Source organism: Perissodus microlepis, chromosome 6 (assembly GCF_051167445.1).
Source record: "Perissodus microlepis isolate ML-2025 ecotype Zambia chromosome 6, ASM5116744v1, whole genome shotgun sequence".
Lineage (NCBI taxonomy): Eukaryota > Metazoa > Chordata > Actinopteri > Cichliformes > Cichlidae > Perissodus > Perissodus microlepis.
The window spans coordinates 21,821,716-21,964,791 of record NC_140466.1 but is presented as its reverse complement, the minus strand read 5'-3'; the positions used below and the strand labels follow the sequence as shown (position 1 = coordinate 21,964,791).

The window sequence follows — 143,076 nt, the reverse complement described above, 5'->3', positions numbered from 1 at the left end:
AAGAAAGAAATAAAGAAATAAAGAAAAAGAAACAAACTTGAATCAAACTCTTTGTTATTCATGGGAGAAAAGGAGCAAGCTTGTTAAGTTGCACAATTAAGGCATCATTTGCCAAGAGAAAGTGCAGTTCTTTGTTTTTGGAGGACAAAAGGTTGAGAAAGTGCGTTTTGGATCGGTGCTGAGTGTTTCACAAGGGAGGGTTTAGTTATCTGGTGTGCCACAACAAGGGGCACTTTTGTCATGAGCACAGACAGTGTGACATTGGAAAGTGCTCAAGATAAATCAGGTAATTTTGCATGGTAGTTGGACAATGAGCACCAGTCATTCTGGTTCCTGGCAAATGTAACACTGTGTGAGTAATTTCACAAGGCGTCCAATGGAGTGGCATAATTTAAAATTTAAGGCCTTTTTGTTAAAGATTAAAGGCATTAAGTTAACAACAATAACAACATCCATAAATTATTCATATTGGAAAAATATGTTAAAGAAATCTTAACCTAAATATTTAAGGCCATAAGTATTTATAATATTATAACACACAGTTTTCTCCTGACTCCTTTATTTCTTTACTTAAACTTGATATTTGAGACTGGCATTGAAAAATATTGGAAATAAAGAAAATAAACAGTCGCATATCAGTTGAAATTAAAGTCAGTGCAAATGATATATGATAGACTCTTAAACATGTTATGGTTGTTGGTGCCATAGGGACTGGTTAGAGTCTGCTGATATACTGGGATTTCCCCATAAAAGCATCAGCTCCCACCAGTCTGGACATTATCTTCTGACCTCTGGCATACTCAAGGCATCTTTACCCACAGAACTGTCATCACTGGATCTTGTCTCTATTTTTTGGGCCATTCTCTGTAAACACTAGAGATAGAAAGGCAACAGCAACTGAAATAACCACTTGTTACAATTGTTACAGGGTATGCAGAAGAGCATCTCTGAATGCACAAACCATGAAGTAGCAGCTAGAGCAGCTGAAGACCACCTGGATGTCACTCCTGCAAGTTAAGAACAGAAAACTGAGGCTACAATTCACTCAGGCTCACCAAAACTGCACAAAAGAACATTTGAATAATGTTGCCTCGTCTGATGAGTCTCAATTTCTGCTGTGACATTTGAATGGTCAGGTCAGACTTGGATGCTGATCACGTCCATCCCTTTATGACCAGTGTACCCATCTTTTGGTAGCTGCTTCCAGCAGGATAACACAGCATGTCACAAAGCTCAAATCATCAACTGGTTTCTTGAATATGACAGCGACCTCCACAGTCACCACATCTCAAACCAATAATCCAACCCAAGCACTTTTGGGATGTGATGAAACAGGAGATTAACATCATGGCTATCATGTCAATATGGACCAAAATCTCTGAGGAATCTTTCCAGCACCTTGTTGAATCAATGCCATATGAATAAAACACAATAACAACAAACAAATAAACATGTTTATAAACTACATGTGAATATGCTGGAAACAATAATAATAACACAAAGATTCAAATAACAATCTGAACATAGCCACTTAAATATTTTTAAGTTTTGTGTGTTTAAATAGAGCAAAACTAGCTGTGATTTTTTTTGTACTTAAAATCAGAGATTGTCTGTAATTTAAGTAATAAACTTGTACTTTTTATTTCCTTGCTAAGCTATCGTGTTGCTGTCTCTATTCTGAAAGTAGAGCTCAAGATCTCCAGCACCACTGGAATCCCCTTCTTGTGTTTGAAAGGGGAGATCCGTCCTTTCAGCTTCAATCACACCACGGTCGTGAGACCGTATTCACGCCTAGGGTTTTCTTCGGGAAAGCCTGCAAGTCGTAACCGGTTCATTTGCCCCAGAAATCTTTCTCAAACATAACGCTTCAGTAGCATGAAGCATGAAACCTGACAGTGTGAATCAGGAGAGTGCAGCATGAGGCTCTTTGGGAATCTGAAGGGCTGTGTGAGAGTGTGATGTGGTCAGACGGTCACAGCTGAGGCACCTGACAAACTTGATGCCCCAGTCGACTCTTTGCAGGAGCAAAAAAAAGGGTAAATTAAACCCAGAGGTCCTAATGTGCTCCCTGTGCGCTTGGCTGGACTCATGAGGGGTGAGCATGGTATGTTTGCCCTTTTGTCCGGTAAGATGACGGCTGCTCCTCTGTATTTAGCTGCTCCTGGGGGCAAGCGCAGGGCCAGCAAGAGGGGACCCCAGGGCTCGGGTCAGGCTCTGAGGTCACGATCTGAGTAACCAATCGAGAAAGGGGAAAAAAACAGCAGAAATGAGATTGGCAGCCAGAGAGGGTGGAAAACTTGATCTCGAGTGAGTGCATGTGTTCAAAGTGAATGAGCAAATGAATGTTCTCGTGTGAAAGTTATAGTAGGGACAGAGTGAAAGGGTTGTTTTTTTTTGGGGGGGGGGGGGGGGGGGGGCTTGCTTCTGAATACACATCGCAGGGACAGACTTTAACATACTAACAAGATAACTGTTTGTAAAGTTTTTAAAATAATAAACAATATTGTGAATGAAAATAATCAGAATTTAACATCTCAACATCTCACTGGTTAAAAATCAGTGGTCATTGTGGCGGCTGGGTGAAACAGTCACAGCCCCAGTGACCTCACCCTGACCTTCACAGCAGGACACCCGTGTCCAACACTGGGAACATGATGCAGCACAACATGAACACCCTGCAGAACGAGAAAGACACAATAACAATAATTATTATAATATAGATATATAGCGTATGAGTGGTTGACATGCAATAAAGAACCCCATTAAGACCGAGAACGGGGGCTTTGAGGACACTGTGACGACTGTGACGACTGTGACGACGACACTATTTCCACTGGAAAAAAGAAAAGAAATCTTTTCCTTCCATAAGTGAATTTTTCACAGGATTATCTCAAAATATAATATAAAATGTCAAAATATTTTCTCAGTTAGTACGCTGAAATTCTGCAATACCTTTTTTCAGTGACATAAACAACACATGACACAGATGTCTTTTTAATTTTAATCTCACACAATATTTTTTGACTTTAAAAATAAGACAGTGACATTTTGCTTGTACCCATTAAACTGGCTTTGAATGAATCGAAGTTAGCCAACCTATAATTTCAATCACATGTACTTTATCTCTGTTGGGATGTGTATCAGCAGCTATGCATAAACCTTTCACTGCTTCAGGGAGGCAGTAGAAGACTGTTCTGGTGTCCGTATAATATATGCTGTTATTCCCACATTTTTAACAGTAGAGCTTTTTGTTTTGCATAAAGATTGAATTTCCAGTTTATTACAGGCCACTGATGTTAAAGCTTGATGTCCACATGCGACTTCTGTGAGTTCAACTTAATGTCAGCGCTCTGAACACCCACTGTCACTGCAGGACTGTGTTACAAAAAAGATTATTTTTATTGCGCAGAATTAATACCCATTAGGAAAACAACAAGGGCTTGAGGGGTATCTACTGCACTTAGACTTGGCAGCTCTTCCTGCCAACACTGGTGAACACTCTGCTTTCTCAAGACGAGCTGGGATTTATTCAGAGTGACAACCAAGCCGCTTGGTTTAATAGTAATACATCTTAAAGATATCAAAAATAATCATAGCAACGTTAAGGGTTTATTGTAAATATATGTTACTTTTGTTTTCCCACCACTTTTTAAAATTGCCAGAAAGAAACAGCAAATTTAAATTTGAAGCTTTAAAACATGTGAAGGGACTCCCACAGCATCTCTGTAGGCGGTGCTAACACATAAAGACACATCAGTGTGAAACTTCAAATCTCGCTAAAGTTCAAATGAGTGCTGAGTTGAGATATCTGAGCTGAGAAAACAGAAAATCCAGCGGTCGAAAGAAAAACAGGGGGATTAAAATAACTACAGAACAAGCCTCGGTTTGTGAGGAGAGAAAACACCCACAGATAACTTTCTGAATGGCTGCTTACGCTTCTCTCTTTAAGATAGACGAGGAGAGAAAAAAGACTAACAAGATGCACATTTTACATTGAAAACTGTTATTGTTCCCCTCCTAATCTGGCCCACCATCTGAGAGGAAGGCTGCGCTAAAGAGCGCAGGGCTTTAATGGGAGGATGACAGCCAACTCAGTTACAGGGGAGATGAGGGGAGGAGGGGGAGATGATGGTGCTGGTGGTGGTGGAGGCAGGGGGCTGGTCTTTGGCTTTAAGGAGGGGATCAGTTGGGAAGTGTAGAATGGATGTTTCTTTTTCGCTATGGGGGGAACTTTGTATTTGACTGTTGTTTGTATCTGTCTTTCAGCAGCCTGATCCCCGTGGGCCAAGACAGGGAGATGCCTCTATATGTGTTTGCATGTGTGTGTGTGTCTATATGTGTGTGTGTGTGAGGCAGAGAGAGAGAGACTGATGGTGGGATCTACCCCTCTTCTTTCCTACAGCTGCAGCTCAGCGGATTAGCCGTCATCCACAAGGCAACATTACACAAGTAGCCTTTGAACAAAAGTCATGGATACTATTAATGATATGGTAATCCGTAATGGAGCTACCTCCCAGTAGTGATTATACTGACATGGGAAGAATGTCCAAGAGTCCTGGACGCAACTACCCAAACAACACTGTGGCTATTGTTGCCAGGCCTGGTCTGAGGCCTGCACCTATTTCCACTGGCATCGGCCGACGAACAATCCCTTCCTCCTACACACACACACACACACAGACACAAACTGCCCCCTGCTTTCTTGACACCCTTCCCTCCACCCCGACCACCCTATGAATAAAAATGAAAACCCCAAAAAATGGATGGACAGAAAGAGAGGGAGGGAAGGGGTGGGAGAGGAGGGGAGAAAAACAAAGTGTCTTGGCCAGGATCAGCCAGGGATTTCTTCCTATGTGGTTCCCACACACTGACTGAAGCTCCTCTCTTTCTCTGCCCGGTCCATCCTTTCTCCCCACGTCCCAGAGAAGACCACACAAACACTAAACGATTTCATGATTTAATCTCAGAGAGGATGCTGGAGAGGATGAGAGTTGAGTCAGTGCTCCTCTTTTCATTCCTAGGGTGCTACTGTGGTGGGTGTGTTGGGGCTAAGGTGGGGGCTAGGGAGAGGCCACTGTTTGCCTGGGTAAATGTTCTCTGCAGGACAGACTGGGTCACAGCAGGCATGTTTAACCCTAAAAATTTGTTTCTTTTACCAATTACTGAGTTCTCTGTTAACTCCCACCACTAATCCACTCTGAGGTTCATCCATTATCTAAGGTGAAAACATTCAGGAGAGCTTGGGGCGCGTAAATCAACAAGATGGATGGAAAGAAGGGGTCCAAATTAGCATATTTGCTTATTACCGTCCTGATTGTTCATTTGTTCACTTCATTAGTTTTTTATGAGATTTAATTCAAGTCGCTTTTATTTATATAGCACTAAATAACAACAGCAGTCACCTAAAGGCACTTTTTATTGTAAGGTAGAGATGCTATAATAATAGAAAGACATTACAATGATTGCATGTTTCAAAAGTTTGCCGTAAAACTGCTGCATTATTTCTGTTTTCAATACCTAGCATAGTGAAAAACAAAGGATGTTCATTTGTTATTTGTGCTCTAATTTCCCAAACGGGTTTTACAATGTACTAAACGTGAAAAAAATACCACATGGAGTGTTTCGTTAAAAAAAAGGAGCTCATTTTGAAATGTCTTGTCAAATTCCAGAAAGGCTGGGACAAGGGTGGCAACGAAAGACTGGAACATTTGTGTAATGCAAACAAGAGGAAGAAGATGTCAGAACTAATCGGGATAACTGGCTAACATAAAACTGCAAGAATGTGGTGATTTCAACACTGATATAAAATACATAATTCACAGCACAAAGATCCAGAGAATCCAGAGAGAAAGTCAGTGTGTGGCCTCAGGACCGCTCCTGAACATTTCTGCTACTTTCAGCTTGTCAATAAAAATGGAGGTTTACATTCAGCAATATTATGTGCACCAAAAGTTGTGAAAGGATGCTGTCATCAAAGCTAAAGGAAAGTGAATAAATGATTATTGGGCGACACTCCAGAACAGTGGTTCAGTGGTTAACAATGTTGCCTCACATCAAGAAGGTTGTGGGTTTGAATCCAGCTGGAGCCTTTCTGTGGGGGGTTTGCACGTTCGTATATGTGTCAGTTCTCTCCTGCTACTCTGGCTTCCTCACAAAGACCAAAGACATACATTTAGTAGGGTTAGATTAACCAGTAATTGTCCATAGGTGTAGTGGGAAACTATGCTGTGATCTGAACAACCAAATATGGAATTGTACCAAAGCACGAATAAAGCTAAATCATATCTACAGGTTTTAGAGTCACATTTTATTGCCAGGTTTATTTCAGCAACACAATAACACACCACATTCCAGCAGCACGGCTCCAGAGTCACAGACCGAGTACTAAACTACTCCTCCTGAAGTGCAGACCTGCCATCCACTGAATATAATCAATGCATTACAAAATGAAAAATATTTCAGAGGTGGCCCTGAAAAACCGAGCAGCCCAACTGGTATATTAAAAAAGAAAGAAGAAAGATGTTACTTTTTGGTTTTCTCAGTTTCCAAAATGCTTAGAGTGCTTTTAAAAAATGATGTGATGCAACAAAGTGATAAACATGCTACTGTCTCAACTAAAAACAAAATGAGCATGTATTTTTAAATTAAACTTCTCATTTTAACTCTATCTAGGTACTAATTTTTGATTAAATATATATATTAATGATAATTTTCTACTCGGCATCCTGTCTTATAATAATTATAATAAACACATTTCCCACATGTGGAACTAACAAAGGTTATCTCATCTTATTTTGGAGAAGGTGATATATGTGATTGCTGAAGGTTTTTTTTGTTTTTGGGTGAGGAAATTTACAGGAACTTGTTCATTAAAAGCACGTGCAAAGATGGGAGTTCAAGTTGCCTGAAGTATTACAAGACACAGAGTAAATATAAGTTAAAAGTATCTGTAATCTGTATCTCTTGAGAGGCGAGATAGAAAAATACATGTTTATACATTCGCTGTTAGGTAGCAATAGTATTTTTCAGTTATATTGCCCCTCCTTTTTATATGTCCCCAATGAGACTAGACAAACCTCCAGTGCCACAAGCTGAGGTGTAGCTCAGAACGTCTCCTCACTCACATCTTCTGAACCAAAGACTGAGCGGAAAAGTTTCAACTGTAAAGTGAAGACTTTGAAATCTCTGACAGTTTCAATGTGAAGATATTCAGTAGCAAACATTTAGTTTAATCCAAAAAATATGAGTTCTATGTAGATATTTTATATTCTAAAGACAGAAAAGAGACAGTATTATGATGATATGCAGATTTCATACTGAAAACTAGACAATTATTTTCTGTTTGGAGGTTTTAAAACTTGTTTTTGATTTTCTGGATGTTTTCCTGCCGTTTTTTTTATGTCTCGTTTGTTGCATTGTTCTGTTGCTTTTGTTTGTCGATTGCTTCCTTTGTGAAAGCTTCTTGTTCTCAGATCTTTTTTTAATAAAAAAAAAAACATGTTTAAAAAATAATGGCATTTCTGTCTCATTAAGGCTGGCTGACCAAATGAACTATGAATTCAATGTATACATGCATTCATGGCAAAAAACAAAAAATATTAGATACTGATCCAGTCTCATAGCTTTAATACATAAAAATGCAGTGTTTGAATCTAAAGTGCATGAACTGTTTTGCAGAGAGACAAACTTATTATTATTTATTTCATCAATTCAATTATTCTTTTAGAAAATAAAATTTCTAAATATTTATTCCAATTCATTTATTGCTCGTTTTGCATTGTTAAGTCGGTCAACATGACAAGGGTGTCTAAGCATGATGTAAATCACAAAATGTTAGAGGGATTTTGTGTTTTGAGGTTAGGTTACAGGAAGTTTGAGGCAAGTAGTATTAGATTAAAAATAAATCTCCAGTTAATGTACTACCCTCCTAAGTAATGGCCTCCATGTGTGCGTGTGTGTGTGTGTGTGTGTGTTTAAGCTTAACAACTTATAAACACCCTTATTATTAAAATGCATGTATTCTGTGTGTAATTAACGCGTGCAACAAAATCAAGGCCTTCTTGATTGTGTCTTATTACACATTCTTATACACAATCTGAACTTAATAATGTCATGCACAACTTAACAGCATGTCTGTTTAATGATGAAGAAATTGTCTCACAGCTCATCAGTGGTGCTAGTTTCAGTCATTATACAAACCTCGGAGATCAGCAGAGACTGAAGAAGTTACTTGGATAAGTAACGTCCACATGACTGGACAGATGAACAGAACAACTTTCGGGGAGCATGTCTAATGTTGCTTTGTTGGAGTTCTAAAGACAAAGGTGTTTTAAGCAGTTTGTTTCAAGAGCACCTAATAAATACATACAAATTTACAAATAACATTTAAAATGCCACTTCTTAGCCATCAGTCTGCCTTCGGATCAGCGCTCTTTGTGACAGAGTGTCCTTGCTTGACTGATATGTCAAAGTTGAGGACATGGCGGAAAGAAGAGAATGAGAATACCACACAGGCACTGACACAGGGATCAATCCGATTGGAATGATTTAGCATTTCTACGTTTTGAATAAAAATGAGTGCGCTAGACGGTGGAGGTTTGATTAGTGAGATCCCTAAGTCCCCCGAAGCCTTCAGGGCCCTTTTTCTCTTCCTTCACTGCTAGAAGAAAAGTCTTCTTTCTCTCTTTTCAAAAGTCCCTTGGTACCCCGGCTTTTTGCTCACTGTTGGTATTACAAAATCCCCATTCAAAACAACCCTTGTCACCTGTCAGCTAAGCCAGGCTAATTTGCTAGGTCTTTATCCCCAGCACATACACTCACACGTACACAGAGGCTAACTCCCTACCCCCACCTAACACCCCCACCATTAATGCACATATCCCCCTACATTCATACAGATACATAGACACAGCCACAACTGCAAATCCTAACCGCACACACTCACACGCCCACCCACTCACCCATGCTCACACACTAAAACCACATGTCTGAGAGCTGTTACTAGAGCAGTTTAAAATTCATTACCCTGTTCACTTTAACAAACGTCCGCTCTGGGATGGGCTGCTTTCAGCTGTACTTTGGCGTGCTGTGGTTAAGGTCGGAAAAACAAGTCTGCTGCTCCGTGGGTCAAATCTGTTGGACACATAGGACAAATTAAGAGGAGTTAAAGAAAAAGGTAAAGAAACATTTAGCAAGACAATTTAAAAGTTATTGTCCTCACATCCCAACCATCCTAATCCAATAAAAAAAAAGAAAGACAGGTAGTAGTTAATAATTTTGTTTTAACAATGTATAAAATCTCAACAGGGTTTACGCAACTAAATATATTACCTGATTAAGTCACTGTAATCTATTTGTTTGATGTTTTATTGACTTTTTTAGTTCATGATTCAACTAATAAGGATTTCTGAGGTTACAAAAAATACATCAGCAAATAAGAAATCAAGAAAAAATAAATAAACAATAAAACAATAAAGAAAATCACAATTTCATCTTTCCAGTGAGATGTTTGAGTTCGGTAAATCTGTATACATCACTACAGCTCAGTGCCAGTCAGGATAAATGTGGCAAAACACTCACCTTCACTGTTAGAACATGTATTTAATAAGGTCTGAAGCACTTAACCTAGATCAGTGGGTCACGTGCAGTATACTTTTTAGAGTAATCTGTGACAGTGTTGTAGTAGATTATTATGAAATTTGAGACAGGTGTTTCAAAAGCTGTTTCATTTTTAGTAGATTGTTACTATTACAGCAAAGGATGCCAATACTCTTACACCACAGAAGATGGATGGATGGACGGACGGATGGATGGATGGATGGATAATTGAAACAATTACTACCAGCGGACTAAAATAAACTATTTTTAGCATTTGTGTACTTATAACACTTATAAAAGGATTATGTCATTATTCATGTCCACAAAACTTACATATTATAATGTATTGTGTTGATAACCGGCTGATAATGAGTAAAACTACATTAGCAGAACAGGATATAGGCATGTACTAGTCTTATAAATAGGCTGTAACATCTTTCATTGTGAGTGAAATAAGTTTCTACATATGTAAAAATTCTAAAAGCCTAAAGTAATAAGTTACATGAATAAACCTATTAAAACATGTTTTAATAGTGCATCAGGATAACCTTTATTCTAATGAAATTTATGCTTAAAAGTCAGTTTCAGCTTTCAGGGTTTTTTTTAATAATAATGCTCCTGTGTTGGTAGAGTTGCTGCTCAGCTGCCACAGGTTCAGTGATCATTTCCGCTGCTGAGCAGTGAAAGCTTGAGCAGCAGCTGTACAAACCCGAGCTTAAATCCTGAGTCCCAGTTTCTCTCGCAGAGAGGGAGGAACAGCAGAGGGTATTTAACTGAAGGCCATAGAGAGATGCAAGAGTCGGGGCAGAGGGTGGTCATCCGGTCTGGTCACTTAGCCAGGGCCCAGCATGCCCCGAGCAGCCGTCGCTCATTAACCCACTGACAGGAGCTCCGGACAGCGAAGAGAAGAGCGCCACCCCACACACAAAGGTCACGGGGTCAATCTGCTCTCTCTCCGGCCATCAAATCAAGATGGATGCACAAGCAGAGACTTATCCCCCAATCAATGAATTAGCCATGCATTGTCAGGCACACGCACACACTGACACAGGAACACACGTGAAAACAAATTGATTTACCAAAGGCTTTGAGTTGGTTTTGAACTAATCTACCTTTAAGATTTTGAAATACTCTAAAACCTGAGACAAAGACAACATGAAGACATTATCCCGGACCAAAGATGTGCGACTGGGTGCTTTGCATGAAAATGATACACTAGTGTTATAGGTGAGTATCAGAAAGCAGACGGAAGCAAACAATGTATGACAACATCTTCGCTCTCCTGGGGTGGAGCAAAAATATCTGAAAAACAAAATCACATTTCAGATTCAAAAGTTTATTTTTGTGTCTGTCAGATTCTAATCTCTGAACATCTGTAGAGTAGCACCTTTCTGGGTGTGTGAGCACGCAAGGTTGATGTTATTTTTAATAAAGTTTACACACACATGCACACAAAACCCTAAATAAAGATAATGGAATAAATATGAAAACAAATACACAAAACAATAAAGATTTAACAAAAATATTTAACCTGCTGAGGATAAGAATATAATTACATTTCACATAGTTGTCTTTAAGAAAGAGTTAAAATATTCTTACCTAAGAACATGATTTGATATTAAAATCCAATAAATAAATAAAAAAAATAAAAATTGTGAAGATCACTTTTATCCACTTTTTAAAAAAACTTTTTTAAAGAAGTACAAAAAAAAGAACAATAAGGTTAATCTACACCATAATGAAAGCATATTTGTTTCAACATATATGAGACTATTATTTTTTTTTTAACGAAGCATCAAATTTATTTGTACAGCATTGCATTTTTTACTTGACTTATTTGAGATTTGATTTAAAATTATAATTAAATATTATTACACTCAAATAAAGACAAATATATATGCATTTTCTAAAATATATTTTCTTACAGCCTTTGAAGTCATCTCTTCTGGTCTTCTTGTTTTCTATCTGCAAAGGCAGAAAGATGCCCTCTGTGCAAGAAAGTGACCGAGCCTTTGTACAACAAATTTCCAAGACAAAACCTGTACTTTTGAGTACATCTACACAATAGAGCCTCTAAAATTTAAACTCAACAAGCTGTCATTGCACACTCTCACCCGGGCAGAGATAATTTCACAGCTATAATGGCAGCATTAATTTGAAAGTAAGAGCTCTTGAGAAGGTTCAGAATCCGTCTTAAACGACCCTAAAGTTTGAAGAGGTTGTTGTCTTTCCGAGCAGCAAGACAAATGAATGAATGACGTGCATGCGCTTCTATGAGAGGGACCATCATCTCGAGGGTTTTACAAGTATGTGACTACTCTGAACTGATTAGGTTGTCTTCACTGACCACCAGTCCAAGTGAAATACTCCTATTATGGGAAGAGATGAGTGCAACTATTTAAAATTTACAACGCTGTGGTGCAAAGAAACCATGGCAGTGGAAGGTAAAAGAGACTTTAACGTCAAAGAAAAGAAGAGAGATTTTGTTCATTACTTTGCTTTATGCTGACGAGGTTTGCACACATTTCCTCGGCCAGATGTGTACCTGGATTACACAAGAATGACATCAATTAGCCGATGAATGTGAACGCCAGTGTGCATAAACCTTCACTAGGCTTATGCATATTAGATATTCTGATGCATGAAAACCAGAACAAAGAATGTAAAAGCCTTAGTGCACTTGATCATTCTTAGTAAGTGAAAAAGATCTAAAAGGAGAAGAAGAAATGAATGAATGCAGTAAACCTCTTATAAAACACTCTCTCACACAGAGACACAAGCTGGGTGATCCTGTTACTGCTCATTCTGCACCACAGCCACACCAAATCCTGAAAATGGACTCTAAGTAAAGTTTACAAATGGCAAATTTATCCAATTTAGGAAACTTAATCTATGAATCCCTGAAATCTTATCATTAAAGACCAGCACAGAAGGTTCTTAAGTCTTTGATTTTGTATGTGAGTCATTATTAGTGCCAAATGCAATGCTTCTTATTGTTATAGTAATTTATATTTGTTTTGAGGTGCTGGGTGAAGATATGACACCTCAAACAACCCGGAATACGAATCTGGCTGGAAAAGTATAACAAGTTTGGAAAATTAACTGGGACTGTACAAAGGTTTTGGCCCTAATAGTAACAATAAAATGCAATGAATCAATAAATGAACAGTTACTAAAACTGCTTTACCACATTATTAGGACAAGACAAGTAGTATAAATACATAAATTCAGCAGTTTTCTTAGGAGGATTTCTTGCAGTCCTCCTCTGGGACCAGAGGAGCATCTTTTACTACCTCACTTAGCACTTCTTCTTATTGCAGATATTTTGTATTAGTAGTTCTCATAGGAGCACTTTGACCTGGTTTTAAGTGCAGCTGATAAAATGCTTTACTGGATATTTCTTCCCTGTGCTGTGGTGCTTGAGCAGCACATCATAAGAGACACTCTGTTTACAATATGTCCCTGTTATACTAACATATGTTGATCATTGTCTTACAGTCATTTTCAGTATTGTACATTATATATTTATCTGTAGATTATTTACTTGACTAAGCAATTACTATTTTTCTCTTCAAGGTCAGACAATGATGAAAATAGCCATGCAAAATCCCCACAGCTCCAGGTCATGTGTCTGAATTTTTATCCTTAAGTATCCTTTAATGTCAAAAAATTATTGTAGCTGTGCCATGACCACCCAGCAGTGAATCATCTTCATAGATATTTTTAATAACATAACGTAATAACGTAATTGTTGTTCACGCATTATCATAACAAAACACCAACACACAATGAACTTGAGTGCTCAGGTTTATTTGACAGCTGCAATCATCAGACTTCGCTCTTAACTCTCATCTTTTCTTCTTCTTTCCTCAGCAACACGTCTGCTCTCATATCATCACTCTCCCCCACTTCCTTTTCTCATGAACCGTTTTTTCCTGTCACTCAAGTGTCTGTCAATCTGAAGCCCCCACTCCTGCCCGGTCCATCTTTAGTCCCCCACTGACTGCATGTCTCCAGGTCCTTCTGATTGGTCATGGAGATTTTTACTCCTTCGCAGCTGTGTGTGTGTGTGTGTGTGTGTGTGTTCGTCCACCTTGCATGCTCTGCCATGGGCACTGCCCTGACAGCGGGTGTTAAATGGCAGCTGCATGATGCGCTCTCCCTCTCACCATGTCTGCATCTTTTTTTATATCCACAGACAAACACACACACACACGCATATGTGCTTTTGACATGTTTAGTCCCCAGTCAGCCCCTTTAACGTTTATGAAGAGGGGCCAACAGCCAATAATGGCACCAAAGAGAAGACAGAAAGCACTTAAATAATCTCCTGAGCCCCAAAGAGCTCAGTCTGTCTGTCTGCCAGGGAGAACTCATGCTGGATCTGAGGCCACGGGATTGTGTTAAGATTGTGCCTTTAAACTCACAAAGCTCATGGGACTGAGTATTGTGAGGAAGAAAATAAACAATATGGTTTTCTCTTAAGAGGGAGTAGGTTGTTTGCTGATTCATATGTAGGAGATAGGATACAGAATTATCAAACATCCTCCAAATGTCTGTATAATTATTGGTTTTTGTGTCGTATCCCCATGCTGCCTTAGGACCAGTTGGAGCTTAGTGCTACAGACAGTGTAGGGAAGTCAGAAAGTGTTAAGAGATGCACAGAAACTCGGTTTGGTTCGGTTCGGTTTATATGAAAGGTTTTTCTTTTTTAACCTGTGTACATGAGAGGTCAAAGTATCTTGGAAAACTAAGCGACTGTGGTCGGTGAATACTGTAAATCAAAATAACACAAACATTAATGTTTACAATGTTTTGGACTAAACACTAATACTGTCAAGGCAGCGCAGGAGGTTTGCAGCAGTTTTTGTTGCATTGTGGCAAAATTAAATTAAATCCTCCAGACAGAAGAAACCTACGCTGCTGAGTTCTGACCTTCATATGAGTGGTTTTAACCCTGTCTGACATTCATAATCTCCATTCTCATCGTGCCTCAAATAGACAATAGGGGCTCAGGGGAATTAAAAAAAAGAAAAGAAAAACATGCCTGCTTCTTAACAGATAAAATCAGTGACTGTATTAGTGTAAGAGTGGTGTGTAACGGCTCTGTGTATGCGTGTTCTCGGAGCGGTGGGAGGGGGTTAACTGTCTGACACCTGCAGCTCTTCATACTCAAAATGCAAATCCAAACTCAACCCCCACCCCGGGTGACCCCTCCCTCAATCTAAAATCCAAGGTTACTGAGCAACGACTTTTGCAAACCTAGATTAGATTTAAATAATAGCACAAAAAGAGGTTTGACAGCAGTAAAAGCAACGTTAAACTGCTTCTCTAGAATTATAATGAGATCACTTCAGATAATATTCACAGCTCATATGTAGACCTGTAGACTTTGAAAATCCTTGAAGATGACGAGTCATAAGAACATTTTTAGAAACAAAAAATCTATCTTTGAATATTAGGTCATCCAAAACTCCCTCAGTGCACATCATCTTCAATTAACAGAAGATGACTGATGCAGTGGATCAAGATATAGTTTCATTTCAAGAATACTTTCCAAAAGTAGCCTTTAATAATCCCATTAAATGAGGCTGTCTGCTGTAACTCAGGATAAAGATGCCTTAGAAAACAATGATGTAAACTAGAAAAGCCAGGTTTGAGTCTGTGCGCTTGTAACTGGAAAAACTCCAACATTTGCTCACTCAAAAGCAGGTGCAAGTCCCGGTGCCAGCCAGCATCTGCCTTACCGAAGTGCTCAAGTGAACAAGATGCTGAATCCCTAACTAGAAATAAGGTCACAGGCCTGCAGCTGAGCCTGACCTCTGACCTGGGTGGTGGGAGGGGGGCAAATAAAGTGGTGCATTATTTTCATTGTTGTGTGGTAAGTAAATAAGGAAAAGCACCTGTTTTACTGAGTGCACAAGTTGCACTCTGGAGGCATTAGTGATGCTCTGGTGTGTAATTCAGCTCTCTGGTGCCACCCAGTGACTTCTTTTAATTCAAAACTCAGCAGCAGGGAAATGGGGAAGGACCACAACCAGGGGACCCTCCAGATAAACATTTAACACAGTTAAAAAGTTAAAGATGAAAAACATTGTTTCCCCCATTCTATAAATAAGAGCATCAGCAAATATGGTTTTTGATAATGAACTAAATAAGTAAATAGATAAATAATAATAATATTGTCTCCATGGTGTTAGATATACTACCATGAAAAATCTGTTTCTACGTCTAACATACACACATATACATACAGTCTGAGTGTAAATGTAGGAATAATGAGTTTTTAGTCTTACAACGGGGTTACTGATGCTATCCTGACAGGAGACGCCTTGAAGCGTCAAGTTGGCTGTGTATCTAAACAGTCAATAAGCGCCACCAAGTGGCCAAAAGGTGGTAGTTAGTTATAGGCATATTCGTAGAGTGTAAACAAGAACAAAGCATTTCAGGGCGGGGGGAACGGCAAATCAAACATTTATCAGAAATAAAATCTGCGCAGAAACGCTAACATTGGGCACAATTTTCAGAATCATATTCCAAATTTATTATGTGAAAAGTGGAGCTGCATAAGACTTTAAATATAATTTTGTGTTAGATAGTTGCTTTGCAAAGTGGAAAAAAAAAAATCTTATTTATGCTTTTAACTTCAGTAAAAGTTACAAACCTACTGAAGTATTATAATAGTGCACAAGTTGCTTCATCAATCAATGGTGTATATATGTCGGTGCAGTGGTTTAGGACTGTCACCTCGCAACAAGAAGGTCCTGGGTTTGAACACTGTGCGGAATTTGTATGTCCTTCTTGCTTGAACTTGTCATAAAGGCCTAGCGTAGTTTGTAAATTGTTTAAATTAATGTTATTGAACTTCTGTGCAGTGAATCTGGTATTGCCCTGGCTTATTGAACAGAAAGTAAGTCTTTGGGGGAAATATGTGAATGGGGTAATTTTGGAACACTATAGAGAACATGATACTCTGGTTGGTTAACATTTGCTCGGCAACCCCTCAGTGGAACAAATACAGGTTGGCCAGTTTACCTGTTTTCAGGTAAGTTCATATCATCTCTTATGCAACAAGAAAAAATGACCTAAAACTATATTTTTTCTTTTTGACAAGTGGTATGCATTACTTAGAGAGTTACCCTAAGCACAAAGAGTTAGGGTTAGGTGGGGCCATAGAGGTGGAGCAAGACTACATCAGTGGCTCTGCAGTGAATAACCTCTCCTCCCTACTAACAAAGCTGGACAAGTGACATGTTTGAAATGACTATTTATCATAAATGAATATGCGACAAAACTGCCAGTGTGATGATACAAAAATCTCTAAGAAGTATCTGTTATTCAAGGGAAGGCCTTAGTTTAATCTTCTTTTTTTTTCAGAAAATATGTGTTCCATCCACTTGCCATGTCCTAGAACAGATTGTATTTAGATAGATAGATAGATAGATAGATAGATAGATAGATAGATAGATAGATAAAAATCTATTTTATGTTCTTTTAGGTTTCCCGAGGCCTTAGCAACTGGAGTCATTGGATAAAAATTACACCATGAGATTTACAGATTTACAGAGTACACAGCTCTCTGTAAATGTCATACTGGGGTTGAAGTCATGATACACATTTAATACGCTATGAAATTTAATTGTTATCTTAATATTATTCTAATAAAGACAGATTTTTTTCAGTTTTCTGGAAACTCAATAAACCCCACAAGTGTGTGTAGACAGAATGCAAAAGCTGTTCTCCAGTCGGATTTTAGATGAAGGACTTCTCCATCATAAGGATTAGTGACATCTGACTTTTAATAATTATCAAATTACACACATTGTGTCCTTTAAACGTCCCCGGGTAGGCCGACTCTTGACTTCAGAAACATGGCGCACGAGTTGAACTTTAACCTCGGAAATTTATTCGGCCTCGTTTATCTGTTCGACAAACTGCAAATCCATCACTCAAGATTCTCGCGATAATTGCCCCGCATATATTAAGACACATGGGGGTGCCTCGTCCACTTGGAGAAGCGTAAGGTTTCCTTGAGGATCTTGGCCACCTTTGGAAAAGTCAGAAGTCTCGGATCTCCACAAGAAACAACCAATCATGTCGGACGCGGTGACTAGTTTTATGAAAGACTTTTTGGCCGGTGGCATCGCCGCTGCCATCTCCAAAACAGCTGTCGCTCCCATTGAGAGAGTCAAGCTGTTGCTGCAGGTAAAATGACTGAACCAACTGCTGCCTCTGGCACGGTCGCATGTCTGCGTAAAGCGTGCGTAATTGTGGGGCTTCTGCGATAACTCAAACACAAACTGAAACACAAGAATTGTTTTTCAAGAAAGAAATGGCCCTTTGGACTCATTTGGTCTCGTGCGTAATTCCATTGGGCAAGTGAGAGGTCCTGGATTGATGTGGAAATAGTTTTACGCGCCGAATTACGCAGAATTCCTCTGGTGACAGTAAGGGTGGCAAGCCCTCCTAATAAGCGTTGCAGTAAAACGACCATAAGTAGCTAGTTCATCATGCTGTTTGTGCTTTTATTAAGGTAATTAATCCTTTATTATTACAGATGACCGCTGCAACAGTCAGTGAAAGTGGACTGCTAAATTTAACTTGAAGTGTGTAATCTAATACACAGTGAGGTCTCAAGTGACAGGAGTGTGCCTCTGCTGGGCCTACAACTACATAATGTCTGTCCGGAGAATATTAAACATAGTAGTCTAAGATTATGTAAATACCAAAATGATGTATTTAAAATTAAAATTTTGCTCAAATATTGCATACTATTTAGAAAAAATGGTCCCTGTCGTGCCAAGGTTTACATTTACATGGAACTATGGCACACATGTGTCCAATACAGAACTTTTATGCTTTGTTTGCAGGTCCAGCATGCCAGCAAGCAGATCACAGCAGAAACACAGTACAAGGGAATCATTGACTGTGTGGTTAGAATCCCCAAGGAACAGGGCTTCATTTCTTTCTGGAGAGGCAACCTGGCCAATGTCATCCGTTACTTCCCAACCCAAGCCCTCAACTTCGCCTTCAAAGACAAGTACAAGAAGATCTTCCTCGGTGGCGTGGATCAAAAAAAACAATTCTGGCGTTACTTCGCTGGCAACCTGGCATCTGGTGGTGCCGCTGGTGCGACTTCGCTCTGTTTCGTGTATCCTCTCGACTTCGCCAGAACGAGGCTGGCTGCAGACATCGGCAAGGGCACAGCAGAGAGAGAGTTCACTGGTCTTGGAAACTGTATTGCCAAGATCTTCAAAACCGATGGGCTCAAGGGTCTTTACCTCGGATTCAACGTGTCAGTGCAGGGTATTATTATCTACAGAGCGGCCTACTTTGGATGCTTTGACACGGCTAAAGGTGCGCACAGCTGTGACACTAGAATGTATTAACAGTGTACATGTGCATTTTACACGTGGGTGACTTAACTTGTGCTTCTTATAGGTATGCTGCCAGATCCCAAGAACACGCACATCATCGTCAGCTGGATGATCGCCCAAACCGTCACTGCTGTAGCTGGTCTCATCTCATACCCCTTCGATACAGTCAGACGTCGTATGATGATGCAGTCTGGACGCAAAGGAGGTGAAACCATGTTCGATTCGTTTGGCCCAGTTATTGCACAGTTATTAAGCATTCATGTGAGGGCATTATGCAGCATTTTTCATGTCAGTTTTCTTCTTCTTCTCTTTTTATTTCCAAAGCTGACATCATGTACAAGGGCACAATCGACTGCTGGAAGAAGATCATCAAGGACGAGGGACCAAAAGCCTTCTTCAAAGGTGCCTGGTCTAATGTAATCAGAGGCATGGGTGGTGCCTTTGTGCTGGTGCTTTATGATGAGTTCAAGAAGTTGGCATACTAAACTTTCAACCAATCCCCAAGGAAACCCTTTACTTTGTTTAAGTCTTATTTCTGGTGATACAGTGATAACAGCTTGGTGAATTTACAGTGTGGGCGTCTACAGTATGACAGCCCAGGTAAGGAGGGTGGGTGAACCAAAAGTGTATATATCCCATCTAGGACATGCCAACAGGCAGTCGTTCAGTAAAAGTCAAGCAGGTGGAGATTTTGTGATGACGCACATGATGATGTCACTTCAGGTCATGCTTCCCATGTTAGTAAGTTTGTGAAGCAAGTTGAGGAGACCCATGTGTTATGCTGTGACCACTCTGATCCTCATAAATTATTTTATTAAGAATAAAAACGTATTATTCTAACAGTCCAGTCTTTTTGATGAATGCACTGTTGTCACAGTCTTGTTGGTTTTCAAATTAGATTTTCTGTTTAACTCCCCACACGGACACCAAGCCAACATACACAATGCTTCAGAAGTGAAGCAGCAAAGTGCGACTTTTCAATGTATTATTTACACCCATTTTTTTCTGCTGTCCCATCAATTGTCTTCCATGATAAAAGCTAATAAATGCATCTTCCAGCAAGAATGTTTTGAACAAAACTTGCATCTTTAAAGATGCAAAACAGCACACTTTTAATTGGTGGGAAAACAGCTTTAGTTAACAGGAAACAGAATAAATATAAACAAGTAAACCTTTAAATAACTTAAAAACACAATTTTTTGTGTATCCTATTTAATGAAGCAATGTAAAAAAAAAAGGTTACATTTATAGGAACTGAAATTCAGTCATAATAAACAATAATTTGTACATTTATACCTTCAACAAAACAATATCTTCTGCTTGTGCAGCTAACTTCGGTACTGCGACACTGCTGTGGAAGCCACACATACCATATTTCAGATTCAAAGAAAATGTTTATAATGGATAAGCATGGTTACACGAAAATCACTGAAGATTTGATTAAGCCAGATGAAAGTATGCTGAACACATTTACGTGACAAGAACCTTTGAGCTTTGTTCCTTTTTTAATAGTTTGCGATGCAAAGATATCAACTGAATATGGATAACAGAAACCAGATTTTAGCAGATTAAATGTTAAGCAGCGCTCTCAGCACCATGCTGCCCGGGCTGCACCTGGTGTTTTTGACCTGGGTGAAGGTCTGCTGCTGGAGTCAGTGGAGGGGAGTGATGCCCTGGAGTTGACTGACCTGGGACCTGCTGAGTGGATAACAGAAACATGCTCTCTGATTACAGGCTTATCATTACAGTTTAATCAGAAAATAACACAACATTAAAAATCATTATTACACTGCTAAGAAAATATGTACATATTTGAAATTGTTATTAAAAACAATCAGGCAAACACATACACACATGTGTTTTATGACAGTTGGAATCTGTTATTGGTTAATTATTTCAAATGTTATTTTAACATCAGGAAGCAACAATGAAACACAAACATTAAAAAGACAAAAAGGTGTTAAGAGGAGAAACAGTTTGTCAGTTACTGAGCCATGAAATTCATTTCATAGCAGTGTTAAGAGCTGCTTCTTACAGTCTTCTCGTTCTCTTTAATCCAGTCTTTGCAACCATCTGGAGATAAATTTGCAGCCATCAGTTTGACAAGAGTGCGTACCACATGCTAATGCCTTTTTCTACCTTAATTAATGCAACACAAGCAAATAACAGCAGGCTTCTCCAAATGTCTCCCCACACACACTCCTGCAGGTGGTGTGCTCGTTGAACAAAAACACTGAGGTCTGCATGCAAAGGTTTTTTATTTATTATTAATATTCTGTAGCTGTGCTTTAATTGCAGTATGATAAACTGTAACTGGAGGAGGATACAGCATGTACTAGAAGGTACATATCTGTTATCTAAACCAAAGTACTTAAAATTAAAATTGTTGGAAAACAGCCAAAGATGTAAGACACCAACCGGAGGTAGTCCTGCTGCTAGATCGATCTTTCTTTGTGGTGGACCTGCAGATGGGAAATGAAGAACCTCCCAGGTATCCGGCTTGGCGCTGATAGTCTGCCAGTTGCTCTGAGCGCCTCAGGCCAGGTGTGGGCTTCACAGACTCCAGCCTCTTCAGGAAAGCCTGAGAGGAATATAAAGATTCTTACCTCATTAATACTCCAAAAATACCGTAAAAGTAAACTGTTCCCCTACCACTGTGGGAGGTAACTACATTTAATTAGGTACTGGACCGAAGGTACTGACAGAAAAAAATACACACAGTTTGTAATATTGTATGTGATATAGACCAATGATGCTAAATATACGTCCCATCAGGCCCACTGATGTTTAGTGTAATCAACTTGTGAAACATTAAGTCAGTGAGATTGTTTCTTTGAAGTGCTTAACAAAAGTATTAGACCACCACCCAATGTTAGGGTTATGCCAAAGCTGCCTGAAATTAACTACTGTACTGGCAAAAATACTTTTGTTTATGTTTAGGTAATGGTTAAATCAACATCAAGCTGGTGTGCAAGCTCTTTAATTAAAATAACATTTTTAAGTCTAAAATATAATAAGTATTTTTCATGAACTTTTAAATTTACCATTTTACAAAAAAGCTGAAACTAGTACTAATACTAATACTAGGCTTGATTCATTTCAGACTTCTTTGAGAAGTCTACTCTGCTGTTTCAAATCTCCGTATTAAACATTAATTCAGTGAATTGAGCAATTTTAAGTTTTAAACAGGTTTTCGACAGATTTCTAAAATATTTGTGTTCTTTGTTTTTAGGTGGTCAAACAGTTTAAGTGCTGTATGTCCACTTTAGATGAAACCGGGGTGACACTCTTGAGCTAAACTACGCAGCACAGTTACAGTAAATATAGATAAAACAACCTGAAATGAACACCGTGCAAAAGAAATATATGGTAAGAGTTTGTTTTTTTTAAATAATTTTTTTAATATTACTTTTTTATTATTTGATTTGACTGGTTTGATTATATTCATTCTTTCTCTTGGCTAGAATGAATACATAAAAAAACAGCACATACACTAAAACGTATTTTAAAACAATCTACCTCTTAAAAATAAGTCACTATTTTATTAAATAAGTCAAACTTACCAGTCAACAATTTACCAACTGCTGTGCACCAGGACTTTGCGAAAGGTACACAGCAACCCCAACAAAACAGCATGAGGCAAATCAGTGCAGACAAGTGGCTAAATGTCACGCATGCACTCCCACACGCAGGGTCTGCTGTAATCTCTCAGTGAACAAAAGCTCCATATGAAGCAGTGTGATGAGGAAAAAGCTCAAGCATCACCAGACCTTCGTGCTGAAGATCAAAAGTCTTCCAGAGGGCATGAAAAGGCACTGCAGGCTTCTAAATACAGCCAGAATTACCACCTACTATATTTTTAATGTTTGCATTACAGGAGACATCTTCAATGAAAATGTACCCATTGTACTATTATTATTATTATTATTATTATTATTGTATATAATTTCTTTGAAAGAATACTAACTGTAGAGGGTAAATGAGCACTTGAAATACACAGAAGTGGTACTACTTGTGATTGCCAGAGGTGTCTTACATGTGTGATGTGTGGGGTGTATACACTGATCACACGGGCAGATTCAATTACTAATCTCTAAGAATAGAGAAGGCGAAAAGCACTCCTGACGCAGAGAGATGGGCTCAAGAGAGAGGACAGTCTGTCCTTAAAACCATAGAAACATTCTGGCTCATAGCAGCAACAGTAGGGATCAATTTAAAATATCTAATCATTATTACAGGAACACATGAGTAAAAAAGAAGTCAGGTTTTCACTTAGTAACAGCAGTGCCTTGGCTGGCTACCAATAATTAATATGTCTTTACTTCCCCATCTCCTCTTTTGAAACTGTGCTGCATGTAGACATAAAAAATGTTGCCAAGATAAGTCAGTATATGGGATGAGAGACTAAAGCTGCAGAGACTGAACTCTGTCAAATGTCAGTCTGCGGCACTGCTGCTGGCTGCCACCTGCTGCCATCTGTCCAAGTCTTTCCATGTACGTTTGCAGAGGTGGCACTCTTGGACTGACGCTAAACTCAAATCAAAACACATCTCTATTCTTTCTTCACATTTTTTTCATAAAATGTTTTCTTAATGTTTCTTCAATAGTTTACTAAAGGCAACGTAAAAAAACATTTAAAAAAAAGAGTAAATAATTAAAAAGTAGGATGTAATACAGTAACATGTAGACTGGTTTTCAAGGAAGTTACCAACTTGAGTAACAAGTCTAGTGGGAAAAGTCAACTTCTATAGTTACATGTTGTATTTACAGTCTCTTTAAGAATTTAAAATACAGTAAGAAAAGATTGTTTTTAGAGTAGGAACCCAAAAAGACTTATTTAGACGTCCCCTAACAAAAAATAATGCCACTCTGACCCTATCTAGCAAACTAAAAGTCATTTTTATTCTATTAATTTCACACCTATAGACATTTAGATTCAACAAGAAAAGAAATATAATTATTACATTTGAATTATGAAATCTCAAAACCAGTCCTAAGGTTTCTGTTTGGGACTTTTCTGACTTACATCTTAACTTTTGAGTGATTTACATATTATTAACCTACACGATCTCTCACAGAGTGACAAGCCTGTTCACAGCAACATTAAATCTCTCTGCTCTTTTTGATATCCACTCGTGTTAATAATTATCTTTCTTAGTTTTGAGAACTTCTATTAGGGGTGTTGTTCTTTACAGTCTTTCTCCTCAAAACCATATTGAAGAAAGTTGCTTTTAACCATAAGCATTTTGAGATATTTGAAAAACGAGCTAATACAAATACTGAATAAATAACAAAATAACAAAAGAAAATACATTTTCTTATCCTTTCTAAAAATTGGTTGAAGAAAAAAAAACATGCTATTATAGCAGCTAATGCTGCTGTGCAATTGAAAGTCAATTCAAAAATATGTTACACTAGCAAAAGTTGATTGAGAGGGAAGAACAGTTAGATGTACCCCGCCTCTCGCCCTATGACAGCTGGGATAGGCTCCAGCGCCCCTGCGACCCTGAAAAGGATAAGTGGAAGCGAATGGATGGATGGATGGATAAATATATTTATATGATTGAAAACTGGAATTTCTTTCTACAGATTACAAGTATACTGCAAGGACACAGGAGTAATTTTTTCCCCAACATTACATACTAGAATTAGTTGGGGGGGGAATCATCCAATTCAATACATTAGTGGGTGAAGAGTTGTACACCTGGTGAAACTCTTCTGTTGTTTGCAAAAGACAAAGACACACAAGCAAATTAATTTCTTACCCAGTTTATCACAAATGTTTCTCTTGCTATTAAGACGCCTATTTCGCCTATTATCAAAAAAATAAAGCAAATCAAGGATTGAGTTTTGACCCAAGAAGTGAAACTTACCAGGTTCTCCCGCTCAATCCGTTGCTGTTCTCGTTGCCTGTTCACTGCACTGTGAGTGAGGCGAATTCGAGGAGAGTTACTTGCCCCGTGGCTTTTCTTCACTGGTGCGCTTCCCGATCTGGGACCCGGAGAGAGGCGAGACAGCTCGCGAAGTAGTCGCTGATTCTCAAAATCAATGCGCCGAACCTCCTCATTGCTGAAGGAGTAGTTTTTCCTGTTTCTCCCTCCAGAATAGTGGAAGACCAGTTTTCTTCCAAGGTGACTTTCTAAATTGAGAGAGCCTGAAAGGAAAAACAAACAGTTGTATCATAATTTGAGTTTCACATTTTGTGCTAGTGGTGGAAAATGTTCTGTTGTACTGATGCTCAGGTCAAACATCAGTACAACAGAACATCCTCTGCAAACAGCTAAAAACGCATCTTTTTCCAACTTGTTTTTGAGTCTTTGTTTTTTAGGTTTTAGCATTTTTGTTGTGAATTTCTCTATATAAATAAAATTGTACTTACTTCTGCTGCTTATATAAGTTTGGGTTCTTTGATATGAAAAACTGAATTTTTAAAGAGCCATATTCTTGAGCTACATTTCTGCAACCTCCATCATGTACATTTTGAAAAGTCACAAATAAGTGAAGTGGAATCTTTTTGTGCACTTTATTTCTTCATCAGTGTTCAAAAGAGCATGCTCTGCAATGTTAAGCACACTCTGTGCAAACCCCTTCTGAGCTACATTTTGAAAAACAGCAGTATGTTGAAACTAAAAGAGAAAACCTTGAAAAAGATTTTTATGTGAAGCAGAATTCAACTAAAACTCACAAATCTTTGTGTGGACAACTGTTTTCATACACGTTACAATTACTTTGGGGAAAAAGCTGATTTACTGAACTCACGGAGGAGAAATAAACTTCTGTTTTAGAGAGAGAGAGAAACTCATATAAAGCTTACACTACACTTACCAACTAAAATCTTTAATGAAATGCATTTTTGATGCAACAGTTCCTATTTTTCAGATTTGGGGCTGAAGTGTTTTTTATACTTAGACTGCAATTTTAAGTGTAACAAATTTTTTATGTCATTTTCACCACATCAATGGACCTTTTTCATAGCTGCTATTCTGAAATGTGCTTGTAGCTTAATTATGGCCTTGTCCCTAGTAATGCATGCTGTCTCACTGGAATGAGTGTGGCGTAATAAAGGAAATGTTCCCATAATACCTTTAACCAATTAAACACCTATTTACGCTTCTACGACATGTCAAAACGACTGCTGTGAAAAGAGGCCTAGGGCATAACTCCATGTGGGCTTAGAAATACAACTATTATAACGTAAAGCTCAACTATACTCACACTCATCCACATCCTGATCTGAGTCGTCATCTTGTATGTTTCTAAGACCACTGGAGGGCACACTCTGCCGCGGCTGCTCCTCTTTATGACTTTCTTCTTCGACCTCTGTGACATTCAAGTCCAGTGACTGAAGAGGACTGGTGTCAGGTGAGGAGAGTGGGGTCACATCTGTCACTGAATCATCTGAGTCTGCCGTATGGAGAACAGGAAAATCCCGAGGCCTTGCTGAGCCTACTCTGGTCCTTCTTATTCCTGGACACGAAGAAGAAGTTGCACTTGGTTTCGGGAGGGCAGGGGACTCTAAGCTGCTCTGATGACTGCTACTGCTATAGGAGCCCTCAGAGTCTGCATCTGTGCTGGTCTCAGTCGATGAAAGAGAAGGACTCTCAGACCTGCTTGGAGGAGCTGAAGGACTTTGGTTGTGCAAATTTCTTATTACTTTTTTAGGAGATTGTTTATTTCTCCTTTTAGAGCTGGCACTGAATGGTAATGCTTCTCCTTTGGTCTCTTTTGGACTCTGAATGTAAACATCTGTATTATCTACCTCTTTGGCTTCAGCCAGTAAAGCCATGAATGTTCTACTGGACCTTTTAGGTTCTAAATTGGCGCAATCTTCACTATCACTGCTTTCATTGCTGACTTTATCTGATGTAGTGGAAACGGATGATCTACTGCTCCTATTACAGGTCTCCGCTTGCTTTAGATGTTTTCTTGTCTGATCAGTCCTTGATGACAGATCGCCACGATAATTCTCTCTGTGTTTTGCATGTAACTTATCATGTGCTTTTGAGATCTTCTTCTCAGCCTTCAAACCTTTCTCCACCTTATGTTCTACATCTGTGCTGCTTTCAGCACAATCGCTGTCGAAAAACGAGTGATCCACTTCACCTTCCAGTTCACTGGGGTTGAACATGGCAATTTCCCCTCTGCACACCTGTAATGATGTAATGTGAGATACCTAAATAGTAATTTTTTAACCCATTTATTTAACATAACAGCTAACAACTTAGCAAAACCTGCTAGAGTGACTGCTTTCAAAGACTGAAATGATTGGCCAGGTGTCTCTCTTTATGTTGGATTGCACAGCAGTTTTATCTTTTGTCCACCGTCCCACATATTGAGACAATGTTCCACATTTTACGTGGTTCTAGCTTACAAACATCCTCACAAGAAACATGGTTTAAACAGACATGTGCAAACAAGGATCCATATTGAAATACAAAATAACATTTTTAAAGGTTTTTTGCAATATAAAACGGGTAACACTGCATAAATCCATGAAAACAAGAACAAGAACAATAGGATAGTCCAGTGAACTCAGTGAAAACACACGATGGAGAAATGTTGATATGCACAAGTTACAGAACTTGAATGCATTTCTAAAGAACTGAAGATCATCACTTCAAACTGCTGTATGATCATCAAGTGAAAGGAAATTGTGTGAGGATGTTCATTATCAACCCAGGAAACAGCAAGGCTCGAGCCTGCCATGAACTGGAAACTGTTCGACCACCAGTGCCACTGTCTACAGTGAAGAGAGTTTTACATCACCATGTACCAAATTTCCCCTTTTGGGACAATTAAAGGATTATTCGATTCTTTTCTATTCGACTGAGAGGGCGCCAATGAAAAAAGACGCCCCTGTTACAACATCGAAACCTTCAAGTTCAACTATTATTTGCAGCTGCCCACAGGGATAAAATAAATGCCTTCTGGAGAAGAATTTTATGGTCAGACGAGACCAACACTGAGCTATCTGGCTACAATGACAAGAGGAATGTTTGGTAGCATGAAGGTGAGGCTTTCAAACTGTAGTACCTGTCAAGTACTGTGGTATTAGCATGATGCTCCGGGGCTGTTGTGCTGCCAGTAGTACTGGCACACTACACAAAGTGGATGGAATACTAAAGACAGAGGACTACCTCCAAATTCTTCAACTTCACCTCAAATCAGCAGCTAGAGGGTTCAAACTTGAACCAACTGGGTGTTCCAGCAAGATGAGCACACACTGGCTTTGGAATGGATGAAGCAGGCTAACACTAAGCTTCATGAATGGCCTTCCAATTCAAAATTTGTGGACCATGCTTAAAAGCTGTGGTCTGATAAAGGAAACCGACCGGTTTGAATGAACTCTACTAACTCTGCCAAGAAGAGTGGTCAAATACACACCCAGAATTATGCCAGAAAGTTGCTGATGACTACCAAAGATGTGTGCTCCAGGCGCAACTTGCTAAGGGACATTTAACCAAATATTAGTAGGGGTGCATGTATATACTTGAGACTACATGTATACTTTTGACGATGTGTGGATTGGAGAATCCAAATTAAATTCAAACTTATGGACCCAATACTAAAGTAATGAAAGATGTAGCTGTACAATCATTCTACCCTGGAAAAAGAACAGTCCACAAAAATTAATTAAAAGCCCCAAATTACCAAGATATTCAGGCCCATGATGTGTATGTAATCCTTTGTGTCAGATACAGTAACGGTCAGTCAATAAAAGACATCTGCATAGTTTGTGTGTGTGTGTGTGTGTTTTTGTTTTTGTTGAGGTTAGATAGTACATCTTATACTATCGTGTAGCTTTAGCAAGCTTTGTCACATATAAATAAAATCTTTGCCCCACATTTCGCTTGTTGGTCCCCCTAGAGTGGCCTCTTCAACACTTTTCCTCAGTGCAAAGACCGGGTTTCATTTAGCTTAAAGTGGCATAACAGCAAACTGTTGTGTAATCTATCCATCAGTGTGTAGCAAGCTCCAAAACACTAACACTATTGGTTATCTGTTTACCTACACTTTCAATCTCCATTACTACAATAATATAAAAATGTATGCAATAAAATGTGGTGGGTATAATGCTTTCACATGTGTTTTAACCCATAAACAACACACGTTAAGCCTGGCAGTTAACTAAAGTTAATAGTAACATAGCTAACTTATCCAATTCGTTTAGTTTAGCTACCTTAAGCTCCAAGAATATCTTAGTTCTCTTACCCAACGAAAGAAGGCACGATACACCGTTTTCACGTTAGAATTAAGTTTCTTCTTAAGAAAGAATGTCAGGAATCTGAATAAATGCAGCGCAAACCTGCAATAAAAACAAATTTAGCGTTAGCAGGCTAAAGCTGGAGTAACACGGTGCCTGGTAACTACGCGACGTCACTTCCTGGCAACGGTCGCCCTAGGAGATCTCTGCAGTAGTTAAGAGAAGCAGTCGACTCCAGCATTTTATCGCTATGAGGGTTATCAGAGTTTGATTTATTTCATAAAAACAATAACAGCGAAAATTCAGCCGCTGATTTGCTAAATCCGATTATTTCAGTCAAAGTAAGTTAAACTGATCAAAACTAAATTTATTTTTTGGTACTGAATCTAACAATAACTATTTGTGTTATATTTGAAGGTATTTGGGATAAAATTCAGTTAACATACAGTTTACAAAATGGTTTCTTATTGAGTAATATTAGGTAAACTTAATTTATATTGTATTATTTCTTTCTCATGATTTTGAGTGGTAGAAAACATGCGCATTAACAAGACAAAACTGATGCAACTGATACACTGGGACACCAGAGTATATGACATATAATATGTATGTACTTGAATTTGAATCACCTTTATTCTGATTTCTATCCTTTATTTATCGTTTGTTACTCTTCCTGCCCCTTGTATTTGTTTATGCGTGTCTACTTACTAAAATATGACTTAATACAATGATGCCTCTCCATGTTTTATATTTTTCACCTTTTTTTCTTGAGGTTATAAGTTTTGTTCTTTATAGACAATAAAAATTACTTTACTTCCTGCAATCTGGCCACCCAACTTACTGTCTGTTTTATGCAGAAAACAAACAAACAAAAAGAGAGTTGCCCTGTGTTGTGTGTTTTTATCTTTGTGCACAAATTTCTAACCTACTTAAGAAACATGTCAAGAAACAGATACTGGAGACAAACAGATGGGAGGTCATTAAGTTTCTCCTGGGGATCCATTATGCCACAGTAACTGCTCCCCCTAGTGCATCTCCATTACCAAGAAGAGGATTATCTGGAGGCGCGTCCCCTGAAATCACAATTTGTCATGGTTTTACTCTTAATAACATAATTAGACCAAGAAGTGACACAGACTAATGAAATGCCGATGTCCTGGGACAATAGCACTCAGGGGAATCTGTTGTATAAACCTGTGACTGGTCACTGTCATATAATTTACATGCCAATGCAGGATGGGTAGAAATGAGGATTGAATAGGGGGGGTTTCTTTATTTGTCCCATACTCAGACAATGAAGGCATAAGTAACTGCAAATTTAGTATGAAAAAGATGAAAAAAGTTAATAAATCTCTGTTTTCTTTGAAAGAAAACCACCCATTTGACTGTGACACCTGGCTAATATTGGAACTTCAGTTACGAAGGACCATTTTCCACAAATAACTTTTTCATTAACCATTTTTTTAAACCCAAGACATGAATACCTGCATATCCTACAAACTGAGGGTTAGTTTCAGTGAAATGTATTTTATTCATTAAAAACAGAGTTAATTTCTTTCTGTTTCAACTGTAACTTGTTTCCAAATGAATACAGAATAAATATCCGTACAATGAGATGTAAGGTTTGTTCTTTAGTCGTCTTATGTAGGACTACACCAACTAATTATTTATCATATAAATAGTAATATTGTGGCACAGATTCAACAAGGTGCTGGCAACATTCCTGAGAGATTTTGGTTCATATCCAGGAAGTATTGATCAGAAGATTACACTGAGGTCATAAAAGGATGGACATGGTCAGCAGCAATGCTCCCCACACCATTACACCACCATCAGCCTGAACTATTGACATAAGGCAGGATGGAGCCATGATTTCATGCTATTTACACCAAATTCTGACCCTACCATCCAGATGTTGCAGCAGACATCAAACTCTTCAAACTTCTTTTTTCCAATTTTGGTGAGCCTGCACGAATTGTAGTTTCCTGTTCTTAATTGACAAAAGTGGCACCCAGTGTGGTCTTCTGCTGCTGCAATCCACCTGTTTCAAAGTTCAACACATAAAAGATGCTCTTCTGCATATCTTGGTTGTCAACTTAAAGCAGTTTGATCATTCTCTTCTGGCATCAGCAACATACTTTCACTCTGAGAACTGCCACTGACTGGATAATTTCTCTTTTTCAGACCGTTCTCTGTACTTGTCTGGCACTAACAATCATGGCATAAAATCACTTGAATCCCCTTTCCTCCCCATGCTGATGCTCAGTTTGAACTTAAACAGGTCGTCCTGTCCATGTCTACTTGCCTAAATACATTGAGTTGTTGCTATGCAACTTGCTGATTAGATATTTGTATTAACAAGCGGTTAAACAGGTATACCTAATAAAGTGACCAATGAGTGCATTGCCCTTTATGGCATTTTAGCAAGGACTCCATCTTTCATGGTAGGTTCATATGTTCACCAGAAACAAAAGGCAATGAGAAAACTGTTTAACTGTTTGAAATGAAGTAAGATCAACATATATAACTGAGCATAATTGATATAATTGATGAGCCTTTGTTATAGTAAACCATGTCAAACAATGAAAGCACAGTAAACAACAATTTTCTTATTTCAGTACAAACATTACTTCCAACTGTAGCTGCAAGTTAATCATTTATGCAGGACTCAACCAAAACCTTTTACATAATAACACATTTTACTTCAGTTTGCAAAAGTTGACACGTGTTCATAAAGAAGGCGAGTTAGAGTGCTCCTCCATATTTCTGAACATGATTCACTGAAACGAGATCCATCTGGAAGGCTGAGGGAGCTCAGATGACCTTCGGCCTCTGAGGCAGACACAGATTATAATACGCAGTTTGATCCCAAAAGTCAGGTCCTTTCCAGCCACACCAGCCCTGAAAATATAACAGCCACACCAAGATCAGCACAGTGTGTGGGAACCTGCTTTTCAGACTGAGAATTGCTGGCGGTGTGAATGCTTTTCCGTTACCTTGTCAGTGATAACCTGCAAGTCCTCTGCTCCAGTGTAATGAGGATCTAGGATGAGGTAGCGGATCTGCCCTGTGGTCTCACTCCAAGCCACACCCAGGATAGTGTGAGCTAAAACGCCTCCTCCTGCAACACAGAGCAAACAGCAATGTAAGTTTGAACAAGCTTTGTCTATGTTAGCTATCAACAGTACAGGCTTCTGAAAATAGTCAGCTCCCTCCTTTTCCAAATCCATAATCAATAGAGTACAATTCATATTTTTGGGCCATTTGGTTGTACGCACAAATCCTGGAAATGATAGCAGGCTCTGGTTTTCTTTGAGTTTCTGTGGTGATGTGACTTTTTAGAAAAAAAAAATGTTTTAATGTTTATATGTGGTGTTTATAGTGAGTTTTATGTTGCCATGCACTGACAGGAAAATTCATGACAAATTTCCACTACTTTGTAATGGAAATGAAGTTTATTGATTCTGACTTTGAATATAATGAACTCCATTCTTTACCAAATCCAAAATCAATAAGCTGCCAATTAAAACAAAACAAACAAAAAAATCCTGGGAATGATAGTGGGCTTCTGCTTCTCTTCGGGTTTTTGCGGTGAGGTAACTTTTCTATATTTGGATAATGAATTATAAAAATAAGGCTTATCATAAAAAATATTAAGAATACAAAGTTTCTGCGAGGTCATAAAATTAATGTAACTATAACAGTTTGAAAGTGAGCTCACCAATCATGACTGGAGTTCCTTCAGTGAGGAAGTGGTTGGCCAGTTCTCGGCCTTTGGACGCCAGCTCAGCTCCCTGACTACAGAGAAGGCAGATTAGTTGTCAGATATATTAAAATCATCCACAAACACATAATCATTCACAAGAAATGCAATCCCACCTCACAAACAGGATCTTGGAAGTGAGCCCAAGCAAATGACTCAGAACAGCCTGAACCTCAATGGATCCAATCCACTGACGTGACCCGACGAAGGATGCCTGCTTGTCTCCAACATCCACTAAAGCCTGGAAAGCAGAGAACCAGGCAGCTTTGACATGTCTGATAACATTGTAAAAAAAAAAAAAAAGAGGAAATGTGGGCATATCTTGTACTCGGATCATATTTTATAGGGCAACTACCTGCTGGATCTCCTTGTGAGTGGGCACAGGCCGCTCTACGTAACCCTGCTGCTGGAACCAAGAGCAGATAGTCTGCAGGGAGCGATAAGCACAGCCCCAGCCGTTGTCATCTACACGGTCCTGCATGTAGTGGTGATAGCTGTAGATCCCCTGGACCAAGTACACCTTGAGAAAAGAAAAATTTTTTTGCTGTGTTCATCTATTTCTGCAAAAGAGCAGAATACTGTTGGATTTAAAATAAGTAATTAGATATACCTTTCCATTATCTAGGGTAGGGTGCGTGAGAGCCAGATGAGGGTTTCGGAGATAACCGTCTTTGTAGGGCTCATTGGGAAAGTGGTAAGTGTTGGCTCTTCTGAAGTAAGGCCTGTCATCTGGTAGTTCAAACTGCTGATGCAGCTCCTATTCAGACAAAAAGTTTCAAGGAAAGGTCATTCATTTTTTTCCCCCCTTTCTTTAAACAAGAAAGCACAAGTTGAACTCATTGGGATTAATATGTCTACGATGATAGAAGTTCAGTCTGTGGTTCTTACTTTACTTTCCCAAAAAGTTGATTCTGTTCATCTGGACGGAGCTCTACATCCAGATGAAGTGAATCAACTTCTTGGGATTTCCTTACCTGGATGATTGAGCACATGTTAAGACACTAACCTTACGTTGTGCTACTAGCTGGCTGTCAGGCACTCCTACTGGATAAACCACAGTCACCAGTCCTTTTGGTTCTGGAAGGAGGAAGTGGACCGGTTCAGGAACAAGTAATGTCATTCCCTTCATGTTCTGAAGAGTCACTTTCTCCATCTCACACAACTGATGAGTTAGTGCCTCAATTAGCTGCTCGCAGGCACTGCAATACCAGAACCAAAAAAAACAAAAGGTAATATTACTGTAAGAGACGAGCTTTGGTTAGTGGTATGAAACCAGATGTTTTGTATAAAAGACATACTCCTTGATTGTATCGCTGCGGCCGGTGCAGACAACACAGTCTAGTGGAAGAGTCACACTCACAAAGTGGGATTTCAGAACTGTTTTGGTGAGGATGGGGGCTGAGAGGGGGCCTGGCTTTGTCACCTCCGTCATCAGACGAAGGTTTATGACACTCTGAAAGGGAATAAGAGTGAATTTATATTCACGGGTAAACGCAAACGCCATAAAGACAACTAGACATAAAAAAACGTTATGATGAGAGCTGGAACAATTAGCCAGTGGCATAGGTTCAAGTCGCATCTGCAGTGAACAGCAGGTTGACAAAGACAGAGCATGCCTGGCCTGTGGCAGCAGGACTGAGCCTGCTCTACTGTGTCAGCACTTTTATCATGTATTGTCACTGTGATATGGACTATTGTGATTAGACTGGATCAAAGCATCACACTGGGCTCAGGAAACAGTGCTATTTTCTCCTTTCTTTCTTTTATAAACAAAAATTGGTCAGATAATTAACAAAAAAAATCACTGTCAAACTGATTATAGTCTTTAATATGGCTCCATATTATTCACAGAATACAAAATATTGCTGATTAATCGATACGTACCGCCACCGAACTTTTTTTGCTTTTCTTTTTTGATGATTTTTTCCCAGAACTCTCTTGTTCGTCTGCCCTGAAATAAAAAACAAAACAACCCCCCCCCCACACACACTTTTCAATATAGCCCAATAAAATACAAAGAAACAGCAATGACAATAAAAGAGGTCCAGAACAATATAGGGAAACACACAAACACACATTTAAAACTATAAAACAAAACAGAGACTAAAACAGATGAGCACAAATCAAAGTGTCAAACACATGAATGCATTTATTCCTGTAAAATTCGTAGTATGGAGTGCATAAAATGTATTACATGACCACAGATGTCTGAAATTTTACGTAATATCTGAAATTTGCTGTGGGTGGCTGCAGCTCAGGGATAGAGTCTACTCGGAAGGTATCTGGTAGTTCGAAACCTGGCTGCTTCAGTCTGCATGCCAAAGTATCCTCGGGCAAGATACTGATACTAAATGTTCTACTTTAGCTTTGCATTTTGTATTTTTTTTTTACCTTCATCTATTCTGCTTTAGATTTTTTTTCATCGTGCCACTAAAAGATGCAGATCAATATGTCACTAAAGACTGTATTCCTGTTGGTTAGTTGGTAGCAACAGTTTTATTGTGTGGTAGTCGTCTTAAAATTTCAGACATTTTTTTTATAATTACATCCAAAAATTTTGTGTGGTCCACAACTCTGAACATCTCTCACTGTGCAACAAGGGACCACTGTTCATGAGCCACAATCAAAGATATTGTCTCAATTCTTGCATGTCGGTCAGCCTTCTTACAAAATAAGATGAAGAATCTATTCAAGAGAGAAATAATGCACTGTAATAATGTCTGTACTTACTGTATCCATTGATGCATATCTTCACATAGTGTACTTGGAGTTATTTCTTCAGGTGTGGCATAAGCATCTCTGTTTGGCCATATAATAACAGGACTGTCGCTCACTGCCAGAACACAGGATTCAGATTTCACCTGGGAGCGAAGAGTCTCAAACGTTCTCGAGATGACATTTCGCACCAGCTGCTCTGTAAGAAGAAAATAGTGTTTCTCTTTAACATTACTACAGCGTAAGGGTAATAGATTTGTATGGCTTGAGTTCTGGAATTTGCATTTGACCAGTTACTGCCACTCTGTTATGGAATTTACTGTGTCTAGTACACTAAACGGCTACACGTGTATACATTTTACTTTAGTTAACTAAATATCTTCTAAATGAGGACATCCAAAGTAATGTTTGGGGGTGTTGTCTTAGAAGGTCATCATTACATCAAGCATGTATATTGAAATTATATTCCTGGCAATGTGGGTAAAGTTTGAAATAGCATTTAGTCTGACTCAATTATAGCAGGAAAAATGAATAGAAAAACTGCATTTTCTATAATCCACACGGGATCAAATATATAGATAGACCCCCACTAATATTTGGTTAAGTGTCACTTAGTGAGTTTCATCGTGGTACCCAACAACAAAATTCTGGCATAATTCTGTCTAGATATTTGACCACTCTTCTTGGCAGAATTGGTAGAGTTCATTTAAACTGGTTGGTTTCCTGGCACGGACGCAGATTTTAAGCATAATCCACAAATTTTCAATAGTCCTTCAGTTGAGCTTGAAGGTACCGATTTTGGAGCAAGGGCTTCTTTCTCAGTCTAAGCTGATGTAAAACTCTCTTCATTGTGGACAGTGACGCTAGTGTTCCAGCAGTTTCTAGTTCATAGGAAGTTTGAGCTTTGGTCGTTCCTGGGTTGTTCCTGAGCATCCTAACAAATTTCCTCTAATCTAAGGGTGATAGTTTGGGTCTTCTACCAGACCCTGACAAAGTGGCGACATATGTAAATAACATGTAATTATGTACAGCTGTTTGAAGTGATGATTATGGAATCTGCAGTTGTTTAGAAGTGGCTCCATGAGACCTTCTCAGCTTGTGTAAATCTGTAATTCTCATTCTTAGATTTTCATGGAGCTCCTTTGACTTTCACAACTACAAAGAGAAACTACAATTTATTAATCAATCATGATCTCAAATGAGAAGGTAACAGGTTTTAGCCCCGTCAAGTTAAAATACATTTTAGAACCTTAATCTCCATTTATTAAAAAAAAAAAAAATGAAATGAGTGTATTTATTTATTTGAACTTCACACAGAGTTTGACTCTGTGTTTAGTAGAAAAAAAACCCCCAAATAAACATGTGCACACACAATTTTTTTTTAAGTCTTAAAAATGTGTGCTGTGCTCGGAAGACAGCACTTCCAAGAAATCATTAAAACCCCAAAATATCATGACATTCATGCGCGAGCTGAATGGATGCAAACCACTTACCACGACTGTGGATGTTTTAACTTTACGTGTGTGTACATTTAGACATATTGTGAAAAAACGTTTCTGAACACACCATCTGTGCTGTCCAGCTGACATCTGAACTCCAGCAGACCTTTGACACGAAGAACAGTCGCAGTCTCGGAGTCAACAACGACCTGATAGCACACAAAACGACAGAAAGTCAGCGGCTGGTTGGGGAAATCATCTGACAACGATTGTAATTACTCTTTTAGCGTTACTGGCTAACTGCTAAGCCACGAACTGAAGAACCCACAAGATAGACTTACTCGTGGGTCTGAACACAGAGGAACACAGACACGACCTCGTTTCGATAACTTAATTTCAGCAACCTTACCATTTTGGAGTTCTCAGCCTAGCAAAGGAACTACACTGTTTATTATCAGTTGTTTCTAAGCACTGGGGGCTGACATGTCTACTAAAGCAAAAGCTCAACGTGTCTCTGGTTGGGGCTTTCTATTGGGCCACACTGGCTCCGCCCATTTATGGTGCATTTATAGTAACTCGTAAATTCGGAAACGTTTTCTAGATAGTTTGTCATACACGTCTTCACAATATTTCGTTTTCTTTTATCATTTTTTTCCCTTTTAAATTTAAAACGCCTATAAATGTATTGTATATTACCACCTATATCCTCCCGAGAACCGAGGAAAAGTGCATCTTCTAGTTGAACTTTTGTTGTGAAATGTGAATCCCCTGAGATTCACATTTACTGCATGGATTTTTGTAGTTCATCAGATAAACAATCATATACTCAATAGTTTACAAAAAACAAAACAAAACAAAAAAAAAACCCAACACCCAACATTAGTCTATCTACATCTGGGGTAAAATTAGCCAATAAGTAAATAAAGGCACTTGTAATCCTCCTCAGTCCTCCCTTAGAGAACGCAAAATCTTGTGCCTAGTCTCTAATGCACACTTTACTCCATCTAATTAGTCTTGCTTCACTGCCCATGTTCCCCTTCTTATGCAACATTTGACACAATGTGTCAATATTCTTCTTATTATTAATTTTGTTGAGATATTTATTTTGTATGGGTGTGTGTGACTGTGTGTGTGTGTGTGTGTGTGTGTGTGTGTGTGTGTAGGGGAGGAGGGTATTAAAAAAAGCAAGAAGTGTTTTGTAACACTGTAAGTGCTCACAGTCAGACACACACAAAAAAAGGTTAAAATGTGTTTCTTGGTGCATTGCCAGTTTACCTCAGGATATTCATAAGAGCTATGTGAGTTAAGCCAGAAGTGTAAGTGTAGACAAGGCTTTTGATATTTTAAGTTGCTGTTATGCAGGCTTAAGTCATAAATTGTTCCAAACATCACTGCCAAAGCTCTTCTAGTCAAAGGCAGATAAATTAAATCAGCATCAAGGCTCTGCTTGCAGATAAATCAGATTTACACCCTCTGATTTATAAAATATAAAGGACAACTGTTGAGCCTAAGAATTATAAATTACAAGAATATCTGTAAAAAGGAGGATCTACTGAAAAAATATTCCCATTACAGACCTTTTCCACCCCATTTTAAATCGTATTAGCTATTCTTAGCTGCTATGTCAAAGTCAAATAGCACAAATACCACGTGCCAGGAAGTGGGGTTGAAAATGAGGACAGTTTCAGGTCACTGATGTTTTGTCCTAACAATGCCTCTGGATAAAATCAAGTTTGTTAGGATTACTGGAAAACAGAGATGAAATGGTTCCTCTTGTACACGCATGCAAAGTCAGTTGTCTAAATCTAACAGAGTGTCAGATAGAATAAAATAAACACACCTAACAGGTGCAGTACAGGGAAAAAGTATTTGCCCACTTTCTTATTTCGTTCTTCTTCTTCTTTTTCTTCTTCTTCTTTTTGCATATTTGTCACTCTTACATGTTTCAGAACATCAAATTTTAATATTAGACAAAATTGTGAATTAGCTCATTTCAATTTCACTAGCAACACTCACGTTACTTTGGTTACTGTTGACTAGAGAAATTACTTAGTTAGAGCCTGTCTGACAGAGTGAAGTCGACTAATAGATCTCTAAAGGCAACACATCATGACAGAAACAGCTGAGAAGCAAAATCAGTCACATCTATCGGTCTGGGAAGACTTTCAAAGCCATTGTAACTCTTTGGGATGCCAGTGAACTTATGGTGAGAGCTGAAAACTCTGCTGACCAAAAGGAACACAAAGGCTCGACTCACATTTGCCAAAAAACAATATTTTCATGATCCCCAAGACACTTTGGAAAACAGTCTGTGCACTGACGAGACAGAGGCTGAACTTTTTGGAAGGTTTGAGTTACATGCGCATAAAATTAATAGCATTTCATAAAACGAACATCACACCGACAGTCAAACATGGTGCTGGACCTTAAACAGGCCATTTATGCTTGAAAACCTTCCAGTGTGGTCAAAATAAAACAATTCTGCAAAGAAGAGAGAGAGTAATGACTTTTTTTTCACACAGAGCCAGGTAGGTTTGGATAACTTTTTTCTCTAAATGAACAAAACATTTTGCATTTTGTAAATGTTATCTTTGTCTAATATTAAGATTTCTTTTATCTAAAACATTTATAAAATATTCAATATTTCTTCAATATATACACTAAAGTGCTGGAACACAACATTACCACAGTATTGTACTCCAAGTACCTACATTATTAAACAATTCTTTGTGCCTAAATGTGGCAATCTGCTCCAGGATGTTCCCTCTTATCAAACTGAGTCCGGCAGCAGCAGCATGCATTGTAACAGTGTGAAGTCATGACTCTTGAGTTCCCGTGGACTTAGTGTGCTGAGGAAGATTTGTGATGAGATTAACTATCTCCCTTTGTATCATAAACAGAGCATTAAGATCTTTTCAGTTATATGCTATAAATATTAGAGTGTGAGCGAGGAATGATTATATGGCAAGAACTCACATTACAAATGCACATTCATCATATGTCCATAGGCAGAGTTTATCTTTGGAGTCTTTTATTTATGTGAAAAAATGGCAGATGTGCTGGGATGTAAAAAACAAAACAAAAAAACCCAACTTCAATATATATAAAGAATTTTTGTGCAGCTGTGATGAAACATATAACTATTTTCAGGGTAGCCCATTTTGGCTTTCTAATGAGTGTGATTATTTGCTTGCTCCTTTTGCCGAGCGGCTGGTGATTGTAGACGAGCCATGAAGGTTCAAAGCTACATTTTTACAAAATAGAAGCACAAATCTGTCTTGCACACCTATGTGAGCGACGACAGAGTGGAAAATTGATGTTATATGATAAAAAAAAAATCCCAAAAAACAAAACAATTGTAAAACATCCACTAGCTTCAGATTAATGTTGGAACATTCACTTGTACCAAATAGCCACTGAACGTAGATTAGGGAGGTTTTAATGACCACTTTGAACAAGAGGAATGATTACCGCAAGAATCTCATGTTTCAGTGCTTCTATGAGAACTTGGTAGTTATTTTAAGGCCCACTTTAAAAAAATCCTTTAAGTAATCTTAAAGCCTCACAAGATACTTTTTTTCAAGTAATGTCAAGAAGAGAAACATCTGGATCATGTTGTGCTCAGAGGTTTCACAGATGAAAGAAGTAGCTTTTGGCATCTGTGTGCTCTCTCAGAGCTGAAAGATTAATCTAGTTCATGAAAATCTTCTAATTTGTCTATATCAGGCAATGTAAGCAGTATACAGTAAATACTTTATGTAACTATAATTACATTTTCCTGCCTGCCTTTAGATTATACAGCCATTGAAGCCACTATTTGATTTTCTTTCCCAAATGCCATCAGATAATGTCAGAAATAATTTGAGCATTGCAGTTTCTCTCTGCTCTCAAACATTTGTCACCTGCATGGAACTAAAGTCCAAACAGTTATAAAGAATATTACATCTTATTGGCTTTCCTACAAATGTTAGGGAATGCCAGGGGTAATTAAAAATAACAAGTAGAAGAGAGCATTGCATGAAAACCTCCTTTTGCTGCAGGATATCAAATGAGCTTAGCTTCACTTGATTGGTCTCCTATTGAGGCATGAGGTCTGCACACTGGTCTCTAGTCATTCCTCAACACTAAGAGGCTCACCACAGGGCAACATCTGAGGGACAAATAGAGGCAGGCAACAGACGAGGAAAAGGAAAGCATACTTTTCTGTTCCTTATGCTGCATTAAAAAAAAGTACACATATATAAATAATTTAATCACAAATATTATATTTATGGATTTCCACTTCATGCTGTGGCCCAGAAATGATGATATTTGTTTAACTTTTCAACATAATGAGGCCAATAATAAAATAAAAACTTAATTTATCAGTAGAATATTCCAGTATATTAGCTTATTCATTCGGTCACATAAATGGATTTCCCTTTATGGATTTCCCTATATTTATGCTTTGCCTGAATGTACTTGGATCAGATGGATGTTATGTTTATGTCTCCAAAGCCCTTTTGTGGACAAACTGTGTAGGATCAACTCTTATAATATGGTTGAAGGGTGTTTCTCCCATCTCTTCTTTACTCTTTAGAATTTTTCATTTATTCCCTGTTATAAATTATACTGATACATGAGCAAATAGCTAATATCTGGTGTAAATACTGGCTTGCCAATAATCAGCTGGGCTTCAATATGCAGTAAGGCTGAAATGTAATTATTCTGCCTAATGGCTTTCACATTTGCTGCTATTACAGTTTGCTGATAAAATGTTTCTTATTTCCACTTTTATGACTTCAGGCTTTAACAGTGTAGCCATAGATGGAAATATTGGAGGATTTCATGCACGGAAACCAGATTCCACAGAATGGAGGAGCTGGACTTTCTTCCCTCTTTTTCCAACCTCTTCTAGGTATTTTATTTTATTCTATTAACTGATATCCTAATGACATCATAAAGCTCTGCATGAGCTCTCTCTCCACCTTCCCCAAATTTCTAGCACAGACAACCAGAAGTAGCTGTGAGCTCAAGCTCAGTTCAGTCCTGTGATCATTGAGAGGATGAATGAGATGTTGAAGATATCATGTCATCTCTTATTAGCACCTCTTCTTTCTCTGAATTTGGATCCTTAATCATAACAACTGCACTTAGACGGAGAACCATTTTCCACTTTCCCCTGTCGCCAAGGTGTTACTTGAGAACAAACAGAGCGAGAAACAGACCTGCCTGCTGTGTCAGTCAGCGCTTCTCATTTTATCTGAAAGATGTGTTGAAACCTGGTGGTTACTCCCTCAGTGCAAACAGGGCTCCTCTGAAAGAACACACTGATAAGACACAGAGTAAAACAATGCCGAGATTAACACTGAAACTTTTCAGCCAATCATGACAAAGATGTTTGTTCATGCCAGCGCAGCTGGTGCTCTCTCCACTGGGTCCTGGTGAGAGGCAGCGGCAGCTGTTACCTCTGAGGTAGCAGATGGGTCACTAAGACCTGGGGAAAAAGATCTGCTTCAAGATGTTGCCCTCCAACCCCATATCAGTGCCCCGAGAGGCAAATGCAAACGAGCAAGTCACTGGCTGGATAGCTGTGATAGAGGCTATATTATTAACTTATGGTGAATTAGAAGTCGTTGCTCTGGACTTGTTGTAAAGCATGATCTTGTTTCAAGCTAAAAATGTCTGAAAAAAATCACACAAACGCTGCTACATGTTAAAAATATTATTCAATTGGTCTCCATTAGAGCTGCTTTTAAGTAAATTTGCTTGTAAGGGGAAAAAAAGTGTTTGAAATGTTTGCTAACTTTTGTGAGCCGGCCTTTGAATGGAGTGGTTTTACTCACCTCAAAGCAGTTTTACACAACAAGCTTTAACAACAGAAACTTTAACAAAAAGTTAATTGTCTTTCCCAAAATATCTTCATAGAATAGAATAGAATAGAATGCCTTTATTGTCACTATACAGTTGTACAATGAGATACAGAGGATCTCCTACTCAGTGTAAACATGCTGGGGGGGGGGGGGGGGGGGGTACAGTTCTGCAGCGCTATATACATATGGACAGTATTAACATAGGGAAAAAGATAGATATATATAAAATGTACAAATATATGACCAGGAGGAGGAGCTTGGGATAAAAACAAACAAACCAAAACAAAATTAGGAAATGAGCCACATCCTGAGTCCTGTGGCTCAGGAGGCTTATTCATCAGAACCCCACAACTGGGTGCAATAATTTTAAGTTAAAAGTTAAAAGTCATTGAAAGTCTTTAGAAACTCCAAATGTAATTAAAAAGATTTGGTTCTCTTTCTTAAATCATATCTATAGGGGTCTAAAGGGTCAGAAAGCCATCATTCTTAAGAAGTGTACATTACAGCACCACCAGACCAACGCCTACAGTAGTTTTAAAGATAGTCTGCACAGTTAGGACTGTGTGGTTTCAAAATGTTTTATCTCATTCGTGAATAAATTCACGATCAATGTTTGGGTCTGTGTTAAATGACAGGTTTTGTTGTATTCATGACCAAGATTGGGTGACTTACAGCACTGTTTTTGTTGTTGTTGTTGTTGTTGTTTTACAATTATAGTAAAACAAAATCAGTTGTTTCACTTAAAAAGAATTCAATAAATTTTAAAATGTGGGCAGATTCAGTGATATTGTAAAGTAAACTGGACTGAACTAAAATACCGTCGTTGTTACGACTACAGGAGCACGTTCAGTAAAAGAAATCATTCCCACCTGTGGCCGTCAAACTCGATGGCTCCTCCCCATGACTAATCATGATTACAGACTGAAACCTGGATTATTCCACTTTCCATTTTCTTTTATATGAAGAACATAACTTTAATCAACTTCGGAGTATTGATTTAATATATTTTAATTATTTTTTAAAATAAATATTTATTCTATTTTTCTGCATTTCATATTGTGATTTTGTTTGTGTAAAATAACTAAAGTCAATTGATATATTTTAAAAAGGCAAATAATGATATTTCTATTCATTAGCACCTTTCTGTATTGACTGATAGTAGATGCTACAACGTTAAACAGATTGACTTTATTTTGTATAAATATTATTTAACCTTTACACAAGCATGATACTGCGATTCTTGAGATTAAGAGACACCTATACACATAGCAAAAATCCACAAAGTGCATTAAGTCTACCAAATATGCAATAGATAAAGAGGAACATACTCAAATCTGTCAACTTCAGTGGCAGTAAAGCCTAAAACATCAGTAAAAGTGATTGTCCAGTGGTATTAATGGCACTGATTTGCACTGAAGCTGCTTTCAGGTTAGTTAAAATCATCTTAAAATTCACTGACTTTCACTGAATTTATTTTTATTTATATTTATATTTATTTCTTTTATTTATTTATTTTATTGCATGGCCAGATGTAGCTAATAAGCCACTATCTGCCTGTATCACTAACTTTAGCCTTCCTTCAGAGCATCCATGCTCTTGCCATTTCAGTTAAAGTACTATAAAACTGTCACATGTAACATAACTTGCACATTTTAAATGAGTAGCTTTTTTTTTTATTTCGCTCCCCCCCCCCCCCCCCCTTAGGTTGAACAGTTAAATTAATTACTCTAGTGGGGCGCCCACCCTTGGGCCTGATGAAAGGGTTCCTCCTTTAATCTCTAACCTATAAACCTTTTGTTTTATATGGTAACATCTTTGGTCTTGACCTTAATAGAAGCTTAGGGTTATATAAGAGAGAGTCCCTGTGAGAAACAAGAAAAGTCCCATGTGACAATACTATTCATTATTTAAACTCTCGAAATTGATTTATGGTGTTGTAGTGAAATTGCTTGCTTTTCAGACCAAACATGGCCAACAAGCACAAGTTTAGCCTTGTCATAGCCAACAAAATCTATTTTTTTCCACAAATTTTTTATAAATGATTATCTAACATGTCCAATCCTTTCTGCGCCTTTCCCCGACCTTCAGTAGAACAGACCTAATTCAACTCACACAGGGTAACATCTTCTGTGGAAATGTGATCTCATGTTGCTCAGACTTCATATATTTACAAGACTGAAGCACATTTGTGTTTTTGTAAATGTGCCACTGTTAGACAGCTGCTTCATGAAACCCTTGAGTTATCTGTGGTTGATGTAGCCTCAAGCAGAGATGAGGAGGACTCACTTGTTTGTAACATTAGTCCCTTTCAGCCAAACTGGATGCAATGGCATCAGTTAAGTTATCTGTACAGCTTTATAAAACGTGTATAGGCATGGGTGTGAGTTAAACGAGTTGGGGACCATCTTTAAATCATTGTGCTGCTCATAAAGCATGTAGAAATACTGCTTTTCATACAGTCTTCCGCTTAAATGAACTTTTGGTTCAATAGTTTGTGTAACGATTGCAAGTTGCGGCACCACAAATTGTTTAAGAAGACTTAAGACCCTGTAAGAGTTGCAGTAGTGACAGTCACTCTGTCAAAACAGATCAATCGGAAATTTACTGCCCAAAATGTAGAAATGTTTTTAAAGCACTGTTTGTGAATCAAACTTCAATTCTCTTCATGTATCTGACAAGAAAGCTTTGGAAAGTGTTCTCGGTGAGGAAAGCTTTAATGCGCTGATCCTGATCATGTTACTTATTTATTTATATATTTTATGTTGGATAGAAAATTATTCAAACAATTAATTTGTCCAACAGCTGTAAGTTACAAAATGCTTAGGAAGGCTTAAGTCGTTGGTTTGAAAAGACAGGACAATTGGCTGCATTGGCCTGATCCTTCTCATAATTAGAGTACAGCTGATTGTTCGTAACAGGAAATACTGGTGAGATTCTGGAATGAATTAAACATGTGCAGATAACATGAGTGACAAATACATTATTAGAGTAAGCTATGCGAGATTTGTAATGCCAAATAAGATAATAAATGTAAAATGAACACCTTTCAGCGCAGAGCGGGGATATAACAGAAGTGTGGTTAACCTTATACGTTACTAGTTTTATTTGATGGTTCCCTGTCGGGCTAAAGTGAAAAAAAAAAAATTTTTGCATGCGACGAGTCGTCTGGAAATAATTTCTCATTGCTGATAGGTTGCTTGGCTACACCATCCCCACTTGCGCATGGATTGGCTTAGTGCTCTTGCCCCCCTCTAGTTCCTCATTGGCTTTTGGTAATGATAGTTCCCTGCCATCATTTGCCCATGCTGTTTTCAATAAATATTGTATGTGGTCTCTGGCTTTGGTGCTGATCATGTGAATCGTCGGGTTGAGAGGAGGAAGGTATCCTGAATGAGCACATCAGATGATGGAATTTCCCCCAGAGACCACAACTGCTCGTCCACAACTGTCTCCCTCCGAAATTAGATAAGAGAGAAGCGCCAGGATGTTCTGCGCCAAGCTGAAAGAACTGAAGATATCAGGAGAGTGTCCGTTCTCTGCCAGCGCCAAAAATAATGAGCTCGGAGACTTTGAGGAGCGCTCAACTGAGACGGCGGATTTATTGCCTGTTTCCAAGGACGTGCACGGAAAAACAGGTGAGGGTGTACCTCGAAAGAAGACAAGCAGAGCCAAAGTTAACCTGCATACACTTGGGGATAGCATCCGAAAACTGGCATGTCCCGAGGTGAGTTATAAATGCATTTCTTATTCAGCTCATGTATCTTCTGCAGTGTTTTACTTAGACCTGTGAAAAAACACAACTATTACTGCATTTATCGCATCTATTTTTATTTTATTTTTTTATTTTTTGCCTTAAAGCACAGACACCATGCCCCTGTGTCCGCTTGAGACAATGAAACAGATAAATCTTATGCTATAAATATTAGAGCCTCTGTAATTGACGTTTAAGTATTCCCAGACGCTGACCTTTACCTTGCTTTGGGCACTCTGTGATACAGTTTCAAAGGCTGCACACTGCCCTCCAACGAATGATGACACTATCAGATCACAGCAGGGACTCTGAAAGGTAACTGGTGTTTTTAATTTCAGCTGCCACCAACACATCAATAAAAACACTGCTCATCCTATCAGCCGCAGTCTGTGAATTATAGGTCTAGCCCACAACTTTCACCACAGCATGTATTCCTCATGATAAAAATAGTGAGGGTGAGATGTGTGATTTGTTACAAAATACCTTCTGGCACTCTCACTACTAGACTGATACAAGGAGTTGTGATACAGACTCCGGCTGCTATGGATACCTGGAGAAAAAGAGAAAACCCTCCCAAATGAAGGGCACATTAGACTGCTATGGAAAATATCACATGCGCAGTGACATTAATGCGTAGTTTTCACAGTAGGGTCACGGTCTGATGAGGAGCTAAAACGATTAGTGTATTAACCAATTAGCTGAAAATTAATTTGGAACTATTTTTGGTGATGCTTTCCCTCATTTTTAATGCATGTGTACCGATTGTTACCTTGCCGCAGCCTCTTAAATACAAGGTTTTGCAGTCTTTGTGGTCACATGTCATATATGTGGATATAGAAATATAAATATGGAAAAAAAAATCTTTGGCTGTTTGTTCAGACAAAAAAGCACATAGAAAAATGCCACGTAGGAAGTTATAGCAGACATTTTCCATTTTGTCTGGGATGTTACAGACAGATGAAAAGGAAAATCAATAGTTAAAATGATCTTGTGGACAATTCCAGCCGAAGTCTGATGTATCTCAGTGACTGTCTACTGAAAGTGTGTTTTTAATGTGTGTCTGACTTTGATATTTGTTGACTTTCCAGTCTAGCAATTTCCTGTTCACATCACCAGAGCTGTAGCAGTGAACCAGAGCATTTATTAGAGATGATGAACATTCATTCTGTCAAAACAGGTAAAGACAAATCGGAATCTTATTGGCCAAAACATGTTAATGTTTTAGGGGGGTTTTAAGCACTGATTGTGAATCAGATCCCTATCCTCTTCATGTATCTAACAGGAATCCCGATAGAAGCTTTGAAAATTGCTCTCGGTGAGGAGATTTTCAATATGTGTTACGAAGAGGACAGCCACATTTTGACGGTGGTGGGGGGAGCGCTCCACGACTTCCTCAACAGCTTCAATGTCTTGTTGAAACAGAGCAGCATGCTGCCCAACCCGGATAGAGGAGATTGTGTAAACGAACCTTCGGTACTCTGCTTAGACAAAGATCCGGGCCTGCTTACTGTCTATTTCTTCAACCCTTGCACCACCACTGAGCTCTTTTTCCCAGGAGTCATCAAAGCTGCTGCCCGCCTGTTGTACAACACCACTGTGGATGTGGTGATGGACCTCCAACATGGCAGAGACACCATCTTGCAATCCAGTCCACAGCCCAGCCTCCTGTACACAGTTGTAGTTAAAGATACAAAAAATCTGAGCCCCAGTCCATTGCGGGCTACCTCAGCTGGGACCCTTCCTACCTCTCTCTTTTCCACTATCTTCCCTTTCCATCTGATACTTGACCAGGATCTGGTTCTGGTGCAAGTAGGACACGGGCTCAGGAAAAGACTGATCAGGAAGGATGGACTCAGACGGTTTAGTACCTTCCAAGACCACTTCTCTATTGTGTCCCCCCAGATCAAATGTACCTTTCAGGGTATCCTCACTATGCTAAATGCACAGTTTATCATTCGGATAAAGCATGGAGTCGCCACGACAGATAACACAGGAAAGGTATGTTGATACATCTGTGAAATTCCTTGAAAAGTGACTAGAGAGGCTGAAAACATTTTCCCATCATCACCTACATGTTTAAGGGACTTGGGTAGAAGAGGGGAAAAATGGGCTGCTTATAAGGATCGTAGCTTATTAGTGGTGTACTTGGGTGCACTTGGCCTGAGGTAGAGATCAACATTATACCCCCAGTGGAGATCAGAAGGAAATGTCAAACCATTTTATCCATCAAAGCCACAGCCATGCTCATGCTATTTTTGTAAGGGTGCACAGCCATCAGTTGCAATGAGAGGTACTGGCGAGTAAATGTTGCATGCTATAATGAAACTTATTCAAAGATGCTTCCACTTAATACCATGTGGCACTTGTCCTCCAGTGGTAGATTTACAGCTAGTGAACAGGGTCCAATTAAAACAGGTAGAAATCAGCAAGTGGGCGAGCCAGCAAGTTTCACAGTCTCTTGCATCTTGGGTCAGCAATTTGATACTTATATTCCAGTCAGCAGAGATAGCACATTAACATAACTTGAATTATCTGATACGTTAAAAAAAGGAATTTAGGCCCACTCCTATGGCTCCACAAATCAAATTTTCATGTTTATTTATTCTAACAAATATTTAATAATTTATAGTAGAGAGAATATAAACATGAGAAATCAAAAGCATTCAGTGTCATTGTTGGGAAAGCTGTCTGTCTATGAAAAATAAAGAATAAGCTGTCAAAAATTTTAGCTATTTTCAGACAAAATGAATGAAATCGGAAAATTGTTGAGAAGACGATGTCAGATCTCTTCAAAGGCAAACAAACAAAAACACACAAACCAAAGGCTTGCAAAGGTTTTTATTTAAACAACCCACATTTTTATCTCTTGAAGTCTTGACTGAGACAGATTGACCAATTGACCGGCTTACATTCCCTACATAAATAAATCTTTCAGCTTTGTTTAAAACTGGCTGATTGCAGCTGTACGCAGCTGTCATTTTATTTTACTGGAATATTTACATCTCTTGAGGGAATTAATTGTGTATACATTTGAAAAAACTGTTTCCATGGATAAAAAAAACCCCACAGCATATATATATATATGTATGTACTTTTTTTTAAAAAAGAAAAAAAAGGCATCCTACAGTACAAATGCACAGAATATTTGAGCTATAAGGATCTCATAGCTTTTAATAACAATTTCGTTAAAAATTTCTAAATGTTTCTCATCATTTTACTTTTCCTTTTAGCACATGGACCTTAAAGGTCAGATGATTTACGTTTCAGAGTCAAACGCCATCTTGTTCTTGGGATCGCCATGCGTGGACAAGCTGGAGGAGCTGACAGGTCGCGGCCTCTACCTGTCAGACATCCCTATTCATAACGCTCTCCGTGATGTAGTCCTGGTTGGCGAGCAGGCCAAAGCACAGGATGGTTTGAAGAAGCGGTTGGGGAAGGCCAAGGCAGCCTTGGAGCATGCACATCAAGCTCTGGAGGAGGAAAAGAAGAAAACAGTGGATCTCCTCTTCTCGATCTTTCCCGGCACTGTGGCACAGCAGCTGTGGCAGGGTGAAACCGTCCAAGCCAAGAAGTTTGACCATGTTACGATGCTCTTCTCTGATATTGTGGGCTTCACGGCTGTTTGCTCAATCTGTACGCCCATGCAAGTGATCACCATGCTCAATGAGCTATACACCAGGTTTGACCACCAATGTGGAGAGCTTGATGTGTATAAGGTAGGTTAATATATATTGCTGAGCTGAGCTTTTTTTTTCTTTTTTTTTTGTACAGTGAACATTCACACATGCTTTCATGTCTGCACTGCACAAATGTTGGGAAACCACTCAGGTGTTAACAATGCTGGATCATTGTCAAGCTTTCAAATTTGTTATGGAAAAGTAAGTGACATGGTACAACATTAAGCAAGACTCAACATCAAGATTGAACGTCCTTGGATTTTTTTTTTAAAAATAACAAAAAATGCAGTTTATTAGAAAGTCATTTTGCTGGCAAAAATTTCAGACTTATAGATAGGTGACTTCTTTCTTTATGAATAGCCACAACAACAATCGTTATTTTATTAATTCATTTGTTGGTTCATTAATTTTTATGTAAGTAAACTCGATCTTGCTAGGAATGTAAGTGTGCAAGTCAGTTGTAAGTACTCAGTTTCTGTCTTTTGTAAATCATTAAAATCCTTTTCTTAACTCCCACGTAAATTAAGGTGGACATTACCTGTGTGTCCCCCATGACCACACAGCCGTGCCTGCAGCTTGAATAACTTAGATGTAATTATACACTAAAATAATATACACATACTATACACACAAAACTCAAAGACAAAGAACTGCCCCTGTAACCCATTTGGTAGAAGAAGAGCCTGCTGAAGCTCTTTCTGCAACATCCCAGGCCACCAGGATAAGTATAATATACATACATTTATATATAAATATATGTATATATATGAATAGGAGGTTACAAAATGCATTAAATGCTTTCACAACATTTTGAACAAAGTAATACCATTTTGTGTACAAAGGACTGTAACTCAACCAGCTAGCCAAGTGTCTTGCATAGGCTGCTAATCTGCAGGGAGGCTGGATAATGTAATCAAACTGTCGTGGAAGCATAACAGAGAGAGGAGCGCGTTTGACAAATATCTCGTAAAACGCTAGGAAGTCAGAGGTTCCTTGAGGACCCTGTTTCCACTCCACATGTGTGAGCCTAAAAATAGTTTTACTTTGTTCCAGCCACATAGCAGCTGAGTGCTCTCCAGTTCAGATTTACACAGAATAGAAGAAGAAAGGGGGGGAAAAGCTGGACTTTTTAAAGTACTACAGTATTACAGTTTAAGTTTTATTACACTTACTTGTCTTCTGCTGCACGATGGAGGCAAATTGTTGCAGACTGTTTGGTGAATATCCACTTTTCACTCTGTCTAAGGTTTGTTGCCTTCATGTCAAATGTATTCTTAACAGTTAAATATCATAGTCTCAGATTAAAAAAACATAGGGTCCATATTTTCATGTGATCACACCAGCCACAACACCATTGACCAAGCTTCAAGAATATCACATTTATATATCAGATGAAGATAGCTCATATTGGAAGACTTACTAATGCATTGGAAATGAAAATAAAGGACTGGTGAGTAAAGTAAGGGTGGGCTACTTCTGCTACGTCTAACCCATTATTCATGGGTCAGACCACACACATCTTTAAAGTTTAAAACTACACACCTAAACACATTCACAGCTATCACATAACTATTGCTTTAACAAAACGTGCCTGCTTACACATAGATAAACACACACGCACACACGCGCGCACACACACACACACACACACACACACACACACACACACACACACTGCTACTGCTACAATATTAATATGCACCAATGTCGCGGCTCATAGCTTAAACATGGTGTGCCACTTTAAATGCAGCAATAAAGCCCTTGACATTGAGTAGGAGAAGACATAAAAAGCTCCTGAAACAATGTATGCCGTTTTTTTATTTGTCTTTGTAGAAATAATTTTAACAATCTTCCGCTTTATTCAGGTGGAGACCATTGGTGATGCATACTGTGTAGCTGGTGGCTTGCACAGGGAGAGTGACACTCATGCTGTTCAAATTGCACTCATGGCTTTAAAGATGATGGAGCTTTCAAATGAAGTTATGACGCCAACGGGAGAACCAATACAGGTGAGGGCCAAGCACTAATTACTGTACAATTCTTTATTCAGTCAGATTATGTAACTTCCAACAGTGTCAGAGTGTTTTTATTTGGAGAGTTTTAAGAACAAGAAAAAGAGAACTATCACTACATTGTTGCTGTTACAAAATGTTGTTTATTATAATTTGAATATAAAGCAGATAATGATTTCACACAATAAGTAATGCTTTAATGGCTTCCTGCACTTTAAACTGTTGTCACTATTATTGGTGGCTTTCCAGTTATTGTCCTTATCTGCAGAGAACTTGGCACAATTAGCGAACGATGATGTTGACAGCCACTACTGTCACTGTATCAGTGAGTCAGACACAGGGTTTTTTTTCAACATGAGTCTAATCTATCAAAACAAGAATGTGAATCACAAAAGGAGAGTGTAACATCTTTAATAATTAGGTGACACTTTCTAATCAGAGTACAAATCATAATGTTTCACCAACATCTGACTCAGGATGATTTAATTGTGTGTCTCTCTTGACTGTTGGTTGCTCTTAGTAGTAGTTCACACAAAACTTATCTTCTGTTAAGAAATGCTGATTCACGCACTCTACAGAAGAAGTTTATGTATGAAGCTAGCTTGATTTCTATAACAGAAAAGTGTATTCAGGGTAATGTATTTCTATATACTGTGTAAATGCATTATTAATTGAATAGCCTCACATTTCAGCTATTTGGTTGCATATTAAATTATGAAAGAATTAACTGTGAATTATTCATCCTTAACTGATTAGCTCTATTGACCTTGAACTAAAAACCTAAATAGATACATATCTTGATCGAATGGCATTGATTCAAGATTCATTCTGCATTAATTTATGTATTAAATATCAGAAATAAAATAAGTTAAACATTACTTAATTTGTACTCTTCATAAGATGTTACAAACTGCACGGCACATTACAGCACAGAATTTATTACACAGAAAGAATTGTATTCATAAAAGTGAACTGTCTTAGATATTTGACTAAATACTCTGATATGTAATCATGCATGTCTGATGATGATAAAACTATGTGGTGTTTTTGCCTTAAAAAGTCCTAATTGGCCTAACAGCTGTCAGAATCAGCCAAACCGAACATGTGTAAAGTCATGTCATTAACTTCCATGAATGCCAGAAATGCCATTCAGGATGTTTCCTCAGTGGTTACTTGGGAAGGTTTTCATCCCTCTGAAAACACCAAAACATTATTCTGTTGCAAAATTATACCCATACAATATTGAGAAAATGTTATGCTGAGGAATTAGATTTTGTTTCTAATATATGAAAAAAAACAAAAAACAAAAACCCCCCCCCAAATTATATATATATATATATATATATATATATATATATATATATATATATATATATAATTGTTTTTTTTCAGGGGCCCTAATCCTTGTCTACCAATATTTGTAAATCTCACTTTTCCCAAAATTAAAATTACATTGGTTTCTTGGTAGGTCTCTGCATTTGTTACTGTATTCAGATGTTACTTTCACCATAGGTGATGAGTATAGCAGCATGAGAATGAAGGCAGGAATGGGTGTCATCGTGCACACAACTGCGTGCATGTGTAAGGCAAGACAAGCTGAAACTTGAACTAAAACATCTCATTTTCTTCCTAGATGCGTATCGGCCTCCACACCGGTTCAGTACTCGCTGGTGTAGTTGGGGTTAAGATGCCTCGCTACTGCCTTTTTGGGAACAATGTCACATTGGCCAACAAGTTTGAATCATGCAGCCAACCTAGAAAAATCAACATCAGCCCCACAACCCACAGGTGATATAACTCTGCAACTTGGGAACAAGAAAAGTAGCTCATAGTCACATGTCACTGTCTCAAAACATATAATCTGAAAAAAAGCTTCAAAACAACTGTCCACCAAGCTAAATATTGTATGTTAAAGTGCCCGTATTATGTTTTTTGTGCATGTAAAAGCTTTGCAGGTTCAAGTTAGTCCATCCCAAAAGGAGATATAATCTCCCATTGAAAATGCTACCCTTTAACTGCTTGAAGTGTCCTGTTTATCATCCAGACAGTTCTGCTGTGGCTTATCTACATCGCCAGGTAACACAATGACAATTACCTCCTACAGACAGACCCACAAACAAAAAGACTGACCTGCTACCTAGCTGGCAGCTCTTACGGGGCCACGCTGCTACTTATAGACTTATGAAAGGTGACCACTGCCTCATTTTTATGAGACAGACTGACCAATCAGAGCGGACTAGCTATTACTGGAGCTAAAGAAAAGCCTTTCAGAACAGAACAATAACTGTTCAAAGTAAACCTATTCAGGCAGAACCCCCCAAATAAAATTGCATACCTCTCTTTCTGCACAGTATAATTTGTTTCCACAAGTGGTTGTTGCAGATAACAAAAAACTCAAAGTGCTCTTGACAGGAAACTTAACATTTGGATGAGCACTGTGTTTCCTCTTGTGTCAAATAATTCGCCACGTTGTTTTGAGATCCATCTTTTATCTGTGTGCTCTTTGTCCCAGATTGCTGAAGGGTCGCCCAGAGTTCGTGTTTGTTCCCAGGAGCAGACAGGAGCTTCCGGCCAACTTTCCAGACGACATCCCTGGAGTTTGTTACTTTTTGGAGGCGTCTGTCAAAACTGAATATGAAATGAAGTCATGTGACAGATCCCAAAAACGTTAGCTATGGAGTAATATAAACCTATCTAGTGAACACAGTGCAACAACCTTGTATATCTTGGTTTTGGTTGAGTTGATGTCGATGATAGTGTCTTCGAGTCAAACTCTTGCAGTTGCTTAATTACAGAGATGTCAGTTTACTGTCAAACATGAGTCTTGTCTCTGTACAATTATCCATTTGAACAGTTGTTGTAGAAACTTACTTCATCTTTCTTCCAGAATGAGTCATCTGCGCAAACTGATATGATATAAAAGTAGCTTTCATTTCTAGCTCCTGCCAGAGATATAGAAGTGCTGTCAAGAGAGGACTTTGGGACTGTTGTTCTAAGACTGTTGTCTGTAAAAAATAGTATAAAATGTATAGTAAATGCACCAAAAAGCATACAAATTTTTAAAAAGAGTCATTAAAGTTTTTAATCTTGTAAAATGTGGCTATGTTACAAAAATACATTTTTGATATGATGACCTGCAAATGTCTGACTACCCAGACTAGGTACCTGGTAAAGCAATGTGTCCCAGAATTACATACAAATAATACAAATAAATAAATAAAAAAATATTCTTTAATAACATATAACACAAACAATTAAACTGTGTTAAGAGTTTAGGATTAAACCTTTGAACCAATGAAGCAATGCCGAGCAGATCAAGGTGCCTTATGCAAGCTCTACAGGCAGGATCATATGTTGGTTTACAAACAAATGCTTTTATTTATTTATTTTTATTTTTTAATAAAACACAACCAATAATTTCTTTCTGAGTCAGACAAAAAACATATACACTGTTTTTTAGGTGTGTTGTGTAACATAAAACATTCCTAACTCTCAGTATCTTAACATACGTAATGTTTGTGCATACTTTTAGTCTTTTTCCACACCTCACATTTATACTATATTTATTACATGAGTTTCATAGCACTCCTTTGCTACAGAGGGAATATGACACGGCCAGAGTACAATGAATGTCACTCATAATGATGTGCTTTAACCATTATTGTAATGTAATCAAAGTGCAATAAATATTGACAAACAGTTTTAAATGAATGACTCTGTAGCACATTGCATTGTATGAATAATTGTCATCTTAAGTTATTGACATATATATGATGCAGTACATGCATTGAAAAGTAACTAGAGGCATTTACTCAATTACTTCTTTTCTGTATCATTTCAGGCACTTTTATTTTACTTGAGTGTTTTTACTTTAAATTTCAGAGTAGAATAATTCCCTTTTTACTCCAGTACATTTATATGATAACTTCACAAAAATTAATTCCAAGGCAGAAACACATATGAGCTTCCTAAATTTGGGATTACAAAAACTATTTCTTACTATTCAGATTCATGCTCGTTTAAATATTGGAATTGTGAAATTGTTGGCTAATATGTATGTTTTAAATAAGACGTTGTCTGATAGCTGATACTTATACCGCTGATTTTTGTTTATTTTTTATGTTGCTATTAATCCCTGTTGTGTAAACAAAGAAATTATTATAATAAATAACTATTAAAGTCTTTCAGTCCATTATCATACTGTCTTGAAAGAGAATCCATTTTGTTCTATTACTGACCAAACTGCATGTAGGCGCTGCATTGATAAATAAAAAATAAATAAACATCCAACCAATGCCATTGGTGTCCTGCTAGTTCCAGTGTTGGGTTGATAAATCGCTGCATCACTGCTTAATGAAATATAATGACTTTATCAGACCAATAGCATATAACATTTTTAAACTTTATGTGACCAGCTACAGCATTAAAATGCTGCATGGAGAGCAACAAAAATGTTAGGTGCACATGTAAAGTGAGGATCATTTTAAAAATAAGACCATGAAAGAAATGAATCTGGATCGGTGTGTAGCTGCAGAAAGAATGAACACAACCCTGATGTGTGCTAGACAGGTTAAAATACTAACACCTTTATAAAATACAGAGTTATTAGGAAGTATTTTTGCTATAGGCAACACTTACTATTCTTAATCTTAATCTTAATCTCAATTATGTTAATATTTCGTTACTTATAGCCTTTGTTTAGTAGAAACATAAATGCATGTCCTTTATTTTGAAAAAGAAAAGTAGGTCTGTTTTAAATATATTTATATATAGTTGTGGTTCCAGGTGTATCACCTGGGTACTTCTACCCTTAATATCAATAATAAAGCCTGTTACCCCGCATACTTTTTCAAAATGATGATTTTAGGTAAGTTTAAATGAAAAACTGTCAACATGTTTATCAGAATATATTATCAGGGCATTACAGTTGAACGCTCTTAGCAGAAACTATGTACGTTGACCAGCATCACTTGGGCAACAGCAGCTTCTTTGCCATTGGTCAAAGTCTGCTTACGTAACGCCATTGCCGATCTGTTATTGGACAGTCTGGCTGTCAGTAAGAAGCTGACTGAAAAACGGGAGCTGGACCCAGAGACAGTCAGCATCTGTACCAAACGATGAAGATTTTGCTGGATTCTAATAATTTTGCTCAAAAATAAAGAAAACGAGAAACAGCGGACATCATGGTAAGTATTTAACATTAATATTTCCGATTGTGTTTGAATACTAATTAAATAAGTAGCATTTTCCCCCCGAAACGGTGTATTTGCGGTTGTCGTTTCCTGTTGGAATACCGCTATGTAGCGGTTTTTACAATAATATCCATGATTATCCTCATATTAAAATATATTAACAGCTGGACAGAACGTACATGAACACAAAAGGTCATAAAATGTTTAAGAATATTTAATGTAAAAAGCATATTTAAATTTATACATATATATTTTTTAAGAAAATTGCGTTCGTTCCATGAAATATAACTCACGTTGCTCGTGTTTTTGAAATTTTACAGTATGGTTTTGTGAATCACGCCCTGGAGCTCCTCGTTTTGAGGAATTACGGTCCGGAAGTGTGGGAAGACATCAAGTGAGTTTCAGGATGTGTTTACTATTCAGCCATGTTGGTATCAAAGCTTACACTGTAGCAGCTCAGATCACAACAAGGACACAGGCCAGGCCTAATGTATACTGTACAGCCAGCCCAGCAGCATACACTGCCACAGTGTTACCAGCAGGAACAGATTAACCCGATTACCCTCCACCCTCTGTAGGCTCATGTAGGTTCACACCAAAAGTTAGTTGGTGAAGTGACAAAAGGCCATAATAATAATAATAATAATAATAATAATAATAATAATAATAATAATAATAATTATTATTATTATTATTATTTCCCATTATGTTTGTAATTGTAACAAGTAAATACCTGCAATAACTATGCAGTACAGACCTGAAAAAACTTGTTTGATGAAGTAACCTACTAAGAAATGCAAAAACTTATCATTCTGCATTCAAAATCTTGCTTATGTAAAAATCTGCATAAATAATCACCAATATCAAGTAAATTCAAGTACTAATTATTGTCATATTTGTCTATATTTGAATATATTTGCTACCTATAAGTGGAAATATTTAAAGTAAAAATGTAATCTTACTTTTTCATAGAACTGGTTGACCTCTGGAACTATAATCATAATTGCTGTTTACTGTTTAGATTATCCACTTTATTAGTGGAGTTTAACATTTAAAAAAAGAAAAAAATTCTCTTCTCTAAATCCATCTGCCATTTCTTGCTTTAAATAAGCATTTCTTATCAGGTTCTTATATTTAGGCCTAGTAGGTTTGCTTTAATTGTAATCAAAATGTTATTAGTCACCGAATAAAATGCCTTTTTCACCAGAATGTAACTTAAGTGAATGTGTTAATTCTGTTATTTTTATTTTTATTTTTTTTGCAGAAAAAGCTGGCAATATGTTTTTGTGATGTTTTTACATTTTTTCAAAGAAAAACTGCAAGTACACCCCTTTGGACAAAACATGATGACTTAACAGTAGGAGAATCACTAAAGATGCAACTGGAAACATTGCTAAAGATCAGCATTAACCAGACAGTACAACCGCACAGTGTCACATCAAAAGACAGGAAACTTTATTGCACACTCTGAAATAACAACAACAATAACAACAAAATAAATAAAGATAAAAAATAAAACCAGTATAAAAATAACTATGAACTATAACTATAAAAGAGTGTACTTTTGTCATGTCTAGAAAGTGAAGATGCAAAGTAGTTCATGGAGTTGGCAAACAACATTATGATAACACTGTGAACAAACTGATAAGTGGGACCTCTAATATGACAATCTGCTGCTGTGAACATAGTGGCTTTAGATGACAAATGAAAGTGCTGTTTGCAGGTTTCTGCCAGTGAAACCTTGTTTAGGAAAGAGACGCAGTGTCTGATTTAGTGGGATTTGAAACTAAAGCATTCGAGCTGATACTGAGAGCAATATCAAGTAAGCTTATTATCTCATTTTAGACTGTGGTGGCATTCGAGGCAGTTGCCTCTTAATATGTTTAATATGGACACTAAAGATTGACAAGGATACAGCAGCAAAACTAACAAATCCTTTGTTTATTCATATACAGTAAAGTATCATTCAAATGTGCTCCAATTGCCAAAACCCCGTAAATAAAATATTTTACACTATATGAGCTTTAAGTTTAGTCAACTTTAGGTTTAGTCTTAATGAGTCCTTTCCCCAGAATAATGGCCATTTTCTTCAGCTGTTGAAATATTTGGCTTAAAGTGAAGTTTATTTTTCATCTGTAGTCTTCTATGCCCTATGCATGACCCTGTGAGCAGCAGCTGCCTTTTGTAAATGTTTTCAGAGTGGTCATTTTCCAGCCACCACAAAAAAACATGCTTCAGCGCAGCAAGCTCAGGGTTATATGTTACATCTCTAAATGTAACTCACTGTTACTCAGTGCTCAGTTTACCAGGTTCCGTCATGTGCTTTTTTAAAGGTTTTCATGAACTGAGTTATTTATATCAGAATTCTTACTTTTTCAAAGCTCGGTATGTTTTTCCAGCTGTGACACATTATGATAAAATTGTGGTTGCTGGTCAGGCCTGTAAATCATTCCTGTTTACTCAGTTAAATATTTGCAATCAGAAGCTCATTAAGCTTTCTGACAATTTTGTGAAAATTGGATTTTCTAAGATATAAATAGCAAAATGTACTCAGGAGCTTGGAGTGCATTGTATCTAAGGACCTGCAGTAGATCTAAACCTGATTAGCTATCTCTGCTTGTTCAGCAGTGCAATTCACACAAGGACTTCAAAGCAATATCAAAAGCTTTTTTTTAATGTTTCCAGCTGAATATATATCATGAAAGAAGACCCAACCGTTGGTGTCGAGTTGTTGGTGTAAACAGAAAAGCAATTGCAAAAAAGCCAAAGCTAGTGGTTTCCTGAACAAGTTGCCTACGAGACTGTTTACTTCTGCTGTGACATTCGCTGTAGCTTGTGAGTAACAGCTTCCCTTTGTTTTCAGGAGGGAGGCTCAGCTTGATATTGAGGGCCAGTTCCTCGTTAGAATCATATATGAGGATGGCAAAACATATGATCTTGTTGCAGCTGCAAGCAAAGTTCTCAGTAAGTAACAGCACGATTTTAAATCCCTGGAAATGAAATAAATGTAATTTGATGTAGGATACAAATGAAGCTTTAGCAGACATTTGCCCGATTTTATTAAGCTTTTTGTTTTGTTTTGCAGAAGTTGATGCGGGAGAGATCTTGCAGATGTTTGGCAAGATGTTTTTTGAATTTTGCCAGGAGTCAGGATATGACACCATCTTACGCGTGCTGGGCTCAAACGTTCGTGAATTTCTGCAGGTAGAGTCTTCCTCTTTGCCTTTAGGAGCGAACTGAAGATGAGAGGAGGTTTTATTCATTACACTGAGTTTTTAGCCTGTGAAAAACATTTGTATGATATTTTCTGCTGAGTTTTGGAGAGTTCTTAGGCTGGAGATTTGAGGCTTTTTAACAGAAAGCCAGACTTAACACACTGTGGCTGTAAAGTTTGAAAGACACAAGAATTTACTGAGCACAAAAAATGTTATGTTGTAATATATCTTTTTTTTTTAGCTTAAAGGTCAGCTGGATATGTTACATCGCATAAATCAGCTTTGGGTGTCACGTGAAAACACTGGATTGTTGTAAATCGGTCGTTTCATGCTGATAAATACCGTTTGTTCGGGGAGTATTTGTAAGATTCCACTTTTGCAGTAAATTAAAAAAAATAATGTTATACTGTAAAACAAAGAAGAATTTCACACTGTGCAGCTGGATTCTGCTGCTAGAAATCAGCAAACATAAAGGCCTCAAGTCAAGTAAACACTTATAGCACAGTACTCTGCAAAAGTCTTGGGCTATCCCTCAGTTCTGTATATTTTAATAGTAAAATGGGAAACAGGTGTAGCAATTTATTGAAAGATGTGCAAACATAAATGGAAATACTGTATAAATACAACTTGAAAGTTTGTAATGCTGTGACCAGGTTTATTCTTTAACACAGCCTGAACTCTCTGAGACAACCTTTCTTAAAAAAGTAGTCTTCAGTAATAGTTATTTAGGCTTTTTGAAGGACATTCAAAACTCTTCTTTGAAAGTTGGGAGCCTTTTGTTCCATGGCACAGGATCCATCACAGATCACTGTAGACAGTCACTGTGTAGCCCTGTTGCCACTGATTTTCAGTTCTTTCTCCCTGTTTTCATTCCTTAACAATAACTTCTTAACAGCCACCCTTCCAGTGACACTTCAGCAAACAGTAGATTGACATCTCTCAGGCCCTGTGTCAGGTCTTTACTAAATTGTTTCCTATTTCTGAGACATGGCTTTCAGATAAAGTTCAACTGCTGTAGATAATTTTTAGGTCTGCCATTTCTTCTTTTGTCCTCGACTTGTCCAGTTTTTTGAGATAACCCAAGTTTTCAGCTTAGCTTTCTAGCCCTTTGGGAATCCCCTTGACGGTGAAAAAATACTATTTTATGGCTGTTTTTTATTTCTTTGGTTTTTGGTTTTTTGTTCAAAAAGCAACTTTAAAAGTAGGGCTGCAACGATTGATCAGTGTAATCAATCAAGTCAACTATAAAAATTTGTCAATGCAGATTTTCACGTCATATCCTAATACCACCTATATGTGTTTTTGTAACCGCAATACACTACAGGAAGCCATGGGGGCAGTATTGTCTATATTGTCTGCCAAGACTGCACTCAGTACTAACGAAGAATAACATAGCGCGACCCGCTAAACAGTAGGATAAAAGAAAATGGAAGCAAAGATTAAAAAAAAAGTGAACACATTTCACATAAAACAAACAAAGTTAAATGCAGACTGTGCAAAACAGAGCTTTCCATCCACTACAGCACTACTGCAGTGCATATCAAAAATGATTGTGGGAATTTAAGCTGTTATAAATGACTTGCTGACCAAAAACTGTTAAAAATAGGTCAATCATATCTCTCATGAAGAATATCAAGTAATTTAGAGCCAGAAATAACATTTCTAATACAAAGTAGATGCTGCAATCAGTTTTTGGCTAAGTGACTTTTATATATCTGTTATTTATCCTGGTAAAAAGTGTCATTGACATTAAAAACGTGGTTTTCAAGCGAGATCTAGCCAAGAGGACAGCTGAAATTGTTAGATATATAACATCACAGTTCTATAAACTTACTTGAAGTGACCTGTTCACTACAGTCTATTTACTAATATAAGTAAAGATATTAGATGCAAAAAACACCCAAAGTTAAGTTAGTGCATCGTGTTGATACCATGTTTATGTGAATGTTTGTACTGTGATGCTTATGTTAGCTTACCTATTGGAAACTTCTCAGGATGATGCTTGCTTTTGTTTAAATACTAGTAGCACTTTAATTTGTATTATTTCATATTTTTATTTATTTTATTTTTATTCTGACAGTCCTATTGAGTAATGCTAAAAATACATTTGATTATTTTCAAATTGATATTATTTTAATTTGCTGTGGGACGAGATCACAGGGTGACATTCACAGGTGTGCAGACTAGAGCAAGTGAGCTTAGAACAGGAGGTTTGCCCAGGAAACGGAGATAAGACTTATCGACTAATCGAAGAAAAATTGGCAGATTAGTCGACTACCAAAATTATCTTTAGTTGCAGTCCTATTTGAAAGAACTTCAGAAAGCCTGAAGAACTATCAGTCAAGACCACTTTAACGATTACAAGAATGTCTGGCTGCCTGGAAGCAAAATATAAAGAAATGAGGGTTGGCTCGAGTCTTTTGCACAACACTGTTCTTTAATAAAAGGAACAATTTCTCACTGTGCCGCCGCATTCTGTTGTCAGAAATCAGCAAACTTAAGAAATGCCAGTATTCTTTTAAAAGACTTCAAAACCTCTAGAAAGAGTAGATATTTCAGTGAAACACAGTGATGCTCTAATTATAGTTTAGGCTGTGTGATGTCAGATACTAAAAAGAAAGCAAGGTCAAAGCGAAAACAGTCGCTGGGTTATTAGATTTCAGTTTATTACAGTACGAAGGGTAACAGTGCTGTGTACAACAGCATGATAGAAGACATCATCCACGAGCTTTCCATCCCGTGTTCAGTAATTACTAAAATGTATAATCAGCTGTGACAAAATATGCTGATAATAGTACTTCTCAGTAAATTGGTGTGCTAGGATGATTATGATGTAGTGCCCTTCATTTTGCATTAAGTTTGTTAGGATTTTTTAATCATATTCATTCAGATTAAGTCGCACTCTGTGAAAGAAGCCTATTTTCACCCTGCATAGAAACGAGCCTATCCCTTCATAGTTTGTAAGACATCTGTTTGTACAGCTGGTTCTTGCATGAGGCCCGCAGTCTGCATTTTCACAAAAAACAAGTAGAGGAGGAGCAGCACTTCAAAGGGCAGAAGCAAATCGTGATGTGGGGGAGTGCAGCTTCTTTGTGCAGGTGTATATGTGTTTTCTTTTTAGTAGTGATCACATGATGCGATAATAGTTAAAGATAACTTACTGTTGTCATATGTGGTCTAATGAGGTTTTATGATGAACACCCAGCTGAGCTTTTAATTTTTTTATTCACCTTTTGAACTTCTTCTATTTGCACAACATAGAGGGTGGTGTTACAATCGGCTGTTGCATATTTTTTCTTTGATTTGAATTTTCAGAATCTGGATGCTCTCCACGATCACCTGGGCACCATTTATCCCGGGATGAGGGCTCCCTCGTTTCGCTGCACCGATGCAGAGAAAGGAAACAATCTGATTCTTCACTATTACTCGGAGAGAGAAGGCCTGCAAGACATAGTGATTGGCATCATTAAAACCGTCGCTCAGCAAATCCACGGAACAGAGATAGAGATGAAGGTCTCCTTTGTTGTTTTTGTTACCTTTTTGTGCATCGTGAAACCTTCGACTCTTTGGCTCACTCTGTCACTGCTAATGAACGGATATGACTTCTTCTCGCTCCCCTTTAATTTATGGTACAATATTCAAAGGCACTCTTGTGTTCCTGCATTGCATTGTGTCAGAATGTGTAAGTCTGTGTCACACAATATAAGTGGCGAGGCTGTAACGTGAAGATTAAACAACAGAAACTTCTCAAATACCCAAATGGGAACACTGTGACAGCTGCAGTTGAGTAGTGAATTTTTGGATAATGTCTGTGAGTCACAGGATATTTTTAGATCTAAGATATAGAGTCTCTAGCATAGAGACGGTGGGAATCTTCCAAGGAGTTTTATTCTTGCTCCTCATTTTTTTTTAACTTTTCTCTCACTGCGAGAGAACAAGCCACATTTAAAATGTTAACTTAACCAGGCTAATCTCAGTAGCACTAAATTAAAAATTTCTGACAAACCAGCATTAAAAGCTGTTACACTTATTTTTTTTAATTGTAGGCCACCCAAAGCCTCAGTCTTAATCTGTACCATTCCCTGCAGCACGTTATTCCCCTCAGACGTCTACTGTGTTTAGATTGAGCTTTTCCTCTTCATTCAGTCGGTGACATTTTCTCCCAAACTTAATCATATTGTACAGACAGGATAATATCTTTCAGCAATTCTATAATGAAAGCACAGAAAATGGCAGACGCTCCAAATGTGACACACAATTTCTGGAAATATTAGCCAGTGTTGCTGTGGCAACAGGGTGCAGAGACACCAGGTTGACGTCAGCATGCCTTATGCCCATAAAGCCACAGGACTCTGTCATTATTACCCGCCTAATTCTATATAATAAGTGTGAAATTAACATTGGTATTATTGGTATTATGTTTATGAAATGAAAATTGCAACGTTAAGGTCCAGATTTCTCTTTAAGGCCGTCATAGTGCTCTAATGATGTGCAACAAAGTTAGTCTTGCATCAGTGTCGTCAATATGTTATCAATTGATTAACTTCACGTGCTGCAGATGATCCAACCCAAAAATGAGGAGTGTGACCACATCAAATTTCTGATTGAGGAGAAGGAGTCGGAGGAAGAGGCGTTCTACGAAGATCTCGATGGCTTTGAAGAGAACGGCACGCAGGAGACTCGAATCAGCCCGTACACATTTTGCAAGGCCTTTCCATTCCACCTCATGTTTGACAAGGACCTGATGCTCACACAGTGTGGGAACGCCATTTACCGAGTCCTGCCACAGGTCTGCATTCACATTCAGTTCTCCCAAACTCAGAATTTCAAGAAATTAGCAAATAATTATGTTTTAAATATTTGTTTTGTCTTTAATATCAATAATAATGCTATAGTTTAATATAAAGAATAAATTCAATGTTACTAACATATGGATATTTTTATCATATAGCTCCAGCCGGGTACCTGTATCCTTCCTTCAGTTTTTTCTTTGGTACGTCCTCACATTGACTTCAGCTTTCATGGCATCCTTTCCCACATCAACACTGTCTTCGTTCTTCGTAGCAAGGTATGTATGAAACATGTATGTTTGCACGAGTGCGTTTGGCTAATCACTTTTCATGTATTAGTTTAGCAGAGGAAATAGATCAATAAAATACACCAAAGTCTAATTAATTAAAATGCGGTTTGAAAGAATGTGTTAACAGTGTGTTAATATTCATAAGGTCACTGATATTTTTAGAAGCGCCGTAAAATTTGATGCTGTGGAGCTCAGTGAAAAAAAATAAAGGAGAAGGAAATTGTTGCCATGCAGGGAGCACTGAGCATATAAACAAATAGAAATAATATGTAAATTCAAGAGTAAAGAGTGAGTATACCATGTCTATATTCTAAGGTTTTAGGTATCAAAACATAATTAAGATAATATGGTCCCTAGCCAGTTTTAAAGTTGGGTAAATACAACCTCAGATAAATAACATCACCTGACCTTTTACATACATTACTTATTTAACAAAAAACTAAACCAGAATGCAGAAATAGTGTGATAAAGTAAGTGTACCCGTGCTGCTTTTATAGTAATTAAGAGGGTAAGTAGCAGTCAGGTGCTGATGATCAAATTCACTTGATCAATTGTTTGTCAGCAAATGAGAGCATCTCTACAAAAGCAAATGCTGTTGCTCATAACTCTGGGAAGGGTTTTCTGGTCATTTCCAAACACTCTAAAATCCATCATTTAGCAGTGAGAAAGATTATTCACAAGTGGAAAACATTCAAGACAGTTCTTCCCAGGAGTGGACTTCCCAGCTTATTCACCCTAAGGTCAGACCATGGAATGCTCAGAGAAACTGCAGAAAAAACCAAGAACTACATCTCAAACTCTACAGGCTTCAGTTTGCATGTCTAATGTTAAAGTTCATGACAGTACAGTTAGAAAGAGACTGAATAAGTATGAGTTGTCTGGAAGGGTTGCCAAGAGAAAGCCTCTTCTCTCTAAAGAGAAATGACTTAAAGCTTAAATTTGCAAAGTTGTATCTGAACAAACCACAAGAGCTCTGGAACAATGCCCATCTCCAAGTTAGGTGAAAACCAACAAAACACCTAATTCACCAACTGCCACACATGGTGGTGATGATTGGGGCTTGTTTTGTAGCCACACGATCTTGGCACCTTTGAGGCACCATTGGGTCGACCATGAACTCCTCTGTAATCCAAAGTATTCTAGAATCAAATGTGAGTCAACCTGCCCAACAGCTCAAGCTTGGCTCAAACTCAACCTCAAATGATGATCCACACCGCAGCAAATCTACATCAGAATGGCTGAAAAAGAAAAGAATGACGATGTCTAGACCCCAATCTGACTGAAATGCTATTACTGGACCTTAAGAGAGCTGTCCATAAATGAATCTAAATCTACTACATCATTGAGTGTATGCATTTTTCACTCATTGTTTTATCTCAGTTTTTGTTAAATCAATGATGACAAAATGTAAAACCTTACAATTTATAGAAGCTATACAGTTACTATACAGTTTTACAATGCTTATGTTTATGCATAGAGCAAAGAGGGTCATGCAGCACAGTTAGAATATACCTTTGTTGATTTTCAGAATAGACAAAAAGTTGTGGGAGAAACAGAGAAAAGACTAATCTGAAATGCTAATTTTATGAGCACAGAGGTCAGTGTGAAGTCAAATGAAAAGTCACAAGGTAAAAATAGAGCAAGAATAGAAAATAGTTTCAAATTTAAAATTTGTGTGGTCTGGTTTCTCATGGGATGGTTAATTCTTAAGTGACAAAATAATAGCTGCAGGGCCCGACCGCTATACTCAGATTAATTGTGACAAGACTGATCCTTGAAGCACCGCCACTCTTGGGGCATAAGCTACATGGCTACGCAAGCCCTGACAAAAAAGGAAGAGTTTACATTTTTTTTTCCTTTACACAATAAAATCAAAATTAATTTAATGTAATGAGCGCTGAAAAATTTAACATTTAAAATGAAAAGCCAGATTTAAAAATAAAGTGTGAGCTAAACTGGCGCCCAGTTTGGAAGCACATTTAGAGATGAACGCACTGCATCATGAAATATTCATAAGAGGGATGTAATCCTGACAGGAGGGCCTGCTGAATGTGGAGACTGTAGAGAATGAGGACGAGCTGACGGGGGTGGAGATCAGCTGTCTGAGACTGAAAGGACAGATGATTTATTTGCCAGAGGCTGAGAACATCCTTTTTCTTTGCTCACCCAGGTAAGCCATCAGTCGCAGAAGCCTTGACTGAATATGCACACCAGAAAAATGTTACTTTTACCCACAGAATGAGAATGCTCAGATTTCAGGTGAAGAAATCTTGAAATCTAAAGGTTCAAGGTTTTGACTTACAGCAGAGTGTAATCTATCTCTGTAAATGCAGAAATATGACAAACCAATATTTGAAATAAAGCTGATTTTTTTAAAGGAAGGGTTTTGTTTACTATTAATTGCTTGTATGCATGAAGGTTACTTACAATGTGCTTTTCTTTCTGTGGTTTTTGTTTCCAACCAAAATATAAGAAACTAATTTCCACTTTTAGAGCTGTAATGCTACATGATAGTGTTGGAAAAAACTAAAAAATTCTGCAAATTACAGTGAGCTGAGACAAACCTTAACATTCAGGATATATAGTCTAACCATAATCTAAGACAGCTAACGTAACACAGGTGAAGTGGATGCTACTTTGAATCAGAGCTGCTGTCAGAAGGAGTCTATTACAGAGTTAATGGTGGTACTCTGTCTAAGTCCTCCAGATATTCACTGATGATATACTGTTGGACATCTGTAATAATGTTTTTTGTTGTGCATTTAGCATTTCTTATGTCCAGCTGGCGATGCTTATGCTGATGCTAGATGCACGGAGACTAATTAGGTCCCTTCAAACAGCCAGAGTGTTTAAACGACAAAGTTAACTGGAGAATCTGAGAATAATGGACATACTGGTCATATGCAAACATTAAAGATTGCAAAAATCACACTCAAAGTGTCGACAATAAAAATAGATCTAACTTCAGGGGGAAAAAGAAGCTCACCAGAGTCATCAAAAACATCAGTTAGCAAAAACCAAGGAGACAATTATGTGTTTTCACTGTGCTGTATGGTCTCATGAAGTTTAGCATTGCTATATATGGTGGTTTGACACCCCTGGTCTAGATGACTACAAGGCTTATCCTTTAACAGTGTATAGTGTAGCATAGACAGTATTCTGTGTAAAACGTCTAAGTGTAGTTAATTAGAGCAAGAAAATGATTGATGAAAAGTAGAAGAGACATCAACAGAAGATCTGTTTTTGATTTACTTGTAATTTAGATCTGTTATAATCTCACTAATGAAAATGAGGTTATTTTTTCCATGTAGTTACACACTCTGTTAATCAAGCAATTACCCAGAATACTCAGAAGTGTTTTCCTCTTGGCCTTTTGGAAATGACAATGGGCAGGTAGATCGCCAGAGCGTGACCTCCGTTATCCTCTGTAGCTCTTACGTAATCATTCAGAATTTTTTAGTAAACTGTTCGATCCAGGAGATGGCAGGGTTAAAAAGGTCTTGTCCCCTTACATTGAAGGCAGTTTGCAGATCGTAGGATGAGTGTTTTCATTAAAGGTTGCTGCCTTGGAGGACTTTAACTGCTACTGAATGAAAACGAGATGCAACCTGACCAGAAAAGATCCGAACAGCACAGCGTCTGACCTCACCAGACAAAAAGCAGCATTTATCTGGAAACATTACAGTGCTCTCAGCCCTCACAAGAGGATGATGATTTCACTGCTCATGCCTCATTTTTTATGCCCTGTATAATTTATAACACCTCTTGATATGAACAAGAACAGCAAGACACAAATCAAATGTTTCCAGCAGCTTCACTCTGCAAAAATCTCTTATAATTTATGACTCTCACTTTTTTTTGCCCTCTCTTTGTTGACCTGTTCCTACTTTTCTGGTTAGTGTTATGAACTTGGACGATCTTACACGGCGGGGACTCTACCTAAGTGACATCCCGCTGCATGACGCCACGCGCGACCTGGTGCTGCTGGGCGAGCAGTTTCGTGAGGAGTACAAACTGACCCAAGAGCTGGAAATCTTGACGGATCGCCTCCAGCACACACTCCGAGCCCTGGAGGACGAAAAGAAAAAGACAGATAGGTTTGACTGTTTTTATATTTTCATTAAAGTAGCCTTTAAGTACAGTGTGGGGTCAGATATTCATTAATTACAGGTATTATACCCACCAATTCTCAGTCAGTTTTTTGACATTGTAATGTAGCTAGTATATGCAGCTTTAACCCATGTTGCCTGTCTCCCTTCATTTTTTCACTTTATTTAAACAAAAGAAAGTATTAAATGATGTCATTTACATTTTCTAGTTATGGCATTATCTGTAGGTTGTGTGTAGTATCCAAATTCACTACTATAAATCTCTAATAGCACTGTCATGATTCATTTGCTACGAAAAAAATGATAAAAAAAAAAAGATTGTTTATTATAAGTCTTGAGTAGGGAGATAAAGAGAAGCCTTAACCAGTTTTCCCTTTTAAGGGCAAACCACCGACAATACAGAAAGACACAGGTCTCAGTACAATAAAGTTGCATTAAGGATGTATGACAGCAGGGCAAGCAGGGCTGATATTTAAGCTTCTCTTCAGTCCCTGTCAGAAAAAGGCCTGCCATTGTATTTTGTCACAGCAGTGGGTGACAGCTGGAGACGGAGAAGGGTGGAGTGTGATCTTTATTAAGAGCGCTGTAGCAGTTTATCTTCTCTTAGGAAAAGACTTTCACTCTCCCACTGGATTCCCACGTTATTATTCTGACCATTCTCTGGACTCAGATTGCCTCGGGCTCCAGACATCGATTTGAATTCATGGCTTCTCTAAATTTTAAGAGAACTGCACTGCACTGTTGTTGCCTTTTTAGATGCTACATCACTCTTTGTTTTTGCTTCTTTTCAACTTAGAGGTACAAGGCTGTGCATAAAATATTAACTATTTTAGATTTAAATATATGTATTTAAGCGCTGTATATATATATATATACTATTTTTTTATGAATAGATTTTAGAGTTTGCCATCTGTATGCATCATTCATCCTAAGATTATGATGCATCAAGGAAGGTATTTTGCTTTTAAGAGGCAGCCATGATCTAACCAGTTACCATAGAAACACCACCCTCCTTTCTGAAAGCAGCTTCCACAGCAAAATGACCAAAAGGTGGTGTCTGTGCAAACAAAATGCTGATCCAAAGGACGGACTTCAGCCCGGCGTCCCCAGCACCACCGTGCTCTCGCTCAGAATGTTCATTTCTCTTCTCCTTCTCAGATTGCTCTATTCTGTCCTGCCACCATCTGTTGCCAATGAGCTGCGACACAAACGCCCGGTGCCGGCAAAGCGCTATGACAACGTGACCATCCTCTTTAGTGGCATTGTCGGGTTCAATGCTTTCTGCAGCAAGCACGCCTCAGCTGAAGGAGCCATCAAGATCGTCAACCTCCTCAACGATGTTTACACACGCTTTGACATTTTGACAGACTCTCGGAAGAACCCTTATGTATACAAGGTCAGAAGCAGGAACTTTACCATCACGTAATATTGCATACTGGTGTAAATTTGTGGTCAATAAAAAAGCCAAAAAGGAGGAAGTTTTGCTTCTACTCTGGAGGTCTGGTTCTGCAGCTGTAATGCACTAAGCTGCTGAATAATATTATGCAATTATGCACATGCAACTCAGTTACAGAGTATTTATATCAGTTGACTTAGGGTAGTACCAACATCTAAACAGGGTGTAGTTTTACAATGGCACTGCACCATTTTATAGGCCTCGTGCAACAGATTTACTCTCCAGGCTTTCAGACAAGAATGCACTTTAAGAAGTCAAACAGACCTCTTCCATGAGATTGGCTTCAGGCACTGGGTCACCAAAAAAAGTAATATTTACTCTACAAGCTGAATGGCTAGGTGGTCCAGGGGTTTTAACAGGGCTCAAAGAGTCCCTGAATGTCTTAAAGCTGATGTAAGTGTTTAAGTGTTTATCTCAGGGTGTTTCAGTTTATTTCTGGCTGCACAGCACATTGGAACCCCCCCCCCGTTGCACAGTGGGAACAAATCATTCTACATGAAGCAAAAGTAAATAGAAGCAGAAAAGAAAAAAGAAGTCATGACATCACTCATGTGGAGAATAAGAAAATGTTTTGGTTTATTTTCTTTATACAGGTGGAAACAGTCGGTGATAAGTACATGACGGTTAGTGGCCTGCCCGAGCCGTGCACACACCACGCAAAGTCGATCTGCCACCTTGCTCTCGACATGATGGAGATTGCTGGACAAGTGAAAGTGGATGATGAACCAGTGCAGGTGTGAGATGAATCTCAGGTTTCAGAATAAAACATTTCTGCATATTATACTTCATTATCTGTGTGGAATTGTATTGCCACTAAATGTGAGCCGAGCAACTTTTTATACAGTACTTTTGCTTGACCTTAAATAATACCTGTTGCTGCTGAGAAAATTAGCAGGATATATTTATTTTTCTATAGTTTTAGCTGCTTCCAACACTGATAGATTATAGGCGTGCCTATAGAGATCTCCTCGAACACTCTTGCCCACCATGTTACAAAAATTGTGAGGTGTGTAACTGGCCTAAATCACACCAGAGAGCAGCAAAGCCGTCACTTTTGTTGTGCCTTAAGGCAGTAGTGGCGAGTGTAATCTTTAGGTCTCGCTCGCTGATCGCGATTATCAACGATGAATCATCACAAGTGAATCAAAGTGTGTTTATGATTTGATTTTAAAACAATTGGTTTAAATAAGAATAATTTCTCCCAAATTGGGAAGTTAATGCATGTGAGAGGAAAGATTTCCTGTATTAGTCCTGGTTTGATTGGGTAGCAAAGGAAAATGTGAAGGTGTAGGAAACATTACCTCCACCTGCTGAAGCTCATTGTGGCAGTAGTATATGTCTGTCTAGTCTAAAGCCAGTTCAGATGTTGTTCAAATTTAATTGTGGTGGCAGAGAATCAATACACTCAGTCACTCACTGTGGACAGTTTACTGTGGACCTGTCAGCTCCAAGACTTTTATAGTAAACAAAAGCTAAATTAAAAACTAACACTAGATGTGGAAAAAAATTTCAAATTAAAAATAGACTTTTGAAAAAAAAAAAAAAAAAAGCTAACTGAAATGAACTTTGAAAACTAAACTAAAAAGAGAATATAGAGGAAACATGCTTAGTTTGAGAGTTTGATAGTCTGGAAAAAATCTTATTATATCTTTGATGGATGTGTTTATTGAGACTTTGGATGACTATGAGACTGTAAGTGAAGTCCTTTTAAAAAATGATGTGTTTTTATTGTAACACCTGTACTGATTTTCTTAGATCTTGCCTCCGACACATGTCTTCCATACATGAATTAATTTAGTAAAAAGAGTAAAATATAGTATTATAAACTGAAAAAAACCCTGAAACTGAAAAAAAACCCACTCTGGAAACGAACTAAAACTAAACTTAATTTAAAAAAAGGTAGAAATGAAATGAAATAGAGAAATTAATTAGAAAATGCAAAACTATAATTCCATTTTTACATACAGGCTGTAATAGTTAAGAACGTAACAGTGTAGACTTTAGTGCACAGAGGATTTTTTAAAACAAATTAAATAGACCAAAAAAAGGACTAACTGGAAAATAATGTCATTGCATGTATTTCATCTTGTCTCTCTAACATGTCTGTTATATAGCTGTTGGATTATCTCTGTGTGGTGATGCGCGGTGACTGTCTAACTGTTCTCCTTCACATTTAATTATTTTTCAGCTTCTAAGCACTCCATCTGTTATTTTGGCACAGATGATTTTTTTGGAGCGCTGTCGGCTTTCTAATATTAGTTTGAAAATTCTCATATTAGTGCACCATATTAATGTGTCAGGCATTTACTCTATTACACTTAACATATACACATTTTTATTTTAGAATAATTATACCTGCGCATCTGGGAATGTATTTTCGTGCTGAAGTAATGAGCAATGAGAAGCTGTTTAAGTGAGTGCTGGAGATTGTTATTATATCAATGACTGTTGAGACTTAACTTTGGAAAATCGTGTCTGGTTAACAAAAGACTGTTTATTTTCAGACATGGCACTGGCTAAAGAGGGGCCTGGCTTAGTAGCAGAAACAGACTCAAATCATTTCACGATCCTGTGGCTTAAAATAGATTCTCATTTGTCCCAAACACTCCTGGCATGTTCATGCTCTGATGGCAGCAAGCGCTGAAGTGCCTATAAGATTAAGTGTAAATATTAGTCTCTTGATTGCCGAGGATTTCTTTTGGAACTGTTTACTGCAAATTTGAAACTACAAGGAAATTTTAATTTTGTGTATGGAGACACCCCAGGCAAAGTCAACCTGATATTTACCAACCACATGTCAGTCGATGGCTTTAAGAATTTGTGCCAACACAAAACTTGCAATTTATTTCTATAAAGCATAAATTATTCATTCAAGTCCTTGAGTTATAATGTACACGGGATTTAAAGTAGGAAATTTTGTTACCATAGTTATTAAGTAAATAAATAAGGTTTGTTGTGTGCTGTTTTACAAATAAATGTACAGCAGATAACTAATGATCTGTGCTGCAGAGATGTATTTAAAGTTAAGTTTGCAAATTTGAAAAGAAACAGGGATGTCTTTAGGTAACTGCAGCATTTATTTTGCTTTGGTCAAAGTGTAAACATGTGCTTCGATCACGTTTTCTTCTCTTTTCTTTTCAGATTACTATTGGGATCCACACAGGAGAGGTGGTGACCGGAGTCATTGGGCAGAGGATGCCCAGATATTGCCTTTTTGGAAATACGGTCAACCTCACAAGCCGTACAGAGACGACGGGTGAAAAAGGAAAAATAAACGTGTCTGAATATACGTACCGGTGAGCAGCAGCGTCTCCTTATTTTTCAGGATCAGTTGTACTGCTAGAATTTTTTTTATTCTTTTAACTTTTAAGAAAATATCCATTAATAGACATAAAACATGAAGCATATACAAGGAAAAACAAACCTAGTTACTGTGGACGTGAGCACGGCAAGTGTGCAGCTTGTCTGATATGTAGCGTTGTATTGCAGGTGTTTGCAGTCTGCCGAGAATGCCGACCCTCAGTTTCATCTGGAGTATCGGGGCCCGGTCACCATGAAAGGAAAGAAGGAGCCAATGAAGGTGTGGTTTCTTTCCAGGAAGCCCACAGACGCTTAAGGATCATCGAAGGATTGCATTAATGCGGTCATGTCCTGTCACATTTTGACACAGGGATGGGTTGGATCAGGTGACACATATGCAGATATTTTTATTATGATGAAACACATTTGTCTATCCGAACACCCGCCTCTCTCTACGTACCCATGGTCTGCCATTACCTCACTACATTTTATAGCTGTGTAGCGTTTCATCGAGAGGTCCGTGATACAGTATTTGGTGCAGTCAAGTTTGATACGTTTGATACATACAAAGTGGTGTATTAGACTACACACTAAAGGTTTTAATAAACAAAACAATTTCCATTTATTGATTATTTTTATTTTAGTTTCCATTTTTGTCTGCCGTGTTTGTGTAGTGTGAAGCGTGCCAAAAAAAGACAATTTATAGCCAAATTAAGTAATTTCAGAGTATACTTTATTTTATCCTCATCATATTAAATTTTACAGGTACAGAATATATTAAATGTAAGTAAAAATTTGACTAATTAGTTTAATGAAAATGACTGTAGAGCTTACATTATTGTCCTTGTTCACCAAATGTGAGAATTTATAGTTTTACACTGAATATATTACACTGGCTTCAAGATTATTATAACAAATGAGAATTTAGATTTAGACTAGATATTATTATATATATAATACTGATGTCAAATCTGTGTCATAAAAACTACTGTGCCAACTACATTCATATACAGTTTTACATTACAAAGACTTTTAAGATTTTTAAAAGCCACAAATCATAAAGCATTTGAGCCATTAGTTCTTTACATGTACCCATTACTTAATTATTAAAATACCCTTAGTATTAAAAGCACTTAACACTATTTTATATATTTATGTTACCTCTGTACACATTGCACAATCACCTCATGTCTGCTTAAATGATATTGAATGCTATTTTCAGTTCTACTGTATGTTACTGAGATAAAGCTACATATTTATTGTGTCACGTTATTTTGTATTTATTCCTTTTTTGAGAAAAGAACTGTTATTACTTTTAGAAATGAAAAAAGAAAACGTATGGTAAATTTTGCTATGTATGACACTACTTTGTGCCTCCATCACATGTTGGATTAATCTCACTTGAGTATATGTACTGTACGATTTTTCAACATATTTTCCAAATTCACTATTAATAAACTAAACACAGTGTCCTCCGAGGTTTAATGTGTGACAACACACAGGTGCCTCTTGTGTTATAAGAGTGCATTTCTGTGCTTGTAGGACATCTTGTTTTATCTGGTGTTTTTTTTGGAGGTAACTAATAAATAATGTGGACAAGTGTGGATTACTTGATATAGATATTTTATTTTGTACTGCATATATATTTTTTTGTAATCCGTCAGGAAATTCAGACTGAATCGTGTAGCTGTTTAAGTATTTTATGGTCTTTATTTTTGACCAAAGGCTGAAGTATGGCACACACAAGTATGTTTTTTTGAGATGCACTCCCTCTAGTGGTGTTTCAGAAAATTGCAGCCCTTTTCTGTGGTAATGGACACATACAGTACTGTGCAAAAGTCTTGAGCCACCCCTTTTCTTTAAAATATTTTGCTTTTTGAAGGTCTTTCAACTTTTTAGATGGCTGCTTTTCACTCATTTTCAGTCCTGTCCTTGTACCTGAACATTTTCAGAGGAATACTTTTTTTTGGATTTGTCAACGCTGAGCTATGAATCATTCAAGCATAAAAAAGGCACCTAACTCAAGCGACGAACCACTGTAGTGTTTACTCATAACAGACATCTTAGCAAAGAATTAATTTTAAATTGCAACTTTAGGGATTTTATTACAAGCAGCCTTTTGCAGCCAGTGTGGTAACACACTGCCATTGTAGTAAAAGCATACCTGGATATAAAAACACACAATAGAACATTATTAGTCACGGATTAGCCTCTCCATAGTCTGGATCTCAACATTACTGAAGCAGTGTGGGATCATCTCGACAAAGAACAAAATAAAGTTGACTTTCATTCACGTTAGAAGTGTACAAACTCAGTTTTTTCCTTATATACTGCATTTCCATGTATGTTTTCATGTTTCAATAAATCACTGCAATCACTGTTTCCCATTTTCCTACAAAAACTATAAAGGAATGGCTCAAGACATTTACACATTACTCTACCTTCAAAATCAGGTAAATTGTTTTATGTGTCTCTTGTCCTGCTTATTCATTCAGAATAAACTTTCTATTGCAGTACAATAATAAAAAAAATTTGGTCAAGCCAATTTTCTTTAAATAACCAAATGGCAATTTTGCTTAAAATTAGATTCTTACCTTCATATGTAAGAGGCTGATGGGGTCTTGGACAGGCAGGCAGAGAATGTGGACACCCAAGTTTGTGAATGTGATAACTCGAAAATGAAGCAATGTAGGTGTTTCAAATTGATACCACATGTATCCACTAAAAATCTCAGATGAATTCAAATCTCAATCAACTTCAAAGTCGGAGGTTAAGTTTTCTGGAAATCTTGTAAATGCAATAACTTGACATGATGTAGGATTTTGAAATTGATACCATAGGTATCAGTAGGCATCCTGTCTACGGTGCACCCAACCTCTCATCCTAAGGTAGCTGGGATAGACTCCATCCCTCCCCCTGCAACCCTGATAAGGATAAGTGGAAGAGAATGGATGGACAAATGGATGAGCTGTACCACCGGCCAAGGCAAATTACAGGTATTGTCCTTAAATCTAATTTAGAATGTGGCACCTTGTTCTCCTAGAAAATTTTAGAGACTGTGAAAAACAAAATAACTACTCAAAGACACATTTACCATGTTGCTTCTATGGTTGTTTTCAAGCAATGCAACAGAAGCTAATACTAGCAGCTAATGGTAAAGTCAGGAAGATTAGGGAGTAAACCTGTAGCTAAACAGTCTGTGTAGGTTCTCAGTCATCCAGGCCATTCCAGTCTAAGGAGACTGAAAATGTGGCAGGTGAACTTGTTTAATTTTTATTTTCAAGATGTTTTACCTCTCATCCCAGAGGTTTCTTTAGTAGCTCTTCTTCAGCTCTGTAGCTAAAGAGCCAGTTGTGTTTAATTAGATACCAGATATTGGAAAAAGGTAAACTGGATTTTCATTTCACTTTCCTGAGGTAATATAGCATTTAAATGTTTCACCCAGTGACCACAGATGTAGTAAATAGTTACAATGACTCCTTCATCAAATGGAGCACTAAGGAACCTGGCTCAGCTTCGGTGCCTAATAAGCTCATCACTGGACCCACTTCAGTTTGCCTACCAGCCTGGCATTGGAGCGGATGATGCCGTCATTCACCTCCTACATCGTTCCCTCGCTCACCTGGAGACCGCTGGAAGCACTGTGAGAATCATGTTCTTTGATTTCTCCAGTGCCTTCAACACTATTCTTCCCTCGGTTCTAAAGGACAAGCTGGTGAACTCTGGAGTGGACCATCACCTCACTACCTGGATTTTGGACTACCTCACCGACCGACCACAGTATGTGAGGACTCAGGGCTGTGTGTCGGACAGGGTCGTCTGCAGTACGGGGGCCCCACAGGGAACGGTTCTGGCTCCGTTCCTCTTCACCATCTACACTGCAGACTTCTCCCACAATTCCACCCAGTGCTTCCTGCAGAAGTTCTCTGATGACTCTGCAATAGTCGGCCTCATCACTGATGGGGACGACAAGGAGTACAGAGGACTGACCCAAGACTTTGTGGACTGGTGCCAGCTGAACTACCTCCAGATCAACGCCAGTAAAACCAAGGAGCTGGTGGTAGACTTCCGCAGGCACAAACATCCTCCACTGCAACCACTGAACATCCAAGGTATGGACATTGAGGCTGTGGACAGCTACAGGTACCTTGGTGTTCATCTGAACAACAGACTGGACTGGACTCATAACTCAGACGCCCTCTACAGGAAAGGGCAGAGCAGGCTGTACCTGCTGCGGAGACTCAGGTCGTTTGGAGTGGAGGGCCCATTCCTGAAGACCTTCTATGACTCTGTGGTGGCTTCTGCTATCTTTTATGGTGTGGTCTGCTGGGGCGGCAGCATCTCTGCCGGGGACAGGAAGAGACTGAACAGGCTGATCCGAAGGGCCAGCTCTGTTCTAGGATGCCCTCTGGACCCAGTGGAGGTGGTGAGTGACAGGAGAATGGTGGCTAAGCTGTCATCACTGTTGGACAACATCTCCCACCCCATGCAGCAGACTGTGACAGCACTGAGCAGCTCCTTCAGTGGGAGACTGCGGCACCCACGGTGTGGGACGGAGAGATTTCGCAGGTCTTTCCTCCCCACTGCTGTCAGACTCCACAATAAAGACTTTAACTGATCAAACACACACATCCACACATGTGCAATAACACTAAGTGCAATAATCTTTTCTGTCATCGTTGTATTTTTACTCAGTTGTATATAGCATTTGTATTCTATTTTTATCTTATTGTATATTTATTTTATTTTATTCTACTGTACATAGTATTTTATTTTATTCTATTCTGTACAGTTGTGTACTGTATTTATTCTTATTGTATCCTAATTTTTGCCTCATAACTTTTGCACTGTCCACTTCCTGCTGTGACAAAACAAATTTCCCACGTGTGGGACTAATAAAGGTTATCTTATCTTATCTTATCTTATCTTAACTTAAACAGAGGTATCATCCGTATCAGTTCTACTATAGATTGTGATCAGCGTTAAGGGGTCTGGCCTTGACAACGGTCTGGTCAGTGAGCCACTCTGGAGAATTAATAAGCTGTTAAGAGTCTTGCTCAAGTCTCTTTCACTGTTATTAAAGAGTGAGGGACACGTGCTCTTATCTTCCGTACCCAAATTTATCTTGCTAGGTCAAGGTCCAGCATGGAATTATCACGAGCTTGCTTGTAAACTTCTGGTAGCACAACAAATGTTAAGCAGTTAGGTCCATAAAGTTTTAGAGTAATGACCCAATGCTGAGAATTTTGCCTTCGTACACCAAAACAGTGGATTTTAAACCAAACAAGACCCTCAGCTTTAATTCCAAGGGTTTAGCATGAATTGTTTAGGAACACATAACTAATTTTTAAAAGCTCAAAGTTAATTGAACAAACAAACATCAAGATTTAAAGTTCAAGATTGTTTTTCATATTTGGATGAAAATCCTTTACAGTCAATGACTGCCTGAAGTCCGGACCATATGGACATCACCAAATGCTATGTTTACCGTCTTGAGATGCTCTGCCATGCATTTACTGCAGCCCCATTCAGTTACACCCTATTGTAAATCCTCGGTACTTACTTACATTAATGAAACCGTCTTATGATTGTTGACTTTGACAAATGCATGCGAATTTCCTAGAGGTTTTTCTGGGTTAGATATTGTAAAATTCACTTTAGTCCTCCTCCATGGTCTTCCAGGCCATTTGAGCTTGTTGCAAGTGCATTTCTCCTATTTTTTTAAAAAAAATATATATTTCTGATATATTTATTTAGGTTTTAAGCCTAGTGATGGCCTTCTTCACCTACATTTCTTTGAACCTCATATCAATTCTGCCAGTGCAACAATAACTAAAATAAAAACTTCTTGGCAATCAATTATCCAATTATATTACATATTGATTGCGTGATTTAAAAGTCACTGTGGTAAAGTACGCAGACAAAATTACAAAAAATGTGTCACTGTCCAAAAACCTACGCACCTGACTGTACTTGAATGGATTTGAAAAAGACGGAAATTTGTTATCAGCATTTGTTTAGTATTTACTAAAATGGAGTTCACTGAATCACTAATTCAACCCTTTCAGTCTATGGTCTCATTTGTCACGTGCTTTTATGACTTATACTACAAACTGGACAAACCTCAAAGGATATAATTATGTTATAAAGAGTTTTCACCAGACTTGATCAACTATGGCTCCAGCTCACCTGTGAATTTCATCACTGCGGTCTTGGTAGAAAGGTCTTTTGTCTGATAAGATGCAGTATTACTGAGGTGGAAGTGAAGGTCAGGCAAAGGTCTCTTTGACACATAGAATGACAAGAAACTGTGATGAAAGAGAAGACATGCTCTACATGTTTTATTCATCCCATTCATCCCATTTTCTTTCTGTTAAACTTAAATATTTCAATTTTAATAGTGCAGTTAGTTGTGGGTTAGTTAATAGTTTCACAATGTTTTTGATGCAATTAAATTAAATTAAATTAAATTAAATTAAATTAAATTAAATTAAATTAAATTAAATTAAATTTCCGTGGTAATTTAATTACATAAAATTACTAGATGGTGGTAGACATAGTAGTGGTAGACAAGCAGAAAAAGACAGCCGTAGTGATAGATGTAGCGATACCAAAATTGTTTAAGGATGGTTTAATGACTCAAAAAAAAAAAACTTTTTTTCTTTTGTTTTGTATAACATTAACTTTAGATGTCAAAGGTCTTGTTTATTAGCAATGGGCAATTAAGGACAAAGGTATCATATATAATCCAGTATAGTGGAAGAGAGAAATTACAACTAGTACACCGATGCAGTATCTTGGATGAATGATAAGATTAAACCTGCATTAGCTGCATACAGATTTGGAGGAGTGCACATGTGCAATGGATCTGTAATAATAGTAAATAGCAGGAACAGTTTTAAAGTAAAAAAATTTCAAATATATTCCTCTTGTATCAAATAGTGCAGACTTAAATGCTGCAGTTCTGCACTGAATATGGTTAGTGGTTAAGCTGTGACCAACACTTTTGGCAAACAGATTCAGGATGAAGTGGCCATTAAACATTCAATAGAGCACTTTGAGTGCTCTAGTAGAGTAGAGAAGCACTCTATAAGCTTGAGTCCATTTACCATTTAACTATTCATTGTCACACAGTTAGGATATTACCTTGGAAAAAAAAACATGAGCTTTAAACGGCCACATCAGCAATCAGATAGCTGATGAGATAAGAGGGTGTGTGGTTTAAAAGGAGCGGCAGAGTTTGAAAAGGGCACTCCTTGTTGCAGAGTCCTCCAGCTCACCCTCACCGCCACCATGACTTTCAACGGCACCTGGAAAGTTACTCAAAATGAGAACTATGACAAATTCATGGAAAAAATGGGTGAGTGCTAGAGCTGTCTTGATAAGCTGCTTCTGAATCTTCATTTTTTCTTAAATAAAGAATACTGATGTATTAATGTCTAAATATAATCTTTGCACCAAACTGATAGTCATGCACATTTTTTTGTGACTGCATTATAAGTGATTAGCCTTTAGACGGGTAAAACTTCCTGACATTGCTCAATCTATTGTGACCTTATTGTGTCTATCCACAGGAGTTAACATGGTGAAGAGGAAGCTGGCTGCTCACGACAACCTCAAGATTATCATCACGCAGGAGGGAGACAAGTTTAACGTCAAGGAGAGCAGCACTTTCCGCAACATCGAAATTGAATTTACCCTCGGAGTCACCTTTGAGTACGCCCTTGCAGATGGAACAGAACTATCAGTAAGTTAAAGTGGCTCCTAGTTTCACTCACTTTAGACTTTCAACTTTTGAGTCCCTGTTACTAAGTCAACAATCCATACATCAAGCCTTGACTTTGCCCTCTGTTCAATACCGCAACTATAAAAGTGTCAAACAGCCAAGTCAGCCTTTGGACTTCTGCACAATATCCCCTCCTTGCCTGTTCTCTATTTCATTAATTTCCTCATCGTTGGTTTCAACTCTCAGGGTGCGTGGACCTTGGAGGGAGACGTGTTGAAGGGAATTTTCAAGAGAAAGGACAATGGAAAAGACCTGACGACAACCAGAATTGTTCAAGGAGATGAGCTCATACAGGCAAGGCAGAGTTCCTACAAACGCATAAAAAATAGAGATTATACATTCAGAAATATAAATATTCATCCCGACATATAAAATGTGAAGTTAAATAACAACTGTATTTGATTAATCTTTCTTCAACAGAGCTACACCTACGAAGGTGTGGATGCAAAGAGGATTTTCAAGAGGAGTTAGACCAAATCCATCTAAAGAACCGAATTGAAATATTTTCAGGGTTACATACAGTTTTGTGCCAAGTCATCAACAACATGTAACTCATCATATTTTAATAGCTGTATTAATAAAGTCACAACTGCCTATTAATTTGTGTGCTTGTTTCCTCTGCTTTTCATCAAATAATATTCTGTGGAAGCTCATGCAAAGTTAAACACACACACACACGGTCAAGTGGCTAATTTAGTAGTGATACAATAATTGAAACTTTATTCAACAATGAATAAAAATAAATATATATTATCTACAAAAATATAAAGTGTAGACAGGTTTCACATGTTTCTTTAAACTGACATGAAGCATTTACTGTAATGTCAATAAATCATCTCAGCAGACCAAATGCACAGGACCAAAACCAAGCAGACGGCAGGATTCAGGGAGGCATCCCGAGCCTACATATCAGGCATCGTCATCTTATAACTTCTTATAACTGATAAGATCAGTGACATGATGCAGAAAGCTTTCTTTTGTTTTGTGGTTTTACAGCGTAATTAGGTTGCTCCACTGTACGGGTAGCCCGAAATAAAAGAAACAGATTGATGCAATGCCAACTGTGACATTAAGTGACACAGGAGAAAACCAGTCTCATCAAGCAGGCCTCGAGAGCAAATTCAAACTTTAACTGAAGACTACAAACTGTGGATGCAAGACATAATCGTATTTGCACAATTAAGTACTGTTAGTTTAACAGAGGGAATTGTTTTTGAACTGCTGAGTTTGCTGCCTGCAGCTGTGATTGTTGCATCGAAGTCTGAAGGAGCCACTAAGAACCCCAATCCAACCTATAAATAACATTTTCACATACAGGAGTGTCAAATACGTCACCGGTAGCATTGCCTGCTCCAAAGGTTTATCGCAACATCGTCTATTTTCCTTCATTCATCATTTTTATGTTCTAAATGTGGTTCACCAACAAAGAACAAAGCAACAACAAAAAATGAATTCACTGAAAGTGTCAAGGCACTGTTGATACAACTGAAGACACAATGTTCAGAATGTAAAATTAAACTTGTGAGTTTTTTAAGATGAAGGGAAAAAAAAACAAAAAAACCACAATCATTATGAAGAAAAAACACTTCACATGTGAATCAACGTTAAGGTAATCTGGTTATTATTCGTGGACTGAGCTTCAGTTTATCGGTAATTTAGTTATTTAGTTACTTTTTCCATTAAATATATAGGAAGTCTTAAAAATATCAGGGATTTATAAGTACTACAGCACAATCAAGTTGTTTAAAGGCAGTCTAGTGTATATCATCGTGTACTGTATCAGTGAGCGATAGACTGGACTGCCTGTGAAGGCCAAGTCTTGTTTTTCTTATATTTAAACAGTGTAAGTAAACCATGACATATACAAGTAGAAACAAATTGAAATGACCAACACAAATTTCAAATGTCTGTCGGGTCAAACACGACATACATACACAGCTAAATGTGTTCAGTAGGAGGAGTAAATACCTGGACAAAGGTTGCTGTGATAAAAATGTAAGGTGAAAAAAAATATGTGTATATGGCATGATGGTTATAAAGAGACTTGGCAATCTAGTGAGTTGAAAAAAAATATATATATATATATTGAGATTTGAAAAATGTGCATATAAAAAAAAGGATCTAAAAACACCAAAACCTGCTCTTAAAGTAATTATTTTTTAAAGTGAATGCATAGTATGTCTCGGACAGCTTGTTTTCCAACACATTGTTTGCATTATACATTTAGTTTCAAAAATGTAAGCATAACATAATATTATGTATTCTAGTGTGAGCAAGAGAACATTCAAGTGTTTAAAAGGTTACAAATTGCTATTTGATGACTTTGTTTTATTACAATTGAATAAAATCAAACAGAATGTTATGTTTGCTGGAGTCAGTCCAGGATTATCATGCTCATGCTCAGGCTGTACAAACAGCTAGTATGACTCTGTAAAGGCCACATGCAGGTTTCAGAATATTAGTCTTACTATGAAAAAGGATACTTGTGTGTTATGTTAAGTAGTATGGTTAATAGTTATGTCAGTTATATCAATTACATTGGCATTATTATGAAAATACCTGGAAATACAGACCTGCATTTAAATCTGCCTACTTTAAGAGGAAGACTGGGGGAAAAATGGTTTTGACATCACTGGGAATTACAAAAAAAAAGGTTACAAGAATCAGCACTGAAGACAAGAAAACACAAAAAGGTTGCACGACTGTGTATGGCGGTTACTAAATAGCCTGAAGGCTGCCCTGTGACATTGCCAATAAAACCAACCAATAAAACAAGTTACACATTTTTTTTCAAGGATGACATAAAATTGACCTTTACTGGGGGTGGTTTTCTCAAGTAAATGAACAATCGATCATCTTTTCCAGTACACTTTTTTTTTTTACATCAAAAGACTGACTGGTATGGGGCAGCCCACAGTCATTCATTAACAGAATAATGTTGCAAAATAACTGATAACACTTAGAACACCTCAGTAAATAAATAAGAGTCACTGTTACAGCGTCTGTCCTCTGGTGACCCAAAGCCTCCAAAATGTGCATAAAACTCGTAAGGTGCTCAGAAATCATGAATAACTTTTCCAATCTTACTCCTTTGACAGGGGTAATTAGATTAACTGCCATTAACCTGCTATCGATGAGGCCAACCTTTGATGTTATTGTGTTGTGTAGAATGACATCATAATCAGATAATGTATCTTTAGCATATCTTTTCATGATAGCATGCTCTTATTTGTGATCACACTCAATTCTTTTACCGTACAGACCACAGCACATCATCTGTGATTCACCTTAATCTCTTTTGCCTTACCCTAAATATATTTGTATAGTTTAATTTCTGCAGCACTAGTGCACAAATAAAATATGTGCACTAAAATACAAATATTTTAAAACAGACGTACGGTGATAAAAAAAAAAAAAGATCTAACCCTAAAAAAACTTCTTAGTGCAAACTGAAAACAGGGTTTTGTTGAAACGAAATCTTTGTGCAGCAACGCTACAAAACAAATGAAGATACACGTGAAAGTTGATAATCCGTCAAGTCATACACAACAGCATTTAGAAATGGGTTTTATTTATGTGACAGGCTTGCATAAATAAGTTCATCTCGGTTTGGAGGTGCCGTGGCTTCCTGACATATTTCCATTCTGTAAACTCTTTGGCATCCAGTTAATACTGCCCATCCATGTAAACAAAACTTACCAAGTTACACTCATAAAAAACCACGTTCATCCAGTCCTTTGGCTGTCACTGGGTTCCATTTTGCAGTGGGTTTATTGCTATTATGGCCTGTGAAGGAAAAAAAAAGAGTTTCCTTTAAAAAAAAAAACTTGTTTTTATGACAGCCATGTGTCACTGACACAGCAACAAAGAAAACAATACGATATTGTCATTTTGTCCTTTCCAGTAACTTACTGGTTTTGTTTGGAGGCTTACTTGTTTCCGGTCTGGCTTTTGGCACATCTTGTGAATGTGTATCACTGTTATCTCTCCGCTCACTTGCAACCGTTGTCCGTGGCACCGTGGCAGAGAGGACAAGAGGCCTCTGGTTGTGGTACTTGAGACGGTATGTTTCCGTCATGCAGTTATCCACATTGAAGTATGTTGTCAGAGAAACCTCTTGAGCAGGCACTGCCTGTTCCATCCTGCATCCAGCTGCTCTTTCCTCGCTTTCACACGATGATGGGGTACTCCTTTCTGGGTCAGACCCCGACTTGGAGCTTGCATCTGAGAAGGTTCGGAGGCCCGACATGTCGGGCTTTCTGTGAGGACTGACGTAAGATGTGGACGAAAGACGAGGACTTGATGGAAAAGGTTCTTGGAGCATCCTGGGACGAAACACTGGGTGGCCTGTTTCCCCTTGGTGAGGAGTCCGTTGGCTGGGTCGAAGGTGAGGCAGCCCTGTTGTACCAAGCTGACGCTGGCTGTTCAGTTGAAGAGGTTCTGCCGTCACATTGCTGGGAGGGTGGTATGGCAGGCTTATATGGGGACACTGAGAATCAGAGGCTGTGGCCTCGCTGTTACTGGAGAGGTAAGTGCTTTCTCTATCCTCTGGCTCAGAGAGAGCAAGATCATCAGAGCTGTTCCATTCTGAGCTGCTGGTTTTTGTAATGTGCCTCAGGTTTGTACTTTCTCCAGTGTGCCCTCTACAGTTTGTCATCTCCTGCTGCTCACTCTGCCTGCTGTCCGAGCCAGACGAGATCCTCTCAGAAGACCCTGCTTTTCTGGAGGTACTAGACGCGTACTTTGATTTCCGTCTACAGAAAAAGAGGAAATTAATTAAGATGTAAAAACTTAAAATTCATGTATATTGTCTTAAAGCATTTTTCTGTATATTATTGCTATATTACATTTCAGTGTAATAACTTGGATTTATGCAAAACAACACATTTTGGGGTGCAAACTGAAGTGACGCAAGTTTCCGACAACTTTTCAAACATCCAAGATGTACAACTTGCTGGCTGGCCTAATCATCGTAATCCAAACTACTCTGACATGTCACATGTATTTTTTTTTTAAAGATATATTATACAACTGTACTTTTTCTAAGGTATCGCTGATTTTCACTGAATGAAATGTCCAGGAATGTTCAGGAAGGAAGCTCAGCATCTGGTCTGGTTTGCTTTTTTTGTCAGCTGATGTTTGGGGAGGAGAAACTAAAGTTTCCATGACAGCAGTGCTGCAAAATAATCTCTTCTAGTAGTTATGCACACATCTATTTTTGATGTGGAGGGCATTGATTGTAGGAACATAACAAGTTTCCAGAGGTAAACTGAGTTTTAGAATCGCAGTGTTGACTTTCTGGCTCCATCCTTTAGGTCTCCTCTTCCATTTCATTTAGCTCTCTGTCTGTGTTCTCAGTTTATACTAATTATGCAATTTGTTAATTTATCCAATATGACCCATTACACACTATAACCACAGTGCAAGTCATCCCTATATATACAGGTGGATCCATCAACTTGAACTATTTTTTAAAAACTAAAGCCATTTTTATGTAATTCAAGAGAAACAACAAGAAATAACCTCGAACATGGACTGCTCTTTTGATGTGAATGTGAAACTTGATCATGGTTCTTTCCCTGAGGTTTGGGTTGATGTTTGCCTATAAAACAAAACAAAACAAAAAACAGGATCAAAACAAAGCAGTAAACTGAATAAAACAGGAAAGATCCAAAAAAGATATATCCATCTTTTTAATAGGTTTATTATTACTATTATTACACAAGAAGAGCTATACAAATATTAAGACATGGAAAATCACAGGCTAAGAAACAATGAGAGGAAGTACCAGACCAAACACAGAAAAAACCCCAACAAATTTATGTAGTGAGACTTCTTTTTTCCTCAGACAGTGCAGACAATTATGCACTGCTGCCTATGTTAAAAAGCAAAGCTAATCAAAAGTCTAAACTAAGAAGGAGAAAATCATCTATGTCTGACGTCAAGGCTTTTGCCCTCTCAGGACACAAGGTGGCAGCAGCAGCAAGTTAATCTCACTTTCACACAACTGGATGAATCAGTCAGCAAGCTCCCTCCATGCACCAGCGCAGCAAGAGGCAGTGTGGTGCTGAATTCCTTCCCTTTAAAAATAGATGTGTTATTTTTTTCTTCGCTGTTGCCCTGGAGAGGTCCATGCAAGGATAAAAGCTCTAGCTGTTGGTTGGAAACACTGGCTCTGAATGCACATAGCCTTGATTAAGTATTGAGTGCAGCACACTCCTAAGTACAGCATGCAACAGAAAGATATTTATGACAATGCCGGCAGCCACGTCCAGCTGTGCTAGCTGAACAAGCTTTGTGGGATTATCATCAGATTAATGCCTGTGCAGGACTGACTGGGTGAAGAGGTTAAATAAGCCAGTCCAAACTCAGAAATCAACATAGCATTTACAAGACAGGTTAAAGAAAGAAAGAAAGAAAGAAAGATGAACTTTTGAAAGTTCTTTACACACAGATCTAATCTAAGTTTCTTTTTTCCTTGTAAATCTTTTCGTGTAAGTATTGCAAATATTTTAAAACATATAACTGAGACCAAAGTCCTGTTTCAAACGTCACATTATATTACTTTCATTTTTTTTTTTTTTTTACATGTTATCCTTTTTTTACTTCTTTTATGGCAAAATCTACATTTAAAACACCCACATCATGTTTTTAAAGCAGATATGAGTTTGTTTTTGGGGGGATAATTACATCCACCCACAACGTATGTTTCCATGCATACCTGTTATATAAAGTGGACTTGTTACATAGAATAAGGCTGTTACATACAAGTACATGCATGTTAACATTTTACCAAAAACTGAAAATTACTAATAGCAGGTTACAATTACGCACTGCGCTGTGGTTACTTCACACACTGCATTTATTACCAGCTAATTCTTTTACTGTGCCACAAAAACCTCAGGAAGCCTTTAAAATTGTGGAACTTACCATTGTGTGGAGGTGAGGACATTATACTAGATTTTGCATCGCCTCCTTTTTGGTGCTGCTGGCTGAAAATAAAAGACAGCAACTGAGTGTGTTTCCAAGTGTAATACAGAGCCAGCATAAAAAAAAAACCCCAGAAGCATCAAACTTTTACTCTTTTTCTGGCAATAAATGATGCACATCAATCCAGATAATACCAGTAGTATGGCAGGACCAAAGACATATTCAAGGTCTACTGAGACTCTAATGACTAGAATTGACTTTAGATGGAATTGACTGTATAACAGTTGTTTTGAATCTTGTCTAGTCGACCGAATCGAGCCTGTAAAAACGTATGATTGCTTTTAATTCTTGCATTACATTCAAACTTTCATGTAGCTCTCTAGCTATACCATATATTGTTCTACAAAATGACAAAAATGTGCATAAAAAGGCTGAAAACAGTAGTAGTCCATGGTATCCTTTCATTTAAAGTGTTTTTATTTTCAACAGACATCTAAGGTAAATAACCAACCACTGAAAATATCTATCGTTATTACCAAGTTAAAACTGATTATTAATTGCTACATTCCTTCAGACCATTACAAAAATAATGCTTTGATGAGTACCATCTTCAATAACATTCATGATATTTCAAGGATACCTTTGTAATATGATAGTGACTAAATGCAGTACTCAATAGGCTGTAAAAAAAATGCAGCTTTTATTAAATAATTATTATTCCTAAAGGTGCTTATTATATTATGAATCCTCCCTAAAATTTACCTGTGTGTATCGGTACTCTCTGTTTATAAACCATACTCACTGACAAAGACTTATAAAACTGCAAATTGAACAATTATGGAGAAATTTTATTAAATTTTTCATAATATTAATTTACAAAAAACAGATGATTTCCTACCTTAAATACCTTTTACTCGATATAATTACATACTTAAATACAAGTATTTTAATAGTTTGCTTTTACTTGCATGAGGCACGTTCATATTTTAATATCTCCATGTACAGACTGCAAATTTAGAGAGCATTTACACATGCATTTCTCTTTAAACTTTAAAGTCCTTTTTAACCATACAATTTTGGGTTGAATGTGACCTTTAAACAATCAATATTTATGTCAAATAAAGTCATTAACTGATGGGTGATTTGGAGCCTTGGTGAACACAAACAAATTTATGACCAAATTCTCACAGTGTGACTGCTTCTCTACACACACACAAAACAACCAATCAAAACATACTGAGTAATGAAAAGTGCCATCTGAACAAGATTTAGAATGAAAACCACTCAAAGATGGCTTTCAGTGATTAATAATTCCTTGTTAAATATACAGCCAAAACTGTTTTCTAGCTTCCAGGTTTGCTTATGTATTGTAGATATATGTGCATTTCTGTGTCTGCTGCTGGCGTCCTCCACACACTCACCCTTTAAAGTGTACATGGGAATAGAGTATTAAAATAAACTTCCCTTTTTTAGCTTCTGGGAAACTTTTATAAATATAAAATGTCAGAGAAAAAATAATGGAAAAATATCCTGTGTCCTATCAAAGGTTTTTAAGGCGTCTCTTTTATAATTATGGCGCTCACTGTGGATCCAAATGGATTTAGCTAGACCTACTCCAGCTGGACTCAGTCCAGGTACACTGCAGTGAGCGGCGTCCATCTCAGTCTATGGAGAAAAAGCTTTTTTGTCCACAACACAAAACGTGACCAGTGGACAAGTGGAAAAAATTAGCAAGTGGCAGAATATATCCAGCTCTCTTAAAATAACCATAGACGCAAAAGGAAAACAAGAGTGCGCGTGACTATGAAACAAAAATGTGCAGAGCAGCATTTTTAAAACAAATAACTAAAAAGATGGACAACACAAGTTTGTTTGTTTTTTTCTGTTTACATTGTAACGCCAATTGTGTGTTTTTCATAATACTTTACAAATAGAAATGCTAGTTATTGTCACTGACAAAGAACTTGACATATTCAAGATGTTTATTAATGAAGGTTTTTATCCATAGTGTATCAATGCCATGGTAACGAGCTGAATCAAGAAGAAATTGTCTTCTTAGATTCACACATAGTACACATTTCGCAGTGCAGGATGAGTCATAAACTTCTTTTGGTTTTCCAGGAAAAGATAGGCCTTAAAATACACTTTGAACATATACAAAACTACTTTTTGTCATTGTTAACACAGGCTTATTGGTGCTTTTAGAAAAAGATATCTGAAAATGTGATTTCTGGGCCAAAGTGTTCTGGCTCATCAAAATGTCCTTTTGTCACATGTACTATTTTAATGAGAAAATTCATAACAAAAGATTCACTTAAATCTTACTCTATTTCTAGAGATCTTATGATGTTGCCTATTAAATAAACTATTTATGAACACAGCATGCTGGCGATTTGCCGCAGGTAAAATTAAAATGACAGTATCTGTCATAGTCATCAGCTGAGTCTTACCTTTGCAGCGGTACCTCCGCTGTTGATCTCTGGTCTTTAACAGCAAAGCCATCGACCCCAGGAGAATCAGGATTGGTGGAGCCACTGCTGAGTCTATCACTGCTCTCATAGCCAGACTCTGTCCTTTGAATGGTCCAGGTATCACTACGTAGAAGAGTCTTTGGGCCCCCCTTTAGTTTGCTGCCCCTCTGGTAATTTGCTCGGCTTTCTGACTCTACAGAGCTGTGGCTCTCAGTCTCAAGCCGCTGCTCGTCCTCATAAATCGTCATTAAACATTTCTGTTTCCGATCCTCTCTGGTTCGTACATATTCCCGCTCACGATCTCGGTTTTGTTCTGGGTGCACCCTCTCGTGTGATGGAGGCTTACTACATCGCGGGCTGTCATGTTGCTGCTGACGCCGCTGCTCTAGTTCATTCAATACCGTGTCCACATTTAACACCTCCCGAATAGGTCTCCAAGTAGACTTAGACTTATTGCGACTTCCTCCACTCCCACCTTTTTCCCATTGGTCATGGGTGCCATCCTGGTCATTGTGACCTGGGAAATTATTAGTTTTCCGACTATGTCCACCACTCTGTGCACCAAAGGACTGTCCATGTGGCTCCTGAGATCCTCTGCTTGAATGGTTTGATGGCTTCTCATTACGTGGATAGCTTTTTGATTTTTCCACAGGAGGCCCTGGACCATTCTCTGGTGGAGATGAAGGTCTTGCATGCGTCATATCTAAGAACAGTGAACACAGATTATTTGCAGAATATCGCGTGTAGAGCCCATGCAGTCTGCAAATTTGCCTTTCTCCTCCCAGATTTACACTGCTACCCTTTTAACTAGAGAACATGTGCTATGTGCACACAGCCCTCTACCTTTGTTTTGTGATGGTTCAGTTCTTCGATGACCTCTGTCTTTTTTTGATGTTTCACCTGGCCTCTGCAAATTCTCCATGAAAGTTTCCTGAAATTTGTTAGGACTGCCAAGAGGATGTTTTACTGTTGAGGAAAATAAATTAATCAAATTACAGGACTGTGGTTTCTCTACAACACAGAAATTATATTGTTTTTGACAAATAATTTGGAATATTTCTGGCTCTCGAACAACTAAATGAGTGTTAAATATTTACTCTGAGCCATAAACTACCTTTAGCAGGGTTAGTTCCCATGGCCCAAATTTAAGAAAAGAAAGAAAGAAAGAAAGAAATAACAAGTAAAATGAAAAACTCTAAAGATTTGTATATATTTTAACTCAAGACTACAGTCTATACAAAAGACATTATTATGCTTTTGACCAACATTATGTATGACGTAACCACAACTCTCCAGCATCACAAATATTTTGGCAAAGAGACAATAAGAGCACACACTCAAATGTGCATTCGCACTTTGAGTAATGTACTCTATCTTTTTATTTCTGCCAGGACGCTGGGGATGTAGCCAGTGGCCAGTGACTACAGATGTTTCTCATTTGACATCATGGTCACATTGATCGAACGTCCATATTGGTCATGAAACAACCACCGACAGCGGGAGAAAAGTGTAAATCCCGGAACTGGTTAGCGAGTGGTTTCTGGATTTTGCCGGCTATTACTAGGTGAAACTGGTCACAAGAGAGTGCTGCTTGTCAGTGGTTTGATTGTTACCAAATGGCTACAGTCGCCTGTGGTTTGCATGGAAAATGTTTGCATTGTCTGCAAGCACTCACAATCTACTAATCTACTGCAGTCTACATGTTCCAGAAGATGCAACATTGATTTTGAAGGCAAATGTTTCAATACAGCTCGAAGAGTAGCCGGGGAACATCTGCCAGTGTGTCAGTGTGCTCAATGCAAACTATGGGTAACCAAAGCAATCTTAAAGAGGTTTTTGCCAATTACTCAGGAAATACACATGGTTGCTAGGACCAGTTTTTAGGCCTGCATGACTTAGCCCTGTTGGCTATTCACTTAATCTATGATCGTCATCATGACTGTCACATGTCCAAAGTGGGCAGACAAGTCAACATGACGTAGTTAGCAGTCATGTATCTCACAAAACCTCAATATCATTTTTTGAGCCATAAGATGTGAAATCCTGTGCAAACACTTATTCAACAGCAATTGGAAACTTTGTCTGGTTAAGCAAAAACTGGTTGCCTTATGGTCTTGTTACACCCTGAATCTCACGATAAGACAGCAGTGTTAATCTGTTTGCACAATTAGTGGCTGTAAATTCATCCATGGGCTATGATTTACTCTTAGAGTGACTCCTTTTGCATTTTTTCCTGTGCCATATACTTATAAGAATTAGTTATGAATCAAGTAAACGGTATTGCATGAGAAAAATGTTAGAAGGGCTACTTTCATTATTAAATCATAGTCCATATAAAGAACACAGTAGATGCACCATTCTGCCGTTGCTTCTTGCCAATGGGGAAAGAGACAAAACAAAGAACATATGCTGCATCATTAACTTTGGTAAAATACACAATTGCTGCCATGGCTGCCCACCCTGTGGTGTTTCTTTGCCTTTTGTAGCAAACGGGTCACTGTGAGAAACAGTGCTGATGTGAACTGCGAACATCTGGCTTTTTATTGAGCATGATCACCTAACAGCTTCCACTGTCTTTTACTTTTGTAACTCAGCTCTTCTCTTAGTTACTTTGCTTTTTGCAGCACTGTCTCTTTCTTTGTATGTGTACTGCGCTTTAAGCAGAGGTTTCATTTTTACTTTTTATTATAAGATCTACATTAAAACATAATACAATTATTACACTACAAATATTTATATTGTGGTGAAGGAAATATTGTGAGGATTATCTGAAACATGAGGTGAAATATTGCATAATGCTGTGTGTATGCAAAGCTGGATGTTACAAAAGTGGTGAGTAAGAGCAGTGAGTAAACTGTCATATACTGTTCGTGCAGCCCAATGTTGGCATTGAAGGACTTCGACTGTTCCAAGCATACTAAACAGTATATGCAGCAAAGTGCTGTTTAACTTAATAAAGCAAATTTTATCTTGTGTCTTGAAATGATAGAGCAAATTTGTAACGAAAGCATTAAACCACAAAACATTTCTTGGTTTGCTGCTTTAGTTTGAATGAGCATAAAGTACTGTACAGGACTGAAAACTCACTCCTAAAAACTGCACATTAAATTAACAGGACAACAGACAAAATATGATTACATTCAATGAAAGGATAATAAATAAAAAAAACTGAGCCATCTGAGTGTGAAGCAAATGCATCAACGACTTACTTTGAATGTCATAAAAACAAAAATCCTGTCCCATGCCAAAGTATCTGGGCTCCACATTAAAGCAAAGCAATCCATCTAAACAGGAAAGTTGCCATTGCCAAAACCCCAAGCTTAGAAATTAATGGAGGCAAATGTCGGAAATGTCCAGGGGAGGAGTGAGAACTGTGGAGCAGGGGCATGAGTGCGTTTGGCCACAGCAGCGGGGATTAGGGAGCGAGGCGTGGGTGGTAATCTGCGTGCAACAGAGGCATCATCCTCATGTCAAGTTCAAGCCAGCACATAGACCAGGACAATCTTTCCGCCTGAGGTTTAACGACATCACCCCAACAGAAACCATAACTGTAATTTGTGATTGACTGAAATCACCACTGTCATAGATACTGTTAAATTTTACCTGATGATACTTTCACAAAGACAATTCAAATGCTGAAACAGACTGGGCTTTTTGGAAAAGAAATTACTAGACAAACTGGAATGGATCAGCATTCTGATCCCTATCATGCTCTCTTATGTCGTAGCTTCATTTCACTTTAAGTTCCCGGACAAGCCAAGGATAATCTCTGTGATTGCAGCCTGGTGGACACTAAACCCTATTGTTGCACAAAACTCATTGTGTAAGTGTAAGGGTTTGGTTAGATAAATCATACGCACACAGTAAAAAACACACTGCACTTTTTTAATCTAAGCTAACAAAGAGAGCACACTGCATCTTACTCTGAAAAGAACACTGAGCCCAACATTATGTAACTAAAGCAAAATTCAAAGAAACAAAATTCCTTTAGCTGGCTAAAATTATTATGTATTACTATGTCAGAGGATTATTTTACTCCTTGCTGTATGTCCAGGTAGCTTTTAGAAAGCTAATGTTAGCTGTCCGTTAGCAAGCTACTGCAGTTAGTTAAGGCATTTGCAAACGTAATAACATGAATCATTGTTTTTTTTAAATAATCCAGAGTCCACTATTATAGAGTTACATATGTGTTGCCTTACTTTAAAAAATAGCCTCACACTGGCATTTGAATATCACTGATAAAATACAAGATGCTAAAATAGACACAGATCACATCAAGTGTCAGGATCCCACAATTTTTCTATTCTTTCTGCTCTTCTTTATACAAAAAAAACTGTGCATCCCACTCCACAGCATCTATTAGGCACTTATTACATTAATCAGATAGAGTTGATATGAAGGCATCTTTACACAATCAGAAGTCAGTGTAGAGCCATGAATTGTTGTCTTCTGTGTGAGTGGGAATTAACTTCACTCTATGCTATATGAGAGAACATTTGAGTTTGTGAATGTGTGTGCACATGTGTGAAATTTCACATACCCCATTTTATAGTGTGAAGAATCAGTTAAGACTCATCCAGATATTAGCTGCCTAATATTACCTCATTCTTTTCACACTAGTGTTTCAGTAAAACCACCATTCCTTTTTGGAAAGTTTGTATGTCCAATCTGAAGTCACAAAAAGTTTTATGGTCATTTATCATGAATCTCCTGTGCCACCATGTGCTTTACTAGATTGAGATCTGGTGAATGTGGAGGCCATTTGAGTACAGTGAACTTAATTTACTGTTCAAGAAGCCAGTTTTCAGTGATTTGAGCTTTGGGACATGGAATGTAGTGGAGGTAGCCATAAGAGGATGGGTACAGTGATGGGTACATTTGGTGCTAAGGGGTCCAAAAAGTGTGCCACATAATATCCCATACACTATTACACCACCACAATGATGGTTCACTGCTTTCATGTCATTTACATCAAATTCTGAGCCTACTATCTAAATGTTGCAGCCAAAATCAAGACTCGTTAGATCAGGCAAAATGTCCAATTTTGGTGAGCCTGTGCAAACTGAACCCTTGAGCTCCTGTTCTTAGATTTTTAGATACTTTTCTGCCTTGGATGAAACTTGTGATTATTTCATCGACTGATGTCTTCCTGTTAGCTTGAAACAGTCCTCTGACCTCTGATATCAACAGGGCAATTTGTCCCAGAGAAGTGCTGCTCACTGTGAATTTTCTTTTATTTGTCATTTTATGTAAACAGCAGTTTTGCACTTGAGGAAGTAAAACATAAACATTTAATGCTTTGATTAATTACAGGTAGTAATCAGGAGTTAACTGCAGATTATCCCTAATCTGACTCGGGGTAGGCCATTATTTAATCTCATGGATTTATTGACAGTATTTGCCAACAATCCAATAATCATTAATACATTATTTACTTTCTCAAGTTAGTAAATGCAGTATAACTGATTTTAGGCATTAATGTATAACCAAACGATCTTGATGTAGAAAAATGAAGGAATGAACAGAAAGTAGGTCTATACAATTCAAACCATAAATACAAGCATTTCTGAGGCAGAGTTGAACATGTTTAGAGTGGGAAAATATAGTTCACAGTAAAAAGACATCACACCTCATATATATTGTGGATTATCCCCTTTATATATATGTGTGTGTGTATATATATGTGTATATATATATATATATATACATATATATGTGTATATATATATATATATATATATATATATATATATATATATATATATATATATATATATATATATATATATACACACATATATATATGAGAAGTTATCTTTTGTCTCATCCTGGACTGTGGTGCTGACACTCACCAGTCCCCGGCCCCCTTCCTTCCGCTTAGCGTACAGCCTCAGGGTGCTGGACTTGGGGTGAAACCCTCCATGCATGGTAAGGAGCTTTCTTGTCTTTATGTCAGTGGCTTCTATCTCCTCCTTTGGCCAACTTATTATACCAGCTGGGTACCTGATCACGGGCAGGGCGTAGGTGTTGATAGCCCGGATCTTGTTCTTACCGTTCAGCTGACTCCTCAGGACTTGCCTGACCCTCTGTAGGTACTTGGTGGTTGCAGCTTTCCTAGCTGCCTCTTCATGGTTCCCATTCGCCTGCGGGATCCCCAGGTACTTGTAACTGTTTTGCGCCTCGTATTCTTGCCAATCCCTTTCTGTGCCCCGCTCATGTATTGACCCATGTGCCTGTTCATCTTAGCCGATATGATGCCTGACAGGAGCTTCCATGTAGTACTGAGGCAGGTTATTGGTCGGTAGTTGGATGGGACCGGTCCCTTCTTGGGGTCCTTGGGGATCAGGACCGTCCGACCTTCGGTTAGCCATTCCGGGTGTCTCTCGTCAACTAGCAGCTGGTTCATTTGTGCTGCCAGATGCTCGTGGAGTGCAGTCAGCTTCTTCAGCCAGTAGGCGTGGACCATGTCAGGGCCTGGTGCTGTCCAACTCTTCATACTAGAGACCCTTGCTTGGATGTCTGCCACCGTGATGGTTACTGGACCCTGTTCAGGGAGGTTGCTATGATCTGCCCTCAAATCCACTAGCTACTGAGCATTGCCGTTATGGGTTGCGTCCTTCTCCCATATGCTCTTCCAGTATTGCTCCGTCTCCAGCCTTGGTGGTGCTGTTCTCTTATTGTTCCCTTGCCATTGAGAGTACACCTTTGCTGGTTCTGTGGAGAACAGCTGGTTTATTCTCCTGCCTTCTATCTCTCTGGTGTACCTCCTCAAGCGGCTGGCCAAGGCTGTGAGTCTTTGCTTGGCAGTTTCCAAGGCCTCGGGTATGGACAGGTTGCTGTATTTTTTATGCACCTTCTTTGTCGCACCTTTCTGCAACTCAGTTAGTTGGCTAACCTCCCTCCGTGCTACTTTGATCTTACCCTCTAGCCTCCTTCTCCATGGAGGGCACTGCTCCTTGTGGCTGTTCAACTTATAGACAAGCATCTCACTGATCACTGCTGCTGTATTGTAGATCAGCTTATGATGGCCCCAACTGACCGAGTGCTCAGTGAATACCTCAGGCAGCAAAAACCCAAGAAAGAGGAGGGAGACGAGGAACCATCATGGAAGGACAGGCCCCTGCACGGTATGTACCACCGGCAGATAGAGGAGGTGGCTGATATCCAGAAATCCTACCAGTGGCTGGACAAAGCTGGACTGAAAGACAGCACAGAGGCACTAATCATGGCAGCACAAGAACAAGCTCTGAGTACAAGATCCATAGAGGCTGGGGTCTATCACACCAGGCAAGACCCCAGGTGCAGGCTGTGTAAAGATGCCCCAGAGACAATCCAGCACATAACAGCAGGGTGCAAGATGCCAGCAGGCAGGGCATACATGGAACGCCATAACCAAGTGGCCAGCATAGTATACAGAAACATCTGTGACGAATATGGCCTGGAAGTTCCGAGGTCAAACTGGGAGACGCCCCCAAGGGTGGTGGAGAATGACCGAGCTAAGATCTTGTGGAACTTCCAGATACAGACGGACAAAATGGTGATGGCTAACCAACCGGACATAGTGGTGGTAGACAAACAGAAGAAGACGGCCGTAGTGATCGATGTAGCGGTTCCGAATGACAGCAATATCAGGAAGAAGGAACACGAGAAGCTGGAGAAATACCAAGGGCTCAGAGAAGAGCTTGAGAGGATGTGGAGGGTGAAGGTAACGGTGGTCCCCGTGGTAATCGGAGCACTAGGTGCGGTGACTCCCAAGCTAGGCGAGTGGCTCCAGCAGATCCCGGGAACAACATCGGAGATCTCTGTCCAGAAGAGCGCAGTCCTGGGAACAGCTAAGATACTGCGCAGGACCCTCAAGCTCCCAGGCCTCTGGTAGAGGACCCGAGCTTGAAGGATAAACCGCCCACAGGGGCGAGCTGGGTGTTTTTGTTTTTTTTTTGAGAAGTTATAATAAGTGGAAGGCTGTCTTACCGTTCATGTCACCGTTTACTTGGGCTTTGTAGCGGGGACACATGGTGGTCTGCCTTGGTGCATCTTCATTAGATACAGGACTGCCCTCGGGGTTGGTGTAAAATAAAAGAAGCGGCTGGAAATGTCCTCTAATGCATTTAGAAGCAACATCTTTCCATTTGGACCCAATCTGAAAAAAAGGTGAAAATAACTGAGTTAGAGCATGTAACACAGTAGTAGGTAATACACTTTTGAAAAGGGGTAAGGCGGATTAATGGCAGACATCCTAACCTCTTTCACAGTAGCATCATCAAAAAACATCCACTTTGAAGATTTGGTGTGATAGGCAAAAGCTGAGTAATGTTTACTCGCAAAACAGATCATCCCCACCAGATGTAGCTCACTCCGTTTAGCATTTTCATCAGTGACTCGGTTGAAAAGCTGAAAGAGATCAAATTGAAGTTTGATGGTTTTGTGCCAGATTCTAAATCCTATGAAAATATCAGTTATTTGTGTGACTTCCATGGCCAGTTTAAAGATTACAGCATGCTGACCTTCATATATATGATATTAAATGATAAAATTGGCAAATATCTTTCGATATGTACATTTGTAACAAGTCTTTTAACACAAAGTACAAAAAGTACAATGTTTTTTATCTATAATAATCTAATGGATTTCCATTTGTTATCAGGTTACTGGTAACTCCATTCAGCCTTTGACTTGGTCTTACCCCACACAGGTTCAAACGGGGGCTAAGGGACTTAATAACATCATCTGTAAGATCAGACTGCTCGGCGTCCCATACAAATCCAATCGTCACAATCTCTGGACAGTTCATTAGGACGCGACGGATCTTGATGCTCTGACCACAGTTACTCTGCATAACAAATAATGCATTTAAGGATAAAAACAACTGGGCATAGCAATTTTTAATTGTCCAGTAAAGTCCAGTAAAACTATATAATCTTTCTCTTTGACAAAAAAAATTATGTTTGCATTTAAGATATGCAGTAATGGGAAATGTGCCTTTCTAATGGGCTACTAGTTTAGGCAAATATGCTGTCTTTTCTAACTCTGAGAAAAACCCACTCTGTTGGATGTTTTGTAATTAGTTTTTTAGTGATAAAGTTGTAAAGTTGTAATAAAGTTGTTTATAAAACACATTACCAAAATTGCAAAATACTTTAAAACAACAACCAATAAAAACAAAGATGCAGACACTGGTAAGGATTGGTTCTTCACTCAAAGTAATAAAGGCATTAAATAAACAAGACAAGAATGAATAAACGAGACGCACAATAAAAAAATGAAATGACCATGTGTAAATAAAACACTTACAATGTGGCTGAAAGTTTTGAATTGTTTTACAATTTGATTGAGGCTAGCTGTTCTGCTTATATAACTCTCACTGAACCAATCCCACTGTTGGAAACACATAAAAAAAGCAAACGTGAACTTTTCTTACTAACTTCTTTTAAGCAAATTTCCCCAAATGTCAGAGTCATAGGTTGTGTCTTTTTGTGGTATAAACAAAAAGATGAAATAAACTGAAAGGAAATTAAAGTGACTTAAATATCATCATCAGAATATTGCAAAGGCATAAAGCAGCCAGAGAGCATGGGAAGAGTACAGGTTTAAGGGAACACAGCACTGTGCCTTAACTGATGCACACTGAAAAGGAAGACAGCGGTAGCAAATGCAGATGAGAGAAAAACAGTGGATAAGCCCTTACCGCTATTTATATCCTAACACTAGTCTGGCATCGTCTCCTTCCGGTCGCTTCAAGTGCAGTGTCACAGCAGAAAGCACAGAGTGTACTCTGCACAGTTGCAACAGTCATTTTTGTGTCCATTTTAAAGTATCATACTAACTGTTAAACTGAATGCCTAAATTATTCATTTATAGCTGCGTCAAACAAATCAGCATTTGCTAAAGGTTAAATTCAGACAGATGTTCTTACTAAATAGCAAAACAGGGAAAAGGTACTGAGCAACCGATTTTCTAAGAAATATTACCACAGGAAAAGGAAAAGTGACAGCAAATATGGAACATACCGGGCAGCTTCGGAGGTCACCTGTGTTGTTTGCTGCCTGCAGCAATTCTCCAAACATGTCTGACCTTAGCCGCTCGCTCTTCCCCAACATGCGATCAACCTGTTGGCTGGGTGCAAAAACAGAAAATGCATCAACTAATATTTTGTTCCCATTCGATGTATAACATTAAATACCAAAAAGTGTGAATCAGAAAATATGATCCAAACAATAAATCTGATATAAATTCTGTATTTAAGCAGATAATAATAATAATTTATGCAATTTATTATTGAGGTTGTGCATTTTATTATTTTTTGTCTTTGTAAGGTAGAGTGTGCAAAGCCCAGGAAACACCTACTGATAAAATCCAATAATGATAACAGACTGCAGCTAAAAATCCCCTCTGGACACATTTGAAGAAATATAAAAACACTTTTCCATTAAAAAACTGTGCAAACTGTGCAATTATTTAGCAGGTAACAAACCATCTAATACATCTCTGAAAGAGTAATTGACTCTGCAAACAATTTAAAAATTCACAAATCCTGCATGAATGTACACACATCTCATACTTACATAGAGTAGAAAGAGAATGTAAAAATATCTTTCCATTAAACTGTTTATGAAGGTGTTTTGTTTTTTAACACACAAAGTGAAGGTTAAATATACAAAGGAAATCACAATCGCAACCATAGATTGGATTGGAAAATGTTGAGGTCGTTACGATATTGGAATTTCAAACTTCATAGCAATACCCAGCAAAATACCACTTTTTTACCATTAAAAAGAAATACAAAATTCATCAATGACAACACTATTTTTAGGTTGTCTGAAACAGGGCAAAAAACTATGAGGTTAAAAATTACAGATATTTTAAGACTTTTGTTGGAAAAAACATATTTTTAAATTGTCTGAAGTAGTGCTGTGCTTCAGGTGACGGCACTATATACTGCTGATCAGGGGGACTTTGTAAGGTAGGCTGCCAATGTTTCTATGTAACTGATGTAGACTTATCTCAGTTTCAAATTGTGATTTTTTGTCAAATTTGTTTTTAGTGTTATCCTGATAACTAAGGTTGTCTATTAATAATAAACATAGGCAGGACTGATAAGGTTCGCTTCCTCGCTCCCACATGAATATTGCTGTTGCTGTCAGTTTTGTTATCATTATTATATGAGTACTGATTTTAGACAAGATCAGTCACTACTAAACATTTTTTTATCTTTATGGTACAACAGTTTGTAGTGGGCAGCATTAGAGTTGTGGCCACTAGGTGTATATATTTATTCACTAGGTGTATATAATTAGCAGGGTGTTATTTCACATCCATTTTGGGGTTCTTAAGAAACAAAAAGATTAACACAGAAAATTTCAAACAGGGATAAACTGATTGTAAAAATTCTTGGGCAATGTTTGAAATTTAGCTAATATCAAGTTAATGCAATGTCAATATCTATACGTTTTTATGCACTTATTCCCCCATTGGTGGAAAAGAAGCAAATTAATTTTCTAAACAACTATTACTTTAATAAATAACAATTTTAAGTCTTTCAGTTTTTCACCTCACTATCTTTTAAAATTAATGTGGCAATATGAGTGAGCAAAGCTGTTCAACCTTTATTGCTATATGTCTTCTATCCATCACGTTTTGTTCCATAACAATTTAAAAGCACAAAAACATTTATAATCTATTAATTTTAATTTAATAATGCAAATGAATGCAAAGACTAGACTTGTAGTCTAGTCTTGGAGCATAGCTGAGCCACTGTGTGAGAGCTGAGCAGCAAAAGGAAATTAAGTGAGGAGCCGGCTCTTGCTCAATGGGAGTCGACTCTTCTGATTCACTACAAAGCACTCTCTAAGCACGGCTCTTAGAGCTGATGCTTTTGCGCGTGACACATTATCGAACGTTACGTTGTGTGTCATGGATACTGTTTACTCCAAATCTCCCGACCACTATGTCGATCTGAGACAGCAAGACCGAGACAGCGAGACAGAGACTGCAAGACCAAGACAAGACCAAGGGATCCGAAACCAAGACAAGACCGAGGCCAAAGTACGTCAAGACCAAGACAAGACCAAGACCACGTAAAAGTGGTCTCGAGACCAGTCTCAAGACCAAGACCGGTCTCGAGACATCCAACTCTAGCAAAGACACTATTATTGATTTCTCACATCATTAAGATCGTGTGAAAAATTGATGGAAGTTTGTTTCTGCCACTGAAATGCTTCTTTTTGGCTGTCAAAGTCAAACATTTTGGTTATTATCTTTAAATTTCAACTTAATAATTTGAAATTATGGTTAGGTCTGAGACTCACTAATTCAAAATGCTGAAAAAATAAGAAAATAAATTATTACGGTTCAATTTAGAGATACGCTGGATCTCCAAAAGTTGATTCTGTTCATCTAGCGTTTTGTGGGAGAAACGTTTCGTCACTCATCCAAGTGACTTCTTCAGTCTCAGCTGACTGCAGGTTTCCCCAATCTTATAAACAGTACATTTGCATAATGACTGAAACCAGCCCACTGAAGGATAATAATATGCTGGAATTTCTTTTTTGTCAGGTGCAGGTGAAAAAAGTCAGAAACAATCTTGCACATATTTGAACTAAAAATTGTGACTACAATAAACCACAATAGACCTGCTGATAATAACCAGCCTTGGATTTGTAATGTGATGACTTGATTAAAACTAGTAACCATCATAGTTATTTTAGCATTGGTAGTATTTTGACATTTAAATTGGGTTTACTGCTTTGGCCTGATTTATTTAATTTTTAATCAACCAATATCAATATTTTTTTATCAATGGAGTACTTACCATAAAGCAGTAGTGGAGACATAATGTACTAATTCTGTGAATGGGTGTGGGTCTGAAGATGCGCCACAACAGCGACACACGAACTGCAAAACAAAGGCTGTGCATTATTCTACTGTTTCAAGTTTACAGTCTAGCGTGTTAGATGCATATTTCTAACAAGCAACCAGCTATATGACTCTTTTTATTATTTCAATTTATTAATTGAAAAAACTGACCAACTTAAAATTATGCCCTTCTTTTGCACAAGACAACGCTATTGTGTAGTTTTTTTTTAATAACACATAGTGGTTTTTACAAGATTACTCACTTGCTCATAAAGCATCATTGCAAACTTCTGATGGGTGATGCAGGATTTGGATGAGCATGAATCAGTCGCCGTGTCTGAAACTATGTGTAAATGAATTCGCTCCAAGATGTTCTCCTATTATGTGTGAGAGCAGATACAGAGGCAACGATCAATACAAAGAACACAGCACAGGTGCGTAATTGTAAACACAAAGGTTGACGCAGTAAATGAGAACTACTGAGTAACACTTCACGTAAGCGTGTATTTAATACTCCTCAAAAACGTAACTATGGTGATCATGTACCAACATTTGGACAGTCTTTTAATGTTCCTATTTCTTCTTTCTTTTCTTCAGTAACACAGTAATACTCTTTAACACTCAGTTAGTGTGGAAAGGCGAGCTGAAGATTATTTTTGATTGTAAAGCAAAAGGCACGGTGTCAACATACAAAGCACTCAGCAGCATCATCCATCAGCCCAAGCTGGAAGCGTTGCTCATCCTTAAAAGTTTCAGCAAGGGCGTTACGCAAGCTGTCGGAGGGAAGCACCCGCTCTCTGCTCTGCTGAAACTGGCTGAATATACTCTGAAAAAAACATAATTAGTTGCATAATTAATTATTAGTTTGCGATGCAGATTTTGCATGTATGATCAAACAAGAATTTAATCCTGGACGAAACTAATTTAAAAAAAAGAAGAATGACTTAATGAATTAACACTAAATGTACCTTTAAAGCGCAGAAAATGCAGGCATCACCGAGACAAAAGTGACCTGAGAGCTGCCTCAGACTTCTCCTGAAAATGTCCAGCTGCCAAAGCACCTGTGGGGGTCCAATCAACCACACACATGTGTTCACACAAGGACATAAACTAAAAAAGAGTGTTAGAGTTACCCAGGAATCTAAACCTATTTAAAACACGGTGTACACCTGAACAGCGCTGTTTAAGAAGCAGCTATTCTGGCCGGGCTCATTCAGCAGGCCTTTGGTGAGTGCGAGGGACAGCATGCTCCCAGGCTGGTAGGATTTCTTCAGGCCTCCTCCAGGTTTTTTGAACATCTTCACCCATGCCATGGAATTATTGCCTGCAGCTAAAGGAAAAGAATAACTTTTTAAATTAGAACTTCCCAAAGTTATTCTCTCTACACAAATCAACTTTTGACTTACTTTTTGTTCTTATTACCAAGTAATGATGCAACTCTAAGCTATACTTTTTAATAGGTAATCAGTAATTAACAAAATACTAGATCAATTTAGCACCATCTACATTCTTATCTCCTTATACTTTGTTCATCTGCCTTTGTCCCATATACTTATAGTTGGTGCTCAGTAGGTTTAAATATAATATATTATAATAGATATTATATTTTATTGTATTTTTTGGTGGTGGTGTTGTAAATGAAAAAAAAAAAGTACTTTGAAAAAGAAACAACTAGTGTCAACTCAAAACACACCACCGCCCAGATTTCTGTCAATTTAAATGCAGTTGCAGCTAAACTCCAGTATACCTATAGTAATAATATTTATTGCATACTGTAATGGAGGCCCTGCTTGAAAATTCTGTTAATCTTGGATACAGTGTTCATTACATCACTAATGCAAATGACTGATTTGGTCAGACGCCAGATGAATCCTGTGAACTACCTTCTCCAGAGTTGGGGGGAGACTTGCTGCAGTTGGACATGTTGGGATGAGGGAGATAGTGAGTTGGTCTGGCCATGGGCTCCAACCATTTCATCCCCACGCACCTCCTGAGCGGTTTGTGGAAAGCATTGTCAGCCACAAGGCAGCCTCAGCCATGTGCTGTCCAACATTGAATGCTACTGGACAAAGTCTGAGGATCGAGGAGGGGGGGGAAAGGTGTAATATTTTAAATACTGAGAAAATATTTTATTATGGAATTCTCAAAAACTATGATTGTTTTTAAGCTTAAACACGAAATAAAATACAGATATAAGATAAAATAAACAACAATCCAGAGACACTTTCTTGTATCTTACTTATATGATCCGACTTTACTCCTTTCATGTCTCTGGAATAGCTTAATTTCTTATGAATATAGTATGAAATTACAATGAATGGCTACAGAAGGAAAGTAGTAAATAACACCGTGGTTGTACATTTTAAAAAGACATAACATTTAATTTTAAAGCTACATCCATACATGCATAAAAAAATCAAAACACAAATAAATGAATCGTGACTTGTGCAAGATCCCTCATTTGCATGTCTATACACAGGCGAATAAGTTATTATTTTAAATAGTATATTATTGGGAAATGCTATTGTAAAAGTGACATAGCCAATATGAAATACATGCTGAAACAACGTTGATTTCAGGACATTAATTTCATCCTGAAGTCAATGTTGGTAACAAACTCAACAGTGTCATCATATATTCTAACGTTTCAGTGGCCACATGTGTTTGTTGCAACCCTCTCTGACACCATGTGATGCCTGTATAGGCCTATACGTGTACATAAGCGCCCATCTTTGCTGTCGGGTTCATGAAGAGGGCATACATCCTCTTTTATTGAACGGGATTTGTTGACCTGATCCTTGGTCCTGTGTTTCCCTGCGATACCAACCTACCCATCCTACACCCACCACCCCAATAAATAAATAAATAAATAAATAAAGCTTCGACGTTCCCACAGTAGAAGACACGTTGCCAGTGTTACACAGCCTTACGCTGTAGATTTTACTGTATATGGGAGCAGCTCCCGGTCTGCCACTGTATTATAAATATGCCGCAACTTGCATTCATGCAGTGGGAAAACAAGCGCTCTTCTACACTCACCTTAAAGAGGAGTCGGATATCGGATAGTTGTCTCTCCTCTCCGCTGAAGGCGCAGAGCGGTCCAGCTGTCAACGCAAAAAAAAAAAAAAAAAAAAAAAAAAATCCAAAACAATCCACGATTGGTCGGTGAATCCTGCAAATAAAACTGCCCAGAAATGACTGCAGATAGGTCCACGTAATGCACTCTCTGTGCAGCATTCCCAACCCCTCCGACACGCACACGAGCGGCAGCCCGAGCCCCTGCTTCCCTGCTTGATAGCGCACTCAACGCAGGACAGTGTTATTTCACTGGAATTAGTCCCCTCGCCTTTTTTTTTGTAAAACGGGGCCGATGATGGCCTGTACCAGAATGTCCGACGCGGATTAGTGATGTTTTGAGACTTGAGAGGTCAAACTCCGCCCCTAGTGTAGCCTCAAGTGCACTGCTGCTGTATTGCAATCTTCAATCCCTGCATGCCAAACTGTGTGCTGGCGGAAGGTCAGACTTCCAACTTGTCATGATGATGATGAGAGAAGACATCACATGACTGCACTGGTTTCATAATCATGCAGCACTGTGGGGACTAACCCCCGCCTGCGCTGTGCAGCACAGGCTCTCATTCAAATAAATTAAAAAAAAAAAAAGAGTAGCATGTCTTTGCTGCGTTTTATGTCTTTGTTTGGAGTCCAAGTGAAATCCCAAATGCGTAAATATTCCACAAGTGTCTTTTCAAGCAACGCCAGATAAAGGGCTCCGTCCCCGTTCTTATAAAATATAAGCTGGGGGAGAAAACTGCGCCCAATATTGAACATTTTGTCAAGAGGCTTTGGAGAAATTTTAAACCCACAGTCTCTATCTGTGTGAGTGTAATGCTGCAGTAAACAGCACATGCAGTCGCTAAAAAAAAATCCGGGCAGATGGAGGGCCTAGCAGGGGCAAAACTGCCCAGCTGAGCAGGTTATAAGTGTACACAGGAAGACTCAAAGAGACTGATGGTGCATGTAAGCTGGAGTCAGCAAAAGTGCCACTAATTGGTTGTGTCTTTCCCACATAGGTTACAGTGCATCTTTCCTGCACAGGAGAAAGTTTTGGCGCTTAACTGTAAAGCAAACTAAAGGAGAAAAAAAACTGACTTAAAATCTTGCCAAGTGCTCATGCTGTTTTCCTACTTTGAATATTTACATTTGTGTATGTGAGTGTATACATGTTTGTGTGTGTGCGCTTGTGTATCCACAGCATGTGGTGCCAGCCTGTGAAAAAACAAGTAAATCACTGTTTATGAGCTGTTACACTGAGGAGTCCTTGTTGATCCTGAGTCCAAGAATGAAATCTGTTCAGGAATATTAAACAGGCGCTTTGTCCTGTGGCTGGCAGTCACACGCAGAACTATCCCAGTGACTCACTGTAACACTCACTGTAAGAATCGACACCTTCGACACCTTCAAGTTTGACCCTGGATGCTGTGACGCAAATCAGGCATTACTACTATTTACACATGATCCTGAATATATTTAGCTCCATACTCCTAAACAGATATATAGATAGAGTTGTGCAATCTTATCTGAGAATACATTTAAGATATTATGTGTATTCTTCCAGTGAAATAAATTCTGCTGTTAGTCTTTTCCAGCATTAGCACCGAAACCTCCCGTGGGAGACATGAAAAGGTGTTATTTATAAATACATCTGAAAAAAACAACCCCAACAACATAGGCTTCAAATTTATCCTGCTGAATGTTAGTTTGCTGATTTCGGCTCAGATGTGCAGTCAAACACATCTTAAATGTTCTTAAGGTTATTTTTGGAGTTGGATGAACCTATTTTTCTTTCTTTTCCTGTTTTCTGCATGTGGTGTTATAACGCAGCCTTCCTGCAGCTATTAACTCTGGAGCATTGCCACCACAATGTGTGGTTATTAGAGGGAGTTGCGTTTTTGCAATACTTGTAGTTTTTTCCCATGACAGTCAGGTTTTGAGAAACATAAAGGCTGGTAAGCTGGACCAGATTTATAATTTATAATCAATGTCACGCATGCTTACACGTGTGTAACACTTTTTGTTTTGTTTGTACATGTACATACATGCTCAACCATGAAAACAAAACATCACTTTTATTTAAAACACAAAACATGCACAGCGTGTGTCATTTCAGGAATGAAACAAGATTTCAAAACTTGCTTTAACACATTCATTAGACCACCATCCAATCTAATTACCAAAACCATTTTTACGTTTCTTAATAATTACTGTTGTTATCCATTAATTTTCAATGTAATTGTTTTACAAAAGAAAAGAAATAATAATAATATAAAGCCCATTTTTTCTTATGTTATTAAGATGCCAAATCACAGTTATTTGCTTGCATTTCTGGACAGAAACGTTTTAGTGGTTGAATGTTATCTTTGATTAATGTGTGAGCTCTCGTGAAAATCCAGTAGCATAAAAATGTGAAATCACAATTTTTTAGTTGTAAACAAGTTTTTGATAGACTTCTAAAATATTTGTATTTTCTTGTTTTTTATAAGAAGTGGTCTAATAAATTTGTCAAGCACTGTAAGTAAAAGATTCTGATGTGATGAACTGCTCGCACATCATTCTGCAGAGACTATTCGACCTTCTCTGGAGTTCTGAGATTTTAGAGAAATCTTGTGTGATGTTTCTTCTTATATTTTGCAGCTGTCTGGAAGACACCGCTTGTTTCTGTTTCTTTTCCACTTCGAAATTAATTAATAGCACACAATAATATTATATAATATAAGGAATATTTTATAATTAAGTATTATATAATTATATAAGTATTATATAATATAAGGAATAATGGCACATGTCTGATTCTTCAGCTCAGTATCAAACACCTGTACAGTGATTCATTGTATTATTATATGCATTTGTACAGTATATGTAACGATGCTGTTACAACTTCTGTCTCTTCTTTCTATGATGAGAAACAATAAAACACAACAATTACATTTTTTCCTTTAGTGTTTTTTGTTTTTTCCCTTCAGGCATGGTAGAAATAACTGTGTGTGTGTGTGTGTGTGTGTGTGTGTGTGTGTGTGTGTGTGTGTGTGTGTGTGTGTGTGTGTGTGTGTAAGAGAGAAGAGAAGTGTAACTTTTATACAATAGTTACAATCACAGAAAAAATATGGAATTCAAACAGCTTAAATATTTTTATACATACACTCGGTACTTTTTTTTGGATGAAATTTTTGGATGAATTTGGATTAGGCCTCAGTTTATTTATAAATGTTGATTTATAATTGTTTCCCTAGTGGATTTTTTTTTTCTTTTTTACAAATCTAAATTTACACTCACTCTGGCCTTTAAACAATGCTCAACTGATACGAAGGAACCCAAAGTATGACAACAAATCCTCCACCATTGCCATCCTGATCCTAACCCTGGTCCTCATAGTGTTCACACCAAATTCTGACCCTACCATTCACATGTGGAAGCAGACTCATACGTACCTCGGATGCAACTTGTGACTATTTGAGTTATTGTTTCTTCCTATCATCTTGAAGCAGTCTGCCCATTCTCCCTTGACCTCTGGCATCAACAAGTTATTTTTCCCAGAGAACTGATGGATATTTTCTCATTTCTGGACAGTTCACTGTGAACTCTAGAGATGGTTGTGTGGGAAAATCTCAGTAGATCAGCAGTTTCTGAAATACTCAGACCAGCTCATATGGCACCAATAACCATGCCACGTTTAAAGTCACCTTTCTTCCCCATTCTGTTGCTCAGTTTGAACTTCACCAGGTCGTCTTCACCATGTCTATGTGCTCATGTGTGCTGAGTCGCTGCCATGTGATTGGCTATTTAGATATTTGTGTTAAAAAAACAAATGAACAGGTGTACCTAACAAGAAGAATTATGAATATTACCTAAATAACTTGTTGCATGGCCATTTTTTTCTTGCACCACCAATAAATATATGTATTTTTTTATTTACAATTTATATTCATCACTTCATTCATTTTTCAAAATCTTTGTAATTTACAGATATACTTCAGTATCTCTAGAGACTCCAGAACACGTAGGGGTACATTCCTTTTACTATTTACATTGTTTTCTTTGACACATGTCTTCAAAGGCAGTAAACATTCTAGTTTAAAGGGTGTCAAACACATGAAACCCTCTCTGTCCATTAAAATCTCTTAAAAAAAAAATTAGTGTTACTAATTGGCTGTTTTCTTTTCACAGGCAGCACCAAACTGGCATCATTTTGCATAAAATCATCTACAGGTCATCAGACTCTGGCACTGAGATGGGCTCCAGGGTAATAGTGGGTAAAATCAGATGGGTGCCCTCAGATATCCATCCTTGGGCTGTCCTGTTGAAGGTGGGTCGCTTCAACCCCGCGTCCTGGAGCTCTGGGTATCTGGGGGGGTTCAGGTCCACTTCAGGTAGTTTAAATGTGATTCCTCTGGAAACTTTCTCAAATCCACCAAATGGAGTGGCAACCCTGTAATTAAGATCAGTTTATGACTGTCAGTCTTTGTTGTGCTCAGCTCTAATTCATTAAAACAGACTCGTAGTTTTCTCACCGGTTGAAGCATTTGTATTCAGGAAGCTCTGACCGTGGGTCTGCTGCTGGCATTTTTAGTTTGAGAGTTTCAGCGAGGTCAGGGTCACGGAGCAGGGCCTCCTCCCATGGGGAGTGATATGACTTGTGTGTAGCTGTGGGATTTAACTTCTCAGTAGTCGTTACTGTGAAGGAGGAAACCAGAATCAGTCAAGGGCGATCATAATCTGGGCTATTGTTTGAACAGAATGATCCGTCAGCCTGCTTTGCTTTTACGTGTTAACTCTGAGCTGTTTTCTTGAGGCTTAATGTTTTAGAGTGGACAGGCTTATGAATAGATACTGCGCTTAGACAACACTTAACACAGGCACACTGAGTTGTCCATCAATATGATCTGAGGCCTTAAAAATAGCACATAGTTGAAGCGTGTGCTCATCATGTAATGTGTCGACATGAGATGATATTGTGCTCAAGGGTTTTTAGAGGAGGCACAGGACTCTGTTTGCTATCAAAATAATACAACTAAATAACGCTTTTAAAGCTGCCCATAATTAATCATAGTTACATTTAGTACATGGTGTCCTGTTCTGGAAATCGGTTGCCATAAGATAAGACCAGCTGTTATGAATCTATGATACCAGTTGTTATTATTATGACATCATTACATAATCAGCAGCTTTTATTTGACTGTGCAGTCTTATCGGCTGAATTTCAGACTCATGTACAGCGGAGGAAATGTAAAACAGAATAATCCATCTCAAAACTACATCTTTGATTATGATGGTTTTATTTATTTATTTTTTTTGCATTGCCATATTTAGATCCTCATTTAATTCACTGCTGGATAAAACAAGAACAGCCTCACTTACTAAGCTGCATAATTACCTGAATCTTTTTTTTCAGCATTAGCAATATTTCCATTGGCTGGCGGCTCCACTTTTATTTCCACAGTGTGTGTATTCATGTTCAAAATATCATTCTGCAAAACAGAATAAAGTGCATCATTGGGTTAAAATATCAGTTGTGTAGCTACATGTTGACATCTATTGCTGCTTTTTGTGTCACGCACATTAACAGCAAAGTGCCTGAGCAGCCTCTCAGAAGACTTGCCTGCAGGATGTAAAAGGCACGAGGCACATGTCTCTGTTATCATCCATGTCTTACCACACTCTTTGTTAAGAGCAAATATCCTGATAAATGTGTGCAGGCACCTTTACAGATTTTCTTTAAACCAAATCCTGGAACTTCAGAGAGAGATAATGAATAAAAAGTAAGTAAAACAAACAAGTTGACTTACACTGAGCAGCGCATTTGCTTCGTTTTGAATACTTTCAAACGTGTATTTGTCAGATCTTCTCTGGCGCATTTTGAAAAGCCGAGAACCTCTGTTGGAAAGCAGAGATAACTCCTCCAACATGATGTCTTTAGGAGTGCTGAGCTTCTTTCCAAGGTCCATAACGTAACCTGCCCAACAACAAAGTTGAAAAGTCGTGAAAAAAAGCAGTCTGTTATGTAGTTTAATGTATTCATTACATTTTGCATAATAGTGATGAGGCAATATTTTTTTGATATTCCAGTATTTTATTGTATGTACTTTAAGTTTTAACTTTGAATTTTAATTTTCACTGATAACTGATGCTTTGCTATAAGTGAGGGAGTGCAGGCAAAGGTTCCTGGTTTATGTCAATGCCACAATAAAAACTACATTCATGAGTACATAAATAACAATATTAGTTTGTATCTATGTTAGATGCATATTCCTGCAGACATTTGTGTACTAAAGTGGGAATGGATGGGATTAACAGTGGCCACTAGCTTGTTTTCCCATAAACCCGTCCAGGAGATCATTGCAGCACTGGTTTTAAAGGTAAAAATGTGGGACAGAAAGTATAAATATGCACAACGTAATGTCATGCGGTATCAGTTTATTGGCCTGGCTAGGTTTAGGCCAGCTCATTATATGAGTCACAAAATGTATAATTTCAATTCTGTGAGCTCTGCCATGAAAAACAAGTTGTCCCCATTGTACTTGTACTTGTACAATAGTTTTGGCTGTACGTGATGCTCCGTTATCCACGTGTACAGACAGAATGTACCCCAGCTGTCACAGACCTTCACGTTTCCCAAGCAGCAGTTGGCCCTCACAACCTCCCTCCCCTCTGGCACCCACCCAAAAATAGACCTTTGGAAATGACAAAAACATAGCCACCATAGGTATAAATCATCCCATTAGCTGATTTATGGTAGTCGCTGGAGAGCAGCCTTGACATTTTGAACTCTGATAACAACGAATTTTCTCTTGTGTTTTTGTCTGCCGAGCCTCAGCTCTAATATCATACCGCTGGTACCCTGGACCTCTCGGCATATAGCTGTGGCACACTTCTTCCTCTCTCCAGCAGGCATTGTACAGAATTGTGACATTGTGGCTTTGGCGAGATGGGAAGAACTCAGGAGGACTGGAAACACATACAGGACACAGGATGTAGTTGTTCTGCCAGAATCATAAAGTTTTATTTTTCGCTCATAGGTTGATTAGTTTATAAATATAAGGCCACGTATGAAATGGAGAGTATTTAAAGATCTCTAAATAAAACTCAAAATATATTCATTCAGTGTTCGTTCTGTTCCTGTTTTGGTAAATAATAAAATTCACAGACATGAGACATGTATAGTTTTTGAGTCTCTAACGTCTGTGTCCCATTTGCTGTTTGCATATCGATGATTTGAACAGTATACTGCACATGTCATTTTATAATAAACTCTGAAGGTGCCACATTTAAAGATTGCAGCATATTGCATAACCTATAAAGCTCCATTGTACATGCATTAGTGCCATACACGCAATTCTTAAATCTCTGGTGGTCACTGCACCAGTTTTTCAGTATGTGAGCTAACATTAGTGGCATCCCTTTTAATGCTGCGTAAAGGTCAAGGATGAATATGTGTCCCAAGTTTGCATGCGTAGCTGGACACAATCATTGTCCTGCAGAGCCAAATAAAACTGCTCAAGCATGAGACCAAAAATATTTTTCTCTGTAGCTGGTGTTTTGTGTATTTTTAGGTTTTCTTTGTTGCTAAATTCAGAATGAGATCAAAGATGGTACAGCACTAAAAATGCTTTTTAGAAACTCTGAAATGTTGAATAACTCTGCTGTGCCCTATGCCGTTGACTTTGGAAGAACTGTATTAAAACAAAATGTTAAAAGTAAAAAGAAAGACGATCAATGGGATTCTCAATGCAAAAATATATCCAATGCTCTGATAAACTCCTAAACACACATGCAGCCATTTAGAAAACATAAATGTTAGATGGTGTCAAATTTAATTTTCCAAGAAGTGCTGTGTTAACGTTATTACAGCATAATTAAAAATACATCACATATTCACAAAATAAGCTTGATAAGGCTTGTCCATACCTGTGATGGTCGTCCTGTATCCTTGAAGAGGAGACACGGAGGCTCAGGGGTCAACCTACAGTAGGTAGTTTGATCTTCCCTGATCTTCACACTCCTGGACACTAAAGCCAAACTGTGAGTGTGTCTCTGGGTCTGTTGTGACTGGAATGCAGCTTACATCAATAGGCTAAATTTAACCTGCCAAACACTCAAAACCAATCTCAAACACCATGGGACAAGGATCGCTATCATAGAGAGAGGGGGGAGGATGGACAGCACACACACACCCACTCAGTGAGATTTTGTTTGGTGCCTCTCCTGTCTCTCGACGCCTTATATTCGACATGTCTCTGTGGGCTGACATAACCTCTGAGGTACCCTGCCTTCATGTTAGGGAAGCTGTTAATGCTGCGTGCGCACTTCTGTCTCCAAACTGAGTTGTGTTACTATTGTTATGTGTAATTACTGACTCTGGATAATGATAAACAGATAAGAGAGGGGTGTTAAAGGGGTGATGGTGTATTGCCAAGAAGGGTTTTATATCAAAGTCATTATCCTGGCAGTTGAAGCTGTTGCAGTGCTGCAGATATTCTGACCATTAAATCTTTTTCAAAGTCTGTGAAGTTTAAAATAGGAATGAGGCTGAAACCCTGTCAACTCAGTATTTTAACCATTTAAAGCCTGAACCATGAAATAATTGCCAGAAAATTCTAATCTAAAAATGGAGAGTTTATTGAACCATCTGACACAATTGTTTAAAAAATTAATTACATTTTATTTTCCATATATAAATTTGTATCATATTTGCTACATCCGCCTTTTAAAAAAAATGCTTAAAAATGTATCCTGCAATTTATACCATTTTTTCAGTGGGAAAACCAGCATCAGCTGCATGTGATATTATCCTATAATCTGAACTTAAAAAGGCAAAACAGAGAAATTAAAAAGACTATATCTACTCTTCAAGAGTCAAACTTTACAATAAAAGATTGATATCAGAAACTACAATCTTCTGAGAAACTAATTAAATTCAAATAACGACACTTAAAGTGTGTTTTAATCTGTTTTATTTCTTGTGTTTCAAAAGTGAAAACAATGACATTGTACACGGTAAGAGCCCAACTTTAAATCTGCACGCATCAAGTGGAAACTCTGGCACTCAAGGACAGCATCTGCTTCTGTTAACACTTAAACACCACACAGTGTCTGATCAAAGGTGGGAAACTTTGTGAATTTATTCATGCATGCAGGATTCATTCCTATTAAAAGATCAACAAAATAAAAGCAAATAAGCCAACACACAGTTTGTCACTTTAAATAACACTTTCCTTAAGGCACACACACTGATTGTAAGCTTACACATTTTCTGGCAATGCATTGCAAAACATAAAAAAGGAACCATATGACGTCTGAAAAACACAAAAGCCAATAAAGTGAATGAAATAATTGGAAATGGTTACTTGTGTAATCGCCACTGCATTACTACTGAGAAAAAATCTGATTATTATAGGATGAGTGATATAATACTGTTTGGATGACACTCTGGTGGCACAATAGCAACATTTCCCATGAAAGCTGAGCTCATATCTCACACAATTGTCACAGTATGTTCTTGCTTTAAACCAAATGATTTTTTCATGCAATCAACATAATTATCCATCCTGTCATAAATGCAAAACCAACATAACAAATGGCTTAAACTGTGCCAAAGCCTTACCCTCATTTTTCAACATACAGTACTCCATCTCCTAGTGACAAATAACAATTCTCTGCATTTCATGTTTTCTATACTCTGAAGGAAAATCTGTGCCTTACAATGTTAATATCATTTATTATTTCTCTTTCTCTGATATCTGACTTCATTTATTAACTTCGCTGAAATGCACTGTACACAGGAGAGCACTTTGCTGGACTGAAGCCTTGTGCCATTTGCCCAATACTGGCCCTAAGAGGCTGGGCAGGTCTGAAGGGAGGCCCATAGAAGGCTGGTTTCTCAGGTGAGAATGTCCTGCTCTTGGTAAGAATGTGAAAAGCTGGGGCCTCATCATGATAATGACTCTTACTGACAGGTGCAGGATCAAGAGATACCCTGCGTTTCCATTCTTCTGGAGGCTCTGGCAGAGATCCCCGGTGCTTTGCAGCTTTGGCATTAGTAGCTGCAGATGAGGGGAGAAACAAAAAGGCTTCATCCACAGAGCCAATAGGGCTTCTTGATGCTGCCTCCCATGGTGTAAGTGGTTTGCGGACTTTTTCTTGGAATGATGTTTGCCTCTGTATTGGCAGTACCCCGGGTGTGCTCACTGGTGACAGATGTCCAGGAGAAGGCATTGAACTCAGTCTCTGAGGCAGGCTCAGCGAACGACTTCTACCAAATCCCTAAAAGAAAAGCACAAACTTGTTGGCTGGAGTGACAGCAGCATTGCAGACTCTGCTGCCACCCTCTGGCTTCTCTGAAACCTGGAGAGCTAATGCTTTTGAAGAGTATTCATATTTTAAGTTTAATAAAATGTGTGTTACTCTTCTCTAAAATAAAAAAAAGACTTACTGAATAAAGATTATCCTTGAATTGTCCTATGACAAAACATTACCATTATGTGAATGTTTGAGCCCTAAGAGTGTCAGGTATTGAAACTATTAGTTTCGATGCTAGAGGTGGGAATACTATCAAATGCCTCAAATAAAGAACAGCATGTAGGATTGAGTTGCACCAGTTACCCTGGTATAAAAGTCTAAATAAGGACTTAGACCTCTGATATTTCTTAAGTCACTACCTTTGCTCGAAATTAGGAACCCCGTTTTGTGATTGACTTGAGTTGACCTATAATGCTGTCTTTCTTGTCAAGCATTGTTGTATATTTGATATTGTTGTGGCTTCACTCTAGCTGTTCTGTTCTGAGTCTTTTTAAACTTTTTTATTTCTTGCATCTGCCCTTGCTTAGAAAAGTGTTTTAACAGTACTTGTACTTCGTCGGTGATGCCTCAACAGAAATGGTTTACTCAATATTGCCTGCAGAAGCTAAAGAAAGCAATGCATGTATTTGATGTTGCACACCTGTGGTAAGTGTAGCTATAATTGCTCTGCTGATATACTTGTGTCTCTGCACACAGAAGAAGGAATACATTGATGCATTTGAAATCTTGTTCACGTTTATGTCTTTAGCTCTGTGAAATAAATTAAAGATCCTTTATTACTTTACCAAATCCATCTTGACTGCCTGTTCTTTGATATTTTTTTTATGTCATTTTTTGGTCATTTTATTTCATTTTCCTTTTTACACTTCCACAGAGCAAGGGCAGAAGTAGTGTTAATGTTTTGCCCCCCCACCGTTTTTTCCCATCTTTTTTTGATTGATTAAATATGCCTTGCGTTGTCTTTTAAAAAGTGCAGATTCCACATTACAAAGCAATTTCAGATTTGTAGAATATTTTGAGGTTTTATTTGTTTTTTCTATGAATCCTGTTAAAATGTTTTAGTGAAAACAAATGGACATGGTTAATATCAATATTAGTAGCAAATGGACAATTTCACTTGTGTAAAAGTCATATATATCTGAATTTTAGGAATTATTCAGACTAAATGAAGAAGATTTCCGAACTTACCTGCTGCTGGTTCAAGCACCTTGAAACAAGTACAGTGTTAATGCCATTGAAAAGACGGGGGAAAAAACTTGGAACTACTGGAACTATTTCCTCTGCCTCTAGAATTTGCATAAGAATTACAATTTTTTTAAATTACTTATTTTATTTTTTTATTATTTTTTTAGTTTGAACAAGTATTTATGTTATGGGTCTATTTCTAAAGGCACTCTAATAGTGTTTTTAATGCAATAAAAACAAACAAAACATTTAGCTACACGTAAGTATGTCAAAATTTTAATTTACTAACTTTCCTGGAAAAAAACCAACAACTTGAAACTGAGAAAATAACTTGAAATTTTAAGTTATGAAATCAAAATTTGATAACCTGTAATTATGACTATAAATGTTTTTTTGAAAAAAAAAAAAGTAAAACTATTTTGTTTTTGCTTTTTTCAGTGGCAGAAACAAGCTTCTATATGGCTCTCATCATATTAAAGGTAGACAGAGTCGTGCTGTAAACTGTGTGACTGGATAACTCTCTAACTCTCTTTTTCATTGTCACAAACTCCTGAAGTCAACTGAATGTAGCATTTTTCATATTGCCTGTAATATGCATACTATAGTATTTAGCAAGTTTGTGAGCTTATCCAAATACACTTTCCCTCTCACACACACAGGACAAGGAAAAAGACAATTCTTAAGAGAAAGAAATGTAAACTTAAATGTGCAATTTTACATGTGACCTGTAGAGGTCCACAGAATTGGGATGAGCTTGGAAGCACTTTAAAAACATCAATATTTTTCAGTATTTAAAAGAACTTATATACAACAGCTGCTACTAAAATATGTTTGATTTTGAACCCTGTATAGCAAAGATCTTTCAAAATCTGCAATAGCACTATATTTTAAGTTCATACTTTAATAAACTACTTACTTTATATACTTTAATACTATTATCATGTGCTAACACTATTATCACTGCCTACGTGTGTTAGATTAGTGTTATTAATATGATGATATTTGAATTAATAAGACATTGTATGTTAGAAGGTTGTGATTGTTTGGGTGGCTGTAGCTCAGGTGGCAGAGCAGGTCAGCCACTAATCAGAAGGTCGGTGGTTAGATCCCAGGCTGCCTCCTGGCTGCATGCCAAATATCCTTGGGCAAGATACTAACCCCATGTTTGCCTACTGGTGGTGGTCAGAGGGCCTGGTGGCGCCAGTGTCCGGCAGCCTCGCCTCTGTCAGTGCGCCCCAGGGCAGCTGTGGCTACAATGTAGCTTGCTATCGCCAGTGTGTGAATGGGTGAATGACTGAATGTAGTGTAAAGCACTTTGGGGCCCTTAAGGACTAGAAAAGCGCTATACAAATGCAGGCCATTTTTCATGATCTTTTATTTATCCAGGTAAAAGTCTCATTGAGATTAAAATGTCTTTTCCAAGTGAGACTTGGCCAAGAGGACAAATGTATATAATTGAATGAATAGTGGAATTGTAAAGCGCTTTGGGTGCCTAGAAAAGCGCTATATAAATGCAATCCATTATTATTATTATTATTATTATTATTATTATTATTATTATTATTATTATTATTATTATTATTATATTTTTCATGCATATCATCTGATGCCGGGGCCACTATTTAGTCCAATTTCATAAATAACTATTTTGCATGTTAACATTTTTTTTTACTTGTATTTTAAGCTGACTTGTGAATAAACTAAACTGAATTTTATTTAATTGAACTGGTAACTATAATAAAGGTGTTTGTTGCATAATTATGGCTGTAACTAGACTGAGAGAGAGAGAGAGATTGATGTCAATCAAATGCTATTTCTACATGAAATAAGCAAAAAAGTTTATTAATGTGTATAGTTTCTCAATAGAAAACAGGAACACTAAAAAGGTAAGGAAATGTTTTGTGATTGCTGTATCTTTGATCAGTGATAATAAGTTAGGGGTATATGAAACCACTGAAAATGCTCAAAGCTTTAGTTAATTCTACTCTGTCTCTAGTTATACATTTGGAAAAAAAAAAAAGCCTCTTTGCTGTATACAGATAATATATTATTTATCATGACGGAAGCTAATGACTTGCTGTCCATGAATGTTTAGAATAGCAAAATCAAATTCTGCTTCCAAAAGTGTGCAAAAAATATTTTTGGGGCTGAGATTATAGTTCCAGACTTTCAACATTCAGAGATTAAGATGGAAAAGCTGTAACACACAAATACAGTTAAGTTTGAAAGATTAGGTCGTAATTGCTAAAAGTGCAACAAGATTGAGCCACTTATGTGCAAAAGTGTGAGGCAGTGAGAAAGACAAAGGAGAAAGGAAATAGGGAAATTATTCACAACACACATATGAAGTACACAAGTAGGAGGAAAGAGAAATTTAATAGCATGATAATGCCGAGTACAAGAAGTGCAAACACTGACACGTCAGAAAGATGAGGGGATAAAGATTTGCAGTAGATGTTTTCGTGAAACCGTAGCAGAACATTCAAATTTCTATGATATTTTGCTCATTTTTTCCATCAAGGATGAGGATATAGAATTTCTGATGAAATTTCTGACAGTTGAATAACTGGCCATATTGAAAAATACCCACATAAAAAACATTTTTAGAACATTTTAGTCATCAGGTCACAACCAAAATGAATGCTTTTTGCTGCTCTAATGCCATCAAAGTCTGGAATGAGGCTGAAGCAAATGCAAATTGTTTCCCCAAACACACATGAGTATTATAAGTTGTAAAAATCAGTTATCATTAACTTGAATAAAAGATAAAACAATCTAATTTGATAAGGGTAAATGTGTATCTATCTATCTATCTATATATATATATATATATATATATATATATAGAGAGAGAGAGAGAGAGAGAGAGAGAGATAATAAACATTATGTGTTTGTTTTGTATTGTCTGGGGTTTCATGGGTTCCTGTCTCAGCATACAAATTTGCAGGTGATCTATTTTCTTAAAAAAACAAAAAACAAAATAAGATATTGTGGCAGAACAGGACTCTCTGCACACATTATTGCACATGACGTAGCACATCACAAGAATCTACATTATTTTGTTTTGCTTTTCCCTTTTTCTCCAATTGTCAGGGACATTATGTTATGTGCTAATGTGTTTATTTGTTGTACTTTATGTTGAATTTATCTGTCACAGTTTTAAAAGAGCTTAACTGTACCTTAAGTTGTTTCCTTACATTGCCAGCTAAACAGATCTCTATAGCTGCAAATTATTCCAGTTGAGGCCTACGTTTAGTGCAAAGGACTCTATATTTCCACCTGTTAAGACACATTAGAGGCTGCCAAGTTGCAGATAACTATGTAATTACTGTCTCAGTGTTGACTATACCAAAACAAGACCATATACAGTATAAGAATTAATGTAGCATGGCTACAGGTTTCCAGTGTTTGCTTGTCACCACTGGCTTCTTAGCAGAAAACTTTGGCCAAGGAGCCAATTGACGTGCGCCTCTAGCAATAAGAGATGCAGGAGAGAAAGCTGAAGCTATGCTGTCAGCAGCAGATGGCTGCTGGGAGGATGTGCTTGCAGGTCTGGCGCTGTGTGCTGGCTTTTTGGTTAAGCGATGGGCTGCAGGTGCTGCAGTGTGCTTTTTATCCACGTGCTTGTCAATTGCAAGAGGCTCAGCCGATCTTGTGTTTTGGGCAGAAGAACTTTGGGAACTTACCGATCCAGGTGACTTAGTTGGGACTTCTGCCTTGCTTTCAACAGCAAGCTCAGAGGCATTATAAGGAGAAGTGGCAGAGGCAACTCTAAGTTTAAGGTTTTTGGTAACCTCGAACTTTGACACTGGGGCTGGTTTGGGACTGGGGGTGGGGCTGGGGGTGGGGCTTTTGGTTCCAGGCACCACATTATATTTGAACAGTGATGAGTTCAACTGATAAGGCTGATGTTTCATTATATCTAAAGAGTTGAGTTGCTTGGGGGCTGATTTAGATTTCTCTTTGGTCTTGACATTGACTTTTGGGCTTGTGGAAGGGGGTTGTTTGGCTGCAGCATAGAAAGGAGAAAGAAGGGGATTGTAGGATAATGGAGGTGGGGCTCGAATATTCGATGAATACCTCCAAGAGTTCGGGAGGGATGAGGTCGGGGAGGGGGATCTGGTTTTGTTTGCTTGCACTGTTTCAGCATCAACAATGAACTTCTCCATACGGGACTGTCTTTTGGCAAACAATTCTGCACCTTTTCCAGTCATAGCTGGGCCATCACCAGCCCAACTGGTACCTCTGTCTGAGATCCGACCCTTTGGAGAAAACTGTGGTGCTTTTGACAAGTGGATATATGACTTCCCTGCTTGTGGTGGGCAAGAGGCAATTGAGTGTGAAGTGCTGTCTGCCTTGTTCTTTGAGCGTGAAGTTGGATACTGTGGTCTGTAAGTAGGACTGTGGGCCTGCATACTCACAGGGGATCGTTGCTGCTGTTGACTCCAGCTATTTGTGGTTGGCTGCAGATGAAGCTGAGAAGAGCTGTCCGGAGCCCAGGCATTAGTAGGTGTTTGAAGTGTTGCCTGAGTTTGATCTGGTGCCCAGCGGTTGGCCATCTGTTGAAGCTGAGCCCAGTCTTGTTGCTGTAAGTAATTCTGACTATGAGGACCCACAGGACTGTGCGAAGGTTGTGAAACCGGACTTCTTGGCGGAATATTGGGCTCGCTGGAGGGGCTCCTTCTCATCCATGGTGGACAGTTTGGGTTGAGGGTGGGTTTTGGGGCTACTGGAGGGGGATTCTTGAGTTTTATTGTTCTGGGTTGCATGAAATTACAAGCTTCAGCACCTAGACTAAAACAGTCCTCCTCCGACTCAATATAAGACCTCCTTTCCCCTTTGTTTTGAGTGTGAAGATCTGAATATTGTGCCCGCACAGATGACTGTTTATTAGTGGCTTTCTGTTTTGATTCTGGTAGGATGCCAGTTTTGATGGCTGGCACAGATATTCGCTCATCTCTTGAGGCTATTATGTCTCCAGTTGGAGACCAAACCTGTGGGTTAGTGTTAATAGGCACAGGTACTTTAAATCTTGTTTCGTGTTTCTTTGTAACTGGAACAACACTCCCAGGTATGGGGGTAGAACTTGGGCTATCTTGAAATCCTAGAAAAGGCCTTGCAGTTCTGTTTGGTACCAAGGGTTTTGGCACATTGGACAGATGGTTCATGTCCTGGAAATCTTCTTGGTATTCTCCATGCTGCTTGAGATTTGCATTCATATAACTCTGATCTGCCTGATCAGCATGCGCGTACATTTCCTCAGTGTCGTAAATATTCTGTGCTTGTTCACAGTCAGGTTCTGTTAATACTTCCACAGGTAATCCTTCACTCCTCAGTTTTTCATGCTCGGTAACAATTTCATCTATTCGTTTGCGCCGCTGAGCAAACATCAAAACTCCCTTCCCTTTTGTCTCTGGTAGAGCATCCATTTCTTGAACACTTCCCCAATTCAGACTCAAATTGTGCTGCTGCTGATAAAGAGAATACTGCTCCTCTAACTCTGAATCACTGGTGGCCACAAAGTTATACCCGGCTGATCTAACTTCTTCAGCCCCCTCCTCTATTTGGTCTTCACTGTCAACCTTGTTGTCACCAGTTCCGTAACTCACAAGCGTAAACTTCTTGACTCTCTGCCGGCGTTTTTTGAACAGCAGGGCTCCCTTATTTTGGGGGTTTGGCGCATCGGTTAGAAGCCGAGCAATTCTCTTGCATTTAGACTTGGTCTCCTTGACATGCCTTTCTGACTGGCTCTCGCTGCGACTGAGCCCTGAGACAAAGAAAAAAATGGAGGGAGGGACAAAAAGAGAACGAGGGTGAGAGGAGAAGGAGGAGGAGGAAGGAGAGAGATTAAAACAAGAAGAAGCTGAAGCATAAAACATAGGAAAATGTGGATTGTAATGTTTTTTGTTTACACTGTACTCAATTGGTCAATTTTCAGTAAAGTAAAAAAAAAAAAAACTATGGGACTGATAATGCCATTAGTATAAGCAACTAATGCGAGCATGACAGGTAAGACACAATTTCAGATCCCCCTGCTGAAGCAAGCACACTAATAAAAGCATCATATTTACTTACAGCTAACTTAGGGGGCATCCATAAGGCAAGAAAAGTGAGGAGCTCATTTTCCACTGCAGTCAAGGCTTACGATCGGAAAAGGGATCGGGTGACAGGCCAGGGTGACACATGCTGGTGTCTGTCAAATTTGTTTCTGCCAGCCTCATCATATGGTCATATTTTATTCTTATCCTGCTCTGACTAATAAAGCCATGGGTATTCTCCCTGTAAGTCCACTTCAAATAGACCCTGTGTTACAGCATGAAAAAACAGCAGCACCCATTGTGCTTTGTCAAAGTTATTTATCAATTAAGTTAGGTCTTTTGATTCACATACCAGCTACAGTAAATACAGCCAAAGGTAACTTTTTAAAAACTTTATTCACTGACTGCAATGTGTGTCTCAGCTGGCTGAATTTAAAGTAACCAAATAATATCTTAACTGTTCACAAATCTTATTAAATCATTTTAAATCTTAGAAAAAAAACAACCTTTCTGCTGCTGTGCAGTTTGCAGTACTACCTTGACTGACACATAAAAGGAGGGTAGAAGATCGATACTTACGTGTGTACCTTGCCCTCTGCCTGTCTGGTCTGCACAGATCTGTGTCAGACTCCGAGTTCCACTTCTCTGCCTGCTCAGCACCCTCATCTGAAATTCCAAAGGAGACAGAAGCAGGAGGTGCTTCACTGCTCCCTCCTTCCTCTGAAGATTCAAGCTTGCTGTTTCCAGTCTCTGGGCCTTTTCTATTACTGGCTCCCGTGGGCTGTCCTGTGGTCAGGGTCAAGGCCATGGTCATATCAGCAGCACAGCCAAGAGAGGAGAAAGAAGACTGGGAATGTGGCCGTGATATCTTGCCAGCATGATCCTCTGAGTCTGTGCACTCTGGATGCAGGGATGTTTGTGAGGTTTGGATGTGAGGAGACTCTCTCGACTCACTAAGGTAGATGTCATCCTCTTCCTGATATGAAACTTCTTCTTCACTTCCACTAAGTTCAGGCGGGGACTGTTGCTCACCTGCAGATTCCCATTCTTGAAGGTGTTCTGGGGAGTCAGGGTCATACTTGGAGATATAAGTACTTTCTGGCTCTAACGGGTACTCTGCTTTGCTGACTTCATCTTCATTGTGGGACTCTACCACAGACCCAGACACATAAATCTCCTGGGACCCATCTGAACCTGACCAGGGGGCCAAGTTACCACTCTGCTCTTGGTCTTCCGTTTCTGGTTCCATCTCTAGTAGTGTTTCACAATATCCCGGGTTTCACCAGCAATACCTTCATTAAGACAAGGACAAACAACTTAAGGCTAATTAATCTTTTCCCTTTAGGTATATATATCTCAATATAACAAACTATTTCAGCACACATATAACTATATAGCATGCTCCTGAAGGTCCACCCTTGGCTACAATTCATGTTTTCTGTTCAGCTCAAGAGATTTTTAGCATTCAGTGACCTTTGTGACATTAGTGGTTACCATGTTATTTCCTAAATTATTCCTATCCCCAATAGGAAGTGCAGCTCTGCTTTGGCAGTTTCAACAGGGCTGCCATTGCTGTAAATGGAATGGTATGTATTATCATGAGGGAAACAGCATTCACATCCAAGAGCATAAGCAAAACAATTGGTGGCTGTTTTCCGAACTTGTGTTTATACAGAGATTTCTTTTCCCTCCGCTGCCGTCATCTGTCACAACAACCGAAATCTCTGTCAGCCTCTCCATGTAAGAACTAAATCCAAGACACCAGTCCTCCTTCCCTTCCTTCAAAGACATTGTTTATTTTGTCACATGCTTTTTTTGTTTGTTTGTTAGCTTGTTTTTTGGTAATCAGTTGTTATATCACAACTGAGAAAATGACTATGAAGAAAAATCTGTCCTTTTCAAAACAGCTGTAAAAGACAGTCAGAGCAGGGCTCAGACAGGGGGAGAGCTGTTTGTAGAGCAGGAGGGAGCACTAAAAATAGTTTTTACTGACAATATAAATCTTTTATTGTAAATTAAAACATTTTCTGACATTCACCAACAGGTGGCACTCTAACACTGTGACTCAACATCCATACTCTTCAATAAGCCTTTGTTTATTCAAATTAAAGTCAGTACGAGCTGTAGAAACTTCACACTGTGTAGTCCCACGCTGTACACTATGCATACAGTAAGTGGAGTGTTCATCTAAAACAAACAAACAAACAAAAAACACCCAGGTTCATCTATAATAATCTCGTTACCATATATGTCACTATAAGGAACCCAACTTTCTCTTATACACAGGAAGAGTTTATATGAAAACCAAAGACATGTTTTGTTGAAGCCATATTTTCTAAAAAGCAACCAAACACATACACCTCCTAATAGGTCTTGGAAACACGCTCTTTCTATAGAGTACCACTTTGTTTATGTACATTTACGTGGACTGGGAAAACCAGAGTTTTTGCCTTTATTAAAATATGGTGTTAGAGGAGATAAATGTCTTGCTTAGTACAAGAGAAGGTTCTCCCAGGAGGATAAGGTCAGTAAATCTTACATCAGTCAGTTAATATTACCATAATGACCCGAGGATGACACCAGAGAAAAAATTATATAGTCGCCAAAAAGAATTAACTCTTTCATCTTTTTTGGTTTTGTGGGTTCTTTGCGTGTTTGTTTTTCAAATACTACTCTACACTTTTGATTTTAAATAAATGTATATTTTGGTTTGATAGCAGCTGTGTAGAAATGATCAAGTCATAACTAAAAAAAACATCAGTATCAAAAGATATTAAATGTCTGACTCAAAGTCTTTTGGAGCTGGCTAAGAGGCCAGGTAAGTCTATTACCTGATATGATAATGACAATGACATTAACCCGCAGCTGTGTTTGAATTGTGTTTGCATACAGTGTTTAAACTTTAGCTAATTTTTACAGTGATGTGACAAAGATCATATCTTTTGATTTTTCAGTTGATTAGCTTTGAATTGCTTTAGACATATTTTAGGTACACCCTCTGCTATGAAGACAATACAAGCTGAAAATTGATGATTCACTACTGTCATTAATTATTACTTTTTCTTGGGTATTTGCACGTGTTAGGGGGGACCTTTATCGTTTCTTCTGTTTACTATAACATTTTATTGCTTGTGGTTGCTAGTAAGTACAAATGGAAATTCTGGAGGAGGCCCCAAAACATGCTGGAAATTATGTTTCCCAAATGGCTTGGGAACACCTCTGTGACCGACTCGATGAGCTAAGGGAGGTGGCTCTGGAGAAGGGAGGTCTGGGTATCTCTGTTTAAACAGCCGCCTCCATGACTCAGACCTGAAGCAGAAAATGGACAGACAGATGGATGGAACTGCACCATCCATCCATCCACAACTGGTTCTATCAGAGTTTAGTTTAGTTCTCAGATACAGTACACATACACTAATCATTGCTTTAAACTTACTTAAACTTTAAACTTACTTACTTTGTAAGTTTAAAGCAATTATTTAAAAAACAAAAATTGGGTGCACAAGCTTGAATTTATTTTGTTTTTTCTCCAGTTCATACAGGCTCAAATATATACATCTACTCATTTAAATCTGCTTTAACCTTGACATGACCAAGGCCTCCTAAATTCTCAGCAGTCATCAAGATTGATGACAACTTGTAGTTTCTCTTTGCCAGCATAAAAGCTGCAAGCAGGAATTCAGTGAAGGTCTAAGAAGGGATTTTAGCTACTTCAAACAGTTGTGCATTAGTACCAATTATTCAGATGTGTCTACACTTTGCCAGCTTCTCTAAGAGGACCCTAACTGTCACCATCAGATGAGAGGGAATTTATTCGGATGTTCAGGAAAAACCTAGCAACAACCAAGACTCAAGTGTGCCATGAACTGGAAACTGCTGGAACACCAGTGTCACTGTTCACATGTTTTACATCGCCATGGACTGAGAGTGTGCCAACCAAGAAACACAACCTGTCCCAAAATCAACACCTTCAATCTCAACTGAGATTTATTTTAGCTGCCCACCTGGATGAGCCAGAGGCCTTCTGGATAAAAGCTTTATGATCCAATGAGACAAAGATTGAGCTATTTGTTCACACTGACAGGAGGAATAATTGGAGGAGTAAAGGTGAGGCTTTCAAACCTAAGAACACTGTACGAGCTTTCAGGCATGGTGGTGGTAGCATCAAGCTCTGGGACTGTTTTGCTGCCTGTGGTAATGGTGCATTGCATAAAGTGGATGAAACAATGAAGAATAAATACTTGCAATTTCTTCAACTTCACCTTAAATCAACTTACATGAAAACTGGAACCTTGGAATGATAAAGCTAGATAACATTAGGGTCTGCAATGGCTTTCCCACTTTAAACTCCCTTTCTTGTCCATGATTGAAAGCTAGCTCTGCAAATACGACTGGTCAAATATCGAGCTAGAACAATTCAAAGAAATCATTAAAAGCCCCAAATTATTACAACATTCATGCTCATAATGAGTGGATGTAAACCTCTGACCACATATGCAGCTGTGGGATTACTAAAACTGAAAGACCTCTTGCACACTAGCCACGTTTTGTACAAACACTGTCGCATGCCACCGGCTTATCTTCACACTTGGTTCCACTCTACCACCAGCAAATCTGACTGTGCTGCAGCAGGGGTTTCTTTTTCCAAGTATGGCAGTAACCTCAGTCTGTTGACTTATTGCCATGGAAACAGAGAGTCAGCATCCTTGACAAAGGAGTGAACTCTTGTTCTGAAGGGCAACCCCCATGAGGACTGAGCTCTAGCGGATTAGATGTTTCCATGTTCTTACATAATTAGACAGTGTAAGCTCAACCATAAGAAACATGTGGACACATTTTCAGCAGTCTCTGCACACAAAGTTTTATTGCGCATTTCAGTGGCCTCGTGACAGAACAAACCCACAGAACCCACAAAAATCAAAATCAGCGTGAAAATATATATTTATTAAGTCACATATATATTTTAAACTCATGCCACTGCATTTAGGAAACTAGGTTTCTCGAGCAGTTTCTGGTGCAGAAAAGCACAGAAATTCAAGCAAAAGGTAAAACACTTCATGACATGATAATAAATGACACTTTTTGCATTGTTATCAATAGAGATGTTAATTAAAGTCAAAGCTAAAAATGAAATTAATGAAATCAAATCAGTAAGAGTTAAACATCTGTAAGAGACCCTAAAAGAAAATAATTTTCCAAACATCAGGTACTTACATTATACATCTCTGCGCTTGATATCCAGCACAGGCATCTTCACATCCTGTCTGTTAAAACAAAAATGATCCTGAGTGTTATCCCACTAACTGCTCATATGTAGCCTTGGTCATTCATGTATGCAGCTGTATTTAAAGAGGGAGAAGAAGAGGTGTTCCTAACCCATCCCCATGTGCCACCTACACAGTTCAGTTGATGCAGGGGCAGTGAGTTGACATAATGAACATGTCAATTGAGAAGCTTCAAAATATTTTTAGATTCATTTGAAACAAGCTTTGAATTTAGTATCTGTGTTTGGTTTTGATTAATTATATAATTAAAATAATTCACCACTTGAAAAAAACTAACTGCAATAATAGTAACAGACTCTTATATTCAGATTCGAGCAGATATATACTACATAGTGTTTTAAAATACCTATACCTTTATGGTGATTTGCTCATCATAATGTACCTTTAATTAGGGTTAATATAATAATAATCTCAGCAGAATGGTAAACCGGTTATGTAAGACTGCTCTTCTCTTTGAGGGGATGACCGTAAATGGAATTCAATCTAGTTTTGAAAGTGTGGTTTGCTGAAGTAAAGTAAAAAGGGATAACGCATCACTCGGTTAATCTTTAAGAAAACAATGTTTATTATTAGAAGTAAAAAAAACATATTAAGATCTTAAACTCTGTTGGAAAGCAATTCAGGTGTCACAGTATCTTTTTTGTGCTTGTTTTTTGTTCATTTATACAGTCATGTGACAGTTTCTCCATATATACTGTCAGGTGGGGGGAAAAGAGTTTTAACACAAAACTATGCAGCCCTGTGAAGTTATCATGTTAAATGTTTTGGAAGGGTTGCCAGGAGAAAGCCTCTTCTTTCTAAAAAAAAAATAAAAAATTAAAAAAATATGGGGCAGCAGGAAAAGGGGTTACCAACATTTTTATATGCAGTCCCCATTTTGGGAAGCTCAAACAAATTGGACAAACTACTGTAATATAAATTACTTGGATACTGAAAATTCTTTACAGTTGTTTGTGGGCTTTTCTGCCCACAGTTTTGTGTTTAATAACTGAAACACATCCTCTGTTGGACTGATATCACATGAGAGTATCCCATGCCTTTGCCTTGAGAAACTCTTAAGTTGCTTTTGCAGTTTGCTCTGGGTGATTGTCCATTTGCACAGTGAAGCACTGTCCAAGCAGTTTTGCAGCATTTGGCTGAATCTGATCAGAAAGTATACCCCTGCACGCGTCACCATTATTCCTGCTACTTCTATCAGCAGTAACGTCATCATGTGACCCATTGCCCATTGCCTCCACCATGTTTGACCATGATGATGTTGCATATTTTGTGCTCCTTTGTATTTTTTCTTCCCATCATTAGCATTAACTTTAGCAATGACACACCTACTTCCTTGAGATTATCCTTGACATGTTTAGATGTTGTGAAGCTTTTTTCTTCCTAATTCTGGAAATAAATCTGTCCTTATTATGTACTTTGATAGTCTTCTGTGGGCTTCTTTTGGTGTTGATAAGCTTGTCAGTACATTCATTCTTTTATAGAATAGACCAGACTGTTGATTTGGCCCTTCCTAAAGTTTTTGCTGTCACTTTAATAGGTTTATTTTGTTTTTCTTTAGCCAGCAGCTAAAGAAAAGCTTTCATTTGAAACGTCTCTTTGGACCTCATGCCTCATGGCATACACTGGCTGTAGTATAAATCTGCATGAAAGATATTTCATGCAGATTCAGCACTTCACCTGGAATCAGAGCCTGATCTTGAATTCTGGTGGTTTAATGTAGAACAGTCAGTTGTTTGTCGGTCAGTTGTATAATTACTTCTGAATCTCTTAAAATGAGCTGTTATAAAATTATAAAACTGTCAGTAATTTCTAAGCAGTTAATACAATAATTTTGTTGAACCCTCTTTTAAAATCCACTTCGTTGGTATGTAGAGGAAATTTTAAAAAAATAAATGTTTTCCTAGTGTGTCACACTCACTTATGGTTCATTTTTGTGCTACTCAGCATACTCTTTGTTTCTTGTCTCCATTAAAACACAAACACTGAAGTCTTATGTGTCACTTGGTGTCACGGTTAGCACTGGCAGACTGTGGGGATGTGGGGAAAGGAGGACCTAAATGCTGGACTCCGTGTGGTGAACAGTGCATTTACTTACAGTGCAGTAACTATTCACACAAACAATCCCCATGCATTCCCCTGACTCCCATGCCGTGTCTTCCTTAAATAGCTCCCCCAACGAGCCTGATCAGCAGCAGGTGTGTGGCAATGGTCTTAAGGCGTTGTATTGAAAAATGTTGTAATTATGTTGGTTGTGCTGTAAAGGGAGCTCGTGCTTTTGGCTGCCAAATTTTCAGAAATGCTTTTATTTGTTATGTTCTCATCCAAGTTTTTATTGTGCAGATTGTAGCAGATCGGTTTAATCTTCTTATAGTTGATCTCATCTTTGTGGCTGGTTTTATCTTGGTGCAGTTGCTACATGAAGAAATCCTGTGTGACTGTATATTTCTTTGGGCTGTGTACATGATACGTTGCTAAAATATTAAGTTGCCTGTGGGTGTGATGTGTTTGTTATTAAATTTAAGCCCTGCCAGAGCTGATGTCTTAGAACTTACTACAATTGTAAAATAAAACATTACAAAACCATCTGATTCCTTTGCATAGTGCACTGCAGCTGCATTGTAGGATAAGAGTGCTTTCTTGAGAACTGAGATCAATTTTAGATCACATTCTTGCTTTCTCTACTGTGAGTGCTAATTTTCAATTATCAATCCTGACTATTATAGCATTTGAATAAACATATCAGCCTTATAACTGATCAAAGCAAAGCCAGTGTTTGATTGAGTAACTGTATCGTACTGGGTACAGTTAACTCACATTATTAATACATGCTTTTGGTATTCATTTTAATTATTAACATTGTGCTGGTGAATGTGTCCTTTATAGTGAGTGATACTCTACTTCACTTGACTTTTAGAGCATTTGTCCTCCCGGAGATACAGGAAGCACAGCAAAATGAAGTTTGACAGCATTCTTGCAGAAATTAATGGATTTGGAAAATTCCAAATTGCTCTAGTCCTGATTCAGATCCTGTCTCGAATTACTTTGCCATGTCACTTTCTTCTGAATAATTTCATGGCAGCTGTTCCTTCGCATCACTGCAACATCGATGCTTTGGATAATGGAGCTGTCTTTGGAAATTTAACTTTAGATCAGAAATTAGCCGTTGGTATTCCAGCAGAGCGGGATGGGACTCCAAGCTCCTGTCAGATGTTTTCAGAGCCCCATTATGAATATCTGTTAGGCTCAAACAGCAGCAAAGGCTCATTTACTGTTCAGTGTCAAAATGGATGGGTATATGACAAAAGCACCTTCAAGTCTACTTTGGCAACAGAGGTAAGTGAGAATTAGTTATGTTGAACAGAGACATTTTACACAGTCATTTGGATTTTTTTCAAAGAACAAATTTTCTTTTGCTAACATTAAGGATATAATTTTCTATCCATTTTATTATCTACAGAAAATAATCCAACTAGCTAAATGTAATTTCCCAGGCATCATTCATTTAATTATTGTTTATTTTCCAGAAGACGCAACTGTAAAATCACATATTGTAATATTTTAACGATTATTTGCAGTGGGATCTCGTGTGCAGCAGAAAAGGTATGAACAAGGCAACTGCAACCATTTTCTTTATTGGTGTTATGGTTGGAGCCCCAGTTTTTGGGTTTCTCAGTGACAGGTAAGGGTCAAATGGTCAAAAATACTAGTTCTTCTCATATACACTCTACATTGTGAAATATTTTAAATCATTTTTTGTGATAATTTTGATGATTAAGGCACCGTAGAGGCGTAAAACCGTAAAGGGACCTCTGGCTAATACATCGGGTTCCGTGACGGGCTCGTAGCCGAAAACTGGCTTTACTTTGTTGTCTGGGTCAACTTTGCTAGAGAGAGACAGAGAGAGGCGTTGAAAGGCTCCAGCGGAACTTGTTGTTTCAGAGGAAAACACGAACACAGTGTACAGTCCAGTCTTAATAGCTTACTTACAACTGGGCTCGTCAGGCACTCTTCTTGGCTGCAGTGGTTATTATTATATTTACATGCTTCCAGCTCCCGTTTCTGCTCGATGACAACTCGTACTTTTCCACTCTCCTTTTTCTCCCTCCTCGCGCTCACAGACACATAATGGGTATGGCAGTCCATTCTCCCTGCAGCACGGACTACACTGCCCAGGAGGCTACATTCTTTAGGGCGATGCCTGTAACACTCTGCCTATTGCCTTCATATTAAATCATTTTAAAAAATATTTCTTCAGGTCATTATGAGACTCGAGATTGAGACACAGGCATTTGAGCCTCTTAATGCGTGTTTTGTTTGGGTTTCCACCGGCGTGGAATTACCAAAAATAGAGAGAGCATAGCCTAACATATGAAACAGGAAAATACCGCTGTGTAATCCCTTTATTTCAACAAAGTAACTGTATTCTGAATACCACCTTTTTAAACGGTAACTGTAACGGAATACAGTTACTCGTATTTTGTATTTTAAATATGTAACTGCGGTAAATGTATTCCGTTACTCCTCAACACTGCGGACCTGTTTTATATACGTGCCGAATAGTTTTCTATATGAGATCACTGAAAAAAGTGCAGCCTCAACCCTGTTACTCATTTTATATTAAGATTTAAAAATCTAGTTGGCATGCTATGACGAATAACCTTCAGTAAAAGCAATAAATCACACAGCAATAATACATTCGTGTAGTTGTAAAAAGCATGATAATATATTAAGTAATCCAAAGTATTCAGAATACGTTACTCTCATTGAATAACGTAACGGAATACGTTACAAAGTACATTTTGGGGCATGTATTCTGTAATCTGTAGTGGAATCGATTTTTAAAGTAACCTTCCCAACACTGATAATATCACACATTAAAAAAAAATAAAGAAAAGAGGAAGACTTGAAATATTTCACATCACCTGTAATGGATATAGAACATGGTTGATTTAATTCAAAAATTTTACTGCTTTAAATGAAATTATATTCCATAATATTCCAGTTTTTTTAATGTACTAGTATATTCGACAAAATGACCAGAAATGTATTATTTTATTTTTATTTTCCAGGTCTGACTTGTTTCAATCTCTACCAGTACCATTACCAATGCCAACTTGGATACAGACATATATATATATGTATATAACTGAAGAAAAAATAACAATAAGATCAATATGAGAGATGTTGAAGTGTTGCAAAATAAAACCGTCTTGCGAATTATAAATATATTAGTGCTGTCAGCGTTAACGGCGCCGTGCTGCCCCACGCACGGGGCGATCCGTGCTAACTCGCTAACGGAGATTTGCCGCGTTAATGCGGTTATGGCGTTAACATCATTTTGACGAGATTAACACTGACAGCACTAAAATATATACATGTGAGAGGTTTACCCCACAGCTGTGAGCACAGTCATTACTTCATGCTTTTTCTGTCCATGACCAGGTTTGGGCGACGTCCTCTTCTGCTCGTGTCTTATCTGGGATCCTTGATATTTGCAGTGCTGAGTGCATTCTCCACCTCGTATGTAATGTTTGTCATCTTGAGATTTTTTACGGGCATGTCACTCGCAGGAATAAGCATCATGGCCATTGTTTTGAGTAAGCAGGATATTGTTAAAACTGTGCTAACCTATGACTGAGACATCATAGCCTGGTTCATGTTTACAGGCATATTCTGTTTCTCTTTCAAGAATTTGCACAATTTTTTTTCTTTCTTTTTTTATACCTGTGCTAATGTTTCTGCAGATGTTGAATGGTTTAGCATTGAACACAGGACTTTCTCTGGTGTGATCATAAGCCTGGATTGGACAATTGGGAACTGGATCCTGGTTGGCACTGCATATTTTGTAAACGAGTGGAGGAAGCTGATTCTAGCAGTTACCTCCCCCTTGATTCTGTCTATCCTTGCTTGGAGGTATTTAAGTTTTATTTGCTGACTTTGCAAAGTATCCTTAATCTCATTGGATTTTGATCAGATGCTAAACTCACCATGTTTGTTGGTTTAGGTGGCTTCCAGAGTCTGCTAGGTGGCTTGTAGCCAAAGGAAAGACAGATGCTGCTCATCATTACATAATGAAATGTGCCGAGATGAACAACAGATCCAAGTGCGTGGCCACCATCACACCAGCGGTACATCTCAAAATGGTTTTTTTGTTTTTTTTTAATTAGCCGACAGTCTTACTGTAAAATAAGACAAAAAGGGGGCTTTGTAAATGAACATTCACATTATGTTTCCCTGGCTTTCTCACAGACATTACTGGAATGTGCAGAAACTGAACATGGCGCTAAGAAGTACACTTTTGTAGATCTTTTCAGAACCCCAAATATTAGAAAACTTGCTATATACTCAGGAATGCTATGGTAAGTTTCGGTATAATGGTTTGGAGTTGGGAGATAGTTCAGCTTTTTGGGAAAAGGCAAATTGATTTCTTCCAGATATTCATCATATGTGTGCATTTTCTACCAAATGCACTTTAAAAAGAGTTAACTGACTTTTCTCTGTGTGTGTGTGTTTGTGTGTGTATTTTTGCTATCTTAAGTGACAGTTATGGGTGGATTATTAAATAGACAAATGGGCCAAATTGTATTTGGGACAAAGATGTTAAAGCCTTTGAGCTATCTCACGGATATAAAGAAATTGTTATTTTTATAGCTATCATTTTTGACACTGGGAAATTTACACAGCTTTTGATTTTGTTCTAGCATACAGTGTAAAAAATCCTGTCAAGTGATATGATATTTAAATGAGTTGCAATCATGTTTGGGGTTTCTTTGAGGAAATTTGTATTTACCCCTTTATATATCAGCCTAAGTTTAAGTGTTTCTTCTCCCCCTTTTCTAGGTTTGGCGTTGCATTTACATACTATGGAATAACTCTGAATATCACAGGATTTGGACTGAACCCATACCTAACACAGTTCATATTTGCATCCATTGAAATGCCCATGAAGATTGGCGTCTATTACTTCCTGGAGAAAGTTGGGAGAAAGCATGGCCAGATGGGTTCCATGCTGTTAACTGGTCTCTGTCTCTTCATCAACATCTTTGTTCCAAAAGGTCATTTCTCTTACATTTCTCGTACATTTAGTGGTTTATTTCTGCCACCAAGAGTTGATATGAATGTATGCGTTTATTTCTGGTGGTAAGCAGGATCAATCTTTAGAAATTAAAAGATTGGTCTTTGGTGGATGTCTTCTCTCACCTGAAAATGTTCTCTATCCTGTTCTCCTTAGATAAATGGACTGTTCGTACTGTTGTGGCAGTTCTTGGAAAATCTATGTCAGAGGCCTCGTTCACTATCATGTATCTTTACACAACTGAGCTTTACCCTACGGTCGTACGGTTAGTCCACAAAAAACGTTCTTCTGCCTTGCTTTGATTATTCATATGAAAGGTTTACATTAACCTCAGTGGTTTGATCTTTTTAGACAAAATGGCTTAGGCTACACCTCATTTCTGGCACGACTGGGCGTGTCCATTTCTCCACTCATTGTACTATTGGAAGATCTGTGGCATCTCCTCCCTGCAGCCACTTACTGTGCAGTGGCAGTTGGAACTGGTTTAGTTGCTTCACTTCTGCCCGAAACATTAAACACCCAACTGCCAGAGTTCATCGAAGATATTGAGAAACCAAGGTAAAGAGAAGAGAGTGTTAAAGCATCACAGCATGTAATTCAGTATCCAAACTAAAGCTAAAAGATTAACCATTCACAGAAACTCCCCACGAAACAATAATCCAGTAAACTGCAGTTTACTGTTTATCAAAGTCCAAAATACACATTACATTCTATGTCCTGATGTCTGCATGTAAGGTCAAATGACTAACTGAAGTCTTATTTATATTGCAGGAGACAGTCACCAAGGAAGGAGATTCAATAAGAAAAACACAGTCATGAATAATAAGACTTATAATGACTGGATCTTAACTGATTTTTAAATAGTAAAGTTACCATGTTACAACTTCAAAGATCTCCATTGTTGAAATGCTCAACGAGTGTCAATAAACGTAATGTTAACACCACTATTATTCACTTGTTTTTTGTTTTTTTCATTGTTGTAATGAGACAGCTCGTAGCAAAACGCTTTCACTGTATACAACACATTTCATTAGCAAATGAAAAGATAGGCTGGTATTGATAGTGAATCGATGGTGATGCTTACTTTACTTTATTAAGTTTATTTACTTCCATGCTTTATGTACTTCCACTTTCCATGCATGCTTTTTTTTAAAAAAAAAAAATAGGAAATTTCCATCCTACCATCCTCAGTATAAAGTAAATGTTTGGCCTGTTAGGTGCACACAAGTTATTGCTTTCCATCACCTTCAAATCTACTCTGGCTACAGAGGTGAGATTCAATATTTCCATTTAAAAAGCAGGAAATGAATACCAGTCCTAAATCAGCTAAAGTTCTTCTTTCGGCCAACCTCCCTTCATAGTGGGATCTGGTTTGTGATAAGACAAAAACCAACAGAAAAACACGGCTACCATTGTCTTCATTGGGGTCATGGTTGGAGCAGCAGTTTTTGACTATCTTACTGACAAAATAAGTTGAAGATGGACTCGAGGCGGGTTGTTCCTGGTGACTGGGATGTTCATGTTCTGCAGCATGTTTATCCATCTAGTTATATGATCCTTTCAAGCACCTTTGATGAAATTAAGAACTATTATTTTTAGTTTTCTATTATTATTATTATTATTATTATTATTATTATTATTATATTTTTGTTTTGCTTCTGTTTAGCTTTATTGGTTGTCTAAATATATTCTAATATTAGGCCATTTTTCAGGTCATGTGTGTTTTGGAAGTCGTGTAGCTATCGCAATATCCAGCTCAATACACAAACAGTATATAAGTTGATGTGAACAAACTAACAAAGAATAGAGATAAAATTATGTGTTAGTACACAGCATCATTTCATAGTAATTTTAATTCATGTCTAGTCTAGTTTCGTTTATTATATCAGTGCTATTACATCATTTTTTCACACTTTTTAGATACAAGCAATAACCTTGTAAAAATGGCATACATTTCCATTGTTTATTTCTAGGGATGGGTACCGGTATCCGGTGCCATGATGGCACCGGTTCTGACATAAACGGTAGTAACCAGACCGAAAAGCAGCGCACATTTCGGTGCTTTATTTCGGTGCTTTTTTTTCCTGAGATGTCATACACTTTGAATTCTAGCCAATCATTTTACGTTTCCGAGGATAGTAGGCGGGTCCAGGTACGTAAGTTCTTTTAGAGCAGAGCTACAGATTAAAAATGCCCAAGGCGAAGCGGTCAAAAGTCTGGCTGTACTTCACAGCAAAAGATGCAAACTCAGCAGCCTGCAACAAGTGCTTTAAGCTGATACTGTGATACTGTCAAAGGAGGTAACACCTCAAATTCGATGAAACACCTGGCGACGCATAGCGTTTTTTTTAAAACCCGAAAAATGCGCCGTATTTGATAGCTTGCTGCGAGACCTCACACCGAGCGTATCTACTGCGGGTGTGGTGCCTGTTATCGGACCCGGAGTTAGCAACATCCCCCAAAAACCCGAAGAGGAGAGTCCTGGCCCCTAGCCCTGCCAGTGTAGCAGAAATGATGACGGATGATGATGGCAGCAGCAGCCGTTCTTCTCTGCGTGAGTAGCTTAATGTTGTTCGTGTATAATTTACGTTGAGTAGGCTAACCACGTTATTACATTAATGCATGTAAGGTGAACTAGCAAACACCTTTGTAGTTACATGCAGCTGTCTTCTTGTTTGATGGCAGATACTCCCTTCACCCTGGCCAAAAAGGCTAAAATGACCAAAGAAAAAATCGAAAACAGTTAAACATGAGAGGTTTTTGGACAAAGTTTGTGTTTTTTCCATTGTTTAAGCACTGCTTCCAGCCAAGAGTGATACCATATATGCCCTATAGCTGCAGAAAAGGCTAACATTGTTATCTTTTTACAAAAAAAAACAGCTGAACATGAGAGGTTTTTGGACCAATTTTGTGTTCTCCATTCTTTAAGCACCGGTTTGAGCACCGTTTAAGCACCGGCACCGTTTCAAAAGTACCGGTTTGGCACCGGTATCGGATAAAACCTAAACGATACCCATCCCTATTTATTTCTAAGAAGAATGAAGCACATTTCAAAGCAACCTTAACTCTGTTCTACTTGTATGCTATGTTACACCAGACTTGTTAGAATTATAGTTTCTACGTAATACACCTTTTTGTCAGGTCATTTACATAACTGAAGAAGACTCTCCAGGTGGGTAAAGTCTGCACATAAGCATATTAGGTCATGATAGGTGCACTGCTACAAATGCCTACATGCCTGAGAATGATCTGTATGTCACAAGTAATTTGCATTATCACAAACTATTCATTGTCAGTTGGCCTTAGATTGTAACCAGTCATTCTCATTATAATTAATAACATGACCTCATGTCTGTATATGTGTGCAAGTGTCATTTTGGCAACTTTCACTGATTGAGTTGCTGAATAATTCATCAGTCTAGAAGAAAGAGGCCTACAAGCAGCTGGAAACAAACAAAATGTCAGCTCTGTATCAAGTTTTGTCAAAAGCGTATATGTAAAATGGCTTGTATTTGTATAGCGCTTTTTCTAGTCCCTAAGGACCCCAAAGCGCTTTACACAACCTGTCATCCACACATTCACACACTGGTGATGGCAAGCTACATTGTAGCCACAGCCACCCTGGGGTGCACTGACAGAGGCGAGGCTGCCGGACACTGGCGCCACCGGGCCCTCCGACCACCACCAGTAGGCAACGGGTGAAGTGTCTTGCCCAAGGGCACAATGACCGAGACCTTCCAAGCTGGGGCTCGAACCGGCAACCTTTCGATTACAAGGCGAACTCTTAAGCCGCGATGTAATTTTAGACCTTCTTTTCTGTGAGTTTGTTGAGAAGGGTTAGGGAATGTATGTATTCAGCTTAAAACCCAAAGCTATATACAAGCCCCCTGGTATCTGTCAATTTGTAAAAATATGAGCTAATAAAAAATAAATTAAAAAAAAAAAAATACAATGCATTAAATAATGCAGATTTGAGGGTTTTTTTAAATGAAAATTCTAGTTTGGCTTTATATCATTTAGGAAAAATATGATTTGTGGATATAAAATTACATAGTAGTCACAAATATTAGCCTTGCTATGGTCGGTAATTAAACTGTCTCAATAAATGACTGAAACATTAATGAGCTTTTGTTTCATATATCTCTGTTCACATTAAATTAAGAGGTCTCTTAGGCATCCTCTCTTGTAATATTTTTCAATAATCTTCAGGAATAGTTCTCCAGGCTTCTTGAAGGACATTTCAAGGCTTTTCATTGGATGTTGGCTTCATTTTGTTTCATTCTCTATTAATTCAATTCAATATAGTTTTATTTATATCGCGCCAAATCACAACAACAGTTGCCTCAAGGCACCTTATACTGTAAGGTAAAGACCCTACAATAATACAAAGAAAAGAGAGAAAAACCCCAATAATCATATGACCCCCTGTTGATGAGCAAGCGATTTGGTAACAGTAGGAAGGAAAAACTCTCGAGCCAATTAAGACAGGAAATAAGGCATGCTGTGGGAGGAAGGCAGAAATGAATAATAATTCATGATTAAATGCAGACTGGCATATAACACAGTAAAAAAGGTGAGTGAAGAAGAAACACTTCATCATGGGAATCACCCAGCAGCCTAGACCTATTCCACCATAACTAAGGGAGGATCCAGGGTCATCTGATCCAGCCCCAACTATATGTTTTAGCAAAAAGGAAAGTTTTAAGCCTAATTTTAAAAGTGGATATAGTGTCTGTCTCCCGAATCCAAACTGGAAGCTGGTTCCATAGAAGAGGGGCCTGAAAACTGAAGGCTCTGCCTCCCACTCTACTTTTAAATACTGTAGGAACCACAAGTAAGCCTGCAGTCTAATGGGGTGAAACAGTACCATAAGGTCATTAAGATGTGATGGGGCAAGATTCTTCAAGACCTTGTATGTGAGGAGGAGGATTTTAAATTCAATTCTGGATTTAACAGGGAGCCAATGACTCAGTATCAATATAGCAAAAATATGCTTTCTCTTTCTAGCCCCTGTCAGTACTCTTCCTTCAGTTTGGATCAACTGAAGTGTTTATCAGGACATCCTGATAATAACAAATTACAGTAGTCCTGTCTAGAAGTAACAAATGTATGAACTAGTTTTTCAGGGTTACTCTGAGACAGCATGTTTCTAATTGTAGAGCTATTGTGCAAAAAATGTGCTCCACATCATTTTTTCTCCTTGACCCAAACAAATTCACTTCTTAACTTTAAATTCTGGTTAAAAAATAGAAATGTTCTTAAAAGCTAGATCAACAGACATAAAGATGTTACAGGTATTGACCAAAAGGGAAAAAATAGAATGACTTTTTCCCCACTGGAAATTTCTTGTATTAAACTCAGC

At 38.1% G+C, this 143,076-nt stretch overlaps 10 protein-coding genes across 17 annotated transcripts; 5 read left to right on the top strand and 5 right to left on the bottom strand.

Moving 5' to 3' along the window:
• The first annotated feature begins 17,620 nt into the window (after window positions 1-17,620).
• slc25a4 (solute carrier family 25 member 4) lies at window positions 17,621-19,972 on the top strand. Its single transcript, XM_084931460.1, has 4 exons — window positions 17,621-17,802; window positions 18,468-18,954; window positions 19,039-19,179; window positions 19,299-19,972. The coding sequence occupies exons 1-4, from the start codon at window positions 17,692-17,694 to the stop codon at window positions 19,457-19,459; spliced, it is 900 nt and encodes a 299-aa protein (XP_084787586.1). The 5' UTR covers window positions 17,621-17,691; the 3' UTR covers window positions 19,460-19,972.
• A 187-nt stretch (window positions 19,973-20,159) lies between these two features.
• On the bottom strand, window positions 20,160-29,374 carry cfap97 (cilia and flagella associated protein 97). Of its 4 annotated transcripts, none has more exons than XM_084931456.1 (5): window positions 29,187-29,374; window positions 26,190-27,123; window positions 24,848-25,128; window positions 21,393-21,555; window positions 20,160-20,669 (listed from the first exon to the last, which is right to left on the bottom strand). In XM_084931456.1, the coding sequence occupies exons 2-5, from the start codon at window positions 27,100-27,102 to the stop codon at window positions 20,563-20,565; spliced, it is 1,464 nt and encodes a 487-aa protein (XP_084787582.1). In that variant the 5' UTR covers window positions 27,103-27,123; window positions 29,187-29,374; the 3' UTR covers window positions 20,160-20,562. The 4 variants fall into 4 exon arrangements, with proteins under 4 accessions (XP_084787582.1, XP_084787581.1, XP_084787580.1 ...); XM_084931454.1 differs by having other exon boundaries at window positions 20,161-20,672; XM_084931457.1 differs by having other exon boundaries at window positions 20,563-21,047.
• A 1,311-nt stretch (window positions 29,375-30,685) lies between these two features.
• On the bottom strand, window positions 30,686-37,615 carry ufsp2 (ufm1-specific peptidase 2). 2 transcript variants are annotated; one of them, XM_084931458.1, is made up of 12 exons: window positions 37,505-37,615; window positions 37,223-37,304; window positions 35,672-35,855; window positions 34,826-34,892; window positions 34,240-34,394; window positions 33,948-34,140; window positions 33,552-33,698; window positions 33,297-33,461; window positions 33,058-33,182; window positions 32,900-32,976; window positions 32,175-32,299; window positions 30,686-32,079 (listed from the first exon to the last, which is right to left on the bottom strand). In XM_084931458.1, the coding sequence occupies exons 1-12, from the start codon at window positions 37,505-37,507 to the stop codon at window positions 31,993-31,995; spliced, it is 1,410 nt and encodes a 469-aa protein (XP_084787584.1). In that variant the 5' UTR covers window positions 37,508-37,615; the 3' UTR covers window positions 30,686-31,992. The 2 variants fall into 2 exon arrangements, with proteins under 2 accessions (XP_084787584.1, XP_084787585.1); XM_084931459.1 differs by lacking the exon at window positions 30,686-32,079 and having other exon boundaries at window positions 32,189-32,299; window positions 32,900-32,972.
• Window positions 37,616-46,183: 8,568 nt separating this feature from the next.
• Window positions 46,184-56,585, top strand: gucy1a1 (guanylate cyclase 1 soluble subunit alpha 1). Its single transcript, XM_084931450.1, has 8 exons — window positions 46,184-46,671; window positions 46,946-47,013; window positions 47,787-47,875; window positions 47,981-48,696; window positions 49,929-50,414; window positions 52,241-52,384; window positions 54,021-54,175; window positions 54,900-56,585. Exons 1-8 carry the CDS (start codon window positions 46,432-46,434, stop codon window positions 55,057-55,059), a joined length of 2,058 nt encoding a protein of 685 aa, XP_084787576.1. The 5' UTR covers window positions 46,184-46,431; the 3' UTR covers window positions 55,060-56,585.
• An 850-nt stretch (window positions 56,586-57,435) lies between these two features.
• On the top strand, window positions 57,436-76,343 carry gucy1b1 (guanylate cyclase 1 soluble subunit beta 1). Its single transcript, XM_084931451.1, has 13 exons — window positions 57,436-57,573; window positions 57,900-57,973; window positions 60,443-60,543; window positions 60,665-60,783; window positions 64,110-64,307; window positions 65,353-65,583; window positions 65,746-65,862; window positions 67,911-68,044; window positions 69,774-69,971; window positions 71,142-71,379; window positions 72,033-72,173; window positions 74,581-74,735; window positions 74,929-76,343. Exons 1-13 carry the CDS (start codon window positions 57,571-57,573, stop codon window positions 75,053-75,055), a joined length of 1,836 nt encoding a protein of 611 aa, XP_084787577.1. The 5' UTR covers window positions 57,436-57,570; the 3' UTR covers window positions 75,056-76,343.
• A 96-nt stretch (window positions 76,344-76,439) lies between these two features.
• On the top strand, window positions 76,440-83,125 carry fabp2 (fatty acid binding protein 2, intestinal). 2 transcript variants are annotated; one of them, XM_084931453.1, is made up of 4 exons: window positions 76,440-77,735; window positions 82,314-82,486; window positions 82,712-82,819; window positions 82,946-83,125. In XM_084931453.1, exons 1-4 carry the CDS (start codon window positions 77,687-77,689, stop codon window positions 82,994-82,996), a joined length of 381 nt encoding a protein of 126 aa, XP_084787579.1. In that variant the 5' UTR covers window positions 76,440-77,686; the 3' UTR covers window positions 82,997-83,125. The 2 variants fall into 2 exon arrangements, with proteins under 2 accessions (XP_084787579.1, XP_084787578.1); XM_084931452.1 differs by lacking the exon at window positions 76,440-77,735 and adding an exon at window positions 81,247-82,099.
• An 85-nt stretch (window positions 83,126-83,210) lies between these two features.
• On the bottom strand, window positions 83,211-108,314 carry usp53b (ubiquitin specific peptidase 53b). 2 transcript variants are annotated; one of them, XM_084931447.1, is made up of 17 exons: window positions 107,818-108,314; window positions 106,662-106,851; window positions 105,948-106,108; window positions 105,747-105,839; window positions 105,470-105,604; window positions 105,042-105,155; window positions 104,735-104,817; window positions 101,934-102,039; window positions 100,610-100,756; window positions 100,168-100,317; window positions 99,898-100,066; window positions 92,770-92,892; window positions 91,906-92,629; window positions 89,456-89,517; window positions 88,049-88,127; window positions 86,438-87,279; window positions 83,211-86,311 (listed from the first exon to the last, which is right to left on the bottom strand). In XM_084931447.1, the coding sequence occupies exons 2-17, from the start codon at window positions 106,753-106,755 to the stop codon at window positions 86,235-86,237; spliced, it is 3,159 nt and encodes a 1,052-aa protein (XP_084787573.1). In that variant the 5' UTR covers window positions 106,756-106,851; window positions 107,818-108,314; the 3' UTR covers window positions 83,211-86,234. The 2 variants fall into 2 exon arrangements, with proteins under 2 accessions (XP_084787573.1, XP_084787574.1); XM_084931448.1 differs by having other exon boundaries at window positions 86,459-87,279; window positions 107,818-108,313.
• A 3,386-nt stretch (window positions 108,315-111,700) lies between these two features.
• Window positions 111,701-115,952, bottom strand: myoz2b (myozenin 2b). Of its 2 annotated transcripts, XM_084931445.1 has the most exons (6): window positions 115,741-115,948; window positions 114,664-114,780; window positions 113,622-113,788; window positions 113,210-113,303; window positions 112,347-112,509; window positions 111,701-112,264 (listed from the first exon to the last, which is right to left on the bottom strand). In XM_084931445.1, the coding sequence occupies exons 2-6, from the start codon at window positions 114,743-114,745 to the stop codon at window positions 112,039-112,041; spliced, it is 732 nt and encodes a 243-aa protein (XP_084787571.1). In that variant the 5' UTR covers window positions 114,746-114,780; window positions 115,741-115,948; the 3' UTR covers window positions 111,701-112,038. The 2 variants fall into 2 exon arrangements, with proteins under 2 accessions (XP_084787571.1, XP_084787572.1); XM_084931446.1 differs by lacking the exon at window positions 114,664-114,780 and having other exon boundaries at window positions 115,741-115,952.
• Window positions 115,953-116,769: 817 nt separating this feature from the next.
• Window positions 116,770-126,603, bottom strand: synpo2b (synaptopodin 2b). Its single transcript, XM_084931443.1, has 3 exons — window positions 125,934-126,603; window positions 123,003-125,083; window positions 116,770-118,095 (listed from the first exon to the last, which is right to left on the bottom strand). The coding sequence occupies exons 1-3, from the start codon at window positions 126,601-126,603 to the stop codon at window positions 117,586-117,588; spliced, it is 3,261 nt and encodes a 1,086-aa protein (XP_084787569.1). The 3' UTR covers window positions 116,770-117,585.
• Window positions 126,604-133,591: 6,988 nt separating this feature from the next.
• Window positions 133,592-138,516, top strand: LOC146385635 (solute carrier family 22 member 7-like). The gene is made up of 10 exons (XM_084931442.1): window positions 133,592-133,972; window positions 134,215-134,318; window positions 136,082-136,236; window positions 136,384-136,552; window positions 136,644-136,767; window positions 136,889-136,998; window positions 137,480-137,694; window positions 137,871-137,979; window positions 138,066-138,272; window positions 138,486-138,516. The coding sequence occupies exons 1-10, from the start codon at window positions 133,592-133,594 to the stop codon at window positions 138,514-138,516; spliced, it is 1,605 nt and encodes a 534-aa protein (XP_084787568.1).
• Window positions 138,517-143,076: the final 4,560 nt, after the last annotated feature.

Coding starts and splice junctions, on each gene's coding strand:
- slc25a4 (XM_084931460.1), top strand. CDS start 17,692: ATGTCGGACGCGGTGACTAGTTTTATGAAAGACTTTTTGGCCGGTGGC. Junction 17,803..18,467: donor GAGTCAAGCTGTTGCTGCAG/GTAAAATGACTG, acceptor CTTTGTTTGCAG/GTCCAGCATGCCAGCAAGCA. Junction 18,955..19,038: donor ATGCTTTGACACGGCTAAAG/GTGCGCACAGCT, acceptor TGCTTCTTATAG/GTATGCTGCCAGATCCCAAG.
- cfap97 (XM_084931454.1), bottom strand. CDS start 27,102: ATGTTCAACCCCAGTGAACTGGAAGGTGAAGTGGATCACTCGTTTTTC. Junction 25,129..26,189: donor AGATCAGGATGTGGATGAGT/GTGAGTATAGTT, acceptor TTTTCCTTTCAG/GCTCTCTCAATTTAGAAAGT. Junction 20,673..21,392: donor TAGCAGCAGGACTACCTCCG/GTTGGTGTCTTA, acceptor TTATCCACTCAG/CAGGTCCCAGGTCAGTCAAC.
- ufsp2 (XM_084931458.1), bottom strand. Junction 34,893..35,671: donor GATATGCATCAATGGATACA/GTAAGTACAGAC, acceptor TTTTTATTTCAG/GGCAGACGAACAAGAGAGTT. Junction 32,080..32,174: donor TGCAGGTTATCACTGACAAG/GTAACGGAAAAG, acceptor TTATATTTTCAG/GGCTGGTGTGGCTGGAAAGG.
- gucy1a1 (XM_084931450.1), top strand. CDS start 46,432: ATGTTCTGCGCCAAGCTGAAAGAACTGAAGATATCAGGAGAGTGTCCG. Junction 46,672..46,945: donor GAAAACTGGCATGTCCCGAG/GTGAGTTATAAA, acceptor TCTGTGATACAG/TTTCAAAGGCTGCACACTGC. Junction 54,176..54,899: donor ATCAGCCCCACAACCCACAG/GTGATATAACTC, acceptor TCTTTGTCCCAG/ATTGCTGAAGGGTCGCCCAG.
- gucy1b1 (XM_084931451.1), top strand. Junction 60,544..60,664: donor AGCTGCAAGCAAAGTTCTCA/GTAAGTAACAGC, acceptor TTTGTTTTGCAG/AAGTTGATGCGGGAGAGATC. Junction 65,863..67,910: donor TCTTCGTTCTTCGTAGCAAG/GTATGTATGAAA, acceptor TAATCCTGACAG/GAGGGCCTGCTGAATGTGGA.
- fabp2 (XM_084931452.1), top strand. CDS start 82,033: ATGACTTTCAACGGCACCTGGAAAGTTACTCAAAATGAGAACTATGAC. Junction 82,100..82,313: donor CAAATTCATGGAAAAAATGG/GTGAGTGCTAGA, acceptor GTCTATCCACAG/GAGTTAACATGGTGAAGAGG. Junction 82,487..82,711: donor CAGATGGAACAGAACTATCA/GTAAGTTAAAGT, acceptor TTCAACTCTCAG/GGTGCGTGGACCTTGGAGGG.
- usp53b (XM_084931447.1), bottom strand. CDS start 106,755: ATGAAATGGTTGGAGCCCATGGCCAGACCAACTCACTATCTCCCTCAT. Junction 105,156..105,469: donor ATGATGCTGCTGAGTGCTTT/GTATGTTGACAC, acceptor CACACATAATAG/GAGAACATCTTGGAGCGAAT. Junction 92,893..99,897: donor AGTAAACGGTGACATGAACG/GTAAGACAGCCT, acceptor TTTCCTCAACAG/TAAAACATCCTCTTGGCAGT.
- myoz2b (XM_084931445.1), bottom strand. CDS start 114,745: ATGTCACAATTCTGTACAATGCCTGCTGGAGAGAGGAAGAAGTGTGCC. Junction 113,789..114,663: donor AGAGGTCCAGGGTACCAGCG/GTATGATATTAG, acceptor GTTGTTGGGCAG/GTTACGTTATGGACCTTGGA. Junction 112,510..113,209: donor TGCTGAAAAAAAAGATTCAG/GTAATTATGCAG, acceptor CCTCCTTCACAG/TAACGACTACTGAGAAGTTA.
- synpo2b (XM_084931443.1), bottom strand. CDS start 126,603: ATGGAACCAGAAACGGAAGACCAAGAGCAGAGTGGTAACTTGGCCCCC. Junction 125,084..125,933: donor GCAGAGGGCAAGGTACACAC/GTAAGTATCGAT, acceptor TCTTTGTCTCAG/GGCTCAGTCGCAGCGAGAGC. Junction 118,096..123,002: donor CAACTAAGTCACCTGGATCG/GTAAGTTCCCAA, acceptor CTTTTCTTTTAG/GGATTTGGTAGAAGTCGTTC.
- LOC146385635 (XM_084931442.1), top strand. CDS start 133,592: ATGAAGTTTGACAGCATTCTTGCAGAAATTAATGGATTTGGAAAATTC. Junction 133,973..134,214: donor AGTCTACTTTGGCAACAGAG/GTAAGTGAGAAT, acceptor GATTATTTGCAG/TGGGATCTCGTGTGCAGCAG. Junction 136,999..137,479: donor ATATACTCAGGAATGCTATG/GTAAGTTTCGGT, acceptor CCCCTTTTCTAG/GTTTGGCGTTGCATTTACAT.